General features: G+C 36.4%; 1 pseudogene; it reads left to right on the top strand.

The window, feature by feature from the left end:
• Nucleotides 1-71,400: 71,400 nt before the first annotated feature.
• LOC138388663 (U2 spliceosomal RNA) lies at nt 71,401-71,567 on the top strand (annotated as a pseudogene).
• Nucleotides 71,568-144,179: the final 72,612 nt, after the last annotated feature.

The raw sequence follows: 144,179 nt of genomic DNA, 5'->3' as shown, positions 1-144,179 counted from the left end.
AATAGGTCAGTGATTTCCATCAGCAATGGTGCCAAAGACACGAAGAATTACTTGACATCACTGGAGATTAAATTTCGTTCTTCTTTCTCTGGTACAGTGATGGCACAATTCAGAGAACCAAGAAGCGGAGGGATGCTGCAACGGGAAGCAGTGCTCAGTACAATAAGAAAGAGGGGAGGGTTGGAATATTGTGTTTTAAAAGAGGGCAAAGGCATTCTCAATGAAGAGCTGCTGTATCTGCCTAAGAGGTCTCACCATGTCCACATATAAAGAGACACAAGCAGCTCTGGCACTCCAGAAGCAGCCTGTGTGTGCCTGTGGTCTCTCTGCTCATCCATATGTGGCGCTTTAAAAAAAGAGATGGAAAGTGGAAGTGATAGGATGAGTCCTTTGGGTTATCCTGATCCTTACCGAGTGCTCCACGAAACTCCACTATCTGAAAGGTAGCGGTCAGGCTTCCAAAAGAAATCCTATAGGGAGTGTGACACAGAAGGTTTTGCATAAATTAAATGTAGACCTGAGAGATCACATTGTTTTCCTCTCCAATCTCCAGTTAGACTATTTATCTGAAATGGTATCAAACATGCCTGTCCCTAGGCTAGGAGTAAAATAGCAATTTTGATGCTGAACATAAGGAGAAGAGAACAAAAAGATTAAAGCAATCAAAACAAAATGGGGCATGTTTTGGAAAAAGGCTAAAAATGTGGCAAAGAGAATACCATTCTTTGCTGATACATAAAGAACCAAAATTAAATACATAAATGTTAAGGTCATATTCAAGATAAGCACAGTTTGGGGGTATAGAAAAATGGATATAGCAGAAGAAGACATGATCAAAACCAATGGTTTTCAACCATTTTTAAAGCAGCAGAATGCTTTTATTCCAATGTAATTGTACATGGAGTTCAATTGATAAAGCAGATAAAAATGCAGCTGGTCTGGTAAAATAAGGGGAGACCAAAGGCACTGTACCTCTGTCTCTCTTTTTTCCCCTGCAGCTGCTCCTGTAGACCTGCCAGAGAATCCTTCCACTCTGCAAAATGGAATTCGAAAAGCAAACATTGGAGTGTCATAACTTCTATCCATTTCTTAGTTTTATAGGTGTTAAATATTATTAGCTCCTTTTAAATTGGTAGACATGCACTAATAAAGTTGCAAATCTTTCTCCTTTCTCCTGTTTATAATTATTCAGCCTAATAACAGAGTTGACAGACGTAGCATCTAACTAAAGTAGATGATTTGAACCAGCCCATGTCACACTTCCTGGTGTCCCTGGTGATACCGGCAGGATACTGTATGTGAATGATGTGTAATATTCACACCAGTAATAAATTTCTTGCCTGCCCTTATGGTCTGATTTATTTCAACTTCTTATCGCCTCTCAGATCCTTGACCCAGGGACTGTTGGTAATTTGCATTGTTTCAACTAAGTATGATACATTTAATATTTATCTTGAGGAGGTTAGAGACCTTAGGTGAACTCTGTATTTAGTTAGCTGGAATGATTAATTCATACATCCAAAAGCTAAAGGGTGCTTTCTGTGAATTGTCTGCATCATTCTTTGAAATACAGCAGGATGCTTTAATGGCTTAAATGCACTGGTGATGAAGGTTTGAGGAGGACTCAGTGCTTCTTGGTCTCTGGCGGAATTGTAGGCACAGAATCAAAAAGGGCTATTTAGCCCCTGCTTGAGCCATAACCGGGAGGGAGAGGTCCATGGCCCTGTAATTTAAATCATCATCAGTCTCTAGTGAAGAATAGGAGGTGAATATATATATCACTTCTGAATGGATGATCCGAAGGGTGAAAAGGCAGTCTACAATACATTTGGTGCTTAAAGAGAAACAGAAGTGAGAGCAGGGTTGGGAGAAATACAGATACTCAAATTCCCAAGCCCTCCCTGTCTCTAGCCAGTTTTCTCATCTGTAAAATGGGAACAAGAATATTTACAGTGGTGGGTTAGAATGTTATACAAAAATATTCACTCTTTTTCCACCAACTTCATGGAAGAAATAAACTTTGCTGCCCCAAGCCATGCAACTTGGTTGGCCTCATGCTGGGTGGAGTGTACTTCATCACATTTTGGCTTTGGGCTTGATCATGTAACTTGCATAGCCAATGGGGTATCAGTAGATGTGATGCAGCAACAGTTTAAAATATGCTTGCTGTGAGGAGAGCATGCTCCGGCTACCCTGCTACCTAAGGAGGAGGAGGAGCTTGTGGAGCAGACCTGGATCCAACCTGCAGCTTGAAGCTGAGCCCAGCCTACCTCACCAACCCCCAGTTGACCCACAGATACGTGATCAAGAATAGATATATTTTTAAGTCACTGGGTTTTAGGGTGCTTTGTTACACAGCAATGGCTACGTAATATATATACATGTAGGTTATTATTAAGATGAAATGAGGTAACACATACAAAACACCTAATAAAATACCTATCAAAAATAACCACTGAATAAAGAATTTCTGTTGTTATAAATAACCTTTAATTAGAATTTGAGTTAATATTTTTTCCTTCAAATGTTGCTAGTCAAGAAAGGGGGTGGCTGGACTCTTGCCCTGGTGAAGAAATTCATGACAGGGTACTGGCTCTCTTCACCTTTCAAGGCAAGTTCCCTTCTGTGCTGCCCTGCCCTTCTAGTTTTTTCACATCCAGTGTGGAACAATGAAAAGGTGGCAAAATTAGACATTTGTTCGGAACTTTGCTGAATGGTAGGCTTTCCACGTGCTTCTGTGGGTGTGCAGTTCTAAGCCTCTGACAGCGTGTGGTCTTATGCTGGCTCTGCCACTGGTTTTCCTGTTGCTGAGGAACTTAACCTCCCTGTGTTGCACTTCCCTGATTTACATAATGGGGCTGATTATAATTGCCAACCTCACAGGATTGTTGTGCGAATTAACTAATGTTTGTAAAGTGCTTAGAGGTCCATAGATGAAAGGTGCTATATAAGCCTATTATTATGTCATCAGAAATGAAACTCCAATAAGATTACACTTTCATTTAAATTTCCATTAATTCTATCATCATTCCAGAGTAATTCTCACTGGCTGTCTAGAATAAATAAATAAATAAATAAATAAATAAATAAATAGGAGAAAAGAGTGATATATTCAAATATGAAGCCTTCACATGGAAAGGAAATTATCTAGAAAAAGCTAACACTTAGGAGTCATTTTTAAGTTATTATCCTTTAATGAAGCCCTGATCATGTAATCAATATTATGTAAAACCTGGATATGGTCTCTGAGTTTACAAACTAAATTATGAACCTGACTGATTAAATAGCTAACATTTTCTATTTCAAGTAGGTTGAAATGAATGCTATATAAAGGCCTATAACTGAACTCATTTTTAAATTGGACCTCTTGTTGTAGGAAATAACCCCAAAAGATTTAAAAAATTATGTGTATAAAGAGTATATTTATGAGGTTATCATGTGGTCTGCTTAATTCTCTATTGAGTCCATGTGAAATGATGTTGATATTCAGACCTATTTAGGGACCTATGGTTATTAGCATTGTAAAGTTTGCTTATAAATCCTCTCATAAAATCAGGAAATGTTAGATCTTGAACATCTGGTTTAATCCCCTCATTTTACGGATAAAAAAACAGAGGCCTTGAGTATTTAAATAGTTTACACAAAGTCACATAAGTACAGCTTGGCAGATCTGGGCCTCCAAAGTCTCCACCCAATGCTGTTTCCAACATAGCTATTTGCACCTGTGAATAAAGGGATTAGTTATTTATCCATGTTGTCTATGGATTGTCTCTTCCATGCTCTTTGCCTTGAAGGTACAGAAGATGGACATTTATAGGTCTCATGGTTCATTGAAGTTTCTTGTAGTAATACTAATAAAACATCTGCATTCATTTAGGTCCCATGCTGATTTAAGAAAACAAGACATTATTCTGGGTATTCTAAATACATAGAAATGAGTCCTTTTCCCAGGACTGTGAAGAAGAGATGGCAGATCGGGCACTGGAATCTGTTTTCTTCTTTGGAAGTCCAGTAGGTAGATAAAATATCCAGTTCTCCAACTCTGAACATCTATGCATCCGAGATGCAAGGTTCATTAGAAGTAGAGAATGGCACCAGATCCTATGCTCGTAATGAGGAGAGTTCACTGGATTCCATTAAATTGTAATGCCATAAGAAGGAGATGGATGCTTTCGCTTCATTTCCCATTAGATAGATGCTACATACAGATAATAAAGGAAAAGTCTATTTAGAGGCCTAATGCACACTTATTTCTTAGGTTGCCTCATGCTGCTGATGTCTGAAGATGCAAATTTTCTTTTTTAAATTGGGAGTGGTACCAAGTCCAACTAAACTTCACTGGGTTATGGATGGAGGAAATTATGTTTCATTTGACGACTGCAGTGATGCCAAAAGAAACCTGAAAGACAAATGCCTGCCTTAAATATTGAGACAGAGATAGATGGACTAAAAGAAGCACTATAGGAAAACGGCATCAAAGGCATTCGTTGCTGAGAATCTTTTTTCTTCCCTAGATTCAATTTGTCTTTCCACTCTGGTGCCAATTTTACCCATAAATTCACTTCTGTCTCTAAGAAATTGAAAATATTGGTTGCTTAACACTAAGGGGCACAATCATGAGAACTCATTCACTCATTCCTGCATTCATTCATTCAGTTCTTTTCAAGAACCTCCTACTATGCGAAAGGCACTGTGAGACATGTTGTAGTGACAAATATTATTAATTTTTACTCCATATTTCCTAGAAGTCATGTACTGTTCTATAGGTTATATATATGTTGATTCATTTAATCCTCACCATAATTATGATGTTGTAATTATTACGTTCTCCATTTTACCCATGAGGAAAATGAGGCAGAGAGGTTGCGTAATTTGTTCAAGGTCATGGTGTTAATCATGTTTTTTATTTTCTGTATCTTATGATGTTTTGACATCTTGAAAATCTTAGTGGCGAGGGTGAGTCGGCCGTTCCAGGGTTAGCCAACTTTTAAAAATAACAAAGGGCTAGGTCAAGAGTACACCTTTCATATGCAAACCAACTATTAATAATTCCTAGTTTGTTTCCCAACCACCTGCATAATATAACCTCACACACAAGCCAGAATTTCCCCTGCTACAAATCGTTCCAGGGCCAGGTACCAGACAACTAGAGATTCCTCTATAGCTCAGAGTCCACTGGAATTATTCAAACTAGCTGACCTAAACTGTTTATTCTGCCCTTCCTGACCTTTCCTGCAGAAACCCCAGTAAAAGCTCTGGCCTAGGCTTTCCCCTTGCTCCTGTTTCTGCCTCTTGCCCAAATCTGCTGCTTTCTTCTGTGGCCCTGCATGGTAAGCTGTGCCTCTCATTTCTAGGGAACTGTGAGTGACATTAAACTTTTCTTTCAATGGCACTGATTTCTCCGTGTCTTCATTCAGTCACCTTTACAAATTAACACCTGAGCACTGTTTAGCCGTAAGACTGAATCTGTGCTCTTAACACATGTGCTATGCTAAAATAAACAATTACTTTAGGGGCTCATAGTTTTGTGGGGAAACAAAGTCAGGGCCAAACAATTGTACGGTAGAAAGTAAATATAATGCAATCATGAGGCTATCATTGGTATGACTAGCTCACTCAATAGTAATATTGTCAATGTGAAAAGAATATATATCTTGGTTTAATTAGTATGTGATAGAGTTTTTGTGAACTTGCACTGTTTAATTTAGTTCAGTCCAATTCAACAAATATTTAAGCACTTACTATATGCAGGCACTTTGCCAGTTACTGAAGATACAAATAAAACAAAACCAAGGGTAAAATGGACTGTGGAGTGGTGGATATGAGGGGGACACAGGCACGTGAAAGGTAACCGTAATACAGCACAAGAGGTGCAAACACAGAAGAATAGCTGCAGGAGCTTGGGGGGGGGTAATTAGTTCTGCTCCTAAGAAGTTAGGGCATGCGGGCAGTAAAATTACTGTGAAAAAATTAGAAATTAGGAAAGTTCTGTGGGAGGTGTCACAAGGCTGGGGATAGGGACAGAGTGTGGAGTTACATTTATTTGGATGGAACAGAATCAGCAAGGATTTTGAGACATGTTGTTTTGCAAGTCTAATTAACTGGTTTGTGTCCTTGAAGTTCTGATAGTGTTGAACACCAAAAATGAAGCTGGACTATATTCAGAATTTTGAGCCCAGATTGCAGATGTTACTGTACAGTAGTAGGGAGCAGGTCAGAGCAGTACAGACAGAGTGTGCCAATTTGGGGAACTCAGTGAATCTGAGTTCAAATCTTGACTTTCTAACTCACTAGCTGTGTGTCTTTAGGCAAGTTATTTAACCTCTCTGAAGTGCAATGTGAATAATTTTACCTACCTAAGATGTGTAAAGAACTTAGTACACAGTTAAGGCAAAAAGAAAATGTTCTTCTACCTTCTGGACAAAAAATTCTAGTCAGCTCTAGTCAAAAGATATGTAGATGTACAGAATTCCCAAAAACATCACGTGAATTTTAAGAATATTTTAAAGGCTATGGTTGTAAGACCCCAAACAGGTTTTTGTTAATACCTGTTGCAATATGAGAATGATCAAAATAAGCTGAACCAATTTTCTGCCTTCTTTGTTCCTTTGACCAATCCCTTGGCAAGACTCCTTTTTTTGGATAGGCCTGAAGTTCAAACAAGTTTGTGAATGCTTGAATTACAAGAGGATGGGGGTACTATATTGGCAGAGTGTTACTCATACCATGCAAGTATGAAAAGCAGAATGATGTGTCATACTATTAGTGCCTTACCTTCATTTCTCAATCAGAGTTTTTTATTTGCTTTCATCAGCAAATGACCAGGCCCCAATGTATCTCCCATGTCCTCTTTCTTGGTTGTTGTATGAGATTTCCCTGGAGCATGCAAATGCACCATTTTATGAATGTTTGCCACATGACATGCTATTTGGGGCATTCCATATATATATTAATGACCTTGGTTTTAAGCTTGCTAACCACTAATATGTTTGAACTTAGCTCCTCTGGGCTTCCATCTTGTCAATGTTAAGAATTGGATTGATCACCAGGTAATTTTTACCTGCAATGTGACACATTCCTCTATCATTCCATGTTACAGACTTACAGGAGTTGATTAACTATGGGTAAGTAGAGTGCATTCAACAGCATGTTTCTGGATGCCACCTTAATAAGAGTTCACAGGGAGAAATCTGGAGTTAGAGTGTACTGACTTCTTCACATGTGGTCTGTTCACATCAAGGCAAATAATTTAATTTCTATGGACCTTGGTCTCCTCAACCATAACAGAACCGGTTTCATACAGTTGTTGTGGTAATTAAATGAGATAATATTTAGCCCAATGCCTGGTATGTTGTAAGTGCTTAAAGGATATTAGTTACTATTTTTATTGACATGGACAACTCAATGAAATGAACTTCCCTGTGCTGCTCATTACAGCAGCCACTAGTCACACATGGTTATATAAATTTAAATTAATTAAAATTAAATTGTAAAAAAATCAATTCCTTAGTTGCACCAGCCACACACATTTCGAGGGCTCAATAGCTGCATGTGGCTAATGGTTGCTGTACTGGATTGTGCAGATATGAAATATTCCCACCACCATAGAAAATTCTGTTGGACCAGGCTGACAATAACATTGCTATCAGAACCCTAGAAATGTCACAAAAGAAAAATGTGAAATGCACCACATACTTAAAAATAAATTGGATGTCTGTTCTATGGGGGCTTTAAAACTTGAAGAAATCTCCCAGATACCCACCTAAAGTGTGTGTCAACCTTTTGAGACAATTATAGCCGATACTGTTCCTTTTCCAGTTGTTTTGTTGTTGTTTCTCCCCGCCCCCTCCCCTGTTTTCAATATCTTTCTGATGGAGTTACATTCCATATGTAATATTGTTACAGGTGCAAAATTGTTTCTTTCAATCCTGAATGCGGTTACACATGTGCAGCAATAGCTCTGAAGGCCAACACACCATTACTGTGCATCCAGGCCTCTCTCACAGTCTGTGGGTCAACAGCGTTCTTCTTTGCTTGCTAATGCTTTATTGTCTCTTAGTATACATTGGAATAATAATGGTAATTTATGCAGATATTTTGTATGCATAGCAAATAATGAGAAACACCTGCAGAAATTTCCCTCCTTCTCTGAGTTCAGCAACTAATTATATTTTTAAATAATGGCTACCATTGAACACAATTATCCAAATCACTTTAAGTAATGGAATCTTTTTAAGGTGTTTTTGAAAATTTTAGCACAGTTTTTAAACACTCATTTTTATCTAGAAGATGAGAGGAAAAAAAGGCTAGTGGGCGGCTTACTCACCCAAAAAGCAGTTTCTGCCAAGAATGGATCAGCCCCGAATTTTCCTGTGGGCCCTGGTCTTGGCCCCCCGAGGCTAAGACCAGCTGATGAAAACCAGGTTTTCCATGAGTTTACCTTCCTGATTTTGGTGCCTTGCTCTTCTTCTCTTTCTTCCTTTCTTAATGTAATATTACAATAATTAAATTACCTCCCAAATTCTCTCTTTTAAAAGCACAAATTGCCACATAATTTTCCCTTCTGTCAATTTAATCGTTTGAGTGGGAAGAGCCCTGGCTGGGAACTCAGAAGCCCTAGTTGTTTTGTCTTACTGGGTCTCAGTTTCCTCTTCTGCACATTGGAAACTTGGCACAGATAAATTCCTAATGCTTTTCTAATTCTAAGGAGCCACAATCCCATGACAGCCAAGGGCTTCTGTACCCTAGCCCACGAGGAATCCAGTTCACTAAAAAGAATCTGAAAAATAAAAGTGGTTGGCCAAGAGCAAGACTGATAAGAAATATGTATTTTCCTCTCCATATCAAAACCTTTGGTTGTGGTCTTATTAAAGTTTCCAGTCACTTTATATAATATAAATGAGTGTGTGTGTGTGTGTGTGTGTGTGTGTATCTGGGGATTTGGGGGTTGAACATAGAACAAGTTGGGAAATTTACATCTTCCTCTTAGGCACTGCCCTCATTGCTAGCATGATGTGAAAGTGATCACTTCCACCTGGTAACATTTCTAACCCTTTTCTTATGTGCCTGTAAGAAATTATTGCTTTGTGGGAGGAAAACTCAGCTCTTGCATAAGCCATATCATTTTCTTTCAGATTTGTGGGTTCATTTGGTCAACTGACATGTATGGAGTGCTTCATAAAATTTAGCAAGAATTCCTGGCCAGGTGTGGTGGCTCACGCCTGTAATCCTAGCACTCTGGGAGGCCGAGGCGGGTGGATCGCTGCTCGAAACCAGCCTGAGCAAGAGCGAGACCCTGTCTCTACTAAAAATAGAAAGAAATTATCTGGCCAACTAAAGATATATATAGAAAAAAAAAAAATTAGCGGGGCATGGTGGCACATGCCTGTAGTCCCAGCTACTCGGGAGGCTGAGGCAGTAGGATCGATTAAGTCCAGGAGTTTGAGGTTACTGTGAGCTAGGCTGACACCACGGCACTTACTCTAGCCAGGGCAACAAAGCGACACTCTGTCTCAAAAAAAAAAAAAAAAAAAAATTCCTGACCTTGTAGAGTGTACAATCTGGAGATGGAGGTAAATTAATTATCAATCAAATTCAACATAAAATAGATGAAAATAAAGCAATGCATAATGGGACCTTAGATGACACAATTGTTCGTTCTTATATGGGAAATCAAAGGGAATCTCTCAGGAGAAATGAATTTGATCAGGGCCCTGAATGATAACAAATAGGTGAGCAGGTGAGTTCCAGATGCTGATCTGTAAACTAGCACTACTCTATATTGAAGTTTAGCTGATCTAATTGATGAAAGCATAAAGGAGAAAAACAAGGAAAATGCAGTGATGGTTTTCTAAAACTACATACAGACAATAGAAAAGGATGCTTTTTTTTTTCTTTCTGAGGTTGTTCTACCTATTCCTTTGTTGTTAAAATCTTTTATTAAATGATGGCAAATATATATGGTAATTCTCAGGATTTTGAAATATTTTTTGGCAAAATAAAAAGTTGTCAAATATCTATCAGTCCCAAACCCTGAATAACTTGTTTGAAATTACACGGGATCATTAAATCTAAAACCTGAGTTCCTCTGGGTTACAGTCATCCTATTTCCTTATTTGTTTTGCCAACTTCCAAGGACTTCTGTGATTTCCTAAGAGAAAGAAGAAGGAAGGTGAAGAGCCCAGTGGATTTTTATTTTTCACTTTTCCTGTGCAAATAAATTGCACATCTAATCTCATAGAGATGGAGAGAGACAGACAGAGGGGAAGACAGACAGAGACAGAGAAGAGTGAGAAAGTACAAGGAAAGACTAACAGTTTGAGGGTAAATGTCCTATAAAAACCAGCTGACGTTTTATTTAAATGTCCGCAAGATGCTAATAAGTATGCATTTGTGGAGTAACGTGTCATGGTCATTATTTCATTTAATTTTATATTGCTCTATTGAACAAAAAGGCAGAAAGAAAAGTCTAAGGAAAATTATCATAGCAGATTGTTTGGGCATTAACTCCACAGGAGCTTCAGACCAGCCCTGGGTTAAATCTGACAAAAGAAAACGTGCAAAGGTGGCTTCTAAACCCAGTGGTGACAGAGAAGGGCATCAGAGAAACACAATGGGGAAGAACTTTTTTTTAAATCTTCACTATTTGAAGAAAAATAGTCATTCTCTTTAATTTTGGAAGTTTTGCTAAAAATGAAGCTGATGCCAGTCCCATCTCCTGAATATATAACCTTCCTCTGTTATGAGAGGTTCTGACATGGAGTCACACTGCAAGTGAACAGTTAAACAGTAACTGCCTGTGTTTTTATTAATAATAGGAAGGTGTGCACTTCTGAACAAAATGGAGGCTCACTGGTGAAATATGCGGAGCTGCCTTGTCAATGAAATGAAGAGACTTGTGACTTGGTGCCTGAGCCTGGGGTGGGTGAGGAAGGGGAAGGCAGGAGCTCATTTGGAATCAAAAGAGTAAGTAATACATTGTCAGTAATTATCTGATCTCTGTGCTCTTGCTTCTTGGCAACGAGCACTCTTTCTACCACCATCCCCATGACCACATAAATCAAGCTGTGTCCATTTCCATCCTGAACCTCATTTCCCATGTTAAACTTCCAAATAAATAAACTCTGTGGACAATGAGAAGGATTGTGGCTTGAAAAATACGAATGCTTTCATTCTTTAAAAAAGATCCTTAGAGTAGAACTGAAAGATGGCATTTTTATTACTCAGAATTTTGAAGTGTACTAAAAAACATCGCATCTGTCTTGCATGGATGGCTGCAGTCCTTCGTAGATACTTAACAGTCACATGACCACAGAGCAGATTCTTGTCTCTGTTGCTAACAACACTTTACTTTTACATTAAACATGGTCTTAAGAAAAAATCTACTTCAGGGACATCTCTTGGCTGTTCCTGTTCTGAACATTGCTAAACACGGAGAGAAAGCATTTGTGGGCTGTTTACAGTTGCTATGTCAGAAGAATGCTCTTTATCATGTAATTTGGAAAGTGTAAGGTGCTGGCCCCTGGGGAAATCCGACTCAAAATAAATCTTTAAAAGCATACATCAAAAGTACTTGGAAAGACCATCTTTGAACAATTGGTCAACTCTAAGATTTTTACCTCCTTTCAGATGAACTTAGAGGATAAAATGCCTGAAAGAAGCAGCATAGTTTAGAATTAATTCTACACTCGTAATGTTCCTTCAGGAGATCATAAATATTGTGAATAGTGAAGTTATAAATATATTTCTGAAGGCTACAATGAAAGCCTAAGCTGCATTTTTTTCCCCAATGTATACTTCAACATCTTCAAAATTGTCCTAAAATGTGGACACTATACTCCCAAGGGAAATTTTTTTCTAAAACCACCAGAAATAAGCATCAGACTGTTTGGCTGTTTTCTCCCCCCAACACTCTAAAACTCCAACCTTACTGAAAATAAGTAAGAAAGGTCTGCGAGTTCTGGTAAGGCCTCCACATACAATGCACAAATGGATTAATACAGTATGTTGCATAGAAACCCATTTTATTGTCACAAGAGATTTTTACTTTCCTCTTTTCTTAAATGGCAGTACTAAAGCATGGCCACAAGAGGGAACCATTGTTTAAATGTTGGAAGGATTGGGTCTTTTGAGGAATTCATCCAGCTCAAATCTCTCTTTAATATAAGAACCTGGTCAAAAGGGTTGAACAAAAAAAAGTAAAGAACAGATGCAGTCCTCGATGCGGTTCTATTTTAGATAGCTAAACTATTTCAGGTTTTAAACATACAAATAATCAAAGGTGTTCTAAGGCTGTAACCTGGCAACAGAAACCAAAGACCAGAGTCAAGCAGCTAATAGAAATTCACGTAATAAAGAAAGCACTGAAGGGTCTTTATTTTTCCATTGGTTCTAGTTTGCCTAAGAACGAGGCAAACTTTTTGATGCAAACAGAAAATATTGAAATATAAAGAAACAAAGACAAATCCAAACCTTTAAGCTCAAAGTGTTGCTTATCAAATAGCAAATAGTAACAATGATTGGTAACCGGAGAAGGGGAACATATGTTGTGAAGAATTCTTGCTTACAGCCCTGTGAACCAGCACAATTGTGAAACCCAGACTAATGTGATAAAAGACATATAGAATGGCTTCTTGGAGGTCGCACCTCACCAGGCTGGCACAGGTCCAGTTTCTGTACCAACAGAACTGCAAAACAAACTGGAAAATATTTGATGCCAATAGGGCTTTTATAGGAAAACAGATGACGGCTGAGATTATTAATCTTGACAGTTTCCTGATTTATTAGGACGTTGTCATCCTCTCCTTTTGTATAATTTGGCAAATGATCATAGTATTAGACTTAGTGGAGGCAGAGCTAAGGGGTTTTTCCCCCCTCCTTTAACAGGGGCAGCCAGTATAAAGCAATAAGGCTAGGGTTTAGGCAAGAGATGGATGAAACGAATGTTCAGTTACATATTGTCATTTGAGGAACACCGAGTTTTTTTTTTTTTTAAGCAACTGTCAACATATATACAGCTATGTAACTAAAATGCATTAATTAACTCAGAGAAATATACCTTCTGTTTATTTAACAAATCCAAAGTAAAGGTGACTAAATTTAAAACCGAGGTCTCTAGCAATTAAGAACAAATGTTATTGTTTACCATGCAGGCAATGAAAAACAAAGAAAACAATCAGAAAATAATAGTAATCTTTAAAAGCCATTCCTCTAAATTGTTACATGCCATAATACAAAACACATGGAATTTCTCACTGTGAATCGTTCATGAAAAATTGCTATAACAATCTTGGGTGACTTCATAGGAAACTTAAAATAAGAAAGCACTTGACATATTTTATTAGTGATTTCCTTCACTAAGATATTTTTACATTCTATTTTTCATAATCTTCTGCATTTAAAATAACTGCAACAAAAATTAAGCCTCAATAAAAATGTATCACAATTAAAGATATTTCCAACTAAACAATGTTATGCCCGAGACAGTTTTATCAAAATATAAAATTCCCAAACTTAAAATGCTATAATTGAACACTTTTTTTAATTAAGAAAAGCCAAGTCTGCACCTATGTTTCAAGACTGACATATTGTGCAATAAACAGCAATCAGCCTAAAGATGCTATATTAAACAAACCAAGTTTTGTTTTGCTAAACTAAGCAAAATTAGTTGAATGCCCTAAGTAATAGTTGCTGGTATTTTTTTTTCTAAATTATTTCTCCACTTGTTTTTGTGTCTATGCATAAATTAAAAATCTGCTGAAATTTATTATTCATCTGAGATGTAATTAATATGCAAAATTATGCAAATTAAGATGCAATTAGGCTTCAATTCTCTAGTGGAATTTTCCATTATAATTTAATACAAAGTAATAGAGTAATTGGTGTCACGTGTAATTACGGTTACTCACGTGTACTTGCAGACGTGCAAATGATGTGGTATATGTTAGTTATCCTATGCAAATGGATCATGCAATCTCTTAATACTTGGGAATGAAGTAAACAAAGATGGTCTTCAAAAAAAGGGCGAGAAGGACCCCTCTTTCTTCTCATGTGCTACCATTTTGAAGAACTATGTGAATAATTGCAACTAATTTCCTTGTATTTATTTCTAAGAATTTTTAACTTGGTATTATGCAGTGCATTGTTTATTACTTTAGAGAAATTATTTCTAGTAAAAAAAAATGAATCTTTAAACAGAGACCTAATAATGATTCAGATGACACACGGATTCACCCAGAGAGCAAGCAAACCAAAGCTCTGCCTAGCCCGGCAGAGGCTGTTTTGCATCAGGCTCAAAAGGTCTCATCTCCAGAAGAAATAGCATAGCCAGATTTGCCAAAGAAATCACGGTAACAATGTTACGTTATTTCCTGATCACAAAGTTGACCAATTGCTTTGCAACCTCTGTAGAAGGCAGATAGCTTGATTTTTCAAACCAAATTTCTTCATTCCTAATTTTCACTATTCTAGGAGAATTAAGTGCCATTTCTTTCTGAATGAATAAAGCAGTAAGCAAATTGAACTATATAATTCACTCCGTCACTAACTCTGCCATTTGGTTCAAGGGACTCATCCGCTAACTACCGTGTGTCTCATTGTGTCTCCCCAGAGAAATGAAAAGAACGGGTCTCCCATGTGCTTGTCCCGAGCCTGTAGCTGCTGCTTATAATTTCTCCATGAGAAATGATTACCGCTTGTTTTAAAACACCCATGCTGTGTTGAATTCTGCACAGAAAACATTATGATCTCGATACTTTCCTTCTCATAACTGAAGCACACACTTTAAGACGAGTATTTTATATTCTCAGCTCCAATTAACCTGAAGTGTTTCTCTTCCCTATGTCTCCCCCCACCCCCACCCCCTTCACCTGAGTCTATCCTTCTATCCCTTTGTAACACATAGATTTATAGTTTTTTCCAGGAGGGGATGTGTGACATACGTTATTGCAATTAATAAGAGTGGGCACTGACAGAGAGAAAAAGACATGATATAGAATAGTGGATAAACAGCTTCACTCTTTCCCCACTGTATTCCCACTTCCTATCCCTTTTCTTCCACCTACTCTGTTGTTTGAAAGAACAGGCATGGATAAGAGAAAATAAAAGCTATCATTAGTTTCTCATGCTGCACCCTTTTGCAGCCCCACCTATTCATCCATATGTGGTTTTCCCATTCATTCCAGTAATAATACCAATTACTATGCAGGAAGGGCCGTTCTTATTCACATTTGCAGCTCACTGTGGACATTTATGCTACACTCTGAGCAACACTCATATCTTCAACAACATCGATTATACAGCTGTTGTACAATCATTGTAAATGAAATATACAATGCCCCGTTCAGCTCGCAGCATCATTTGTGATCCTAGGAGGTGGGGTAGGAAAGCAGTGGCCGTTGCCTCTGCCTGACTTCTCTCTGGCACTGGCCCCATTCTCTACATTCTGACACTTCCAGAGGCTTAAGGCTGAAGGGTTATAAATAAGAACCAAAAAGCTGAAGCAGTGTTGTTTTTCTATCGCAGGAGGGACTTTGAAATCCAGGTTTAATGGACAAATGGGGTCCCTGAGACGTTAGCACCACAGACAATGACTCTTTCTGGACTTGCTGTGGTCAGATATCCCAGGTTAGACAGGTGAACTTTGACTCAAGCTTTCTGAGATCATCCAACCAGAATGTCCAATTTAAGTATATGTTGTCCCTGCTATTTTCTCTTTTTTAATCAAGTTTACCTATTTGTTCTCACCTTCAATAGGTTACATTTGTTGGCCCAAACCAGTATCACTTGTCTGTTCTTCTTCTCTGGAGAACTTTATTGTTCAGTCTGCCCTTCCCAAAGATACCCAATCCATGAATCCTTTGCTATTCCTTTCTTTCCCCAGGTTTGATCCTTCCAGCCCTCAGACTCAGAGAGCTGAACTGCCATACACATGACATTCTACACGTGACCATCCATTCACCCTTTTGCTGTTTCATGTATAATCATTACAAGTCAGATTATACCTGCTTTATGAATAAAAATATCGGTGTCTTAAGGAAGGCCATGCAGATAATACATGATGGAGCTGAGACTTAAATAAAAATGCTAATTTTTTTCTCTATAAAAATTTATTTTTATTTACTGAACACTTTGATAGTGCTTGATCTTCTAAGAGTTTTGCAAAGATTCTATTCAATGTAATTTAATACATGTTTTTTACATTTTAATGTCTAGGAAAACCAAAAATATCTCACAATTAATGAAATTTTGATAGTCACTTTCAGCAAGACAGCAGTTCTTAGGTAGCTGTTGATGTTTGCATACGCACAAACTTTTTTTTGTTGTTGTTATTTCTGGTGAGTGAGTGAACAACTGAAATCCTTTGAGTGTTTACCCAACAATCTTCAACTGAAGGACTATTTAAGGAAAGAATACAAGTATTTCTGCTTGAAAATTCTCCATTGACATCTTCTAGTAAGATCAAGAAAGAGCCAACCTGAAAATTCTCATTATGGGTGTCAGTGACTTGGAAGAAATTCCTGGAGCCAATGGCAGAGCTCTCCTCTCAGAAATGCTACATCACCAAGCTCCTAATAGCACCAACAATGATACTATGTTAAAAAAAAATAGTTGAAAATTAATTCATGTCAGACTTATAATGTGGGAAGATTTTAAGAAGACAAAACCAAAATTATTTTACTTAATATTTCCTTTATACTTATGCCCAAGAGTGATACATGTTAAAAATCTATGTCAAAGTATCTCTGAAAGAGCTCTTCCAATAATTATAAAACAACAATTCTAAGTGATAAGAAAGCATAGTGTCATAGGTTAATTAGCAGCCATCTTTTCTTTCTTAGGGGCACATAAAATAATGGTGCATTTTATATTCAGTGGTGTCTTAGAAACAAGGAAATATATTAGTAACACATTTGAGCCTCATCAACAGCATAGGAGGCTGGTGCTATAAGTCTCATTTTATAGATTAAAAACTGAGGTATAGAAGTACCTCGTGTGAGGCTGCATAGCTAGTAAATCCTGGAGTGGAAATTTGAACCCAGATAACTTGACTCTGGAATTCATGTTTAATCTGGGCCAAATCTGTCCTATAGACAGAATTTTTTAAGTTTAGGCATTGATTTTTTTTCTAATGTTACTATTATTACCTTTTTGTTGTTGTTATAGGCATTTAAAATTGGAAAATTTTATATAAGAGCTTGAATTTCCAACTTTGCATGAAATCAAACCTAGTAATACTGAATGTCATTATTCTCCTCGGAGAGCAGTTGGTGTGAGGGATTTTCTGCTTCACCTTAATAAGGCATACACTCTCCAGTCTGCTCCCTGGCCTGCTTCCTTCATTTTTCTTACTTCTCACTTCCCTGCAGAGACTTGATGTTGTGTCAGCCGTGCTGCTGTATTCATACTGGGGACATCCCCTCGAGAACCTCCTCTTCACAAACCACCATTCCCACCCTGAACCCCTCCTTCCCCATCCGTACGCCACACAGCACAAGTGCAATCAGGCCAAAACAGGTTGAAAGTCTTCTTGCCCAAAGTTCTGAAACAGAAATCTTTGTTTTTTGCCATAGTATGAGGCAGAGATTGTTTAGAGAAGCAAACATTCCAGGAGTGACAGAATAAGGGGCTTAACATAGGGATTTTACCACGTAAACTTGTGGGAGCTGGTGGAACAGATGACAGAGGGCTGTGGCTTCTGCATTTAGCTCTGGGCCTGACGTCAGCAGGGCCGGCTGTGGAAAAGGACAGGTGCCAACACAAAGTGTTAAAGTTGGGAAAAGCAGAAACATCTGGAACCTCCGAGGTGGATCTGGAGCCCACCCCCAAGCCTCTAACTCCGTTAATGTGGGTGACCTGCAGGCGAAGCCAGCCCCCTTATTACAGAGATAAACAGGATCCTGGCCCAGGGGTCAGAGAAGCTGTAGGAGACCTAGATGGAGTTGGAGGAGTGGCACTGGGCTACTGCCCCACACTGACCAGGTAAACCAGTACACCTGTGACAATTTGTGCGCGCTGCAGCCTCGCCTGACCCTACACCAACCCTCCAGGCATAAACAAGTCTGCTGCTTCCTGTCTGCCTTCCAGCCCCATGCAGAACTGTCGCATAGCCAACCACAGCCTGAAGCTATAAAGAGAAGGGGATTCTGGGAAACGTAATCCTGGTTTAGCTAAGGTAACACAGCATGGAGCCACAATAGCTAAAAGTCAAGAAATCTTAGCTATCATAAAGCTCTTGCCTAAATAGCTTCATTTTCCCACCTTTGAGTCACCAGACGGATCAGAAGCATGCCAAGATTTTTGTTTATTTCTTTTTCAGTGAGACTTGGAAGAATTCACGGCAATTGGGTCGTGAGATATCCGTAGCACGATGCCTCCTAATTGTCTGCCATTCTCACGTAAAGCCTAAAAGATTGATTTTTCAGGTCCAGGCTCTATCTTGACTATCACAAACATGTCTCTCTTCTTCCTGGTTCAATCCCACCTCAGTTATGTAGTCTCAGTGCTGGGCTGCACGGACTCATCTGAATCCCAGGTCTGCTCCCTTGGGGGTAAGGATGCTTCCATCCAAGCCCCAGCAACTCTGGTATCACCAGTGCCATAGCTGTTCTGTTCTCAGGCCCAGCTCTTGCTTCAAAAGTCTCTTGCAGAATGAAACTGCAGAATCTTGTATTGCACACGTCACAGGCCTTATGAAATCCTGCCAATCAACTGCTGACCACATGCATTGGCTCTGACATTGCTGTTCTGCACAGCAGTTTACAGGACAGGCAGGAAATAGAGGAACCGCCCCTTAGAGTACCCTGATCTGTAATGGATTAGACTGTTTTAGCACTGGGCTCCCATTCTTAAGAGCTGACTAGATAATTACACACACAGGTAACCTGTTGCAAGTGCATTCACAAAGTCCAGGTTAGATGACATTTCCAACCACCCTCTCACACTAAGTTTAACCCTGGCCAAGGTCAACAGCCAAGATCCACCTCTCCCCTTATGACAAAATTCATGTCAGGGACCCTGAATGTCTTCTGCTGCTGACCAACCTCACTTGGGACCATCCTGGTGTATCAAAGTCATTCTAATAACCTTGAGCCTTAAAGAGAAAGGCATTTTAATCTTTTCTTTCCAAGTGTCTCATTGGTCCCTTATACGAACTTGACCACCCTTACCAGTTTACCATATTAAGAAGTATGGAGTGGGGGGCAGATTCAAGCTTGAAAAATTGCCCTATTATACTTAGTCTTAGCCTTATAAGTCCCCCCTTATGTGATATGAGGAAACAAGAGTGAGGGACAGGCAGAATGAACATGAAACAAGGAAAAGCTGAGACAAGGTGCATGATCAAGTTGGCTCCTACTATGGGCTCTTCCCATGGGGCTTTCTGAAAAGTCCTAAAAAATGCATCTTAGACCTATTTGTCTGGGGAATGGAAGAGAGAATAATTTATCTATTGGCCTCTTAATTCACTCACACTTCTGGGTTGCTTATATTTGAGCCCATAGTTGGAAAGCTCATGTAGAGCTGGTAATTGCCGCCATGGCTGGCAAAGAAGTAGGGCTGAGCAGAAAGTGGGGCACGAGAGGAACCCAGTGCAGTTCCCTCATTGCAATACTTAGCTTCCCTCATGCCTTCCACTGAGGTTGTGTCTACTGACCTCCTTACATTAGACTACTGTCTTCCTAAAATTTAAGGAAAATTATTCATTTTTGTAGAAAAGTAGGATGTAGATGAATCCTACTTTTTCAGAAAGAAAACATCAGGCTTTTCATTGTGATCTTCACCATAAACTGCCATTGATAAATGCACTGGATTAGACACTGGTAAAACAAACCAATATCTAATTCCTTACTTAATCAAATAATACATATTTTCCCAGGGATAAACTCTTGAATTGCAGAGACTTCCCAGAAGCCCATATTTGCAATGATGCTACCATAATTCATTGTTATATCCCAGCATTGTAGTTGATAAATAGTTGATGTTTATTGAATTAAGTCAAATTGAATAGGCATGAATTGAAGGAGTGGGAGGAAGATGATATGATCATTGTGCTGGAGACTTTATTTCTATTATGAGGTGGCTAATATTATCCCCACTTTAGAGATGAGGAAATTAAGGTTTAGGGAGGTTAGGTAGATTGCCAAATGTCGTACAAATAGTAGTTAATGTTGAAGTTCATGAATTCTAAAATCTGAGATAAAGCCAACCTTTCCGAAATATCAAATGCTACCTTGAATTGAAACAAATATAAATTGAATCAAAGTGAATTGAGTTGTACTGAAGTGAACTGGAAAATCCACCACAGTGCAGAGATGTGAGGCTCAAGACTCGGTAGTGCTCATGTTAGTTATGGTATATCATTACAACCAACACCAATCACCATCTGCCTATTTCCTAAGGGTGATTCTTTAAAATATTGAGCTCTCAATAGTTTTTAATCTACTTTTATTAATAAAAGTTTTAGTTAATAAAAAAAGTTTTGAATCGAACTCTTGGGTAATTTATATTGCTGTAATAACATCTATCTCTTTCTTTGTGAGGGTGGCCCATTGAACTCAGAGCGCAAAAGACAGGCCTGAGTAGCACTGGTTCACAGTACTTTGGGTCGCATTTGACCTGTCCACGTGGCGCCAAGCTGTCTGGAATGATAATCACTGTAGGGATATTCACTAGTGCATCAGCTACCAAGAGAAGTTTTTTAAGAAGCAAGTTCTGTACCTGTTTTTTAAGTCACCTCACAATTTGAGCCAACACACTTAAGGAAAGAGCAACAACTGGCAATCATATTATTGTGGAATGCTATTTATAGGTGATGTTTTTAATAGATCACGTTTAAACTACCTCATTTTTCAGGAGAGGAAACATTGCTAATACAGTGAACTGATCTTACAGTTTATACAGAGTATTCACGCATCCATCATCTCTTCTATTATGTCATTTGAGGCATCAGCCCTAGGAGGGTAAGTAAATTGTCTAAGGTCACATGATTAGTGACAAAATGAAAATTAAGAGTTAGAAACTTGAGGTTTATTAAAAGTGTGATTTTCATTGATTTATTTGCTTAACAAATATATATTGAACAATGTCTAATAGACATTGTACTTAGAATTTTGGGATGGAAGTGGCAAACAGAGGGTATGGAATATTCAACCAATGCTGAATTGCCCTCAACCTGCATCCAGTCTAATAGTAAAGAAAAAAAGTTGCCAGCACAGAGTAGGAAGTGACAAGTGCCTATGAGTAGTTCTAATCAATTTTTAGGGAGTTCATGTAGGAGTGATTACATTTAGCTCAATGAAGAGGAAAGTTATCAACAATCTCTAAGTGGGAAGATATTTGCATAGATGTTTAGATAAGTAGGATTATTTGAATATGTAGACCTGGAGCATATAAAGCAGAGGGACTTGTTCTAGTCAGGGACAGGCTCCAGAGAACACAAGATATGGAAAACAATGAGGACTCTGCTTTTTTACTTCTCAGTCACATTGTCTTTTTATATTTTAGTGTCTATGAAAACGTGAGCTATCTTAGAGTCAATTTCAAAAGAAACGTCCCATCTGTAAGGCTGTGGTATGTATTAAATGCGTGATAGACTTTTCAGTGGTAGTGTTTTGTAGTCAAGGACTTTTGACAACTCATTTTGGCAAAATCATTCCAGGATGAATGAAGAAAAGGAGCAGAAACTTGGAGTTCAAATTTACCTTGTGGAGAAATCATGAAAGGCCTTGAATATCAGACTAAAAGTATTGAGAATTTATTGTATGGGCAATCAGGAGCTATTGAAGACTTTGTGACTAAGAAATAATAGGATAAGAATAGTGTTTAGGGAATAAAATTGAAAGCAATGTGTAGGTAGGATAAGAGTAGAAAGATGGAAAAGAGGAAGAATACTGAGAGGTGATTAATAAGGAGAGAAACAATCTGAACCACTGTATTAATAACAAACTACCCTAAAACTTAGTAGCTTAAAACAACCATCATGTATTTATCCCATAATTCTACATATTGATGATTTGTGCTGGGCATCACTGGGCAGTTCTGGTTTCAACTGTTCTCACCTATGTACCTACAGTCAATTATTAGGGCTGGCTGATCTAGGATGGTTTCAGATGGGATGGCACATGTGTTCTCCATGTGATCTTTCATCATCTAACAGGATAACTCAGACATGTACACATGGGAGCTGGGAAGAATTTCTGCAGAGAGTAGAATTGCCAAGGCCACTTGAAGCCTAGGCTTGCAACTGGCACAGTATCACTTCTGCTGCATTCCATTGGTCAAAGTGAGTCACAGTTCAGGCCAGATACAAGGAGTGGGGAAGCAAAGTCCACCTTCTGATTCAAGATACTGCAAGTCACATTGCAAGGGGGTACGGTACGGATAAAGAAAAGGGTGGGAAATAATGATGGCCATTTTTTTCCAGCAATCTGCCACATTCCCTAAGTTATTTTTTCTTTCTTATAATTTTTTTATCACTATATTAAGATCATAGAGAAATAAACCATTTTTCTGTAGCAGATCTTATTAGTAATTTCTATCTAATAGTTACCTTCTTTGCTAGAAAGAAGCATAGCAATATTGTTATATTTTTAGTTAAAAATCACCGGTTCTATTCTGATGATTCAGTTACATTCTACTAAGCCTAAACAGATGCAGTATCTTACATCATATTTAATATTAATGTGATTTTATGATTAAATTTGTGTTCTTTTTTTCTCTTGTGCTCAAATTACATCATCATAAACACAACATACCAGTCTTAGTAAAAAGTATAAATCATTGGAGCCCCATTAAAGATATTCTAACATGTTATTTAAAAATACTTGGTGTTTAAAACAATGAAATTGTTTTGGATCCTGAATTTCACTGACAAGAAATTTGGGGGAAATTTTTCAATTTTTCTCATCACATTGGTCGGTCTGTTTTTAAAAATCATGAGAAACCAAGGGAAACCTTTCTAAGACATTTCATGAACTAAAAGGGGCTGGATAAAACATAATTGGGTGCCTTAAGAAAATTTCACTTAAATGCCAGCACAAAAGAAATGTGTCTTCCTTCCATAGCTAATTCAAATACATATGTCTCTGATTTTCATCCAGTTGTTTTATTGAAATTTGATGATTTATAAAACATTGTTAGATAGGAACATCTAGAATACCATTTCATTAGAGTTAGTCTTCTTACAATATCTTATAGTTTATAAACACTAAATCTAAATATTTGTTGAATCTCACAGTCACTGCCATTTCTCCAGTTCAGAGTTACATCACTTCTCTTTTGCTAAAATTATGTAGCCTCTTAACTCATTTCCTTGGTTTCTATTTTTTCTGTTTTGCAATGCATCCTTTGAATGCTTAATTTATTCCTAATGGAATTTTAGTCTAATCAAATGTTCTTAAAAGACAAAAAATCTGTATTCAAATAAATTGTAAAATGCTATATAACATATCCTGCATGTTTGTAGAGTCGTAAGACCTAGTAGCACATGAAAAGCTTTAAGAAGTCCTGGGTACCATGAAGATAGTAATGTGTTCGTCTTTTCCACATTACCCATGATCACCACCTTGTTTAATCTGAGGCACTGAGTATCTTAGGGATAACTAGGATATTTATAGCAGGAACTTGAGGAGGAAGAATCAATATTCATCATTCAACTCCCCAAAGAGGACTATGGGGATCAAGGTTAGAGAAATTCTTAAAATCCCAGTTTTACTGAGAGAGATGTATTTCTAAATTACTAAAGACCTTTTACATATCAAGGTTCAGGCATGGTGGAATCATAGATCACTAAGTGTTATAAAAAAAAACAATGCTGAGAGGAAAATCAGAAAACAGTGGTATATGGGGTGGGACTACGAGACAGAGAAAGGAAGATGATAGCTTTCATGAGGGGAAGAGGAGACTTTTGGAGGGATCAGTAAAGTACAAAGAAGCAGTGTGGGATCCTTCAGGAATCCAGTGGACGGCCTCCATTGGCTATGATCCAAGGGGCATAGGGAAGGTGAGAGAAAAAGCCCAGGAAAGTTGAAAGGGAAGTTGAAGCCGCAGGGTGCATGCACTTCCCTTCATGCTTGTAACTCTGAAAGAAGACTGACTTACAAGATTCTCTGTTGTGATAATATAACATGGCCACACTGTAATATAAAAGATTATATACATATTCAAGTTGAGAAACATCATTTGCCAATGAAATCTCTCTTGACAGCTGTGTGGTGTTGAAGGGATTCAAAATTTCTTCCATGCTCTCATCAGGGAAACTGAAAATAGCTAAGGAATAAAAGACAGTGGATTTGCTGAGGGTCAGCATAGTAACTGGCAAGGAGATCACGTACGAGATATGCTGGAGTGGGCAGTCTAAGCAAGACACAGAAGTTACAGCTGAAAAGCAGAGGATTTAGAGTGTCAATGTGAACCAAGTACAAGCATATCAACCAGAAGGGAGGATGAATGTATTAGTTTGCTAGAGCTGTCGTAACAAACTAAGTGGCTTAAGCACCAGAAATTTATTATTTCACAGTTCTGGAGGCTAGAAGTCCAAGATCAAGAAGTCAGCAGGATTGGCTCCTTGTGAAGGCTATGAGGGAGAATTTGTTCCATACCTGCCTTCTAGCTTCTGGTGGTTTGCTGGCAATACTTGGTGTTCTTTGGCTTGTAGAATCATCATTCCAACTCTGCTTTCATCTTCACATGGCATAATCCCTGCATGCATGTCTTTCTCCAAATTTTCCCTTTTTTAGAAGGTCAGAATCATTGAATTCAGACCCATCCTAATGACCTCATCTTAACTAATTACATCGGCAATTACCCTATTTCAAAATAAGATCATATTCTGTGATGCTGGAAGTTAGAATTTCATCATATAAATTTTGAGGGAATACAGTTCACCCATAACAATGAGGGTAGGTGTCTTGGGACTCTGATTTTGCTTAGAGAATAGGCAATGAGTGACACCTCTTACTGTAACTTGAACAGCAGATGCAGTAGGAAAAAAGGCCTTGCCCAGAATAAGATGAGACAAGCTACACCTCAATTGGAGTTTAACAAGAGCAAGCCCCAGAAAATATTTGCCTCAATTCCAGACACCATTTTGGAAAGGAAATGGTAGGATCCCTCTGGAGGAGTTAAACTGAGTGAACATTTACCTTCATGAGGAGATTTTAAGCTGGAAAAGATTGAGTTGTCTGCCATTGGAAAGTTTATATTACTTTCCAACCATCATTAGAAATGAGGATCATAAAGGAATTTAGTTATATAGGAATACTATAAAATATTTTACTAATGAGTGTAAACATAAATTGTCTATTATGTAGATAAATCTTTTTTTTCCTTTTTAAATCTAGAATTTCCCAAATTTATTTGTCCAAAAAATATTAACACTTGGTATATTCTCTCAGAATTAGTATTATATAGAATATTCTCTGGGAAATAGAGTCCCATACTGTAATTAGAGTTATCTTTACAAAATGATCTTTTTTTAAAACTAAGTTTTTTATTTATTTGTTTAAAAAACACTTATTGCAATTCTTACATGTTTAGGTATTATGTTAGGTGCCTGGGTTATAAAGAATATTCAATCATGAGTTCTGACTTCAAGAAAGTCACCTATTTTTGAAGAAAATAGGTACTTGTTTTGGTACCACATATACTAATATTGGAACAGTACAGATGCGACTAGTATGAATATAGTAGAAAGATTGTATAAAATGTTATACGGAGGTTCATATTTTCTCTTTAGTAGTTTATATGTTCTAAGACAACGATTAATGAAAGAATATTCTGTCTCACCATTTCCATTCTACATCGGGCTAGAACAGGGATGGGGAACCTGTAGCCTTAAGGCCACATGTGCCCTTCTGTGTCCTTAAGTGCAGCCTTTTGATTGAATCCAAATTTTACAGAACAAATCTTTTTATTAAAAGTGGTGCAGCAGAGAAACACGAAGCTTTTCTTGCCTCCTTTGGTGCTTAGAAAAGAACGATGTTGAAATCAGAAGGCTGCAGGTTCCCCACCCCTGGGCTATAACTTTAAAAAGAAATACGAGGGAAAGGCATACAGATTAGAAAATAAAAATCAAAACTGTCAATAATTGCAGAGGACATGATTGTGTAGAAAATCCTAAAGAACATATAAAACATCTATAGACTACTTAGAAAATTTATCAAGGTCACAGTACACAAAATTAAAATGAAATTTTAAAATCTCCATTTATGATAGCATCAAACACATAAAATATTTAAAGATAAACTGAACAATCTGAACAAAACTTCTACACAGAATCCACAAAACATTAATGAGAGAAATTAAAGAAGCCCTAAATAAATGGGGAGATAGACCATATTCATGGATTGAAAGACTCAGTATCATCAAGATGTCAATTCTTCCCAAGTTGATGGACAGATTCAACACAAGCCCAATCAAAATTACAGCATGCTCTTTATTTTAAAAATTGATGAGCTGATTCTAAAATTCATATGGAAGTGCAAATGACCTAGAATAGTCAAAGCAACCTTGAAGAAGGAAAATAATATAAGAGGGCTTACATCCCCAGTCTTCAAGACTTACTATGAAACAGCAATATCAAGACAGTGTTTTGTGTATAAAATGATAGTTAAATAAAACAGAGAGTCCAGAAATACACCCATATTAATACAGTAAATTAATTTTGGATAACAGCACTTAAGGGGTTCAATAAATGGTGCTGGAACAAGTGCATATCCATATGGAAAAACATGAACTTTGATTTCTATCTCATGCCATATGCACAAATTAATTTGAGATGAATCATAAACCCAATTTTAAAAGATAAACTTTTAAAGTGTCTAGAAGAAAACTTAAAAAAAAATCTTCACAACCTGAAAGTAGGCTGGAGAAATCATCTGCAAATTATATATCTGGCAAAAGACAAAGAACTTGTATTCTACAATTCAATAATAGAAAGGTGAAGAATTCAATGAAAAAAAATACCTGAATATAAACTTCACAAAGGAAGAGATATATATGGCCAACAAGTAAATGAAAAAGGGTTCAAGATCATTAGCTAGCTAGAAAATGCAATTAAATCCTTAAGAGTTACCATATTTAGCAGAATGGTTAAACTACAAAAAAAAAGATCAATACTAAATATTGTCAAGAACACAGAGCAACCATAATTCTCATACATCAATAATGAAGTATAAAATGGTACAATCAATTTGGAAAACTTATTTTTTTTTGTAAGTTGAGCATATATCCTTCCTATGATCTACAAATTCTACTTACTTAAGAGAAATGAGAAAATAAGAATACATTTTTATACAAAATTTCATAGGAAATGTTCATAGCAGTTTTATTCATAATAGCTCAAAATTGGAAACAACTGAAATGCCTATCAACCCAGGAACAGATAAATGATTTTGATAAGGTCATACAATGGAATAATACTAAGCAATTAAAATTAAAAACAAACACTATTGGCCCATACAAAAATATAGATGAATCCTTTAGACAATGAAAGACTAAGCAAATGAAGCCAGACACAAAAGAATTCACAATGCCTAATTATATATATATATGAAATTCTGGAAGAAGAATCTCATGGATGAGAAAATTTGCCAGGAAGAAGCAAGAGGGAACTTTCTACAATGATAAAAGTCTATGTCTTAATACCAGTTTGAGTGACATGAAGGCAGGCATTTATCAAAACTCATTGAATGGTAAAGATTTATATGTTTCACGGTGTGTAAAAGTTTACTCTAAAAATAAATATTAAACTCTACTTATTATAGTACAATTGATTTTCAAAAAGGTATAGACAAACAAATCTGAAATCACTCTCTGTGTGTTCTGTGATTGGGCAAATAAGTAAATACATTGATGATAATGGGTACCAGATTTTTCTCTGTCAGAGAAAGGAATTATAAACAGGGAAGGGGGGATAGCTAGAATAAACACAAGTGACTGGAATTGAAATTCCTAGGTAAATTTATTGGTTTTGATACATAAATGGGTAGATGTAGAAATAAATGTGTGCACGTGTGTGTGTCTGTGTTTATGTGTGTGTGTGCATTTTTGGGTTGGTTATCTTTCCTAGTTCTGAACATAGAGAGGGAAACAATGAAATGCTAGTAGCAATGAGCACAGCGAGGACTCAGATATTGACTCCTAAATACCACTCTCCACTAAAGTGTACCAGGGCTCCTTAGAGGAAAGGTTAATTTCAGAGCTTCAACTAAAAATATACACAATGAATTGGTCAAAAAAGTAAGAAAATACTCAAAGAATGTTGGAGACATATGCAAAGGACACAGAAGCCAGCTTGAAAGGCCTACCAATGTCCACAATCTGGTACAATTTAAGCACCAGCATGAATACTGTTGGAAATGGATTATAATCCATTGAATAAAGTGAAAATCCTTAAGTCGAACTTCATACCTAAGTTCCAGTACAATGAGTGTATAGGAATGAGTAGATACCACAGGTGGTGGGTCGTGGTGGGAAACGGCAGGGAAGTGAAGGCAGGCATCAGATCACAAAGGGCCATGAATGCTTTTTTTCAGCTCTCTTCTCTGCTCATATTTTCTCACTGCTTGAAATAGCCCTTCCTTTCCTCACCAGCTTAGTGTCCTCCTTCCCCTATTCGCCCTCAAGGCCTGACTTTTAGGTCACCTCTTTTGGGAAGGTTTCTTGAATTCTTAGAAGCATCTTAGCAGTTATTAGCTATTGTTGTCTAGCTTGTCTTTCATCACCCTTTCCTCCTTCAGCATGGGCAGCATAAATTCTTTTTAGGTTTTGTAGTGTTCCCTTTTCTCTTATGTGTTATCTACATATCCTGACCCTCTCTCCTCACTCCCACTGGTTAGCATTTAGGTTTTAACTAATTTTTTGATGCTTTGCTATGAAAGATGCTACAACATTAATTGCATTGTATTAAATTGTATCCCATCCATTGGTTGTGAGCTGGTGAAAATGAAAGTAATAGGGGTCAATTTGGTAAAAAAAAAAAAAAAAAAAAAAAAAATTAGTTTATCCTGATGCCAGCTGTGAAAAATGCAGAAGACTGGCTGGGAGCCAATCACAAAGGCTCTGTAAGGTGCATTCTTCCACCTGCTTGAAGGGAAAACCTTATTTAAAGAAAAAAATATCAGCAGATGACTGCAGCTCTCCTTCTGTCCTCTGATTCAGAGATGTGTTTTATTTTGCTCCCTCACTAGATAGTTCTGAATCGGGTTCCTTGACAACAGATGGCTCTGTCAGCCAGTTGGGCCAGATGAGTCACAGTGATCTGCCACAACAGTGGACGTCAGGAAGCCATGGAGGTATCTGCATGCCCACTCACTGAGGAGGAGAAAGAATCCTCATGTTGGATTCCAAGCCTCCTTTTTCCTCTCCTTGGCTCCTGCTAAAAATAAACTTATGTAAGTCACAAAAGAAACCCCTACCACCAATTGTCCTTTCTGAAGATAAAATACAAAAATAAGAACCAGATCAAGAAGCAGTAGACCCCCTCTCAGGAGGGTAGGGAATTCCCCACATGGGTTAGATTTTAGGGGGCAGGCCAGTGAAAATAGCTGACACAGCACATCACAGGTACTAACCACTCTCCAGCTCACTGAGTGAAAAGTCATGCTATAGTTTTGCTTTGCTAGATACAACCGCTGTTAGCCCCAACACCTTTGGCCAGATAAGCCTGATCACATTATTATAATGACAACTTAGTGGCAAAGGAGGCTAGATGAGCACCTGTCTGAGCCCAAACCCCAAGATTAGGTACTTTCTAGGGGTCTCACAGCCCCAGAGAAGAAGGCAGCCTCTGAGAGGTCCTGGGAAAGCTACCATTTCTAATTTTTTTTTTTTTTTGTATTTTTAGAGGATTCTTTTGACCTGCTTGCTAATATTTCAGTAATAGAAATTATTATATATTGTATATTTACAATTTAATTATAATTTAATTATAACCAATATTGATGTGGTCATTTCTGATTTACACAATAGGATAAGATCTCCAATCTCAGCACATTTTCATGATAGAGTTATAGATATGACACCTTTAAAGAAGATATAATAATCCCCATTTTATAGATAAATAAACAGAGACTTGAAGAAGTAAAAATATTTTTCATGATAAAAGGAAGAGAACTATGTAATTCTGGATTTAAAAACAAAGCAATATTAACATAGAAAACTGAGTGGGCAGTAAAGTGTATGTTGGGTATTTGAAAAAAAAAAAAAAAACGCTAGAGGGAAGAGGTATAATTGGGTATTATCCAGTCTGATGTTCTCAGTAAAAGGTGGTATTAAAGGAGGCTGGGAGAGGTTAACTCAACACCTTATTACCTATAGGACTTGAACTTGAGGTATTTAAGGGAGTTGCTGGGCTCTGTCCATGCATTGGAGACATCCCTCCCCAAACCTCACCCATATATTTTGCAGATTCTTGGTCCTTGGGGGAGAAGGGAGCATTGACAGGACTGTGGATGATTCAAGGTACTTATATTAAGGAAAATAGCTCATATCAATGTAGGATACTGTTCTGTTCTTTGCTCTGTAATTCCTGTCTCCTCCTTACTCACTCCGAATTCAGGCATTGATTACTCCACTTTCAATATTGGTTACTTCACGGGAGGATGGTGCAGTAAAGCTGGAGAAAAACAAAAGAAGTAAAAGATGCGACTTTTATCTTGAGCCTTTGTTTTAGGCTCAAGATAAAAAGACTGAGAATAAGAGATCAGTCAGATTCAGTTTCAGCTGAGACTGGAGGGAGATAAAGATTTCATGAAATGGAGGAATGGCAAAGAAAAAGTGGTGGGTACAAGAGAAAATTGGAAATGATGGAGCCCAGCAAAGGGGCCTGAGTCTTTTCATTCCATTTGCTCCATACCTTGTTCCCCATTTATGTTTAATTAAAGAGGATGATAAAGGAACTCCTGGAGAATTTGGGGATTTTAATGTAAATGGGAACCACATACATTTTCATAAGCAGTGCCTAGGATGGAGGCAAGAATGTGCCTAGAATGGTGAAGGTGCCCTGACATCTATGCTCAGGCGACGCATCAGAGAATATTCTTGGGAAGGGCCATTGAGGAGGGATCATGTGCTGGTTTAGGCAGAGGGTGGGTCAAAGTTTAGATTCTTGGGGAAAGGAGAGAAAATTAACCAAAGTTTAGTTAATACCCATTTTGTTCTGATGGAGCAGTGGAGGGGTGGGGGAGCAGTTAAACTAATTGTTTGTGAGGCAAAGAATGGGGATTTGGAGGGTGTGCCCCTGGTCATAAGTAAACAAGGAGGCATGTGAGTCTTACCTAAGTCATATACGGAATTTTGATTCTTTACAGTAAGCCATTTCCCAGGACACAAAAGAGTAGGGGGATTTTCTGAACCTCTCCTGCTTTCCAGGATCACAGAGCTCGAGGAAATTTCAACATTGTCAGTGGACACTAGGCAAAACCAGCAAAATCTAAGGCTTATGCTCGCACTTTAAAAGACAAACAAGAAGGGGGAGAAGGAGGAGAAGGAGAAGGAGGAGAAAGAGGAAGGGAGAGGGAGAAGGAGCTACTGCTATAGCAGCAGCCAGGAAAAAAAGAAAATCCTAGAAAAACAAAATGATGGCCTCATATTTCTTTTTATCAACATTTAATATCAGAGGCTGGAGAGCAACACATATAAAATAGCCAAAGTAAAAAGTGTGAACCAAAGATTGTTTTAACCACCCACATCTTTTTTTGAGCAAGAAAGAGCTCAAAGCATCTTGTGTTAGTGAACTCTTTTTGAGGGAATTACTAGGGAATAAATTTGGGCCAATTAAGAAATAACTGGGTGAACACTAGCAAAATGGTTGAAAATAAATATTGAAAGTATTTACCTGTAGAACCTAGATGAAAACAAATATGAAAATTAAGGAGTCAGAATAAAAAAATAAATGTTATTTGCCTTGATAATATAGAAATGACATAATTAATTAACAAAAATTAGAAGTCAGTGGAGAAGGGGGTCAAAAATTAAATAAACTCATAATCTCATTTAATTTATTAAAGGCAAACATCATTAGTAACTAAAATCAAGTGAGGGAGAAGAGGGAGAAGGGTAAAAAGGAATAGGAACTATTCTACTTTTTAATTATTATTGATAATATGGTACTTAGAGATGCAGTCAAAAGAAGTACATGACTAAGGGTCTAATGTAAAATTATTATTATAAAAAGTCATAACTAAATAAAAATACACATAACTTCAAGGAGAAGAAAAACAACACACAAAAAGCAAAGAAAATAGAACTTATAATGAAGACTAATTTTTAAAATCACAAAGAAAACGCAATACAAATAATATGATGGAAGAAAGATAAAACATTGCTTTTATATCAGTAAATCACCTATTAATAGGCTTAACTTAGCTTATAAAAGGAAAAAAAAACCAAGATGGATTATAGTGAACCCAATTCTATGATCTATGGCATAGACTCATCTAAAACAAGATGCTTCAGTAAGCCTGAAAATAAAAGAATTAAAAACGGTATATTATTAATAGAAAATACAAACAAAAAATAAGGCAGAAACTCCAGCCAAACAGTGTTAAAAAAGAAAAAAGGGAAACTTAATAGTGCGGGAGTGTGCACAATGGACATATTACAGTTATAAACATCTATGAGCCAAACATTTATAAAGCATAAATTACTGGTAATAGAAGCAAAACTGGGCATAAAAACACCAGTGGGAGATGTTAATTCACCTTTCTTGGTTCAAGCCAGATCAAGTGAGTGAAAATAATTAAGTATACAGAATATCAAAATAACATAAATAAGGTGGAGCTAATTGATAATGTAATTCTGTACCTTACTAAACTTTAGAATATTTAGGAAAATTAACCATATATTGGACAACCAGAAAATCCTTAATATATTCTAAATTAAATAGTAATCAAAGATGCAACCTTCTCTAATCACCATGCAATTAAACTAAGCAACAAAAAGTTTCTCTCATCTGGAATTTGTAAAAAATGTCTTCTTAAAGTTTAGGTTGAAGAGAAAATAAAAAATGAAATTGCAGCATATATAGAAAAAATGTAATAAAGACACTTAAGAATCTTTAGAATGTAGATCAAACAGGGTACAGAAGAAAATTCATAATCTTATCCTTGCCAGTAGAAAACAGAGACATGAGTAGATATTCAACTCAAAAAGTTAGAAAATGGTAAATGAAATAAACTAAAGGAAAGCAGAGCAACTTTAATAAATTGGATATTGGACGCATTTTTTTCAGCTTTCTTTGTGCATGTCCTCTGCCCTTGACGTTGGGCTTAGCCATGTAGATTTCTTTGGCAATGGGATGCCGGCAGATGTGATGGTCGTAGATGCTTACAATGTGCTTATGCATTTGAGCAAGCCCTCTTGAGCTTCTGCCACTGTCATGAGAATAACATTCCTAAACTAGCCTGCTGGTCCTAGGAGGAGGATGAGAGACACCTCTAGAGGAAAGCCACACAAGTCCTGTCATAGCATGAAAAGAAGCTGCTCTGGCCACCAGAGCCTGGAGAGAAACCACCCCAGCTCATGCTGAAGTTCAAGAATAAGACAGTGCTGTACAGATTTTGTGGTTGTTCGCCATGTGGTACTACGATTACATGAATTAATGAACTAGAAAACAGAATAATGGTCTCTTTTATTTATAAGTTTTTATTTTAAAAATTTATTTGGGTTTTATTTATAAGCTTTTATTTCTTTAAAAAACTAATAAACTGTTAATATCATCAAGAGAAAGAGAGATAGAAATAACACTCAATAGCAAAAGTAAGAAATGTTGAGGGGGGAATATTCACAGGAACAGAGGTAACTTAAAACACGGTAAAATGATTTTGCTCTCATATCTGAATGAATTGGAAACTGTGGATGAAATATTTTATTTTTTAGGAATACAAACTATTCCAAAACTTAGGCAAAATAGGAAATTTAAACATACTGATTCCATGGAATAGAGTTAGCCAACTTCTAGAAAACACCAGGAACAGAAAGATTCATAAAAGAATTCTACTAAATCTTAATGAGTAGGTAGTTTAATGTTATGTAAACTTTCCTAGGGTATTAGAAAAAGAAAGACATCTGTATAAATGCAATACAGATACCAAAATCTAAAAATATTCCACAAAAAGAATATTAAATAATAATCTCAATTATGTATATCAATGCAAAAATTCTAAATAAAATATTACCAAATGGAATCCAGCAACAATTAAAATAAAATACACTCAAAACCATCTGGATTCAATTCCAGAAATGCAAGGATGGTTCCATATTAGAACATTGATGAATATAATTTATCAAGTTGACACATTTAAGGAGAAAAGTAATCATAGCTAAGCCCCCAAAAAGTATTTGACAAAGTTTCATATTCATTTTGGATTGAAAAACAACAAACAAGGTAAGAATAGAATCAAGTTTCCCTAATATGATAATCTCATGTATAATCTCTGTCTAATTTTATCTATATCTATCTCAGCTCCAAAACCACATTTTACTTACTATGGAAATAAATTGTTTCCTTACACATAAAAACATCACCAGATAGAAGATATATATATATATATGTGTGTGTATATATATATATATATATATATATGAAAGGGCCTTATTTATCAAAGAAGCATTAATACAAAATGTAATAACTAAAAATAAACCTCACAAGAAATGTGCAATGTGTATGCGAAGTATATATTTAAAAGCTCCTGAAGGACACAAAAATAAGGCTTGAAAAATGGAAAAAGGGACTATGTTCTTGATAGGATACTGTATACCATAAATATATCCATTATTCTCAGGTTAATTAGTAAGCTTTTATGATCCAAATAAAACTACCAATGGTTTTTGTTTTCAAAATTATAAAGGTAGAAAAGCTAATAAAGTTCATATGGAACAAAAACAAAGCAAAATGAAGATACCCAAAGAAAACTCTGATAAGGAAGACCACAGGAGGTAGAATAAGCCCTTTCACATATAGTAACATCATTAAAACACTATGGTATTTGTAAGTAAATAGAAAGCAAACCAGTTGTGCAGAATTCTAGAAATATATCCGAGTACATATGCAAGTACATTATATTACTGTAATTAAGGAAGGTATATTAAATCTATGAGAGATAGGCGAACTCTTCCTTAAAGTTAGATCAATATGTCATATTATATTCCATAGTAAATTCAAAAAGAATCAAATATTTAGATGCAAAATTATAAAATAATAAAAATACTAGAAGAAAACATAATTTTATTATAATCTTACAGTGAGAAAGACCTATGACTCAAAATCCAGAAAAAAACCTATGTATGAAAAATGAAATCACCATTAGCAATAAAAAAGATAAACAGTAAAGTGGGACTTATATTTATATCTGATTGTCCAGATAAAGAGCTAATATCCCTAATTTATAATGAACTAGAAATTGAGAACAAGATCAATAACTTCACAGAAAAATGAGTAAATGATATGCACAGATATTTCATGGGAAAGAAAATATACATGACTTTAAAACATACAAGAAGATAATCAATCTCACTTAAATTATTAAAAATATACATTAAAACTACGCTAAAATATTATTTTTCTAGCCAATATTGGCAAAACCCCAAAAGTTTGGTAGTGCCTTTCATTTGCAAGGCTGGATAGGATGAGAATAATACTGATTCAAACTAATATAATTTCTAGGGGCAATTTGACAATACTTGTCAAAATTATACATACATTTACCCTTTGACTCAGAGATCTCATTTATGTTATTTATCTCACGGATGTACTTGTACAAGTGCAAAATTATGCATACAACAGTGTTTATATTAGAAAATATTTGAAAACAGCTTAAATATCCACCATTTCTAGAATAGTCAAATAAATTACAATATATATCCTTACAATGAAATATGCTGCGGTATAAAGGAATGAGGAAACATTATGTATAGCTATGTAAAGGTCACCAGTGTAAATATATGCTGTGTGTGTTTATTTATATATTTTGTATATTTATGTATTTATTTTAAGCAAAAAGTGCTTTGAAATGATTGGCTTTAGAGAGAAAAACATATGTATATTATGCAACATGTTTATAATGGGAAGCATAAGAATATGTGTGTGTGTGGACATACTTGTTTTGCTGACATACAAATATAACAACATTGTTGGAAACACAAAAACCAGTAACAGAAGTTACCCGTCAGGGCCTGGGAATCAGAATGGGAACTGGGCAGATAAAGGCAGGAGTGGAAAGAAGGTTTTTCACTGTATATCATTTTATATTTTCTTTTTGTTTTTGAGCCACATGAATGTATTCATCTATTTAGAAAAATACCTCAGTAAAGGACTAACCATAACAACCAGAAAAATATTTAATATTGATAAGGGGAAACACGTCAAACTACAAGAAGACTAATGGATGAGTGTAGAGGAAAAGATGGAATCATCCCCATAGCTTTGCTGTATTATTGTGTAATTTGGGGACCAAAATCTGGTGCCCCACTGGCTGAATTTAGCACACAAAATGTGTTTTTTCCCCCTGGCCAGCACACTATTGTTTTAAAATGTAAATCTCAGTATCTATGTGGGCCTGCACTTTTCAGTTTTCTATGGTCACCAACAATCTCTATTATTAATATTTTATACCAGAGACTGAAAAGCATTTGAGTTATAATCTTGGATGCAGAGTCACCTGTGACCGTGTGGTTTCATCGTTGGCCATAGGAATGATTACCTTCTATCTCTAAGAGGCTTTGTCCACTGTAGAAGAGATACTAGCTTTTAAAAGCCCAAATCTGAAGAGATGATCCTTTGAACTCATTTATTCAGGAGACGGAGGACCTAACTAGGTCATGAAGGAAAATCTGTGTTTTCGCCACTTGTAACATATCTGACCTGTTTGTGAAAAGCTTTTCATATGAGAACCAAATGTTCCCCTTAACATTTACTTAAAAAATTAGAAAATGCGTTAGTAACAGCCTTATCTCCCAGATTTGCACAGGAAAGGACAGCATGACCTTTTAAATATTCTTTTTTAGTTAATTCTTAGGATCAAGATTGAGAAAAGAAATTGAGAATAAATACTGGGAAAAAATATGACTGTTAAACAGCCAAACCTGGAAGAGTGAGCCCCACAAAAGGGAAAGTAATTGATAGATGAATAATACAATGTGTAAAGATGTATTAGTGTTTTCATTATTTTGTACTATTTCTATTCAGTTGGAGCTGATTTCCATAGTAATATAGTTAGCTAAAAATCTGCCTTTGCATATAAGGTCTCCACAGGAAAAGCAAATATGAAAATGGCAATTTTTAAAACAATATTCTGTTTTTTGTTTAATAAAACTAATGTTTTCAAATCTGCCTTTATTAAAACACAATAAATACCATCAATTTTTGACATGAAATCTCATTATATACTGTAAATATTTATCACTTTCTAGGGGAAGAATATGTGGTAGATGACTTCTCATTGATTCACTCATAAACCTGAGTTAGAAGTGAAGCTCCTTTTTATTTTCATAAAAATAAAGGGACTCAGAATTTGACATCCATTCCATTTGGACCAGCTAATCAGACAAAGGACAGATGGTGCACTTTTCAAGTGCATTTCTTTAGCATTGGAAAAATTATAAAGCAACGTTAACAAAAACCTTCAAGATAAAATGGACTGAAAATGGACAGTGCTATTGCAGAGCTCATTCTCTCTCCTGATTCTGGGACTTACTTCTTCCTATATCTAAAGTTTGGGCATCATATATTCCATCTAAAGATGGGTAGAACAGTATAATTTACACTCTTTCATGTTTATAGATCTGTTAGAAAATATTTATGGTCAAACAATGGCTTAAAGTAGAACACAAAACACATATATGGTCTTGCTATAAACTAGCCTATGGCTCCTTGAGAATCATCATGAGTCAGTCATTGGTCAGATTTCTACAAACTTATAGATTATTGATTATACACATCATTGATAATTGATGTCAACAAACATATGGATTCTTTAGGACTAATCATAGCTCAGACCATTCAAATTAATTTATGATGCCATGGTTTAAAGTAAAACTTAGTGGCAAACAGAAGGCATGTTTTTCAGGAATTGGTGTTGTTGGGGCTTACGTAGAGGCAAAGGACAGTGGCCAAAGACAGCTGGTAGAGTTTTGATATGAGCACACATATGACTCATGCCTCTTCTGCTCAATGTTGCTTAGACTGGGGGTAGTCACTCCCTTTGTCTGGGCCTCATTTTTTTTAACATGTAAAATGGGAGGATTAAATTCTATTTGTGACTCAACTTTTCTATAAGACCAAACCTTTTTTGAGAGTTGGATGAAAGATATGCACATGTATCTATAAAATTTTGCATTCAAGTTCAAAGAGGTCACAGATTTTCAAAAGTGCTCCCATTAAAGATCCATGGATCACTGGTTAGGAGCTTCTGAAATAAATAATCTCTAAAGATGTACCTTGGTCCAATTTTTATCCATGTATTACTTGGTCATATGCCCATTCTCTTCTTTAGAAACAGGTGACTCACTGTAGTTTCAGTGTCACTCTTAGAAACAAAAGGGAGTCTGACTTTATTCATTTTATTTCTACTTCCTTCTGAGCAAATGATGGTGGGGGAAAGGAGGAAGGGGAGATTCCCCTGTACTTACTGAGTAAATAAAAACTCATGCAAGACTTTATCCAGCATATTCACTTTCGGAAATGTATCCTTTTACCCTGGTACACTGTTATTTTCCCAGACAGAGCCGCATAATAGCTTGGTGTTTTTTACTGTCCCTGGAGAATTTTTTTTATTAAATAATAGAAGATTAAACCATCAAAAGAAGACAAAATAATTCACTTTAGAATACTATTCTTTATTTTGACTGTTTAAATGTTTAATTAGTTTTTGTAAGTGTTATCGTTTGGCAGAGAAAAGTTGGCATCCCAGAGTTCTCAAAGTGATTCTGATTTTTATAATTTCCTTGAAGCTCAGAAAAATTTTTGTAGATGCAACTTGCAGACGCAACTACTTGTGTGCAATTAAACAATTTCTCCTTCAAATGTAGTCACTTTTAAGTTAGTACTCAGCATATTTTTAAAGGGGCTAACTATTTACTTTATGAAAGCAATTATTTAATTAGTCTAAATAAAAAGAAAAAATGGTATGCATATTGTTCTAGACTCAGACAAAGTTAATTTTCAATGTCAGCCTTCTCGGTTCTTCAGCAATCACACAGTATTTAAATCAGACCCCAGCACTTTAAAAATAATAAAATATATTTGACGTGATTTTAGTGCCTAGATTATCATTTTAAAAAGATATATCCTTGAATGTGTTCTGGTAGAACTGGCTAGCGGACAGAGAGCATGCAGCAATCTTTCCTTCTGCTCAACATTTCTGGAAATGATAGGAAAGATATTTTCCAAAAAAATAAATAATTGCTACATTAAAAATTTTTATAAATGTCATATGCGCAGCAAAAATTTTAAGACATTTTTAACAAGTGGAAAGCAGATAGAATTAGATGCATGGCAGTAACTGAACATCATGACATATACAGAAGTTCATTGCTAACAGTCAAAGGAGTCAATGGGGGGCAGGGAGCACAAAGACAAAGATGAAGGTGATAAATTGGGGAAATAAACCCTGAGCACCTGGGTAGCCCACCTCTTCCCTATTGACCTGGTTTAGTGGGACAAGTTAAAATAGCAAATGATGGGGAAAGGCTGATTAGTATGGCAACAAGAGGGCCTTGGAATCTTCCAAAATCAGAATACCAATTTTAGGAACTTTTTCCCCAGAAGCGCACCCTGCCCAGTCCTCATATCATTGCTAGAGAGATATCTATGAAGTAGGATAATTTGAACAGGGTAATTTTCCACAAATGCCTCTCAAAATGATAAAGAGCTGTACAATATTTCAGAAAAGTCATATTAGTCATGGTGTAGGGATCCAGAAATATCAAGAAAATTTCCATCTTAATTTGGAATTTTTAACAGAATAGAAAAGAAAGATCAGAGGAAAGAAAAATGTTAAGAACAAAAGTTAAGCAATAGTTTCAAAGCTGAAGAAAGAAATGATTATTCAGCATTTAAAGGACACCTAGTTTCAAGCAATATGTATGCAACAATTACACTTTGTATATGAAATTTTAAAACATTGAGTATAATGAAAAAAATTAAAAGTCTTCAGAAAGACCAAAGCAAGTTATCTACAAAGGAATAAAAGGAGTTAATATTACACTTTTCATCAAATGTACATTAGAAAACACTGAAGCAAAATGTTCATTATTCTGAAGGAAGTGATTTTGAACATAACATTCCATACCCCATGAAAGTGACATCCAATTTGAAAGATCTGACAAAGGTAGAACAAAATAATCTCAAAATATTTACCACACATAGAGTCTCCAAAAAAAATGTTAGAAAAAGACCTCCATAAATAAATAAATACACACATACATACAGCAAAATTCAAGAGATTCAAAACTCAAACAAACAAGCAAAAGTAAAAAAAAAATAAAGGCAGAATTGTATCTAAAAAAACCGATAAAACATTTGGTTCATTCTAAATAATTATTTGTACAGAACATAAAAATATAATGACCATCTGAATCTAAAATCCCGGATAATCTCAACATGTAATGTGGTGGGGGAATAATGTGATAGAGATAAAAGTATCCAATAATGAATTGGGAGAAAATAAAAAATTGAAAATCCAAGAGAAAAGACAGGACACATACAGACCTATCCTACAGATCCAACATGCAAATATAGTAGAAATCTCAGAATGAGAGAACTGAGAAGATAATAAGGAAGAAATTATTAAAGAAATAATGGAGGAGAATTTTCCAGTGCTAAAGAATGACATGAGAAAAAGACCTAAAGCTATACCAGAAATGTTCCACTAAAACAGTCAAATAAACCAAGAGAGAGGAAGATATGGATCCAGAAAACAATTAATAGTGAGTGAATTAAAACCAATAATAATGATAATAAAAATTATTATTTAGTAATATCTACTAAGCTATTTAATTTCTGTCTAAGAAATTCATATTACTTATCTCATGTTTGTTATCCTTTCCAAATGCCTCAGATGTATTGGGTAAAGTAAGTAAGGGACTGTTTCAATGTGAAATTTTTAATTTTTATATTTATTTGAAATTGGTGGATCAAGAAATACAGATTAAAAATAAATAATCAGAGTTATGGTATTATTACTAGAAAAAACTAAAACTGTTGTAAGAAATGTCAACTGGGGAATGGAAAATGGGAGACCAGGAGATTGTTGGTTTTTTTCCTCAGAAATCCTTTTGTACTATTTGATTTGTTACTAATCTATGTATTAGCTTGATAAAATAAAACTACAAAAGAAAAAAGCTAAAAAGAATGAAAACTGAATTTTTTTGTTTTCAAGTCATGAGAAGAATGAAAAAATGGCTCAAATGTAATACTTAATCCATCCAATAATAAAGAGGCAAAAAAAAAAAAGACAGTGTGATGAATAGAAAAAATTAAACAGGGTGACAGGATTAATTCCAACATCGCAATAAATGTGAATGTGATAAATTTCTCTGTTAAGATATAGACTTATAGACTCTCTGGTTACAAAGAAATCAGTTATTATTTTCAAGTAACACACAAAGGTATGCACAATTTTCCTCTTTGAAGGCTTTTTCCATTATAAATCTCTTTTTCACAGGGTAGAAACAGTATTTTATGTTCCCAGCATTGATAGGAACAGGCTAAAAATCACAGAAATTTTAAAAGTAGTCAACTCACATTTTTAAACTATCACCCTTTATAAGGACACTAATACTAGATATATATTTTAAAAATTAATACTTCATTTTTAGAACAATTTTAGGCTTACTGAAAAATTGAGCAGAAAGTACCAAATTTCCACATGCTCCCTTTCTCCAAGAGCTCCCATAGGCTCCCTCTCTCCCATGCAGTTTCCCCATTAATATCTTGCATTAGTGTGGTATATTTGTTACAAGTGATGTACCAATGTTGATACATTAACTAAATATACCTAATTTACATTATGGTGCTCTCTTTGTGTTATATAGTTCTACTGGTTTTGACAAATGCAGAATGTCATGTACCCACTGTTACAGTACCATACAGCATAATTTCACCACTCTAAAAACCTCCTATTCATTTCTCCTTCCCTTGAACCCCTGGCCACTACTGACCTTTATACTATATCTATACCTTTGGCTTTTCCAGAATGTTGTATAATTAGAATCAATATGTATTTAAAGTTTCTCCATGTTTTTTTTTTTTTTGTGTGATGTTATAGCTCATTTCTTGTTATTGCTGAATACTATTCCATTATATGAGTGTGCCATAGTTTGTTTATCTATTCACCTATTAAAGGACATCTTAGTTGCTTCCAGGTTTTGGCAATTATTATTAAAATTGCTAAAAATATTCATGCGCAGGTTTTTGGGTATACATAAGTTTTTAATTAATTTGAGTAATTTCCTAAAAGTGCAAAGTTATATAGTAAACCCATGTTTAGCTTTGTAAGAAACTGCCAAATTGTCTGTCAAAGTGGCTGTATCATTTTGCATTTCCATGAAAGTCTCCTTGTTCCAAATCCTCACTAGCATTTGGTGTCAGTGTTTTGATTTTCACTATTCTAATAGGTGTGTAGTGGTATCTCATTGTTGTTTTAATTTGCAATTCCCTAAGGATGTGATGTTAAGTATATTTTCATATGTTTATTTGCCATCTATATATCTTCTTTGGTGAGGTGTTTATTCAGATCTTTTGCCCATCTTTTAAATTGAATTGTTTTCTTATTGTTGAATTTTGAGAATTTTTTGTATATTTTGGATATAAATTCTTTGTCAGATATGTGTTTTACAAATACTGTCTTCCAGTTTATGATTTGTCCTTTTGTCTTAACAGTTTTGTTCTCATAGCACAAGTTTTTAATTTTAATGAAGCCAAACTTAATGATTTTTTCTTTCATGGATTGTGCTTTTGGTGTTGTATGTAAAATGTTATTGCAAAACTCAAGGTCATCTAGGTTTTCTCCTATGTCATATTCTAGAAGTCTTACAGATTTTCATTGTATATTTAAGTCTATGATTGATTTTGAGTTAATTTTTATGGAAAGTGGAAAATGTAAAGTCTGTGTCTAGATTCACTTTTAGGGGTAGGGGGAGCTGTGGATGTCCAGTGTTTCCAGTAGCATTTGTTGAAAAGAGTATTCTTTCTTCCATTGAATTGCCTTTGTTCCTTTGCCAAAGATCAGTTGCCTATATTTGTGTGGGTCTATTTCTAAGCTCTGTATTCTGTTTCATTGATCAATTTGTCTTTTTTGTTTGTTTGTTTGTTTTTTGTTTTTTGTTTTTACCAATACTGTTTTGATTATTGTAGCTTTATAAGAAGTCTTGAAGTCAGGTAGTGTTGATCTATTGACTTTGTTATTTAATAGTGTATTGTTTATTCAGAATCTTTTGCCTTTCCATATAAACTTGTGAGTTTTGGGGGATTGCATTCAATCTATAGATCATATTGGGAAAAATTGATTCCTTAACAATAATGACACTTTCTATTCATAAACATTGAATATCTCTCCATTTATTAAATTGTCTTTGATTTCTTTCATCAGAGTTTTGTAGTTTTCCTCAAATAGATCTCATACATATTTTGTTACCTTTATATTTAAGTATTTTTTTCATTTTTTAAATGCTAATATAAATGATAATATGTTTTAATTTCAAATTTCAATTTTTTATTGCTGATATATAGGAAAGCAATTGACTTTTGGATATTACCATTGTATCCTGCACCTTTGCTGTAATTGTTAATTAGTTCCAGTTTTACTGTTGTTGTTGATTCTTTGAGATTTTCTACATAAGCAATCATGTCATCTGTGAACAAAACCAGTATTTTTTCTTCTTAATATGTATAAATTTTATTTCCTTTTCTTGTTTTATTGCATTAGGTAGAACTTCTGGTATGATGTCAATTAAGAGTGGTGAAGGTGGACATATTTGTCTTCTTCCCAATCTTAGAGGAAAAGCATTTAGTTTCTCATCATTAATTATGGTATTAGATGCAGTTTTTCTTTGTAGATGTTTCTTATCAACCTGAGGAGTTTCCCTCTACTTCTAGTTTCCTGAGGGTTTTTATTATGAATGAATATTGGATTGTGTCAAATGCTTTTTCTGTGTTTATTGATATGCTCATGTGATTTATCTTCTCTAACCATTGATATAATGGATTACATTAATTTATTTTCAAATGTTGAACCACATTTGCATATGTGGAATAAATCCCACTTGGTTATGGTGTATAATTCTTTTTATACACTGTTGGACTCAATTTGCTAATATTCTATTGAATATTTTTGCATCCATGTTCATGTGAGATATCATTCTACAAGTTTTCCTTTTCTGTAATATTATGGTCTGTTTTTGATATTAGGGTAATGATGGCCCCATTAAATGAATTGGGAAGCATTACTATGCTTCTATTTTCTTGAAGAGATTCTAGGGTCTTAAATATTTGTTAGAATTCACCAGTGAAACCATCTGTGCTTGGTGCTTTCCTTTTGGAAAGATATTAATTATTGATTCAATTTCTTTTGTAGTTATAGGCCTATTCGTATTATCTATTTCTCCTTTTGTGACTTTTGGTAAATGGCATCTTTCAAGGAACTTGCCTATTTCATACAAGTTATCAAGTTTGTGGGCATAGAGTTTTTCATAGTGTTCTTTTATTGTCCTTTAATGTCCATGGAATCTGCAGTGATATTCTATCCCTTTTCATTTCTGATATTATTAATGTGTGTATTCTCTCTCTTTTTTTTTTTTTTTTTGGTTTAGTCTGGTTAGAGATTTATCAATTTTATTGAGCCTTTCAAATAGCCAGATTTTGGTTTTATTGATTTTCTATATTCATTTCTGTTTTAAATTTTATTGATTTCTACTCTAATTTTTATTTCTTTTCTTTTGCTTACTTTGTATTGAATTTGGTTGCTTTGTTCTAGTTCCCTAAGTTGGAAGCTAAGATTATCGATTTTAGATCTTTCTTCTTTTCTAACATATGCTTTCAAGAAAATAAATTTTCCTCTAAGCATCGCTTTCATTGCATCCCACAAGTTTGGTAAGTTTTATTTTCATTTTCATTTAGTTAAAATATTTCTTAATTTATCTAGGGACTTCTTTGATTTATGTATTATTTAAATATACTGTGTAATCACCAAATATTTTGGAATTTTTCAGCTATCTTTCTGTCACTGATTTCCACTTTAACTCTATTGTGGTCTGAGAGCATACTTTGTGATATTCCTATTCTTTTTAATTTGTTATAGTTTGTTTTACAGTTTAGAATATGGGCTAGCTTGGTGAGTGTTCTATGTAAGAATGAGAAGAATGTGCATTCTTCTGTTGTTGGATGAAGTATTTTATTAATGTCCATTAGTTTCAGTTGATTGATGCTGCTGTTATGTTCAAATATATCCTTAGTGATTTTCTGCCTGATGTCAGTTATTGAAAGAGGCGCATTGAAATCTCTAACAATAGTAGGCTCCAACTATTTATCCTTGCAGTTCTACCAGTTTTTGCCTCATGTTTTTGTTGTTAAGTGCATACTCACTAAGGAATGTTATGTCTTTTTGGAGAATTGGTTTCCTTATTGTTATGTAATGCCTCTCTGCATTCCTGAAATTTTTCCTTGTTTTTGATGTCTGCTTTGTCTGAAATTAATATAGCTAATTCAGCTTATTTGATTAGTATTAATATTAGCATGGTTTATCTTTCTTCTTCCTTTTACTTTTAATCTATCTATGTATTTACATTTAAAATGGGTTTTTCTTGTAGACAATCTATAGCTGGGTCTTGTTTTTTTATCCACTCTGATAGTCTATGCTTTTTAATTGGTATATTTAAAGTGTTCACATTAAAAGTTATTACTCATACAGTTGGATTAGTATCTGCCATATTTGCAACTGGTTTTTATTCATTGCCGACTGTTAGTTTTGTTCTCTTTAAATCTTTATGCCTTCTCTGATTTTAATTAAGCATGTTACAGGATTCCAGTCTCTCTTCACTTAGGTTTTCAATTATATTTCTTTTAAAAAAGTTTTAGTGGTTGCCCTAGAGTTTGCAGTGTACATCAACAACTAATCTATTTTTGAATAGTACTATACCACTTCACAGCTAGTGCAGGTATTTTATAACTGAGTATTCCCAATTCCTTTCTCCCATCCCTTATAATATTGTTGTTATTCATTTCACTTATTTAAAAGCTATAATTTCACCTAGTATTTTTTGCTATTTTTATTTTGAATGGTTATCTGCAGGATCAATTATGAATTAGAAAAATAAAGATTTTATTTGGTCTTTATTTATTCCATCTGTAATGTTCCTTGTTTCTTTATGTAGGTAGAAGTTTCTGACCTGTATCATTTTTCATCTCTCCAAAGAACTTCTTTTAACATTTCCTGAAAGGCAAGTCAAGTCTACTGCTGATCAAGTCCCTCAATTTTTTTTTTTTTTGGCTGAGAATGTCTTTGTTTTTCCTTCACTTTTAAAGGATAATTTCATTGGTTGAATTCTAGGTTGGTGTTGTTTTCTTTCAACATTTTAAATATTTCACTCCACTCTATTCTTGCTTATGTGGTTTCTGAAGAGAAGTCAGATGTAATTCTCATCCTTACTCCCTTATAGGTAAAATTTGCTTTTTTCTCTGGCTTTTTTCACAATTTTCTCTTTTTATTTGGTTTTCTGCAATTTCAGTATGATATTCCTGGGTGGAGGAATTTTGTTTCTTTCTCTTTTTCTATTCCCTCTAATATTCCAATTACATGTGTTTTACAACTTTTAAAATTGCCCCACAGTTCTTAGATATTCTGTTACATTTAAAAAATTCTTTTTTCTCTTTGCTTTTCAGTTTGGGGCATTTCTACTGACATATCTTCAAGCTCATAGATTCTTTCTTTGGCCATGTCCAGTGTACTAATGAGCCTGTGAGAGGGATTCTTAATTTCTCTTACAGTATTTCTGACTTCTAGCATTTTCTTTCTTAGAAATCATTCTTAAAGTTTCTATCTCTCTGCTTATATACTCATCTGTTTTTATATGTTTTCCACTAGAGTCCATTTTCTACTGGAGCTCTTAGCATATTAATCATAATTATCTTAAATTTACAGTTTGATAATTCCAAAATCTCTGCCATATCTGAGTCTGATTTTGATGCTTACTCTGTCTCTTCAACTGTTTTTTTTTTTTTTTTTGCCTTTTATTGTGTCTTATAGTCTTTTGCTGAAAGCTAGACATGATGTATCAAGTAAAAGAAACTTAGGTAAATAGACTTTTAGTGTGAAGTTATGTTCTGTTTATTCTTCACTCTGTAGGTCTCAGAAGCTAAAATTTCCACTGTGTCCTTATTTTTCATCTCTCCTGTTGTCCAGCTTTCCCTAGAGACTCCTTCTTAAATGGAATCAGTCTTGTAGTTCCTTCAGCTATAATCCCATTATTATAAAGGAGCCCTCTTGAGGTAGCAGTAAGATGTGGCGAGAGGGAAGCATTTTCTAATCCTTTTATTAGATCTCAGTCCTTAAATGGGCCAGTGTCACTGTCCTGTGACCTTTGCAAGTGCTTCTTAACTCCTCCCCCTCAGGTGAAACAGGAAGGCTTGAAGGCACAGAAGTTGAGCATTTCTCTTTGCCCACCTCAAAAGTTACAGGGAGTTGATGTTGGGTATTTTTCTTCCCCACATCAGTTAGGCTCTGCTAAAATAGTTTCTCTTGAGGGAAGTACTTTGATAAGGAAAACAGATAAAAAACGAAGGGATTTTTCTTTGATCTTCACTGTCAGAATCTGGGAAACTCCTAAAGGTAAAACTCACAAAGGTGGGGGAATCTGCCAACAGCTGGGCCCCCAGGGTTTTGTTTTCCTCTCAAGTTAGTTTATAGTTAGTCTCTAGCAATTAGTCAGTTTCCATTTGGGTTCTTCCACCAGTTGCTGGCTCCAGTAGCTTCTGTTTCCTATAAGATGTGATTTTCTGTATCAGCCTGCCTGTCTCTCCAATTTTTAGGGCAGTGATTTGTCTTGTGAACTCAATTCTCTGATGGATCTAAGAAGAGTTGGTGATTTTAAGTTTCTTATAGCCTTTTTGTTGTGAAGATGGGACTGGTGCCTTCCAAACTCTTTAACATGTGAAGCCCATATAGTTTTATAGATGAAGTTTTCTAAACTGAAAATAACAGATTCCAATGATATAAAAATGATTGTGGATCATAGAAATATATGCAATGATTTCAATATAATGTTCAAATCTCTTATAACCCTTATACAAATACCAGGCAAAGTTATGACAAAAACTAACAACTACAGGTTCATATCTCTTACAAATGTAGAGGGAAATGTCCTAAATAAAATGTTTACAAATCAGACAGATTTTTATAACTACTTTTTTCTTTTAAAAATATCAGGTACTATATACATTCTTTGAGCAACAAGTATACTAAAATCCCTGATTTCACCACTGTACAATTAAACCACATAATGAAAAAATACTTGTATTTCCTAAATCTTTTGAAATTAAAAAAGTGCTAACAATAAATATATATATATATATATATATATAAAAATATATATAAATATAATTGTTGGAGGCACTTCTTAGCTATCTTAAGAGCTTTGTTATCACAAGTGAGAAGCTTTTTGTTTTCAATTTTTGGAACCCCTTTATTGAGCACAGTGCTGGGCACAAAAAATGTTCTATAAACATGTTTGCAATAAATGGGAGAATCCTACATGCAGAGTTCTGCAAACAGAATTGTTGGAGGCACTTAGTGAACAGGACAAGGTCACTGCCCTTCAGGAGCTCATAGCTTCATGGGGAGACAGCCACAAACATTGCAGACTAACCCAAATCAGACTGTGATAATTGCTACTACAGGGAAACAATGACACTTCTATAGGCGCATGAGAGAAAAAGAGATTAATTCTAAGAGGCAGTATTTATTTAGATTATTGTTTAAGAAATAGAAGGAAATGAAGCTTTCTGGCTAAACTTAATTTTACAATTACCAAGAATCATAGAATTAGATTTGCACAGTGGTCTATCAGAGGCTTAGTTATTGCCAATTAGATCATAGAATTGTTTAGGAATGCTTATTCTAGATTCAAAAGAACTGATTTTGGAACTGGAGTTTTTCCAGACGTTTAAGGGTAATATAGTTCACTTTCATAGTAAGTGTTAGATATCCCTGATATCTTGTCTCAACATGCATTACTTAAAACTCCAGTTCCTCAAACTCTCATCTAAATGTTTCTGGACATCCATGGGATTACTTCATATGAATCCTTTTTGAATAGTCTTTTCAGAGTCTTCTGACCTGTACTTCCCTCTTGTTGAGGCCCATGGCCCCATAAGCCTCTTAAGGTAGTGCCTTACCTTGTCACTGCTACTAGTGCTTCATTGACCCAACAGTGGCTTTGCCTCCAAGTTATTTTTCTGCAGCAAAGTTTTTTTTTGTTTGTTTTTTTTTTTAGAGACAGGGTCTCACTCTGACTCCCAGCCTGCAGTGCAGTGGTGTGATCACTGTAACCTAGAACTCCTGGGCTCAAGGGATCTTCCTGCCTCAGCCTCCCGTGTAGCTGGGACTATAGGCAAGTGCCAGCATAACTGGCTAATTTAAAAAAAAAAAAAAATTGTGAGACGGGATCTCACTATGTTGCCCAGGCTGCTCTCGAACTCCTGGTCTCAAGCAATCCTCTTGCTTCAGCTTCCAACAGTGCTGGGATTACAGGTGTGAGCCACCATGCTGGGCTGGCAAAGTTGTTTTACTCATATGAAAGGAAAAAGGTCTCAGTTCCCAACTTCATGCTGTATTTAGGACAAAGGGCACTACCTCAAGGCCTTCCAGAATCCCACTGTCCACACACACTGTTCCTCTCTGGGGACTTTCTGCTTCCTTAGGGTGCTACCAAGGAGATGCACAAAGCCCCCTCTGCTTGCAGGACCCTCATACCTTTCCATTTATGCTCCCCACTCCAACCACAGCCCAGAAAAATCTCTTCTAGTTGAGGAGGGTGGGGGGTTTCCCTCTTTTGTCCTATATTTTTTTCCATGCTACTCTGCTGCTTCTTGTATGCTACTTTGCTTCCTTCCTTCCACCTCTACAAAATACATGTGATTTTCTAGAGGCTTTAGGTGGGGAAAACAAAAAGCCAAGACATCTTCTGGTTTCAGTCCTGCAACTTCCTTCCCCTGAGGCAATGCCAGACAAAGAAGTCTGTGTTTTGAAGAGGAGGAAGGGAAAGAGGCACAATACAAGGATAATATAACCCTAAAATTTACCTCAAATATTATCCAGCTTTATCAGCTTCAACTTCAACTTAGATTCTCCACTACATTTTAGAATTATAAAGATCTTTAGAGACAGCCTACTTCTATCTCTGATGAAGAGAAGAAGGCTCAGAAAAAAAAAATGACTTCAGGTATAGTTCTGGTTATCTATTACTGTGCAACAACCCATCCCAAAATTTACTGGCATAGGACAACAGCAATGCTTATTATTATTATTATCAGTATTATTATTTCTAGTGGTCCTGGGGTTAACTGGACTCAGCTAGGCAGTTCTCATTTGGAGTTTTTATATGGCTGAATCAGATGGTAGGTAGGACTGGAATCCCCTGAAGCCTTGTTCATTCACGTGTCTGATGGTTGATACTGCCTTGTGGCTCAATCATGTGGGGGCTGGAACGGCTGGGGCTCCTTCGACATCTTTCTCTACCTTTATGTGTTCTTTCCACAAGGTCTCTCCAACATGGCAGCTTCAGTGTAGCTGAATTTCTTATTATGTGGCTCAGGACTCCAAAGGTATATATTAAAAGAGAGAGAGACAGAGAGAGAAAGAGACAGAGAGACAGTAAGAGACAGAGAGAGACAGAGAGCCAGCATCAGCTATTAATATGTCACCTTTCAATGGAAGTATCAAATAATTTGCAGACACGTTTTAAAACCATCACAGTTGTGTATCTTATTCGAGGATGCTGATCAACTTCGTCTCTTTAACATCTCATATTGTATCTATCCTACCCTCTCCAGTCCCTTGTTTATTCCTTTAATATGTCTCCTAGATTGGAAATTTTATCTTCACTCTTATAATCAAATCCCTTGTTGGCTTCCTTGTCACTTCACATGTGAAGTTCAGCCAACTCCTCTCTCACTTTCTTGACTCCACTTTTCTGCCATTTTTTTTTTTTTTTTTTTGTAGCTCTAGCCAGGCTTAAACAGTAGTGTTAAAATTATTTTCTAGGACTATTCCATTCACTCATTTTTAAATTATTTTTTTAAAAGTATATTATCACATTTCACATTACCATAGAAACTGATCTTTGTTGTTTGAATAAAGCACAGTAATTATCCAGAAATATTGAGAATCTGACCCAGGAGATCAGTCTTTCTGATAAGACTCTGAGCTCCATCTTGTTGGAGAAAGTGCTGTTGATTCACAAAGAGATTCCACACCAAAGGAAGTCTTGAGAAGATAGCCAGGAGTCAACTGCAGATTCCCTAGAAAGTGAAACATGAAGAGTTTAGGACAAGGCTGGCAAACATCCACAGGATGTGTCACAGTGTCCTTTTTCCTTACACATGGAAGGCATGACTAATCAGTCATAGCGCTGCAGCTGGAAGTGGTTTCACCACCATGTCCTCAAAGCCACTAAAATCTAGCAGGGTTCACATGTAATACAAAATCTGTTTGCCTTCTTAGGTCCATAATCTTCCTCGTAACCCATAACCCAATCTTCTTGGGTCCAGAAAGAGATGAAATCAAGCTAATGTTAAGAATTTATTTACAAAAATCTGTGGGGGTGGATTTGGATTTTACTTCCAAAACTTACTGATGGCACCAGACATATTTACAGTAATTGGAGTATGGTAGCCTTTTGACTGGCATGAGACAGTCCTGCCAAAGAGTCCATCCAAGCATATGTAGTCAATAATCACTTATGTTGATTGTGACATGTGATACCTTCAATGTATTTTGCCATGAGCCTCCAAAAGATTGTTCACCTTGGGTACACATGAGTACATAGCTTTCTATCGTTCATTAGTTATTCAAGCCTACATACTTTGTCATTATAAATGGCACAGAAATCTCCTAGCACCAAAGAAATTATTGTCATTGTGGCAAATATGATTCTGTCCTCAAGACACTTGTTTTGCAGACTTTTCACTTCTCAGGTTTCTCACCCATATCTTTATGTAGAATTCAGCACACTGATGAGGTACAAAAATCAATGATGATGCGAACACAATGATTTTTAATTTCATATCCTTCAACATGCTGCAGAAAAATCAAAAGATAAATTCAGAAATGTTTTACAAAGCATATTGCATATGTCATTCTGGATACATATATAGTGTCCTGATGCTGCAGACAACTGTTTAGTTGTTCATTTTATTAAAAAGAAAAACAAAAAACTGAGCTTCTTACAAGCTAAAACTGAACCACATTCTAGTTATAATTTTTTAGAGAATCGAAAAGAACATTTTGGCAAGTCCGTCATTATTTCTAATTGCCTTAGAGAACTCATGTTCTGGGGAGGGGTGTTGATAAGAAACAAAGCATAAAGAATTGATTTGGGATGCTATTAATTGGATGCCAATGCTACACTAAATAAATAACCATTCTGTTTCATGCCAGCTCCTCCTACAGAGGGTACAGTGGAAGAAAATAAATGCCTGGGCAACCTTTGGGGTCAATCCCTGTGGAAGGCCTCAGAAACACATGCTATCTGGGCATGCACATTTATCAAATGATTTACACAATTTTTTCCCCAGACTACATTAAAGACATGACATAATTACTAGATTTATTAACTCCTTGTTGCAAGAACTAGAGATTTCTCAATGTGATGGACCAATGCATATAGCATCAGCTCTAACATCTGGGACCCTACACCCACAACCAAGATACTAACTGAAACACAAAAATACAACTTTCCCTTTGTCTCAGTGCCAGCTTTCTCCCTCCTTATCCACATCTTACCCTTTCTCTTCCTCTCTTAAGCACTCAGCAGAGTTTTCCAAGCAAGGAAAGCAAGACAGTGTTTGATTTACAACTTCATTTTGCCTCTGCTTGTATTTCAACTTCCATCTTCACATTTTTTATTGAAACCAGGTTGAGTGGCAGAGACATATAGACTATCTATTTTCCTATCAATCTTCCAAGTCTTTGGAGAAGCACCAATCACCATTCAAGTTGTCAAGAATTCTATCAAGATCTAGAAGTAGGGCTCAGAAGAGCACAATAGCATATGGTTCTTACATTAGACCTGGGGTCTGGGGGCCACTTCATCTTTAGTGGGACTACGAGAAGAAGCAAAGAATACAATGGTCATATGCCTTCTGGGATCACTGTCCTCTCGACACATCTGCTCAAATAAATGCCTCTGCTATTAAGATTCTTGTTTCCTAAGATTCCTCTGTTGGCAGTAGTGCTCTGTTGTTATCTCCTACTTCCTTTTATTCTTGCCGTTCAACCCCTGTACTCTAGGATGTTCCCCCTAAAGCACGTGTCTAAAGCACAGGTCTCATTATCTTAGGTAGGGCTCTCAATCTCAATTACATGGAGGGTTGCCTATGGAAGCAGGCCAAATTTTTAAAAAGCAAGAAAGCAAGCACTGTGATATAAATGGCAATTGACACATAGCCTCAATGTCAGAGAGACAATGTCATAGTCATCATGAACTGATTCACTCATGTCCTGACTAAAGGGGACAGCCATAGTCCTAGCCAATTTGTTACCATATGAGAAAATGTGCCCTAAGTTGCCAGGTCTTTTGATTTTTCAAAAGAAGCCAGAAATCTGGATTTCCATGTAAACTCTTCCTATTTATGAATGTTGGCAACTAATTCACATTTTTTAAAAAGTGTAATGCAAGCCAAACAAAACCCATCTGTGAGTTTGATTAGACCCATGGGCTGAGAGAGTGCCTCCTCTGGTTTGAGACTCTATTTCCCAATTGATATGCCAGGAAATGCAGGGAAAGTTTGTCCAGAAGTTCAGACCTTTGAAATAGCTTTTCCTCTTCATTGGACCTCTACTGAATCTTGCTTTTACCTAAATACCTTTATTGCCTCACAGTAAAAGTAAATAAAGTAAATAAGTAAATGTTCTTATCTATTCAATTTCAATTCACCAAATGTTTAATTGAGCATCTCTGATGAGTGAGATACAATATGAAACCCTGTGAGAGATACAAAGATAGGTGTATTATGGAGAATGGATTAGTCTGCTGCAAAGATGATTTAAATTAGTGGTGGCTTAAACACAATAGTGATTTATTTTCCACATAAAGTTCAAGAGGAAATAGTTCAGGGATGGTATGTTATCTCCACAATATTGGGAACCTACAATCTTTTTGTATTGTGACTCTCTCATCTCTAAGATGTTGACCTTGACTGCATGGCCCAAGATGGGTCACCTTCTACTCTAGACAAACAACACCAGGCTGTGCCGTAGCAACAAATTGGCTCCCGACCTGAGTTGACTTGTGTGGGTCCAGTGACCCTTTTCTTTGTAGCTACATGTCTGGAACTAGTGGCCTTCAAGGCTACTGTGACAAAGCATGAGAAATGGAAAAGACACAAGTCTTAACTGGCTCTTTCTGAAAGTGACACAATGCATGCTTTAAGTCACATTCTGTTGGCAAGAGATAGTCACATGGTCTTTACTTATAGGCAAGGGAATATGGTAAAAGTAGAGTACCATATGGATAATTGGTCTTTGCCACACTGAGATATCCGTATGCTATCTAGCAGGAGGGATGAATTGGCAAAGGGGAAGGGCATATCCAGAAAGCATATACATAACTAGCGCTCCTATTCTATTGTATAAATCTTTACCACATGGCTACTTCTAGCTGCACAGGCAGCTGAGAAATGTGTTTTAATTCTGTGTAGCCATGTTTTTAGCTAAAACTTAAGGTTCTATTATGATAGAAAAAGGAGAAAACAGACACTGAGGGACAACTTAAACACTTTGCTATAATGAACTTGACGTGGTCTTTGCCCCAAAGGAGCTTACTGTTTAGTGGGAAAAAAATAGATGTGTTAATAAGTGATTATATTGAGGTTAACTGTGATTTGATTTAGAAGACAAAATTTTATGAGAAGCATAAATAAGGTTAGGGGAGAACTAAGCCATTGATGATAACTTAAAAAGTCAAACAAGTATAATGGGTTAGAGAAAAATGTATTCTTCAGAATCCCCAGGGGTTCAGGGGAAAACCCACCAGCCCAGCCACAAAAGCCCTCGGAGATGAGGAGATGGAACTGTATTTCCCATAAGGCTTCCTACAGAGAGGAATGGTCACATATTGGTAGGATATTCTATATCTTGTTTCCTTCCTTATAGTTCTAGTTTAAACTTATGGTTCCAATGTACTTATTAATAGCACCCTCTTCTATTTTCAAAATGTCCTGACTTGGGGAATAATAAATTATTGGGTCACTTTATGGGCTGGGGGCTAAGCTTTGGGAAGAGAATATGAGTAGGGGAATGAGGGGACTATAGGAGGCTGTTTGGTGCCCAATGGGATTTCTTCCCAAGATCTTATAAGTGTTCTTTAAAGTTACTAACTTGATAAAATCACAAGTATGACTGGAATTCTTATGAAGAAGAGTGACTGGGTTAAAGTCAGCATACTAGTTGGAATGAAATCATTCCAAGATGGCAGTGGACAGAGGATCAAAATCTGGGGGACTAGGAGGCAGTAATTTTGGAAATTTGCAGAAATTTTGGGGCAGGTACTAGGTTTCACAGCTCTGAAATTGAAAGTTCAAGCTAAGTTTAACTGATGTGCAGAGGGTAAGGAGGTTCCCAGCATCATCAGTATTATATCCTACATTTTGTAGTTGGTACCATCAGAGTAGAGTCCTAAAAGACATTTAGGTACTGAATTGGAATTCCACTTGAAGGCTGCATTTCCATGGATTATCCAAGTCTCCCCTCATCCCCTCTAATAAATCAGCAACTCCCTTACAATTTTTATTTTTGTCCTCATAATCATTTTAAGGGCATACCCTAGAGCTGCCCCAAATAGAATGACACAGCTGGGCGTGGTAGTTCACGCCTGTAATCCTAGAACTCTGGGAGGCTGAGGCAGGAGGATTGCTTGAGCTCAGGAGTTTGAGACCAGCCTGAGCAAGAGTGAGAGCCCATCTCTACCAAAAAGAAAATAAAAAAGAAAAGAAATAAAAAAACTAAATAGAATGACACAAGCCACCAACACCAATGCTCACTACTAGTACTTTCTTCTCCACTCCTCATTCATACCACTTAGAAAATTAGAAGGAGAATGCTTGGAAAAGCACTGGTTTAGGGCAGGTTTACTCATATGTCATTCAATTAAAATATGTAAACAAATAATTAACTGGCACACAAGACAGCTGGGTTGAGTTTTAATTTGGAATCATTCACATACTTTGGGAAAGTCTTTTCATTTTTTGAATTTGAATTTACATATATATAAAATGATGTTTGGGGGACCAGATCAGTTATTCACAAAGTGCATTCCACAAAGTACTTATTTTATGAGATGCTGTTCTTCAAGCAGAAAAAGATTCCATTGGGGTGCATGGCAAATCTACACCACATATTAGAACGTTAAATTCCCTGAGAGAGTTAGAGTTCCTGCCCTAAGAATTCTTGTGTAATTGTGTCAAATCTGCTATATCCCAAACAAAGGATGTCTCTTCTGATATTTCACATTGACAATGCAAAGCTGGCTCCATAATTTGGATGCTTGCTTGGATCCAAATATGTACACTCCTTTCACCCCACTTTCATCCATCTATATCTATACTGGTTTCTTTCCAGTTCTTGCTTCTCCTGGTTATTTTTAGGATAAGTTATATCCAAGAATATATTACCCAGGTGGTACTGGGGCAGCTTTTCCAAGTTCTTTCGACTTCTTCCTTCTCAAGGTTACCTCTACTGTGGGCCTTCTTCAACTTAACATTTAGAGTGTGCTTCTGCTATTTTCAACTTTATTTTCTGAACTATGCCATTTCATATTAAAGTAGGATTTGTGTATTCTTGATTTTGTCATTTAGAATTTTTGTGGAGGGGTTGAACTTCTTCTGAGATTTGTTTTTTCTAATCTTTCCCGTTTTTTCTATTTAGTATTTGCTTCCAGTTCTTTTTTTATTTTAGTATTTTCTTCCTTTTAGAGTAAACAAGGCTTCTGTTTGGTTTAGTTACCCAACTGCAGTTGATATTTTTATGTCTGTTGCTTCATTTTAGCTGTTTGGGGGAGGGCAGGTGGTGAATTTCAGAGATTGTTATACTTCTACTTCTCCCTTCTCAACAGAGTCTCAAAATTATTTTTGAAAGAAGCCAAGTAATAAGCTCTTGATAATTCATCTGTTCTTTATTTATTCACATTAAAGGCATTCCAATAGTTTAATCACCTTGTGCATCCAAGGGCAGAATACTCGGTAAGGGATCTAACACCATCTTAGATACATAAACAAAGGTTTTCTCTCAAGTAAATTATATGTAATTTAATGAAAATATCCCATATGCCTACTTAAAAGATCTCCCCCTCAAGTGGATCCAGGGCAGAACTTTGAAGAAAAGAAAATCTGTTTTAGAAAATATCTGTTATCCCAAGTAAGTTATTTAACTTCTGAGCTTCATTTCCTCGACTGTATATTGGGCATAACACTAATATCTATTATGTTAAATGAGATACTTAGTTTGGATAATGTAAAATTGCTGATTTTCAACCATTTGACCTTAAAAAAATGGCAATTTTATATTTTCAACCCTGCATCTAACATCATACATGAGCCAAAAGTTGATTTTCTTAGTCTATTCTCTATCTACCTATTTACCCAGTGCCCCAGTAATGCCTAGCTTTTCTTTCTCCCCCTTTAGGTTCACATATTCAATCCATTCTTTTCTATCACAGCTCAGACATCAAAAACTGTTCATCTGAAAAGTCATAATTCATCCACTGAATTTTTGTAGATTTTTTTTCTGATAATAACATATTTTCTGTAGAAAATTAGAAAAACACAAAAGATTTTTAAAAATACTGATAGCCCATCATGATCAGGCCTGAGAAATTCATTACTAATGTTTTAGCTAAACTTCTAGATATATGAAAGAATATAGAAATAAAACTTCTTAATATATACGGAGAGGAAAGAGATTTTCATTTTGGTTTTTCAAAACAAGTTTACCTTATAGCTACGATTTTGTATCTTTTTGAATTTAATATATTAACATTTTAAATGTTATCAATTAGTCTTTTTTAACATATTTTTAATGGTTACATGATATTCCATCTTAAGCAGACATCAAAAATTATTTAAAAAATCCCCTGTATATTTATGGGTGTTATTTTCTCATACAAAAATCGTAATGATGAATATTGTTATAAATAAATGTTTGCAGTAATACAATTCTTTCTTAAGGATAAACTATTAAAGGTGGAAATTGCTGGCCAAAATTTACCCATATTTTAATAGTTCTGACAATTTACCAAATTGTTCTGCAGAAAGACTGTACCAAGTTACAAACCCAATGGCAGTTCATACAATTGTTTACTACCCGATACCAGCAGTTCTCAAACATTCTAATGTCAGGTCCTGATAAACTCTTAGAAATTATTGAGGTCCCCAGAGAGCTTTGGTAATGCAGCTATTATGCATACATTAATATTTATCATATTGGAAATTAAAGCTCAGAATATTATAAATGTTTATACAGTGATTTAAAAATAACAATAATAAACACTATATATTAACAAAAATAACTTTAAGAAAAATAACTATATTTTCTGAACCAAAAATATATATACTGAAAGGAGTAGCTTTTTTTTTCATTTTGCAAATCTTGTTCATATCTGAGTAAACAGAAGAGAGCTGGATTCTCATATCTACTTCTGCAACTCAATCTGTTTTGGTTGCAGTATATGAAGAAAGTCTTGACTCAGAGATAAGTAGCTGAAAAAGAAAGAAGTATTTTAATGGGCTTTTCATATAAATTATAGATATTCTTTGATACTATCCAGAACTCAACAAGTAGTAGTTTCTCAAAGATTAGTTGCAATATGGAATCTGAAGTGAATGTTTTGTACTTTGTTGCATTAAAATCTATTCTTGTATTGTGCATTTAAATGTATCTTTTATCCACTCATGATTATGTAATATGTGTCATTTGAAAAATATTATTTTCCAGAGTTACACAAATATTACAATCTTTAACACGTCATTATATAATATAAAATATTACGTTTATTAATGCCACTTTTAATCTCATCAGAAGAACTGTGGAGTTGTCAAGGCACAATCTCTTGAAAGCTTTAATTTTATCATTGGCTGAAAATACTGTCAGTTGTTTTCCTTGAAGTCACAGTCTCCCTTTATTTACTTGCAAGAAAATGTCTGCCTAATATCCAACTTTGAATACCCATAGTTTGTCTGTCTGTTATTCTTTCAGGTAAAAAATGGTAGTCCTCAAATAAAAAGAGCTCATTCAGCTGGCATCTCAAACAATCACACAAGTGCTTTTCCGGGAGACAATTGTCATAGTTCAGTATGGAGTAGAAGTGCTGCAAACGTTCTTCCCATTTCATCACACAAAATATTAAAAAGACTTGTACTCAAGGGTTGAGATTTAATACAATTGATATTTTTTACTACTTCACCAAGGACTTTCTTAAATGAAACTGACTTTTCCCCCCTGCACTTAAATAGTAGTGAAAATACAATTACTATGAGCACAGTTTGTTTTCATGGTCTTAATTTTTCCTAAGGCACCATTGCTTTTGCACTATCAATACAAGTGTAAACACAGTTAAAAGACAGAGAGCATCTTAGTATTACCATGAAAATAGTTTTGACCTCATGGTCCTCTGAAAAGGAAAGAGTGGCTGTTGTTATTCTATTACTATTATTCTTATTATTACAATATTGTAAGCATTCTTCCTATCCTCCCTTCAATGAATGGGAGCAGGAATAAACTGAAAGAGCTATTTTTCTCCTCCCCTTCAACAATATTTACTATTTAATTCCACTTACTAATACTCAAAAACTAAAACCAAACTTCTCAACTGGCAGCACAATGACACAACAAAGACACAGGTTCTTGAATTCGAGGGGAAGCAGGAGAGATGGTAAATACACATTTACTTTTAAAATACATATATATTATTTATGTGTTTATAGTACAAATTAGTTTGGTAAAGAACATCTCATGCCTGTTTTATTTCCATATCCCTCAGACTGACAATGGGATGCCTATCAATTAATTCATTTAGAGAGCCATACACCACAAGAAATAAATTATTTGTCCTCTGGAGCTTGTCACAAGGGGATTTTTAAAAAACCATTAAACAGAAAGACAACTGTTCATCTTAGAAAGATAAAAGGCCACTTCCTCCTTCTCAGCTGATAGCTTCTTAGTAATAGTTGTATCTACTATATATGGTGTTTTACATAGTAAAAAGCATATTCACATACAAATTACTTAGCCTTTTTGAACCTCACTTTTCTTATATGTGGAATTGGATTAATAGCTCACTTTGTATTATAAAAGATAACACATATGAGGCTCTTAGCATTTTGCTTGGTACCTAATAGGGTCTCAGCAACTGGTCGTGGTGGTGGTAATGATACTAGGAATAAGATTAGTAGTAATAGTAGTGACTGCAGGGGTTGTTGTTTTAGAAATTAATAACTGAGATTCAGCAAAGTTAAAGGACTCTTTCATGATCACCCAGAAGGCAAGAATGGAGTCAGTCTTCAGAAGCAGATCACTTTCACTCTGCACCCCAAATTCTTCCCTCTATGCTACTGTAGCACTTCTGGGGCTCTCGGAAAATGCTGTCAGCTTTTTTTACTGGCTTGATCTCCTACCACCTGACAGTGGGCTTCTCTCAAACTACCTATATTCCAAAGTATTTCCAAACTGCCCATCCCAAATACATTAGTTGGGTATCTCAAGAGCCCTAACAGAAATGGTATGTTTACATGTAAGTACAAGATAGTGAAGTGTTTATAGCAAGTACTTTGGAGTGAGCAAATGTGAATCAGAATCCAGCTTTCCATCTCTCATATACATGACATTGGGAAAGTGAGATGGTCTCTAACACTCTACTTCTTTATTTGTAAAACTATGCGGTGCTAATACTTGCTTCATGAAACTGTGAAGAGTAGCATCTGGAAACAGCTTAGCACAGTGTCAGGCGCACTGTGAATGGTCAATAAATGGCTATTTGATGATTAACTATTACAGAAATGTTTGCTCCTCTGAGTCCTGATTTCTAATCTCCTAGACTAAATAGCTTCACTGTTTTGCTCCCAGTTCAGTTCCCAGACACACCACAGAATTATAAGAATATTAAAAACTCAGGCCTATACCTACACAGAATTTTCTGTAACTCTCTTTTTGCTTTGAGCTCCTAAAGCTATTTCATAGAAAAATGACCTTATTTTTAAATAGAGGGGGCAATTGAAAATCAGTGAACGGACCTACCCCCTAATGATTTTTTTCTCAGACATAATTATTATAATTAGCATTATAAAGTGCTAATTATCTTTGGACACAGAGGACCTGCACACCAGAGACAGAGGTCCGCATTAAGTAAAGTGGATTTCACTTTCTTCAGTTGCCAGATTTCTCTTTTTTCCTCTTTGTAATGATGCAAAGATACTTTGTCCACCAAACCTCATTTAAAAACTTTTTCCAGTTAATGAAACTATTTGCTGGCCATAGACATCCAGACTCCATATTGAGCTTATGTGTCTACAAAGGAATTTTTTTCTTTGTATATCTTCATCACTGTTTGTGAGATGACTGTTCTGTAGTTCTAGGCAGCACCTAGAGCCTGACTAGAGTGAAAAACTGTAAAGATCACGAATTTGTTGTCTAAATGGAAGATCATTTGTATTAATAAATGGATACATGTCCATCTTCCTCTGAGTCCTGAAAACTTCAGTGGAGTGATTGTCAAATGCGTTAAGTGTACAGGAGAGAAACTCAGTATGTGGCATATAAAATTTCAACTTGAATGACATTTATGGAACCTCTATCCTAACCATTGAATTTTACAAAGAAGAAACTGAGGCACAGAACTGCTTGATAAGAGAACCAGATTTAAAACCTAAGCTCCTAATGTCCTCAAAATAATTTTTATCACACTGCATTGGGCTCTAAGTCAGAGGGCTTTTTATTAAGTAAAGTCAGTGTCATGTATTAAAGTGTAGATAAAATTTAGGCCAGGGAATGAGGCATTGGTATAAGGTTATAGAGAGTGTGATTCTGGGCTCCCCCTTCTCATTTGTTGTCAGCAACAGAATAATTATTAATATTACATAGTCCTCACCAGCATTGACCCAGAGACATAGGATACTGCAGAAAAAACAGTTTATTAGCAATGCAGAGCTGTAGAGAGCCATGGTCACATCACTGCAATCCCCCCATTCAACCTAGGGACCTGTCTCCAGCTCCAGCTTAGAAATACCCAGTTATTCACTTGTGAGGGGAAACCTCATTGTCAGAGAGGTCTACTCAACTGGAAGTTCTCATCTGTGTTAGTTCAAAATCTACTTCCTCTAACTGTCCATTCCATATGTTCAAGTACAAATATATTTCACTTAAAAAAAAAAACTTTCAATGATTTTAAATACTGACATGACCTCTTAAGCTTTCTCTAAGCCAGTGTTTCTCAAACATCAGCTGCATCAGAATCCCCTGGAGGGCTTGCTAAAATACAAATTGCTGGTCCCCACTCCCAGTTTCTGATTCAATAAGTATGGGGTGGTACCTGAAAATTTGCATTTCTAACACATTCCCAGGTGATGCTAGTGCTGCTGGTCTGAGAATCACACTTTGAGATCCACAGCTCTAAGCTCGTCAGTCCTCTCCACTACACTTTACAAAACATGCGTTCCCAATCTGATGCCATTCCATTTGTCCTTTTTTGGAGTGCTTTAGAAATTTAGCCGTTATTTTTTTAATAGTTTTTATGTTAGTTCAAACTTTCCTTAGTGGACATATAAGACTTTTCTACTTAAGGAAAAAATGAGTTTTTCTTTAAAATAAAGTATAATTAGCAATATAAAGCAAGATGAACTAGAAAGAATCTTTCTCATTATTATATTTTCATAGCCTATATACAAATTATTTGAACTAGAATACCTTTGCTAAGTAAATCATTTCTATTTCCACCACTTAACAGTGAATACCATGGAGATCGGGAAGAATAAGCATTTTGAGTGTTAACTTTTTTTTCACATGCTGGAGTTTATGGCAATATGAGAAAGCCTAAATTTGTGCAGAAGACTTGAGTTTTGGAATCCAGGGACCCAGATTTCAGGGACATTGTGATGTGTTTTTACTGCGTGTCTTTATACAACTTTTCATTTTTACATGGTGATAATATGAATGGTTGCCCTTTGCATTCCACACAGAAGTGAGAAACAAACACAATAGCATTCGTATATCTACAAAGGCTTTACAAATTTTGTTATTCTCTCTAATGTTTATGCACATGCTGCTTTGATTTTTTTCATCTGGAATTCTACTTTATGAGAAGAAAAAAAAGTGAGAAGTCATATTCTTACAAGTGTCTTCAGGAATAAGGCCTCCAGTGACCAAGTATGTTGCCTATACATGTCTCCTAACCCAAGTGAACCTCTAGTTAAACCAAGTCAGGGGTTGTGTGCTGTCTCCAAGGAATGTCAAGTATATAGTCCTTGAGCATATGCAGTCTGTGCCTCTTGGATCCTCTCATTAGACAACTGTGGTAAAAAGACTTCAAGTTCCCCTTCCATGTCACAGACAGTGTCTGTAACTCCACCCAAGTTTTAAATGTAAACCCTTTGTTAAGAAAGAATGACAGTGATTTGATTCTTTCTCCATGACTGAGGTGGAGGAGGGGAAACTCTCTAGGAATGTGACTTACAGGTGAAGTTCCAATTTAATAAATCACAGGACAAGTTTTGATGGCCAAGTTTTGGACCACAGGGCTGAGATTGTTTTTCACCACTACATTTAGACTTCTACAACCATTGAAGAAAAAATAAAAAATTGAGGAGAAAATCAGTTAAGTCGACTGAAGTATTCCTTCATGAGCGTGGGGTACAGATTTACATACCAATTCTCCAAGTAACGGATCTGGAAAAGGTCTACCACTTATTTTTGGACAACTCTTTTTTATTCTGTATAACCACTTTTTCACTAAAATGATACTAAAAAAGTACACTATGAGAAGTGATATTTTGACATTACTGTTTTAGGCAAAGATATACTCACCAATTTACTCCACAAGAGTTTCTAATCAGAGAATATCACATGGATCTATTTGAATAGCTCCCATGCTTGGCTGAGCCCAAAATAATTTACTGTGCATATGTACACCAAGTGAGAAGGTTGAGGAGGTGTCACTTGTACATCTCTTTATTCTCATATGTATGAGTGTGTGTGTGTGTGTGCGTGCGCGCGCGTGCTATTTTCACGTGTTTTGAAAGGTTCTCTTGCTTAGCCTTTATTTTGCCTTTAAAGATTTTTTCTGTGCTCTAACTCTATTTTTAAGTCTAGTTTGAGTTCAAGAAATCCATAAATTCACAAAAGATTAAAAACAATTTGGGAATAACATGACGCAGAAAGAAAAATGCATTTTCCAAAAAATAACTCCCTTGCAGCCCTTCTCCACCACCTACCACGTTCTATTAAGTTTTTTCTTCCTTCTATATTAAGTGCCATGAGCTTTCAATTCATTACATTTCAGTAACCTTCAAGTTATTCTTTGTGGCCGATACAAACTTGCTTTCATTGTTCAACTGATATTTTTAATTGGTATATTTTGATATATATTGATAATTGACATATATATATAATTCATTGGATATATTCTGGGTATAATGGGTTGTAAAAGAACATGTCATAATTTTTCTATTTAAAAAAAAAACTTTTTTCATTTAAAAACTTTTCCCTTAGGGATACAGTTTTCATGAATAAATGAAAGTCATTAAACGAGGTATATTGTATATATTTTTAAATTCACAGCAAGAAGTAGCAACAATTTACCCAGGCAGAGGGTGGAAGTTTGGGCTTCAGTTGCCCGGTTCTTGAGAAAAATTCTTTTGTTCTTTCTTTATCCTTTGATTCTTTTTGGAGTCCCTCCTCCTCTTCCAGTCTTTAGATCAGATACTTGACACCTGAATGATGCTCAGCTCTTTCAAAGATGGGCTGACTAGATAAGCAGCTGTCTCAGACAGACTGCCTTTAAATGTATTTTCAGCATGTCTTCAGACAGTTATTTTTCCTCTGTTCAATTTTGTTCATCTTCTTACTTAACTTTTCAAGTGCTACTATTTCCTTTTTAAATGTAGTATTGAGAAGTGCAAACATTATTGGAAAAGAGAGTCTTACTAGCATAATTGTGCATTATCTTCCTTTTATATTGCAGATGGAAAACATTCAATCTAGGGGGAATATAAATCTGCTCAATCAGATATTGATAGCACAATTTCCTTTAAAAATACTTACCTGTGGAGAAGAAAAATACTGATTTTTTTTTAAGGCAGCAACTTTTCATCATTTTTTTAAAAAGTCAAATGACATAGGGAATTAAAACTCTGTCTTCTGAGAGTCAGACTTCTGTGGATACTGCCCCTGCCTTTCTGTAATTTGCTATTTCAGTGGGGGTTGGGGTGGGTACGAGGGAGGGGTGCTCCTGTTGGGCTATGTGTCATAATTCAGAGCTTAAAGAAGAACTTGGAAAGGAACACAGTGCTCTATCCCATGGCTTAGATGAAGTTTTAGTCACAATAATTACTTACAAAAAATTTTAACAGCTTTATTAAAGGATAATTGAGAAACAATAAGGTGCACATATTTAAAATGTAGAATTTAATATCTTTGACCTGTGTGTAAACCCACGGAACTATCACCAAAAGCAAGATAATGAACATATCCATCATCCCCAATAGTCTCTTTACCCTCAATCCTGATCTCAGACAACCACTTATCCACTTCTCAACCCTACAGGTTATTTTGCATTTTTTAGTGTTATATATAGGTGAAATTATACAGTATGTATACTTTTTTTGTCTGGCTTCTTTCATTCTGCATAATATTTTTAGATCCATCCAGGTTGTTGCATGTATGAATAGTTCATTCCTCTTTATTGCTGATTAGTCTTGGTTAGGACATATGCTTTCAATCATTTTGGGTAAATAAATAGGATTGGAATGACTGAACTGTATGGTAGGTGTGTATTTAATTTTTAAAGAAATTGCCAAACTACCTTTCAAAGTGGTTATATCTGAAGAAACAAACAAAATACTAGACAAAATACTTGAAACAGTGGATTTTAAGACAGTGAACAAGGTAGGAGGGTAAATTTGGTCCCTGTTACTCTATTTTCTCCAGAAGCAGAAGAACAATAGTTACTTTTAATTTATAAACAATTAAAGGAAAGCATAAGATTTCAATTTTTTTTTCAAAGGAGGTCGTAAGACCTAACTGCAGAGATACATAGATGTTAGTCAAACTGGACTTTCACTGCACTGTCATATTCTCAGTGCTTCATACAGAGATCCAAAATTTCATATAACTGAAAATCTTTGAAATTTTATTTTCCTAATACTAATGATAATCTCCAACATTTATCAACTAAAAAAGAATATTTTTTTCTTTTGTGTAATAATTTCCAATGTAAAGGTATTTTAATAAACTAATACTTCAATTTCCTGAGTCTTTCTTTCAAACTGGAATTCTTAGAGAAGTCTTTGAAAAATGCTGAAGAGTTTGTATTTGCTCAGGAAAATCCTTGCATTCAGGGCAGTTCTCTGAGCACACCAAATTGCCTGGAATATTTGCCTGATCAATATCTTAGGACTCTGATTTTATAGTTTTGAGATTTATGGCTACCTATTTAGCTTTTCTAAGCCTCAGTTTTCTGACCCGTAAATTGGAGGTAATGATTACAGTATTTACCTCCCATGTTTGTTATATGAATTAATGAGAGAACCTGCATCAAATACTCAGCATAGTGCCTAGCTTATGGTAAATCCTCAATAAATGTTAGCTATTATAATAATTATGACTGTGAAAAAGATAATATAAGGAAACAAAGCATATAGTAAAAATGAGTTTAGAAAGGGAAAGTGACAGGACACTAAATGCATGTTTGATGATTTTCTTTCAAATTTTGAGTAGGTTTTTGTTAACTGTTTGGCCTAAGTCTGAATAGCGTCCACATAATTGGGGCATTGTTTTGGCAGTAAGGTGACTTGACGAGGCTTTTTTGTTCTACCACACAGAGGCCTACAAAAATCATGATCAAGAAACTGAATGGCTGTATGAATTGTTTTTTGACTTTTTGGAAAGTAGAGTCCACCCACAATCCAGAAATAGCTTACTGGGAGATAGTTGGTGACTATATAGCTTTGAGGGACTTTGCAATATTTTAAATTAGGTAATTTTCAAATCAATTGTACTCTAGAAAGTCTCCCTTCTCTATAAGATTATTGTTCTTACAAAAACAAAGGTGTTTCTTAGCCATGAAAATAGCAAGAGTAATTCTAAGAGCTTAGAAGTTAAAATGAAACAAGATTTAGGGAGCCAGACTCATCAGCTTTAGAGGGTTTTAGGAAAAAGTGGCTAGTTTAAAAGACCTTGGACAAGAAATGACTAAGTACTGGCTGGAGAAATAGCTGTCACTTTGTCTGTCTTCTCTCAAAGTGAAAGCTCATACACATGTTGCATATGAGCAATAAGGGCCTTCATAAAGATGCACGCTGTATTGTACTTATCTCTTATATGTTCTTCATGGTATTGACTCCCTAACATCCCTCCCTAACCCTTTCCACTCCCACCCAAAATCCCACACCCAAGTATTTTATTTAATTTCAGGGCATCCATATTCTTTCAGATAAGATTTCTCTTTTTTTACTAGTCCTAGAATCATTTACCTAGCCTAAACTCCCCATACCCTTCATGTTCATTCTTTTCTCTATAACGGTGGTTATCACTAAGTGAGAATGCAACTGCCAATGATAGAATCAGCTCTGTCTACCCAAATATCTGTCTCAAATATCCCTAAAATCATTGTTGTTCAAGCCTTGACATATTGTCTTCATTAGCCCAGCCATGTGTCCATCATAAATGGCATCAAAGAACTGACTATTTTTCCACACTGTTTTGAAAGTCTAATTTGAATGTTAACTAGCCCAGCAGCAATACAATTCAGTTTGTTAACAGCAACCTCCAGACTCAGAGACTGTTCAAATGACCATTATCTGGAAAAACAAGACAGAGAGAAAAGCTGCTTCTTGTTACGATGCTTAATTTACAAATTAAAAGCTCTTCAAATCCTCATTTCAAAGCTGGTCCTATTTGGGGCAGTGGTGATGGATAATAAACATTGTTCTAAATAATAAGATTGTTTAAAAATGTAGAATGGCAAAATAATTATACTTAAATTGATAACTATTTTTAATTTCTTAAAACTTTCACAACTATGATGTGATCAAAATTGTTGGGGCATTGTTAGCCTATAAATAAACATGTGGAATCATATGCACTTAAATTACAAGTTTTCTTTAACTATCACTGCCTAAAATTTATGTCAAGTCCATCTTTCTAGATTATGAAAATATTTGCCTTTAAACATGTAGAGAAGTAGATGTATTTGAGATTGGTGTTAACTTTTTTTCAAGAAAAAGGTATACATCATGTTCTAAGAGCACATACAATGTCAAAGAGTTGAGAGAAAATAATGAGATTTTAAAAGATTTCTTAAGAAGCCAAGATAATATCCTAGACTTAGAGTACTTCCAATTAACTAGTTCCAAGAATTTCATGAAAGATATTGTTATATTTAGTCATTTACTTAGTCATTCATTCATTCAAAGCACATATATTGGCCAGGAGCCGTGGCTCACTCCTGTAATCCCAGAGCTTTTGGGAGGCCAAGGCAGGAGGATCACTTGAGGCCAGGAGTTCAAGTCCAGCTTGAACAACATAGGGAGATTCTGTTTCTACAAAAAACTGGAGCCCATTCTTCTAAGTGAAGTATAACAAGAATGGAAAAACAAACACCACATGTACTCACCATTAAATTGGTACTAATCAATCAACACTGATGTGCACATATGGAAGTAACATAGCTAGGGTGTCGGGCAGGTGGGAGTGGGGAGGAGGGGATGGGTAAATTTACACCTAATGGATTTGGTGTGCGCTGTCTGGGGGATAGGCATGCTTGTAGCTCTGACTGGAGCAGTGCAAAGGCAATTTATGTAACCAAAGCCTTTGTACCCCCATATTACTCTGAAATAAAAAAATAAATAAATAACCATTGAACTGTATATCTTAAAAAAAAAAAAAACTTAAAAAATTAGCTAGGCATGGTGGCACACACCTGTAGTCCTAGCTATTCAGGAGGCTGAGGTGGAAGGATCTATTGAACCTGGGAATTCAAGGTTTCAGTGAGCTCTTATCACACCACTGCACCCCAGACTGGGTCACAGACTGAGACCCTGGCTCTAAAACAAACAAACAAATATATTGAGTGTCTACTATATGTAGACACTCTGCTCTGTGCTTTGTATAATGAAAACATCATAAGACTGGGAGCCAACAGTATGTGAATCTAGTCTTGATTCTGCCACTAAAGAATTGTATAATATGATCTTGAGCAAGCCCTGTAGCTCTTGTGGTTTCCTTAGTGACTTGTAAAATTTATGTATGATGATTTTTGCCTTGCTGGTCTACAGAAGCTCATAATTATTACCATACGGAAAGAGTTCACTTGTTAGACCAGTGTTTTTTAATTTGTGTGGTAGACAGGTCCCCACCTCCTGGTAGTCACTCCTTGCATAATTGCTTCTATTTGAGTGTGCACTGGACCTGCGATGTGCTTATAATCAATAGAATGTGGTGACGTAACAAGGCGTACATGATTACATGTACACGATCACATTCCATGAGATGTTAGTACCTGTGCTGGAAGAAGAGAATCCCTCTCATTGGCTTTAACGAGGCAAGCCGCCATGTTGTAAGCTTCCCTATGAAAAGGGTCACGTGGCAAGATACTAAGGGAAGCCTCCAGCTAACAGCCAGCAAGAAACTGGGCGCTCAGTCCAGCAGCCTCCAAGGAATCGAATGCTGCCAAAACCAAGTGAGCAAAGACGTGTCCTTTCTCGGTTGGGTCTCAGATGAACCACAGATCTCGCTGACACCTTGATAGCAGCCTTGTAGCGGAAGGACACAGCGAAGCCATACGTGGACTTCCCGACGTACAGGAACTGTGAGAAACAATAAATTTCATAAGTGGCAATTTGCAATTTAAAGAATGAAATAGACTAGATGAATCCAGTCAAACAGAAGGAAGTAAATGTAAGCACGTTTCATTAAAATTTTATTCCAATGATACTGCATATATCTGTCTATATTGGGGCACAATATAAATGCCCCGATATTCATGATGTGGGTTGTAGTAAAAAAAAGTTTTTAAAAGTCTAGATAAGACCCCTTGACGTTTTAAAGGTATACATTCTCATGTACCTGTGAAATTTTACAGAGCCTACGAATTCTTTAGCAGGAGTTTATAAGCAGCCTGTGAGAAAGTAAGATACAAATGCTCCTCAATTTATTATGGGATTATGTCCCAAAAACCCATCATAAATTGAAAATATTATAAGTTAAAAATGCATTTACCACATCTAATCTACGAAATATCATACCTTCGCCTAGCCTACCTAGAATGTGCTCAGAACACTTATATTAGACTACAGTTGGGCAAAATTCCCTAACACAAAGCCTATTTTATAATAAAGTGGTGTTGAAAATCTCACATAATTTACTAAATACTGTACATTATGTTGGAATTGCAATGGTTTCTTGCAATCATAAAGTTAAAAAATCTTAGGTCAAGCCATCATCAATAAGGGAAAGTCTGTATCGAAGACCAAGAACATTTCTTATCACATTTAGGGAATTTTAGATTATAGAGGAGAATTAGTAAGATTATATCTGGAGTAAATTATAGAATTATCTATTGTTCAGTAATCAATTTATAAACATAGAGCTAAATAAGACTTTAAGTTTTAATTTAGACTTTTTTTTTTCCAAATATGGCAAACATTTCACTGGTAATATTGAATGATTTGAGTTTGCACAGAGACAATTTAATTTTTTAAAATTTATGCATTTATCTCAATGAGTATTCAAAAAGCAATGCTACTGCTTAGGTTGAAACTAACATAGTAGTACCTCAATGCCATCTCCGCGTTCTTTTTGGCAGCACATTACACACTGTTTTGGTGGTATGTGGGTAAGGCAGATAACAGGAAGGTGATTTGCAAACGTCTGAAGTCTGAAAGTTAGGAAACTCTGTTGCAGATCAACCTTTGGTTTAACAAATAGAGAAATGATCATTTCTCAGGCTTTTGGGTAAGATCAAGTATAGTATCTGTTCTTACCAGTTTAATATCTGATATGCCCTCTATTTGAGGACACAATATTAAATGGATTTTTGGAACCAGGAGATGGAATAGGAACTTGCTCCATATAGTCCATGTACGGTCCAAAATAATTTTTAAAAACATAAAGAAACAAAATCTCAGAGAGGTTAAGAGGGCTTGTTTTATTCAGTGTTACTCATGAACTTGAAGAACAGGAATGAGCTACTGCCTAAGTTTACGTAAATTGTAGACTCTCTTGAATTAAATAATTCATAATGTAGGGAATGTGCATGTGCTTGTGATATAGATAAGTGTCTGGGGGGCTGTTTATGTGTATGTGTGTACCTGCTCACACATGTTGTGCTTTCAGGTGTTTCCTGTGTCAGACAAGACAGCTAAGGCATATTTCCTGTCCTTTTGGAATTCAAAGATTAACAGATGATCATATTTAGTCATGTATTCAATAATCAATAAATTGTTGAAATTACTGATTATTTAAAGTTTCTATTGAGGATCATGATTAAAGTGCAAAAAGGACATCGATTTTCACATCAGAAGATGTGGGTTCGGATTCTAACTCGGCTATTTGCTGGTTGTGTGATCTTGGACAGTTAAACCCCTCTGAGCTTCATTTTCTTCATAGAGATCTGAATCCTTTCCTCATTAGATTGTGTATTAGTCAGGGTTCTCCAGAAAAACAGAACCAATAGGAAGTATGATGTGTGTGTGAGAGTGTGTGTGTGTATATATATATATGTGTGTGTGTGTTTAAAGAGATTTATTTTACAGAATTGGCTCATGTGATCATGGAGGCTGGTGAGTTCAAAGTCCAAAATCTTCAGAATGGGCTGGCAAGCTGAAACCCAAGGAAAAGCTGAAGCTGCCATTCAAGTTTGAAGGCAGTCTGCTGCAGCATTCCCTCTTGCTTGAGGGAGGTCAGTCTTGGGTTTGATTAAGGCCTTCAGCTGATTGGATGAGGCCCAGCAAAATTATAAAGGACAATCTGCTTTACTCAAAGTCCACTGATTTAAGTGTCAATCTTATACAAAAGCACCCTAGCAGAAATATCCAGAATAATAACGTTTGACCAATATCTGGGCACTGTGGCCCAGTCAAGTTGACGCATACAATTAAACATCACAAGTTCACCTCTTGTTAACTTGGCACCCATATGCATCTCCTAAAACCAGACTTAAACTCCAAATAACAACAACAACAAGGTCATACTTCCACCTAGCATGATACAACTTTCCTGTGCACAAGTGAAAATTCACGAACCCTTTCCTCAGAAGAGGATGCAAAGTCCTTGAATGATGTCTACTATTCGCCTTGATATCCTATAACTTAAATACTGTGATACAAAGTCAATACATCTTATATTACATTGAAGAGATAAGAGAGGGAAGAAAATAAAGATATTATTTATGTATATATAGTATATATTATATATATACATATATATAAATTGTTATGAGGATTAAATGAAATAAAATATACATAGCACCTAGGATTTTCTAGCATATGGCATGTTGTTACCAAATGCTGTTTCTTCATAGTGTACTCTAATTTAGGATCAATCTCTGGCTACGTAGTGTCATACATTAACCATAACAAGAATTAGCCTTTGTACAAGTGTGGGCATAAGAATTTGCATGAGGTATGTGCTTATAAATTTTGGTAAATAATAGAATACATGTGCAGTAATTATGTGCTATTTATTTTTATATAAAATATCATTCTGCTGAATTTCTTGCATTTTAGACCATGTAAGCACAATTGTGAAATACTTGGCAGAGTAAATCTGGAGCTTTTATATTTTTAAGAATCTGAAACTAATTCTTAAAATTCTACATGCAGATAATGAAATAGGTCCAAAAGATCCTGTGTGGGAATTAGGTAGCTATATACCTATTTGAACTATTTGCCTCAAAATGATAATGATTAATGCGTGAATATGCACACACACACACACAGACACACATAAGCATTAAATAACTGGCTTTTAAATCTGCAACTGATTCCAGAGAGTTTCTGTAATTCTTTCAAATGTTCAATCTAACTATATATCCACAATTTAATTGAAAACCATGCCAGCATTATGTGTGTTGCCCCTGCTATGTCCTAGCTAATCTAAAAAATAAAGTAAAATATTGGATCTTGAGCATTTAATCCGGATATAAAGAGCTCTACATCCACATACCCTGCATTTATAGTCTGTTTTCCACTTATAAAATGTCTTTTCCTCATTAAGGCAAGAAATACATGCCTATTCTAAAATGCTAGCATTCTATTTCTTTTTTTTAATTTTATTTTAACAGATTTAGGGGGTATAAGTGGAGTTTTGTTACATGGATATGTTGTATAGTGGTGAATTCTGGGCTTTTAGTGTACATATCATCTGAATAATGAACATTGTACCCAACAAATAAATTTTAATCCCTTACCCCCCTCTCTTTTTCCCCCTTTTGCGTCTCCAATTTCTATTATTCCACTCATATGACCATGCATACCCAATAGGTGAGCTTCCAGTTATAAATGAGAACATGTGCTATTTTATTTTTTGTTCCTGAGTTACTTCACTTAGCATAATGGCCTATAGTTCCATCCAATTTGATGCAATAGACATTATTTCATTCTTTTTTATGGCTGAGTAGTATTCCAGTTATATAAAAATATATATATATATATATTCTCACATTTTCTTTATTTAATCATTTGTTGATGGGCCTTAGGTTGATTCCATATCTTTGCTATTGTGAATAATGCTGCAATAAATGTATTAGTGCGTGTGTCTTTTTGATATAATGACTTCTTTTCCTCTGGGTTGATACCCAGTAGTGGGATTGATGGATTGAATGGTAGATTTACTTTTAGTTCTTTGAGAACTCTCTATACTGTTTTCCATAGAGGTTGTATTAATTTACAGTCCCACCAACAGTGTGTAAGCAGTCCTTTTTGACTACATCTGCACCAACATCTACTGTTTTTTGATTTTTTAATAATGGCCGTTCTGACTGGAGTAAGATGATATCTCATTGTGGTTTTAATTTACATTTCTCTGATGAGTAGTGATATTGAACACTCAAATTCTATTTCTTCTTTCATAACAGTCTTCCTAGTCCTACTATATGATTATAATATATAGCAAATATTTTTCTATGAATTAAAGTCCTTCACTTTTAGAATGATATTTTTAAAGCTCTGCAAACCTCTCATGTGCTTTAAAAAATACTTCTTCACCTATAAATGCTTAATTTATTATTTTTTATTTTTTTACTTTGTTTTAGTATTTTATTTGGTATTACTTTGTTACAATTATTTGAGGTTTTTACAACAAAGTTACCAAAGTGCTTACTTTGGTAACCTAAAAAAACAATTAAGATCATTTAAAATGCTTTTTAAAAAAATTACAGGCCGGGCGCAGTGGCTCACGCCTGTAATCCTAGCACTCTGGGAGGCCGAGGTGGGTGGATCGCTTGAGGTCAGGAGTTCGAGACCAGCCTGAGCAAGAGCGAGACCCCGTCTCTACTAAAAATAGAAAGAAATTATATGGACAACTAAAATATATATATACAAAAAAAAAAAAAATTAGCCGGGCATGGTGGCGCATGCCTGTAGTCCCAGCTACTCGGGAGGCTGAGGCAGTAGGATCGCTTAAGCCCAGGAGTTTGAGGTTGCTGTGAGCTAGGCTGACGCCACGGCACTCACTCTAGCCCGGGCAACAGAGCGAGACTCTGTCTAAAAAAAAAAAAAAAAAAAAAAAAAATTACTTATAGTATGTTAATATGATTTTTTTCATTCCAAAATATTATGGGGTACAACAATGAACACTATCTAGGTGATAGGAGCTACTTGTAACCCTGACTAAATGCTTAATTTATTATTTGATACCATAAACATTTAAAAATATTTATTCTAACTGGTTTATTTTGTCTTTCTCTGGCACCCTCACCCCCTCTTTGTATGCACAAACGAATAAGATGAAGGGCAAAACGTCTCACTCACACACCTGCACTGAAGTCTATGGAGACTCTTGCATACCAGGAAGGTTAGTTCACATTATATCTTTCTCCCCATCCAAAACTGTAATAATCAGGATGGTTAATGATTGGGAATTTAAATTCTACTTTCTTATTTCTAATCATTACGCTATGATCAGAGAGATAAATAAACTTCTAGTACTGTGTAGAGAATTTTTTTCAAATTTACCCAATCAAGTTATTCTGAATCCAATCTTCCCATGCCTTGCAAAATCAGCAGTATCTAGTTGTTTTCACAATTTCCTGATTAGATATGTCAATAGATTTTCCACTGCTCATTCTTTTATTTATCCAGAGCATTAATGAACTTCTCTACCTCCTGTGGATCCATAAATATTTCTATTTTATTATCAAAAACAACCCTTAATTGGGCTAAAAATAGGATCGTAGGTCTGCCCCACCTAAGTAGTGGATTAACTTTTTTTTGGTTTCAAAGTCACAATTTATTTATTCATTCATTCACTGATATTTATTGCATGACTACCACATGCCGGGCATTTTTCCTGGTGCTCAAGATTAAATGAAAAAAAAAAAAAAAAAAAAAGGCAAACAAGGCTGCTGCTCTCCTGATTCTTAGATTCAGTAAGAATGATAGCTAATAAACAAGTAAACAAATAAAGCAGAAACTTCTTATGATGATAGGTTCTACAGGAATACGGAATGGGAAATTCTGGGACATGATGACCAGGTTGGGGAGAGGTGGGATGTGTGACCAAGGAAAAGCCACCAAGGAAGTCCTCTTTGAAGAGCTAACATCTTAATTGATGCTGGAATACTGAGAAGGAGCCAACCAGGCAAAGATCCAGGGGAGAGATTTTCAGGCAGGAGGAACAGCAGACACAAAGGCTCAGAGGCTAAAACAAACTTGATATGCTTGGGGACAATAAAGGAGGCATGTATTGTTGGAACTAAGTGAACACGTAATTGCAACTAGGATGAGGTTGATTATTTTTCAACTACCTGTCTTTAATAACAATGGTTAAAATGTACTGAGCCCTCCCTCAGTCTGTTCCAAGCACGCCGTACATTCACTCATTCTCTCAGTTCTCAAAACAACTACATGAAGAAGCTAACTTTTATTATTTTTATTTTACAGTGGACAAAACAGAGAGTCAGAGAAGTGAGTGAGTTGCTAAAAGATATTCAACTAGTAAGTATTAACGGCACAATGCAAATTGAACTAAGCCCAAGTCCTTAGCTAGTAAGTTACACTGCCAACCCAACATCTTTTTTACTGATTACTTAAACTATTTTTACCTTGTTTTATGTGTTACCTTTATGAACAGAATTTAGCCACTTTTGTTCCAGGATTACCATATACAGTGCCTTTGGTACCTGTACAATACCTTATTTACCACATAGGAGGTAGTGGTGTGCTAGTAACTGTTTAGCAAGTAACCTCCAACCCACCCTCCCACCCCACCCCACCCCACCGTCCTTTCCCTAGAAAGCCCTGATTTATGGCGTTTGTTGATTTCTGTGGTATAAATTCTCCCACAGTGGTTTATTTAATGCTAACTAGTCATCTAATAGATGTGCAACTGAGAAGAAATGTGCCCATTCAGTTCTTGGGAGCCAGTGTGAGCCAGCTCTGATACACCCCTGCTAGGAGATAACCAATAAATATTCGTTTGAAAGAAAAACCTGCCCACAGGAGAATAGTTTGGAATCCCTTTGATGCAAGTCAGAATCACAAAGAGTAAAACAACATTCATATTACTACTCTCTATTCCCTAAATTTACTAGTAGAGAGAAAGGTAGGAGGCAGTTGCATGGAAAAAAATGGATGCTCTTCCCCTGATTTGTGCCAGCGAGATTTTTATCACTGCCACCTGAAACGCTTTGCAATTAAGTTTGCTCATTGAAGAGCGAATCGCCTTCTTCAGTGTAGCGTACGCGGAATGGTTATTTCAAAACAAAGAGGCACAGCACCTTAGGTGCCTATATAAGTTCAGAATGGTTTTGCTAATTGAGAATTTAGGAGACCAAGCCTCTGGATGCAACACCTAAGGAATTGTTTTGCAACGTGGAAGCCATTAGACAATATGGACCTTCTAAGAATAAGCAAGAATCTTTTCAGTGGGGGTGGGGAAACTGCCTTCCAAGTGCAGATTCCTACGTGGAATCGCCAAATAATAATTCATGGCAGAGATACAGCATATGCTCTCATGGTAGAGTGGGAGTTAGAGGACACAGAGAGCAAGTAAGCAGCAGAACCTCCATGAGTTACAGCACCTCATTGCCATTATAAAACATCTTTATTGAGAGGGAAAGTGCAATATTTTGGTAGAAGGAGATGAAGTAGGTAGTCTGGATTGCTCACTTATGGTGGAGTGTGCAATTTTACAGCTGGGATATGCCCGTCTGCTTTGTGTCTTCCCCAACTCACAGCCTACCCAGAGCAGGAGTTGAGTATACACAGTTTAATACATAAAGCAATCAAGGTGCTTAGGTAGAACTTGGGAAAAGGAGAATTTTATAAAAAGGCAGCCTGGGCCGGGCGCGGTGGCTCACGCCTGTAATCCTAGCACTCTGGGAGGCCGAGGCGGGTGGATCGCTCAAGGTCAGGAGTTCGAGACCAGCCTGAGCAAGAGCGAGACCCCATCTCTAATAAAAATAGAAAGAAACTATATGGACAACTAAAATATATATAGAAAAAATTAGCCGGGCATGGTGGCACATGCCTGTAGTCCCAGCTACTCGGGAGGCTGAGGCAGTAGGATCGCTTAAGCCCAGGAGTTTGAGGTTGCTGTGAGCTAGGCTGACGCCACGGCACTCACTCTAGCCAGGGCAACAAAGCAAGACTCTGTCTCAAAAAAAAAAAAAAAAAAAAAAAAAAAAAAAAGGCAGCCTACATTTTCTATGAGAAGTTTTCAAGTGCCATTGTTTCCATCTCTTTTTTTAAAGTTAATTTGATTTGTGCCATCTTTGGAAAGCTGTGTGGTCTCAGTGTGTGTGAGTGTGTGTGTGTGTGTGTGTGTATGCCTGTGCTCTTGGGACAGTTAGATTAATTCACTTGCATAAAATACATGAATTTGTTTTTAACTATTAGAGCTTGAGAGTCGCTACTATTTTCCTAGGAAAATATTAATTTTAGCACATCATTGGAGTCAGGTACAGAAGCCTAGTGCCCTTATAATAAACGTCTGTTTTACTTTACCATGTTACAGTAGCAGAGAAGGTAGTTTATAAAATGATTACAGAGAGGCACATTCAGAATGAATTTTATTAATAAGAGCTGAAAAAACAATTGGCCACACAAATGCTTAAATAAGGTTAATGTGCAAGAAAAGATTTTTTTTTTTTTTTCTAGAAGTAAGGGAAGGAAACTCATGCTCTCACCATGAAGAACATTCCATCGAGTATTTCAGCGCATTTTTAGTCTTTCTCATAAAGGGACAAGTTAGAAGACTTGGACCCTTTATCTTCTTGGCAAATCAGAATATTAAAATAACATGAGAACATTTTATAGCCAACAATAGGAATCTCAGAGAATGTAGATAGGACCCAAAACCCTTTGCTGAAAATACACAATATTTTAAAATTTCTACCTCCTACCTTCTCATTTCAGTCAAAAGGAATATAATTTCTCTATGCAAACATTTAAGAGAGAATTCATATATTCATTCTTTATTAAATGACCTTTTTAGGTTTGTTGAAATGTTTCTTTAAAATATTTTAAATCACGATCATATGTTCAAAGGTTTTTTAAGGATGAGGAGAGGTCATCAATTTCATGCTTTTAGTAATAGGACTCTGGAATATCATTATTTTTCTCTTATAAGTTTGATCAGTCAAAAAATTCCATTAAAAGGTCATGGTAATTCCCTGTAAGGTGGTCCCCTAACATCTATGTTTAGAAAAAACTGTTTCTAGGGATAATTTGAGTTGATGAGCATTGCTGGTAAGTCTTCTTTATTTGTTATTGTTTTTTAAAAAGCATGAAAATGTCTTTCTGTTTGAAATTGTTTTCAGGAAATATGGACTCTTTTCTCTCTCTCACTACCTCCTGGCTACAGTCACTTTCTATGCTATTTGTGTGTCTACATTATTCATGCTTACAAGCCCAGCTGTAAAATAAAAATAGAGTGAATGAATGAGTTCTAAGGATCAACATAAAAATATGGCCTGAACTCCAGCCAAACCTTGAATCTAACTTATTTTACATAGTTCATCAGTTTTGTTGTTTTTTTTTTCATAGAAAATTCTATTAGCCAATCTACACCTACCCTGAAAAACTGGTCATCTGAAATTAAGCTTTATATCCAGGAAGGACCCTTAATTAAAATTATAAAATCTACAATATTTCGTGTATTCTGTACATAACTAAAATCCCTGCAAGACCTAGAAAGTTTTAATATCAAACAAAACTGAAGACAAATGCTTGGTTTAATTTATTTCTGAAATTTAGATCTCTTTATTTTTGTGTGAATTTTTATTTACTCACCAGTATGAAAATACCTTGTGTTTTTCTTTGAAGCTATGAAATAAATTAATACAGATTTTCCCAACTTCACTATACTAATATTCTGAGAGGCACAGTCCTCAGAGAGAATCTTAGGCTGGCTGCTACTACTTCTGATGCTGGTAAATTGAAAAGCAAAACACCACTGACACAGTGAAAAAGCCTGGTCAAGTTTACATCGGCCTTCATTGTTTCTGCTATAATGCACTTCTTTCTACACATAATAGTGACGGATCTGGGCGATCTTTTTCACTTAGGGGAAAAAATATTTCTAAACTCATTTTATCAGCTGTAGAGTTTTATGTGTATAAAACAGAGAATTATATATGTGACAGGGCTTAACACTGGGACTAAGAGATCTCCAAGCCTGGAATAAAAAATACATAGTTTGCTGGCAAATTGAGCTTTTTGTAAATTCTCCTCTCCAGCTGATGAACCCCAACACGCAGCTTCCTAGCTTTCTGCCGTCAATTGTAGTGAAATCATTGTCAATTAATCAACTGGAAGAGCAAACACCTGCCCAATTTATTATTATTTTTTTACAAGTAATTAGGGGGTCCAATAAAGCAGCAGGAGTAGATACATTTTCAGGTAAAAGCATATGTCAAAACCTGCATGTTTCTAAGCAATCCCACACCAGAGGTGGGGGGGTGGGTGGAGAGAAAAAGAATACATCTCTTTTGATAACAAAAAGCCACAAAAATTTTTTGAAATGTGGAACAAAGAGGCTTGTCAAGCAACGATCTTTATTGCCTACAATCCTAGCACCTGCAAGCATATGTAAAATGTTCAAAGTAACATATGTGCGAGATATATGTAGGTCACTGTGTTTGTGTAGGTGGCACAGGTAACTATTGGCCTGGGTATAGACAATGAGCCTGTGTCTACTAGTTTTGTGTATATTTAATCAGCCAAACAACAGAAATGGACTCTAAACCTTGTCTCTTCCCCACCAAAAGAGAGAGAGAGAGAGAAGCAGCCGGGTGGCAGAAGCCCATGTACACTTGCACAAAACAGGTGGTGTTCTAGTTAGGATGCCATATTTGCTATTTAGGGTTCCTGTGATCTCTGGAAGGATGGGTAAGCTATAGGGTGCGTAGGAAGAAGCTACACAAAGCATCCATAGCACTCCAAGCCTACAGACTCCGTGTGACCTGGCACTCCACATACTGAGATGGGTTATCTCAGCAAGCCTGCTACAGCGTCTCTGTGAAATTTGGGTTACCACATTTAGCTGTGGGATTACAGCACATAATACCACAGATAGGAGATAATGCCTCAGGCGTGTGGCTGGGGCAACGTAAGCCTTGCAAGACTAATTATGGTCGATTTGGGGGTTGGGGGAGATGGAGGTGAGGCAGGACATGGACTGGGTAATGCAGCGTGGCTTGTGGCTTGCTAGTGGCTGTCATGGCATACCCTTTCCCACAGCCTGGTCCCCCCCACCTACACTGAGAAACCAAAGCAAAGCTATAAAATGTCATTCTGTGCCTTCATCCTTTTTTTTTTTTTGAGGCAGACAACAATAAATCAGAATTCATCTCCCTCAGTAGGAGTCTAACAGCATATAAAAAGGCCAGAATTTATTTTATTTCTTTTACTTTTAACTGCCCTTTTGGAGACTAAAATGATAGGTTAAAATCTTCCCTCTGAGGGCACTGTATGAATTTTTTCTTTAATGATTCAGTGCTCATTGCTTCCCATGGCCACCACTCTCAAGATATTTATGAAACAAGTTGTCACCTCTTGGCACCTCACCAAAACTTTGTTTCTTCACATTTTTGTTAGTGAGCTTTGTTTCTCACTGTATTTTGTTCAATAATATCTCCAACACTTGGACCAGTCCAGGATAAATCTGGTAGAATTCAGAATAACATTGAACTTCAGTGATACTTCTTGCTAGTCCAGCTGTCTCAGAATTTGAACCTGTTTACATTTCCCATCTTCTAATGTTTCCTTCTGAATTACAAAGACCATTTGAATATTGTATCTCGAAGGGTCATTTCACTCATCTCTCAATTTTCTCATAAGAAACAATTGCTTATCATAATCTTTGTCCTACTCATATAATTTGGATTGTTAAGAAGCTCCAATGTAAAAAGGTGTTTCTCACATGTAATTGGAGTATTTTCAATGTACTATTGTATTGCATTCCCTCCTCCTTTTCTCCCAGGTGCAACTGTACTTGATCTTGGAAAAATACACAACAATGACATTTGGAGCATGCAAGAGACATAAGTTGTCCAGGAAGTCTTAAAAATATATTCTGAAAAACACTATATATGGTAGTCATTAGTGCTGTGCCCAAATTATTTTAGGATCTCTGTCTTTTGGGCATATGTTAAAATTACATTTCCTGTCCCCTTGTGTTTGGATAGAACCATCTGACTAGTTCTGCATAATTAATTGTGATCAGAAGTGCTATGAGTCACCTCTGATTCAGGGCATTTATGGTCAGTGTTTGGGTGAGACTTGCCAGAGCTTTCTGTTTTTTTCCAGCATGGCAACTGGCCCACTTCATATGCTGGCTCTTTCTTCAGATTTGGTCCACGGGTGATTATAATGGACACACACTCTTGCTGATCCCTAAGGACTTGTTGGACATGGATCATGAGTAAGAAATAAATGTTTGTTGAAATAAAACATTGAGATTTGAGATGCTCTTTGTTACTTCAGCATAACCTAGCCTATCCTGACTGTTGAACTAGTTCATTGGGAGTGCAATACATGTGGCTCGCAAAAAGGGATGCAAGGCCAAATAAGTTTGGGAGAAGCTAGTCTGAACAAAATAAAATAGATTAGTTGGACTGATTGGGACCTATTAATGGTTTGTAAATCTTCACAAGCCCATTGTAAAGAAATAAAAATGTCCCAGATACAGTTTTTTCTATTTGAGAATCATCCCAAAGGACCAATGTACCAAGGAAATCATGCCGACTCTCTGTCACCTAACAGGCTTTGTCCTCACCTGACTGCAGCAGGACAATCCTCTTCCCTTCCCAGTAACACTAGCTCGTGAAATGGTGCTGGTGTCAATGCTTCTGCGGGTTCTCTGTAATCCATTTGCCTGAGGAAGTCTACAAATTGATCTGCTCTTGAATGTTAGCTGGAGTTTTGGAGGCAAGTGCTATAATATTTGGTACATGGAAGACAGACAGACTGTTGCTATTCTCTAAAAGGTGATTCTTTTTTTAAAAAAAGGTAGACTTCGAAATTTTCTGGCTCACTAATTTCTTTTTTTTGTTAAAAATACTTTACTTATGAGAAAAATATATTACCACACATTCTACAAATAGAAGCCAACACACCAAAGAAAGTAACTGCTAAAAGCTGGCTAACTGGAATATAATTCATTAGTTTCAATCAGAACTCTCTCCACACACACACATACACACACATGCACACATGCATACACATACAAACACACACAATCACATCCATGCACAGAGTTCTGGCCTTACAACACTTTCCAACATTGCATCTATGCTTCTTTATCTGGCAGTGTTTTTGCTGCACTTGAGAAACTGGAAAAATCTATTTTATTGAAAACTAAAGGTGGCTACTCACACACAAAGTCAGTAACTTTTTTTTTCCATGACTATTTTTTGATGTAGAATGATTGTATAGATGCCAACCTAACAAAGCATTCTGTCTGTCAGTGGTGTGCTGTATTTAGAGAGGGTAATCAGAATTTAATTCTCAAAATGTTATACCTGATGCAGATCGAGGCTGTTCTATTTCAAGAGACTGTTTCTTTTTTTAAAGTCACCCTGGATTTCTGGAGCTAATTTGGTTTGAAAAGTAACCAGTTAGGTGAAGAACCAGAGTTTTTCCAAGCCTTAGGCTGCAGGTGGCTGAGATAAAAGTAAATCCAACACTTTTGAAAGAAGAGGAGGAGGAGGAGGAGGAGAAGGAGGAAGGAGACGAGGAAGAGAAGGAGGAGGGAGAGAAGAGAAAAAAGTGAAATGAGAAGGAAGGAAGGGAGGGAGGAAGAAAAGGAGAAAGGGAGGAAAAAAAGAAGAAAGGAAAGACATTTTGCTCCTGTACTCATTTACTTTCTGAATTGACACATGAGCATCCCAGATCTTATCAGATAATACACACATTTAGAAATTCAGTCTGCACGTGTCTATGTTCCTACAGCCCATTCTGCCTAGCTAAAACAACATCTTTTTTTCCCCAAAAAATCTGTTTCCTTCTTACATAGTCCAAATGTTAGAATGTGGTTTGAATTCTTTTTTGAACATTAATTTAAACAGTATGGGAATAGATCAGCCCTTATAAGTCTAAATAAAACTCCCTTCGACATATATAATATGGTGCGCTTATTTGGAGGCTAATGAAGTTGGAAAGAAAAAGTGGGGAAGAGTTAAATACAGAAAAGAGTAAGCTTCAAGGAGACTTTTTTTCTTATAAAAATTTAATTGCTGCTTTTTTTCCCCCCATCCAACCTATTTAGTAGAAATTTACAACAAAGCTTTAAACTGGTTTTCATAACAGCATTCCAAATGTTCGGATATTTTGACCTGAACAGAAAAATGCAAATAACACAGTGCCACTTAGTGGAAAGGGGGAAAAAAATCACTGTGGATGAGGAAGAAAATCAACAGGCATCCAAATCGTTGTCTGGAATTACAGACACAAGTCATGTTTGACATTCAGATGCTATGCCTTTTGATGGCTTTCAATCACATTAAACTCCCACTGCCACAATAATAAGTAAATTGTGTCACATGCTATCACAACAAACATTTCCAAAAAGAGCATGGAGGAATCCACTCAACACTGATAGTATGGAAACATTACAAACTCTATTTTCTCAAGGAGAGACATTTTGGTAACTTAAGGTGAGACAGTCTCATAAACTGATGAAACCATATAATTTTTTTGTAGCTATATGAATTATAATCAGATACTTCTTCTGAACTCAACAGAGCAACCTTCTCTGCATTAAGGTACAAGTCATATGCTTAGGAAAGCTGGCAGATCTTTCACTTCGATGGATTTTGGGGACCTTGAGAAAGTCAGCACTGGGGCAAGACCTCATCACTGGAGTTTCTGGTGAGTCAGGGGCCAGGGCCACTAATTTAGTCTGCAAGCTGAATGTTTTGTTTCCAGTAACAATTAATGTCACTCTCTAAAGCTAAGCTTTTTATAACTATTGTTGCATTGTCCTTGGGGGTGAAGTTTATAATACCGTTATATGTCTCTCTGTGCACCTATTAAATGTTATAATTAGCTATCAAGCTATCAAGCAGCATTTCCTTATCCTAATATTTTGCAAAATCCACAGCATGCATCAACAAAAGCACTAACTCTTTTTGTGTATATATAACTTGACACACCCTGTAAAGAGCATCAAGGCTTTCTTTCCCTCTCCCACTCCCTCCTGTTCTCTGTTGAAGTTAGAGCTTATTTATCTAGCTATGAAGTGCTCTGAAAGTCTGCTTCCTCCCACCACCTCTCAGATTCCCAATACTCTTATAAAATGCTACCTATGGATGCTAGATTTTGTTTTGACAACCCGCCCGACAGCATGCATACTTTAACTCTCACCTAAGTAACTCAGAGCAGGATATATTAGAAAGTTTACATCTTCCATTGGGCCAACTTGTGATCTTTTCAGGATAGGTGGTGCCAAATGCAAATGGTAGTACTAATGATTTTACAAAAAGTATTTGAGGCATCCCAGACAGCACTTGGGGAGTCAGCAAGGAATTAAATATGAACAGCATTCACAGCTCTTAATCAGAAGCTCTTTCTACAGGAAAAAAAGAGAAATTAAAAAAAAATGTTCCTACATTACCTACAGTGTTGTTAATGTAACTTTCTATTTACATAATATGCAAAAAGGGCTGTCTGCAAACTGCAGTAATCTATATGGAATGAGGACAAAAGATACTGATTTCTCTAAAATGTTCTTGTTAAGGAATAATCAAGAAGTTAGAACCTCTAATCTTGCAGTCAAAGCAGAAGTTGGGGGGATTTTTTTCCTTTTTTTCATTTTTGCTCATGTATATATATTCACATGCACAGACGAGTACAGACAGATTTACAGATATCAAATATATCATCTTTAACATTCAGGAACTAAATTAAACTTCAAAGAAAAAGTTAAAGTTCCTGGTAAAGGAAACATTTATTCACTTTTGATTTAGCCTTAAGCACTTCCAGCAAGTTTGCTCTGAAATGTTGGAGGAAAAGTTAAGGGGCTGTGCATGTATGTGTTCACACATGTGTTAAGAGGGAGAGAGATGGAAAAGGTAGGTAGGAAGAGAAGAAGAGAAGAGGGGGAGGGAGGATAGACTAGAGTAGAATGGGATGGGATGGGATAGGATGGGAGGGATGGGATGGGAGAGAGAAGGAGAGCAAATGAAGAGAAGAGAGGAGGAGAGGGGGAAGAGGGAAGGAAGAAGAGAGGGAGGAAAAGATCTTCAGATACTCTTTCTACTCTGGATCTCTAAACTTTCCAGTCTTTTAATCAGTGTGAGGTATATTTTGCCATGAGTTAAAACACAGTCAGCTAACGAAGATTCTGGAGAAGGAAATTCTAAGGGCAGGACTACCTAAGAAAATGTCCAACTGTTTGTTGGTTCTGCCTTCCATCTCCAGATGATGATGAGGAGGACTCTGGTTGACATCAACTGTCAGGGGACGGCATGTAGAGAAAACTGTCTCTAAGGCAACACAACACCAAACCAGCAAGGGATGACTAGATGAAAAATCAACATCTGGAACTGCACTTGCAAACAGCCAGCCAGCTAGCACACAATCCCATTGGGATCACTTTGTAAACTGCTGCATTCTATGCCAGTGTCAGCTTCCCAGAGTGAGGATGGCAGGATGCAATGAGCTCAGAGTACTGGCAATCCATTGGATGTCTCACTGACTTCTATGTCCTTACAGTCCAAAAGTTCCAATGAGTAAAACCAAACAGGAAGGGAGGGGATGCTAAAATTCAGGTGTAAAATAATACAGACCTTATGGAGACTTCATGGGAGAGAAAAGAGATCATGTTTGTGAAAAATGTTTGTCAACTGTGGCTAGTACTTCAGTGGGGCCATTTTGAGATTTCTTTTTCTGAGGCTGATAACTAATAGAAGAATTTTTGAAAATTGTCCGTTTCAAAACTATTAGGACCATACTTGGTGGTCTAGGCTGATGAGTTTCTCAGTAAAGCTCTTGAAAATGTTCTGGAGAAAATCCAAATCTCTTTCCAGAATAAAATGGGGTTTTACCTGAGGAACCTATATGGAGGCAGCATATCCTTCTCAAATTTCAGAGTGGAGCATCATACCTGCCACCAACTAGTCAGGTTTCTAAAGTCTAGTGCTCCTTTTAGTCAAGAATCCAAAAGGTCAGCATTGCAGGGTCTTAAAATGGGCTCTTTCTCTGTGCAGGTGCTGTTTTTAGCACTTCACTTGTATATTGCATTTAACCTTATTGAAAATACTAGCAGAGAGATTATATACAACAGTGATCCCCAACCTCTTTGTCACCAGTGACCAGTTTCATGGAAGACAATTTTTCCACAGACTAGGGGTGGGGATGGGGAGGGAGGATGTTTTTGGGATGATTCAAGCACATTACATTTACTATGTAGTCAAACCTCTCTGCTAATGCTAATATGTATTTGCAGCCACTCCCCAGCGCTAGCATCACTGCCTCAGCTCCACTGCAGATCATCAGGCGTTAGATTCTCATAAGGAGTGCGCAACCTAGATCCCTTGTGTGCACAGTTTACAGTAGGGTTCGTGGTCCTATCAGAATCTAATACTGATGCTGATCTAACAGGAGGCAGAGCTTATGTGGTGATGCCAGTGATGAGGAGCAGCTGTAAACACAGATGAAGCTTCACTCACCCACCGTTCACCTCCAGCTGCACAACCTGGTTCCTAAGAGGCCACAGACGGGTACGGGTCCATGGCCCAGGGCTTGGAGACTGCAGTATTACAATCATCTCCATTTTATGGGTGAGGAAATTGAGGCTTAATGCACTTATTTGTTCAACATCACACAATTATTGAACATAGAAGCCATCGTTAGCAGCAGGTCAGACTCTAAAGCCCATGTGTTTATCCACTTATCATAATATTTAGTTCATCTTTGCCTTTTCGCCCCCAGATCCTATCAAAAGCTTTGCCAGGAAAAAAAATGCTTTCGGAAAATAGCATATAAGAGAAATAATATATTGTGGGAATAAAGCAAATTAAGGAATATGTATATAATAACATGATATTTCTAAAATAAAGCTCTATGTATACATACAAGGGACTGAGGAGAGAGAAAATTTGAAGACAGTCTGAAGTGATGGATGCACATCAAATTTAAGTGGTGATATGAGGATATGTCAATAGGAATGCAATTTAAATTTTAATTATTTTTTTACTTTTAAAATAAACATGTACTATTTGCTTTAAAAAGAATAGAATTGAATGTGTTTGTTACATAATACTTCTGAAATTTTTCTAAATTCTATGCATAGATAAACTCAAACCTAGGGAAAACTATTTGAATATCGAAATGTTTGCTCCTTGTTCCTCCACACTGATTTAATGCCAAGTCCTCAGCTTCTATCAAAGTCATCTGAAGAAAGAACCATAGGTGCAGACCTCAATCTATGGTATGTATCAAGCAATTTGACTTTTTCTTGTAATGTCATGACTTTTCTCTGATTCTTGGGAGCACTTCCAGCAACACCAGGGACAGTTGGTATGGATACGATGGTATTATTCAAGGTATATGGTATCGCACTCACTAAACATGGTGAAAAATACCCAAGAATAGCTAAAGATCACTTTTTACTGCAATATACAATTTACTGAAGGGATGAACTGCTCATGAGGAAATGATTAGCATCACATGACATTTTAAGGGAATCGTCACAACACTTAAAGTGCACCACAACAGCAACAGGAGGTGGCTACAAAATTATTACGGTAGTACAGTTTGTACTACAGTTAACTTTATGCAGTTATGATGTAATACTGCATCCTTGTTTACATTTCTCTCAACTGTGAATGGTGCCATGTCAGTGTTTAAATTTTGATAAATTTTAATTTTTTATAATAGATTTGTATATATTCTATGATAGTAAATGATAAAATATACTAATAGCTACATATATTTTATGTATTCATAGTGTACCTTTTTCTTAATTTTTTCTCATATTTCTAGGCTACGTGCTTCATCCATAAGCTTTTCCAAATTATCACAAATCTCCAAAATTTTTCCAATATATTTATTGAAAAAAATCCACATATAATTGGACCCATGCATTTTAAGCCCATATTGTTCAAGGGTCAATTGCATATTTTTTGTTGTAAATTTCTTCAAATCACATTTGAAAAGACATCCTGTATGTAATATTTGGTAGTAAATTATAATAGTTATACATTTAGAAAGTGGAATAGTGAAGCTGCCTAAAGGGGTAAAAAAAGACTTCCAGTATAGTTTTACTTATAGAAAAAAATAACTCAATGAAACATGTTATATTCCCTTTTGGATAAAAGTAAATAGAAAAATACAAATAATTGGGGAAATTATGTCCAACTTTGACAAACTTGGTAGGCTGGAGAGTCATAGGAACACTGTATTTGCAAGAGTTGCAGTCAGCTGGTTTAGTGGATATTTTAGTTACTTAATTACATTTTTTTAAGTTAAACAGCTATAGACATGATGAGCCCACGATGGCCTGGCCATGGGTCAAGATTAGCAGCCAGATTCTGAGAGAGATTGAAAACAAGAATGGCAGAATTAAATAGATGAAGTATTGAGAAGATTTGTCGGAGAGAAATTGAACAAGCCTTCTCAAGGTGGATTAAGAAGAAGTGATAAAGTTGAACAAATTCTGGAGGAATCTGGGCTTCGACAAACATCCAGATGTGATCTGTTGTAAGGAGAGGGGCAAAGAAGATAACACAAGAGGCAAAGGCATTTATCTAGTGGGTGCCATTATGGGTCATGCTCTCTGCTCCATGCTGGGGCACTGCAGTAAACTAGACAGCCTAGGCCTGAGTGGTGATAAAGGGCATGTGATAAAGATGGAGAGATGAGCACAGTCATCCATGGCTGGTGACAAGGCTGTAGGGAAAGAAGGTTTTTTGAGATATACAAGGTAGTGAATCCAGATTTAGAAAGAGACTAGATTCTGAGAAGTTATGCCAACTTTCTTGCTTGAGTTAGGGGATGATGGAAGACTTTCATCATCTGATATGAGACACTAATAGGAAAAGTCGTACTGGAGGAGGCAATTGTGTTACCCAAATATGAAACCACTTGAAAGCATAGGATTGAAAGTGACATGAACTCGGGATACTAGTGAATTGGGTGGCTTTCTTCATGTCCATTCTTTTATCAGCTAGTGCACTTTATCCACATACCACAAATATGCCATTCCATAAGGCCAAGACCCAAGCACTGCATCAGAGTGATTTTGTGCCCTGCCTCACACCCTCTCAGCCCAGCCTGTATTTCATGCAGCTGTGGTGGACAGTTTTGTGCATGCCAACATCATCCCACTTCAATCAGCCAACTCAGCATCTCCCTGCCTTTCTTTCCCAGGGCTTTACCTGAAGCCAAAAAATTGTCCTCAGAAGGCATGTAGGTGCTCCCTGGGAGTGAGGAAAGTTAACATCCCCAGAGAAACCCCTCAACCAGTGAGGAATGGGTGTTGGTGAGTATTTTTCCTGATCTCTGATCCTTAGAGGAACAATTCTGGTGAACGTTTTACACAGTTCCTCACATTACCCCATATGGATTGATCCCCAACCGCTCACAGCAATGGCCAGTTCAGTAAGGTACAGTTTATCACTTTTGCCACTGTTCCCATCTTACTCTCCCTGTTTCTTCAGCCCTGCTTCATGGAATCAATTCCCAAATAAATGACCTAAACCAAACTATTTTGGCTTCTGTTTTTGAGAGAAACCAAATTAAGACAGTTCAAAGTAGTTCTTTAGGTTCCTTCTTTCCTTCCTCCTTCTTAATTTCCTCTACTGACTTTAGCTGTAATTTCTTTCCAACAGCTGACCTCTTGGCCAGGTATTTTCAGTCTTGATCCAAGCAATGGCCACTTTGAATTTCTTCCTCATATTTGTTTTTCCTGATAATTGGGCCTCAGTTCCCTCCTACAGGATCTATATTACTTCATTCCTCTGCCTCTATGTTTCTGAGTGGTGAATCCTGTTTCAGTTCTGAAAAACCCAAGATACCTCCAGTTGTTCCAGAAGCTTCCAGGCAAGGGTTCAGACCTAAAAGAAAGACATTTAATCCTTAACAATAGCAATCTCCCTCCACTCAGCCAAAGTAGCAACTAAAATACTTTCAGTTACTGGTTGTTGGCTTTAAGAACTTTATTGATTTAAACCAATGACAAAAATTAACAATTACTTTGTTTAGAGAGATTAATTATTAAAGTTAGAGGTGATAAGTCAAGTATAACTCTCAGAATGTCATCAGAAGGGGGATATTTTTCTTTATATTAGGAGACACAGTTTGGGGGTATATCCCCAAATAACTACATGTTCAATGGGAAGATCTTTTCTAGATATAGTCTATCTATAGAACAGAGTAAAGCCTTATGTATAGAAATTAAGGAAGGACAATGTTTGGATTAACTAATTGGGTTCTTGATTAGTTTTGTTCTCATTTCCAACAATATATTTATTTGAACCAAGTTGCCTTTCTTTCATTAGACTCACAAGTAGCCACTAATTATCAATAAGATGTTTGAATTTCTAAGATAAAATAAAATCATAATGATGGCTAATGAATTGAGATGATATTTGCATGTATTAATCAATATCCTGTCCCAAAATAGCTTCCAAAATATTGACTCACATTCTCCTTGGACAGTGTACTGCAAAAATGAAAACAGAAATTGGCAAAGCTAAGCTCATGAGCTTCTAAAAAGAGGTAATACCAAGGCAAACAGATAACAGCTTTGAGAAAATCAGTTCTTTTGAGTGACAAGAGTCTGTATCTTTTGAGCATCAGATTCCAAAACCCTGACTGAAACTAGAGATAAAAAAAAATATGATCAGTCAGAATAAATTATTGCCACCAGCTCAAACTAAGTAAGAGTCCCATAGGCTGGCCAGAGGAGGAAAAACTGTCAGAAACGAAGCAAAGGAAATTAAATACTTGTAGTCTTTAAAAGGGGGTGCTATATTCTCATTCTTATTCTCAGAAGACAATTTGGAGGGCGGACTAGCCCTGAGGACTCTATGTAATTGTATATATCAGCAAATGCTCATTTAATCCTGGACTTGGATGTAAACCAAGGTTGATGATGGCAGAGGAGAAACATTTGTAACTGAGTGGCTTTAAACCTGAATTTACTGACTTAACTTTTTAAAATCTGGGAAAATTTTACTTAAAAGTTCCTATTTTCAGCTTCTCTTTAAAAATCAGAAGATAAGGCAACACCAGGGACTCATTATGCCCTGGCATTTTTTTTCTCCTGGAACCGAATATTATCTGCCCTCTAAACTTAGTTCTCCAGTTTGCCTCAATCCCTACTAGTATTTAGTGTATTACACCTGCGGTCCCCAAGCCCCATCACAGACCATACTTGTCCATGGTGTATTAGGAACCAGGCCACACAGCAGGAGGTGAGCAGTGGGCTAGTGAGTGAAGCTTTATGTGTATTTACAGCTGCTCCCCACCACTGGCATCACCACATAAGCTCCGCCTCCTGTCAGATCATCAGCAGCATTAGATTCTCATAGGACCACGAACCCTACTGTAAACTGTGCACGCGAGGAATCTAGGTTGTGGCTCCTTATGAGAATCTAATGCCTGATAATCTGAGGTGGAGCTGAAGCAGTGATGCTAGCGCTGGGGAACAGCTGCAAATACAGATTATCATTAGCAGAGAGGTTTGACTGCACAGTAAATGCAATGTGCTTGAATCATCCTGAAACCATCCCCCACTCCGGTCTGTGGAAAAATTGTCTTCCATGAAACTGGTCCCTGGTGCCAAAAAGGCTGGGGACTTCTGTATTACACCTAACATAATACATCATCTCTCGTTTAAATGACTATCCTGGGGTCTGTAGGTATTTAAGTGCCTATCTTTGAGTTTAAAGGACAAAGCAAAGGAAAGGAATTCTACGTATATCTGAAAAATTATATTTTTCAGGTTTTGTCAATAAAATTACTACTTCGTGCCCATCAAATTCAGGGACTGTTTCACTTGAAAAGCCATTGCTGGCTTTTCTTTTAAGGAGGTTGCCACCTAGACCCTGTAACACTGGGAGAATGGGAAAATAGAAGGCTTAGTCTCCTGTTGGATATAAGTAGATATAATAAAATATATGTGTGTGTGTATATAATATTTGCATGTGTATGCGTGTGTGTGTGTGTGTGTGTGTGTGTGTACGTACATACGTATGAATTAGCTCCCCTAACACACAGCAAATTTATCACTATCTTCTTGTGGCAAAGCTTAGTTAGAGAATATCCGACTCTCAAGTTACAATTATGAAAACAAGACTGGTTTCTTCTTAATTTTGTAGATACCAGGTTTGCATACAGCATTAGCCATTTTCCTGTACATTTCCATTAGTAATGTCTTTGCTGATTAGTTTTTTCTAAATTAGCATGTTTATCCATTAGCATATCAATATTGCTGCCAACCATCCTCTTAATTTTTAGTTTTCTTGTTGCAACAAAATTTTTTTTTTGCCAATAAAAGCAGGCATTTCTTAAAGCCTTAATTAACTCCAGCACAATTCTTTTTTGCTTCTTTAATAATAGTGTGTAATATTTACTAAGATTATAGATTTTGCCTTATTCAAAAGCACCACTCACTCGAATAAGCAAAATCTTCACATTTTCAAGTTTGGCATTAACACAGTCTCCTCTTGTCAAGAGAATTTCCCTGATTTCTGGAATGCTTTGGAAATACTGTAAATTTTCAAGATCGGTGTCAATAAAGCTTCAAGGACAAGGATTCCCTAAATGTGAGAATTTTTCTAAGTGATTATTAAAGTAAGGTAGATTCTCAGTAAGCATTGTAAAGGGAAAACGATAACCATCCAAACGTGAATTCTTTTGGCAAAATCTCTTTATCCTTATTATCTCACCACAAATAAGTAGAATTCTAGTTGACTCATAGATTTGATGTGTACAATTATATAAATTTAAAGTCACCTACACAGAATAAGTAGCACTGTGTTTAACAAAATACATGGGAAGCAAGTTAAAATATACAGTCTGTTAAAGATTCCTGTCTACACTGTTATTCAAGGTAGATTCTTTTGACTATAATAATTAAATATCTGCAATAATTTTTTTCTGCTGAGTCTGAGTAGACTGTTGTTAGTTATGCTTACCCAATTCTAAGCACTGTCTTATTAAGGTAAGTGCTAGTAATTATAAATCTTTATGTTTAAGCGTAAGGGTTTTTTCACACCTTTCTGGTGATTAAGTACGAAAAATGATGAAGAAGTTGATGATGTTGATGATTATATCTCACATACCGTTTGTGGGGGTGTAAATTGTCACTGTCTTTCTGGAGGGCAATTTGGCAATATTTCTCAAATGAGGATGCCCTTTGACCTAAAAGTTCCACTTCTGAGAATTATTCCTAAGGAAATAATTGGAGAAGGCAGCAAAGCTACATGTGCAAAGATGTGCACAATAGTGGGATAATGAAAAACAGTGTTAATACCTATAGATAGAAAACTGGTTAAATAAATTATGAAAATCCATATAATGGAATATTAGAAAGCCATAAAAATGGATTGGGTAAGTCTCTCTATATATGTTAAAAGGGAAAAAAGATCGATAGTTATTTAAAGTTTAAATATAGTTACAGAATAATATATATGATATGCTACAGTAAGATATATTTACATATGTAAATACAAAAGACTGGAAAGACATAAACCAAGCTATAATAATGTTCATCTCTGATAATCCAATTTGAAGGCATTTTAACTTTTTAATTTTATTTACTTCATTGTTTAAAGTTTTCATGACTAGCAAATTTTGGTCAGCAATTCTTTTCTTTTTTTTTTTTTCTGGTGTCACATTACAGCACTTAAACACTCATTTATCTCCTTTCACCTTAATATCCCCTTTGAGATATGTCCTTACTATGGGCAGCTCATCTGAGGATGCTGCCCACCTTTCACAAAGGATGTCAAAGAAACCAAATCTTCCTTATTTTCACCGAGAGCTGAAAGTCACACACATGAGACCCTTTCCCTAAGGACTTTGAAGCTAAAGAGAGGACTCAGAGGTATGGGAGGAATTGGCTATTAGAGTCATTTTAAGGACAGGGGTGGCATGAAACCCAGCCATTCCTACAGAGTGGCTTTCCCTGCCGGTCCTGCTGCACAGCTTTTGGAATACTCCTGCTGCTTCTTGTTTGTCAAACCGCATCCTCCAGCCACTTGCCAATTCTGTGAGCCCTTCCTATGCTTCTCCCTTTGGCTTTTGGTAGCCATGGTCTGCTTCTGACTGACATACAAGGGCTTTCCGGAAAGTATCCAGCCATGTAATACATTCTTGTTATATTAACAATGGCTGGATACTTTCTGGGCAGCCCTCATATATGTTTTGTTTTATCAATAAAAGTATTTAGAAATAAAAATCAAAGCACAAAAAAAAAAAAAAAAAAAGCAAGAGGAAGAAGAAGAGAAAAGCTCTTGTAATTCCAGATTGATAAACTGTGGGGAAACCTGGTAAATTATGATATGGATAAAGAACAAGAGTGAGAATAAAGGTCAAAATGTGTGTGTAACCCTGAGCACCTAATTAGAATAATTAGTATATGTCAGGGAGAAGTTCACCTCTATATTTTGCTTTTAATAAAATAAAACAAAGGCCATATTGAGTTTAATTCTTATTGTTCACAGTAGATTTATTGAACTATGAGTCCCGTAGGGAGGCCTGGTTAATTTATTTCATATGAAACAGGTATCTTCTGTGCTGGAACGTATTGTATTTTATTCATTTTTGAATTGCTAAATTATCCAGCCTTTTGTCTATCCCTTACTAAGGTTAGATAGATTCACGGACTCACAAATAATAGAAGGATAAACAAATAATATTGGGTTAATACAGAAATAGTTTATATTCTGACTTTCTCTAAGCTGAAGACATAAATGTTTCCTTTTTGAATACCTGAATAATTCAAGTGAAGGTATTCTTTAAACTTTCCAGTATTCATATCTAAGAACATAAAATATTTTCACAATACAAGTACATTTACCAAGAGCAAATGTTTAAACAAAAGAACCAGGGTTCTTAATGAAACACCCTCAGGAAAATGTTTAAACTTTGCCCTTAAGTTTACTTTGTTCACTAATAGGCTTCTATTTCGAGTAGAGAGTAGGAAGGGTAAGTTCAATGTGTTAATAAGAAAAAAGTAATAATATTTAATTAATTCTGGCTGAACACACATGGTTTAATATACTTGGCAATATCATTCCATCACATGATATGATAATTTAATGGAACTTTTTTATTTAAATTGCTGGCAAGTTTATGAAATTATAAAGCAAATAGGCCATGCACTTGGGTGCAATTGACTGTATAAATGTGTTTTATACTATACTGTTGGCAAATTAGCCAATCCCTGTCACGGAATCAATTATTATCTAGCTGAATTCCACAAACACAATAGCAGAAATATTGCATTTATACAAAAAACACCATGATTGTTAATCTTACATTGTGCATCTTAAAGCAAGGCAATAAACGTTTATATACTGGATAATCGTCTTAAGATAATGCCACTGCCAAATGATGCACATTTAAAGATTCCTTGTTGTTGGAGACAGTCGTTTGGGTTTTATTTGTGCTTGCCTCTCTGGATCAATGAAAAGGATAATGGAAGCTTCAGTAGTTCAAGTCAAGTAGGGCTCAGGCTTCTGACCTCCGTTTAAAAGATGCACACTGCCCAAAGCCAGCATCACACGGTACATGCATACCTTGCTCCGGAGACTTTAGAAACAAAAACAATGACTTGGATTTAAATAGAGCTATCATTTTCCAAGTGCTCTCATGCATATCTATCTTGTTACCTTTCGGAGCAAAAGCTATGTTATGGATGACCCAAAGAAGAACTCTGTTTCATCAGTTTCTAGCCTGGCTTAACAAATACAGCACAGTGTATCTGAAACAGAAGGGGCAAATGGCAGGCTCCCATAACCTTTCTTTCCTCTTCAGTTGCCCCTACAGTATTCCTGGCCTAACCTGTGGTAAACTGCTTGTTGCAAAAATTCCTGCGGCCAGCTTCTCCGATTCTAAAGCTCAAAAGTTGTCTGAGGGGGCAGTGGGCTCTTGAGTTTAATGTTTTCAAAACTGATGGGCACACTAATAGCCCTGACTAAAGCATTATAAAAGCTCTCCATGTAACTATAACATTTGTATTCCCTTAATATTTTGAAATAAACAAAATTAAGTTAAAAAAACTGAATTAGATGAGATGAAGTGTAACTTTTTCTGGCTGTAGCCGTTCAGCATACATTTTCTCATTTAAGCTTCGTAAGACACCTGTGAGGTTTGCTTTCTTCATTTGTCTGATGAGAAAACCGAGACTTAAAGAAGGGGATTTATCCAAGGTTACATACATGCTAAATGGTAGAGTTTAGATGTTCATCCCCCATATTTTGACTCAAAACCTTCGTTCTTTCCCTAAAAGATTAAAGGTTAAAAATTTAACCAGCAAACCCATTTTAATTTAGCTCCTGTTAAGAAACTAAGTCTGGACCAGGCGTGGTGGCTCATGCCTGTAATCCTAGCACTCTGGGAGGCCGAGGCGGGAGGATTGCTTGAGGTGAGGAGTTCGAGATCAGCCTGAGCACGAGCAAGACCCCCCCCCCCCCGTCTCTACTAAAAATAGAAAGAAATTATATGGACAGCTAAAAATATATATATAGAAAAATTAGCCGGGCATGGTGGCACATGCCTGTGGTCCCAGCTACTCGGGAGGCTGAGGCAGAGGGATCACTTAAGCCCAGGAGTTTGAGGTTGCTGTGAGTTAGGCTGACGCCACGGCACTCACTGTAGCCCAGGCAACAGAGTAAGACTCTGTCTCAAAAAAAAAAAAAGAAAGAAAGAAAAGAAAAAGAAACTAAGTCTGAAAAAAAAAAATGTTAAAATGGATTCACCAGGGAACTCAGTAAGCATATCCCTTATAACAATACAGTATTTTCTCCTTAGAGGGAGTACATTCTTTTTCTTAACAGTTCAGCAGAGAGTGGATTCCTTTAAATATCCAACTGAAGCACGTTCTCTCCACTTTGTCCTTTTTATACTCGCTTATATAAATTTTGTAATGTGCCATTTGTTTTAATAGAAGTTTTTCTGCCTTGTTTCAAGCATTTAGATATTCTTTCTTTCTGGAATGTTTTTTTCCCTCCCAATGATTTACCTTTTGTTATTTTTTTAAATGTCGGCACTGATTTGAATCTGTTTTTCCTCCACTTCATTTTCTTCATCCTTTCAACTGCTCCTGGGCCCCGCTCACCACCATCTTAGAATAGTCGAGCATACTATCTTCCTCAGGGATTTGATTTACCGCCTATCCTAGGGCACTGAGGTGGAGAAGTGACACCAGGGGAGAAGAAAACATTGCATTGAAATGTTGGGTTTTAATTTCTGCTTTGCTTTCTCTATGTGTGTGTGATGTTCAATTAATATTTGGCAATGGTGAAATGCATCATATAAATAAGCTTTGCCCCCAAGCTAAAACTATATTTAGTATAAGTGAGTGGGTTTTAAAAAAAAGCTTTTACCATGAGATTAACCCATCTTTAGGATATCTAAAGAGCCAATCGGGTCTTAAAAATCTGCAGAGGTATTTCTCTACAAGATCTTCTATGAAATAAATATTTGCTGAATATCAAAATTTGATTTGTAATCAGGTTCCATTTCTTGCTTCGTGAAGAAAGGGGAAGCTCTGGCTGTGACTATTCTAATAAAACAAAGGTAGCTCTCAAAAAATTTCAAAACAATCGTAGGTGATGAAACAGACATTGCAACATAGGCATTGGTTTAAAGGTTTATATCAAACTTAGATCAACTGTAGATTTAATTTCTGCAGTCTTCTGAATATCCTTTTTTCAGCTACTCAATGAAAATAAATTTTTTTCATTTACTTTGCCCTCAACCTGCAAACCATTAAAATGTAACGAGAAGAAGAGCAGCAATTTCTACCGTATTATCAATGCAGCATTTTAGATTTAGAAAAGAGTGCAAAAATAATTTTTTCTTGAAATAAAGGAGATCTGTGGCAATGCAGATTAAAGCTTACTTCAATCATAGAACTTCTCAATTCAAAGTCATCCAACAAATACCTGTTGATTTGCTTAAGGTATTCAATTTGTAAAGCATTCAGATCCTGCAACAACATTCTTAACTGAATGACTGACTAAATGAGTGGCAGAACTTCCAACCCCCAAATCTGTGTGCGTGTGTGTATGTGTGTGTGCATATGTACCCAAGTACATGCCATACATTTACCTCTTACTGTCTACCAGAAATCTTAAACTGGATATTCCAAAGTTGCTCCAGTTATAACTCTAAAGGTATGAAAATTACACACAGTCTTCCTAAAACTGGCTCCTCTTTAGTGCTTATATATATTTGGGGAAACATATAAATCTGTGTAATCTAGAGACCCAGTTTAGAAAAATAAAAGTGGTCTTGAACCCCTTTATCTCTATTAAAGAACCCTCCAATCAATGAGTCATCAAGATTTCCCATACTGTCTCAGCAATATCTCCTCTTTATTAATTTCACTACCTTTAGTTCTGACATTTATTATTTCTCATACCTAGCTATAAGGAGTAGTCCCCTAAGAGATGCAGCAAGTCTAACACTCTCCCAACTCATTCTCCACATGGTCACTAACATTTTTAACTGAACAAGTGAATCTTATATGCCATTCTTCTGCTTCAAAACCTTATGATCTTCCAGTTTCTGTCAGTATACAATGCAAGCTATTTAGCGTTATTATATATATATAAATATATATATTTATATAACAAGGTCTCTTATAATCTTGCTCACCGTAGGTCTCCATTCTTGTCTCCCAGCAAATCTCCACACTTTACTATGAGCTGAAATCTTGTGTCCCTCCAAAATTCAAATACTGAAGCTCTAATTCCCAATGTGATGGTATTTGGAGGTAGGGCTTTTGGAAAGTAATGAGGCTTAAATGAGGTCATGAAAGTGGAGCCCCGTGATGAGATTAGTGTTCTTATAAACGACCGACAAGGCTAGAGCTCTCTCTGCTTTCTGCAATGTGCAGACACAGCAAGAAGATGGCCATCTGGCAACAAGGAAGTAGGCCTTCACCAGACACCAGATCTGACAACACCGTACTCTTGGACTTCCCAGCCTTCCAAACAGTGAGAAATAAATGTCTGTGGTTTAAGCCCCCCAGTCTGTGGTTATTTGTCATGGCAGCCCAAACTGACTAAGATAATACTGAAGTTGCTTCCCCCATACTTGACATGGTGCTGTGCTTAAACATATGACTCCCTTGTATTTCCATCACTATGAATGTAATTTTTTTAACAAATTAATATTTATGGCTCCAAAATTTTTTACTTACTAAATTTAGCTAATGATATTAAATGCCTCATATGGATGTTGTGAGGATAACAATAAGCTAATGCGTGTAAAGTGCTTGGAACAGGCTCCGGCATGTGGTAAGTTTGCAATGAATATTAGTTAGCTGTTATCATTGTTATTATAATATGAACCAAGTATTGTTTTTAGTCTAAGAAGCTTTTATTCACTTCGGCCTCCTGGAGAATCTGATTCTCAAAGACCATCATATTTGGGAAATCACCTGTCACTTGGCAGATAGTTATACCTTCTCTATTCACCAATAATACATTGTTCATATGTCTAATAGAGATTTGCCTAATTTAAAATCAAATATTGGTTTGAGTGTTTGTCTCCCCAGTCTTTAATGTTACCAAGGGAATATATAAGGTCTTTTTTTTTTTTTTTGGTTCCACACAAAGCTAGTAAAATACCAGCCATTTAATAGGGGCACAATAAATGATTATTGATTGAATAAGAGACACACAATACATGACATTGGAAAACCAAGAGACTGCTGTGTCATTTATCTGAAAATGTAAGAGACTTTACAAATTTTTAAAAATCCTAATAATCTACTTCCACCCGTACAAGATCTTGTCCTGGGCTGTTTTACGGTGGAAGGCTCTGTTCTCTGGTAGTTTTCTCAGGTGAGATGGGAGATTGGGTCATTCTATTTTTTTCTATATCATCCTTTTGAAAGAAGAATGGGTGGGGCAGATATATTCCATCTTACCCTATCCTACATATATTTTAGAGTTGAGGTATAGTATGTCCGTGCTAGTAAAATTCAGAAAACATTTCATTCATTTGCATGTGATTCATGCCAGAGACCTGCCAGAAGACTACAGATATGAATCAAAAAATCTTGTGATTCATTATTCCCCTTATAGAAGTAATTATCTATGCCCATGAGATTCTCCCAAAGGGACAGAATGATATTTAAAACAGAAGAATTTACAGTTCTCACACATATTTGCATCTTTTAAAAAGTTGATAATATTTTGAAAAGAATTGTGTGGAATAGTTGGGTGCCCCCAGGCCTACAGAGTTCCAATGAATCTTGGCAAATATTACATACTAAAAACTCCAACTTGTTTGGCAATCCCAAGCTTTATCAATGGGTGTGGAATACTAACTTCTTAAGGTGGGAGCCCTTACAAGTACAAATAATGGCTCTTACATCCTAATTTTCTTCGGGACATTTTCTCAAGTATGTTTTGGTATTTCCCAAGTGTCAGAGGGAATGAGAATTAATTTAGAATGATTGATGATTTGGCATTCATAGAATGAGAATGATTCACTCCTTTCCTTCTTGGCAGTCAAAACTCAATTTGGTTTCCTGCTGTCTGTAATCCATGAAAGTAAGATTTTCTAAAGCTTCAGTAGAAACTGCTGAATAGTTTTCTATAGTAACAGGTCACAAAGGCTAATAATTTACACAAAATTTTTTTCACAGTCAAATACTGGGATGAAAAATGCTGGATTGTTTAAAAATACGGGTGATTTAGGCAGGCCCACTCAAGGCAAACTTTGTTGTTTTACCCTGGTCAGAAAATGGCTCAATTCCAGTTGTTCTTATAGTTTTTATTAAGTTCAAATCTTAACTACTAGTCCCCTACCTTTCCTAGCTGAAAGATCCAAAATTTAAAAGGCTCTTCTAGCCACTACCAGTTTATTCCAACAAGATCCTGTATCTTGGTGCTTCTCAAACTTTAATGTGCATATGAATCTCCTGGGTATTTTTGGTGAAAAGTCAGATTTTGGTTCAATGGGTTGGTGTTGGGGCCTGCATTTCGAACAAGCTCCCAGGTGATGTGCTGGTCTGCAAACCACACTTTGATTATCAAGTATCTAGATGTAACTCTCAGCCCTGGGTTGATCTCTTTATGCCACTCAGGGTAATCTAACTACAACATGCAGGGAAAAATTAAATGTTTTAGAATAGTAGAGTAAGGCAGACATTATGAAAAGAAAATAGAAGTCCTTCAAAAGCCACTTAGAATACGAAGGCTTAGAATTGAGAGATAACATATCTTTTGATCTCTTTATTTTATAAACAGAGGCCTAGTATTGCCCATATTTTCAGCCTTTTTCAGCATCATCTCAGTATTTCAAGAATGAGGAAGGAGTTTTTTAGAAGCTTAATTTCACATTCCTCAAATTGAAATTTATTCTTATGATATAATGGGCAGTCTTTAAACTTCTTAGGATAGTCCAGATTATATATCAAGTATCCATTTGCAGGAGGATTCCTAGTGTAGAGGTTGCTGTTTGTGCCTCATTCAGATATTTTGTTGTACCCATTCCCTGTTGATGTGAGTGTTGGCTGGGGGGAATTTCCCTGGACCAAATGGGAATGTCTTGGCCTGGGAGGTTATCAACCCCCTCCCCCACCCAATCTCTGCTGCTCCCAGACCAGTGTCAATGACTAAATAATCCTGAAATACCAAACATCAGCTCTCTGGCCTCAAGGTGGGCCCAACTCTATAGCACAACTCATGCTCCAGAGCTCCCGTTGGGCTCAGTCTGGGGCTAGTCTCCAGTTGAGCCCACCTCATTGCTTGTTCCTTCCCCTGCCACTTTCTGCTTCCTTTACTCCCCCTATCTGGAAGCAGCACCCCAATAAATCACTTAGCACAATAATCCTCATCTCAAGCTCTGCTTCTAGAGAACCAGCCTTGAGATAGGTCATGTCATAACCCTCCTCTGTCTAAGTCAAAAAATGCTGTTTAATTCCAAGAAATGCCATTGGGTTCTGAAAGAAAGAAAAGAGAGAGAGAAAGAGAGAGAGAGAGAGAAAGACCCTAAACGAACACATCTAAATTACAGGAAACAACACTGTGATATGGTGATAATATGTATTTCTTGAGTTACTATTTTTATGGTTTAGGGTGGAATAATTTGCTCATGCTTAGTAGAAGGAATTATCAATGTTGATTTATTGCTTAAGTAAGATGAGATGGGATAGCTTCCTGTGACAGGAAGAGAAAACTAATGCTATCAATTCCTCAGCCAGAGCCAAATTCATTTTTGCTCACCTTCAGAAATCCAGAAGAGATTGGGTGAAAAGTAAACTCTCACATGAGCAGGACATCCTCCAGATTATTGAGGTTCAAATAGATGAGCCTGTGTTCATATTGCAAAGATGAAGCAATCGTCTATAGATAATGTCTCCTTACTTTATCTTGTCTTTGAATGAGTGGGAGAGTTATAAATAAAATGTTGTTCAAGGAGGAGTATAAATAAATTGGCATAATTAGGTGTCATAATTAGGTGCCCATTGCTGTTTCAGACACATTTACATAATTGTCAGTGCTGCAATGAAAATAATTGTTTGCCAGGATTGCTTCTGTTAAGGCTGATAGTACCTTACTTAGTATAGTTTGTTCTAAGTGGTTGTTTAGAAAATATTCTAAACTCTGATTGTGGAATCATTGTATGCAGGCTTAAATTTTGGTTTATAAAAACTTACTTTTCAAAAGTAAAGCAAAGAGCAAGTAGCTCATATTTGGAAACTATCCATAAGTCGAATTTTGAAAAAATAAAAGTTTATACACATACATATATGTAACTATATAAATATATTTAGACAAACAAAGTTTGTTCTAGATTTCAGCTTTAAAATCTAGAGCTCTTTGACTATTACATTGTATTCCTCATTATGAATAACTGTCAAAGGTCGATTGAAATACAACAGGTGAAAAGAAATTAATACGCTTCTGTCTGAAAGGAAGGTAGGGCAGAGATGCTCTTGTAGCAATTAGGTCTTTTTTAAATCTCCTATCTTAGGATCTGGATTTTCTGCATACTCTCTCTCCAGATGCCCCTCAAATCATTCAAGTCTTTACTCAGGTACCATCTTCTCACAAGGTCCTAGTTTGGCCACTCATTTTAAAACTTGGGCTCCCCTCCCCCCTACACATATATATCATGCCGGCTCTACTTTTGTCTTTTCTCCATAGCACTTAACAACACCTACTGGTCTATATAATCTACTCTTTAATTACACTTATTGATTAGTGTCTGTCTCTCCATTCTAGAAAGTAAATTCCATGGGGTAGAGATCTTTGCCCTTAAAAAAAAAAAAAACTAATGTAAAAAAAAACAAAAAGATTTATTGGATTTGTATAATTAAAAAGTTCAGGAATAGTCACCGGCAGGAAAGGGTGTATCCAGGAGTTTACATAATATCTAAGAATGAACTGTTTCTTTCTTCATCTTTCTGCTTTACTTTTCCTATTCATCCTAAGGTAAATTTTTCTATGTGGTGGTAACTCTAGGTGACCTTCTACTAACCTAGAAATACCAAAGCAAAGAAGGTGTCACCCTATCAATAGTCCCAACATAAGAGTCAAGACTGGCTTTCAATGTTGATTTCTGAACAAATCACTGTGGCCAGGGGTATAATGCACACTCATCAGCCAGGCCCAAGTTCCATATTCGTGACTAGGGTTGGTAGTAGGTGAACTCTACCTGAACCCCATGGTCTGAGATTGGGAGTACTATGTTTTCCCAAAGGAAAATCAAGTTGCTGCTACCAGAAGAAGTGGGTATGGCTGCTGGGCAGGTGACAGCAGCAGGTGTTGTAGGCTGAATGTTTGCATGCACCTCAAATTCGTATCTTGAAGCCTAGTGCCCAATGTTACGGTATTAGAACATGAGGCCTTTGGGTGGTAATTAGGTCACGAAGGTGGAGAACTCATGAATGGAATTAGAAGAGACACGGGGAGCTTGCTTCTGCTCTCTCTGCTGTCCACCATGTGAGGATACAATGAGACGATGGCCATCTACAGACCAGGAATCAGGCCCCCACCAGACACAGCATCTGCTGGCACTTTGATCTTGGACTTTCCAGCCTCCATAATTGTGAGAAATAAATGTTTGTTGTTTAAGCCACCCAATCTATGGTGTATATATTTATAACAGACTGATCTGACTAAAACAGCAAGTGTTCACTAAAGTTATCTAGAACAGGGCTCTCATTCTTTCATCTATCTATTCCTAGTGCCGAACATAATACCTGGTAAATAGCAGATGCTCAATAAATACTTGTGCAATTAATCCTTGGGAAAATCACTAGCCTCAATTTCCTCACCAAGAACAGCATTATAACTCCGAGGGAGTGTAGCATCTTGGTTGGGGAAGCATATGTAATTCAAAAAAACCTCAAAAATATGCAGTATGACATTCTCCATCACCCCACATTACCACCTATTGAGAGTCATTGTTTTACTCCAGCAAGACTTTCTTTTGGTATAACACACAACTACTATCCTTAATTTTAATTGTTATCCTTAATCTAAATTGTTAATCAATTGTTTTGCATAGTCTTGAAAATAAAACTTCCTTTTCCCCTCCCTCACAAATTTTAAAATAAAATTTATTCTCCTACTTTTTGCCATATATTAAATCTCTATGTAATAATGTAAGAATGTATAGTACTTTATATAATAAGTAAGAATGTATTTCTAGGTTTTACCTTCTGTTTCTTTGACCCGTCTGTTCACATGATAGCTTCATATTCTTTTGGTAATTACAGCTTTATAAAAAGTTCCATTATCTGGTAGTTCAAAGAACAAATGCAAAGTTCTTGTATTTGTTAATTTTACTTCTTTACTGAAAGTATCAGCCAATTATGATTTAAACATTTAAGAATATTTTTATTCTGAATTTTGATGCTTATCCCTTAGGGATGATTTATGGATCTATGAATGCTTTGATTTACATTTCCTTCCTAACCAGAACACATTATTATGACAATGAAAAATTTGTATGATCATCTACAATAGAAGCGTTGAGTTCCAACCCATTTTCCAGACTATGCACTGATTACAAGGTGTTTCAAATGATCTTAAAGGACCCGCTGCAAACTCATACTTGATTCCACAACTTAGACTTTTATGGCAGTTACTTCCATCATATGAATGTTTTCTTTGGTTACAAAAATTATTTCTAATATTAAGTAAAAAGGGTGCAACTCTTTTCTTTTAATTGTTCTCTTTTACTACTAATAATAATTAATGCCTCTTCTGCTTGTAACATCATTTAACTTTTAGGTAGACAATTATATCTCCCTTCAGCCTCCTTTGACTTGAAAGAATACTCCCATTCTCTTAACCTTCTCTCACAGGTCTTGTTTTCTAAGCTTTTCATCATTTTTGTTGGTCTCTTCTGAGCTACCTACAGCCTATTTTCTTTAAAAAATACAATGTCTGATAAACTCACCTGAAGCAGACCATTTTCTCAGAGTAAAATCAATTCTTTTGTGTAAGAAATTTTTTTGAGTGATTGTATAAAGCCTTTTTCTAACCTACAGATGAATTATACTATTGCTTAACGGGTATTCCCCGGATTTATAGCTATTTGGAAATTTACCAAATGCCATCACCAGACCCCTACACAGATGTACAAAATATAATGAAGCAATTATTTAAAAGAACATAAAACTAATTGTTTTTTAAAATATCTTTCCAAGTTGATTCAGCTGTTCTTTCTGACCTGCTTTTAGCAGGAAGTTTACATGTAAAGAAAAAAGTATTATCTGCAGGTGTGAACACCCCTTGACATGGTTAACTTAAGAATTTTGTTGTGTTATTTGGCCTTGTTTGCGTTTTGTTTTGTTTCTGAATTCTTCCATTTTACAAAACCAGGCCTTTCAGAAAATGCAAACATGTATGCTTTTCAAAATTATAATAGACACTGAAGTATTATAAAATTGCACAAGGGAAAAAAATCCCAGTTGACACCAAATCATGATTCAGAGGAATTCACTTGTTGTTTTATAATGAATGTGCTGATCATATTTTCACTGTTGCAGATATGACATGATGTTGTATGGTTTTCTTGTGTAAAAGTGTCATTTTAGGCATAACCCAGGCCAGAATGTATGTATAATACCATTGTATTTTCTGATAGCCTAATACAACGTATTGTCTGATTACACACACATTCTGCAACATACTGTTACACCATCCAGCCACGTGTCTAATGAAACTTCAAACCTTTGTGCAATATCAATCTGCCAAAGAAAGTAGTCCCTTTGCAGATGATATAAGCAAACTCAGCTGCTTCCCTTTTAAACTTCCAGTTTCCTCTTCCATAATCAATCTAGGTGCTATGATTATCTATGTGACAGATGTTAAATGGAGAGATGTTTAATTTTCCCAATGTGTTATTATATACTTATTTTATGTTCATTTGTTTTCACTCACCTAATGGCTTCATTGGGATGAAATTTCCTCAATGACTGCCTGGGGTTGTGAGAATTCCACATCTCATTCCTAAATAAGCCTTCCCTGACCTAAAAAAGTATTTTAATGCCCTATAAAAATAAATTCTTTTGCTTTGTGTGTAGCTAATGATTAGATCTACATTTCCCAAGGAGTTACCCCAGTACAGTGAGACATTCTGGGACAAAAGTTTCCTCTGATCAAATAGGATTAGGAAGCTGTGAATTCTGTTCCCCTCTTGGAGAATCACAATTCACATATGAATAATAAAGGCTTTGAAAAGTCCCAGAATGAAGAAACCTATTTAAGGCAGTGCTCCCCAACATTTTTGGATGTGGCATTTGATATGTTTTTACTCCCACAGAGTTCCCATTAACAGTCCTTGGAAATTACTTTGAACACTGTGAAATATTGGTTTGCAACAATATTTCATACTGTGATATTCTCTCCATTGATTTTCAGGCAGAGTCTTTTATGTCCAAGGAAGTTGATCAATGGTGTTTCCTTAATAATTTGTGAACATCTGTAACATGTGCAGGCAGATGATGAGATAGAAAGATACATGAACTTGGGAGATGGGAAGAGGCAGTATTCATGCTAATTGCTGAAAGGAATAAATAATTATTAAGCACCTATTATATACTGGACCCTCTTATACACTTTGTGTACATTCATTCATTCAAAAATACTTATGAATTGCCTGATTTACTGGGAAGTGAGAATCAGTCTAGCACAAGGCTACTTCCCCATCCTGAGGATGCTTGGATTATCATGTTGAATCATCAGGAGGTAAGAACTTTTATTTTCATTTTATAGATTAGAAAACTGAAGCTCAGAGATGCTACAGGACTTGCCCAAGGTCACAGAGGTGATAAATCAGCATGGAAAAGTATCTGGAGGTTCACTCAGACCTCCTCATGAGGCTCACATCCCAGCCAGATCCTCTGTGTGCTGGGCCTTGCTGCCAGGGATTTAGAATGGCTGGCAGAGAGATCCACACGGGATGAGATCAGGGGATTCATACTCGGAGACAACTCATCAAAGCTACTGTCCTCAAGCTACTTGATTACCTGTTACACACATTCTTTAACAACGACCTGTAATCACAAGAGGAGTCAAACCTGGAGGCATATTTATGTGCGTAAATAACACTCCTCTCCTTTCCAAGACATTTTGCATCAGCATTCTTAGTAAACTCTTTCATCCTTGGCTCCCAACCTAACTTTACAGGGAAACTTAATCTATATATTTACAAATCACTCTCCAAAAGTGAGCCTCAAACCCATCTTTAAGTTCATAAGACCTCTTATTCTGCCTCTCACAGTCAAGAATATGCTGTGTCCAGAAATTTTCTGTCTTTGGCCCACGGTTTTCATGGGTAAACAGAATAGGCTTTGAATTCTAGGTTTGAATTCTAGGTTTGAATTCCTGCTTTCCTTCTTACTTAGAGTATGAAATTTTCAAACCAACTTTTTTTGTCCCTTCTCCTGCCCCCTCTACTGCATTTTCTTGCTTCCTTATAGTCAAAATGCCTTTTCAAAACCATAAGAACACTAGAAGAAAATGTTGGAAAACCTCTTCTAGATATCGGCCTGGGCAAAGAATTTATGAAGAAATCACAACAACAACAACAAAAAATAAATGGGACTTGATAAAGCTTCTGCACAGCCAAGGAAATAATCAACAGAGCAAATCGACAATCTACAGAATAGGAGAAAACATTCTCAAGCTATATATCCTATTAAGGGCTAATAACCAGAATCAACAAAGAACTCAAGCAAATCAGCAAGAAAAAAACAAACAAACCCATTGAAAGTGAGCAAAACACATGAACAGAAGATTTTCAAAATAAAATAGACAAATGGCCAATAAACATAGGAAAAAATGGTCAGTGTCACTAATATCAGAGAAATGCAAATTAAAATCACAATGAGATATCACCTTACCCCAATTAGAATGGCTTTTATTAAAAAGTCCAAAAATAATAGATGCTGGTGTGGATGCACAAAGAAAGGAATGTTTATACACCATTTTGGGGATTAGTACAACATCTATGGAAAACACTATGGGGATACCTTAAAGAACTAAAAGTGAACCTACCATTTGATCCTGCAATCCCACTACTGGGTATTTACCCAAAGGAAAAGAACTCATTTTATCAAAAAGACACCTGCACGTTGAATGTTTATTGCAGCACAATTCACAATCGCAAAGACGTGGAATCAACCCAAGTGCCCATCAATTCATGAGTGGATTAACAAAATGTGGTATATGTATACCATTGAGTACAACTCAGCCATGAAAAGGGATGACTTAATGCCTTTTGTAACAATTTGGATGGAACTGGAGACCATTATTCTAAGTAAAGTATCTAAAGAATTGAAAAACAAATGACACATGTACTCACTATTAAATTGGAACTAACTGATGAGCACACACATGCATAGAAAGAAGTAAAACTCAACAGAAATCAAGCAGGGGAGAGAGGGGCAGAGGGGATGGGTGATAACCTACTTAATAATTACAATGAACACTATCTGAGTGACAGGAACACTTATAACCATGACTCAAGCATTATAAAAGTGATCCATGTAACCAAAAATATTTGTACCCCCATAATATTAATACTTTGAAATTTAAAAAAAGAAACTGGCTTCCAGGGAAGGATTTGAAATGTATTCAGGTGACATAGATTCCTTTCCATTCTCTTGTCTCTCATGGGATGACGTTCCCCTCGGCTCTGTTGAGGCAAGTGTCTTCCGGGCTCCTGTGGAGTTCCCTCCCTGGGGGGATCGTGCCCACATCCTTGGCTTTAACTTTTGCCTAGATGCTGTTGGCTCACCAAGCTCCAGGCTGATGTTTTCTTCAAACTCCAAACCCATGCTTCCAATAGACTGCCTGGCATTGTCATCTAGATGTATTGCAGGCACCTCAATTTCTCCTGTCCAAACCTGCTCCCCCTCAGCATTCCCTACCTCAGATCCACTCTGCAACTTAGCCATTCTGTAGGTGTTGATTTTGCCATGAGGGAAAAATTCGTATTTCAATCTGGGCACCTCTAAGTCATGAGTATGCTTATTGTTCTGCAGTGTGTATCCCCTACTAAATTGTGCGCTTCTTGAGCACATCTAGCATATCTCACCTGCCTTTACATTCCCAGTGCTTAGCAAGTGCCTGCCAAGTGATTGATAATGGCGTGAATGAATGTGGAAAGATAGAGAGAGAGAGTAAGAGAGTGAGAGAGCAGGGTGAGTGGGGGGAGAGGAAGGAAGGAGGCAAGAATGATTGATAATTCTTATGAGTGCCAACTATTTACTAAGCATACTTAGAACTTAAGAGCTTTAAAAAGTCCAAGTTACAGTAGTAAACCACCAGTAGCATTCTCTGTATCTGTTTAGCAATGTTTCTGATCTTTATTCATAAAACACAATAAAGAGCAATGTAAGACTGTATATTCTACTAAAATGATTTTTAAGCCTGTAAATATTAAGGTTAGGATTCCTTCTAATTTTTTTTTAGATATAATGTTTGATATCTTGGATTGAGAGGCAAAACTACAAATTATAGTTTAGGTATTAAAATTTTTTTTGTTACATAGTCACAGTATTCTTTTAGTATGACATTAGAGATCAGGAAAGTCTAAGATGATGGTCGGAAAATTTCTCCAAAGTCAGCAGCTGTCTGGAATACTTTGTGTCTGGAATTGCCTGGCCCAACTCTAACTCATCCCATATTTTTTTCACCTTGCTGGCTTCGTTTGACTTTAAAAGAATACAGAGTCTGTGGCTATTCTTCAAGTTTGTACAGGTGAGTTCTCTCTAGGGTGATAGAAAAGGGTCTTAGAATTTGAGCTTCCTTTTACTTGTCATCCAAGGCAGAAATTTATCTTCATTTTAAACACATTAATGTCCACAAAGAACCCCCTTTTTTTCAACAATAAGACTGTAGCCAAATTTCCCGTTTCTCCACATACATAAATGAAAGAATCATAAGCTTTCTGGTCTTTAAGATTGTTATCTGTGTTACTATAATTCATTCAATACACAAACAGGGGAGATTCCACAACTTTTCCTGTGATGCTGTTGACACTTGCCTTTCTGACAATGAAAAGAGAACTAATTATCCTATTTTGCTTTTTAAACATAAGGACTTCATTTTTAAATGACAGACTATCCCACTGCAAGAAATAGAGAACATCACACAAGCTACTTGCAGATGGGGGCAGGGATCTTCCACTGTAAAGGAAAAAAGTGTTTTATCTCTGATAAGAGGGAGTATAATGTAGTAAATGGGCTTTGAATCCCCAAATAATAAGAGCAAACACACATTGGTGTTTCCTATAAGCTAAGTTCTTTAAGTGTGTTATATAAATCAACACATTTCATCCTTATAACCACCCTGTGAAGTAGGTACTTTTATCCCTTTTATAATTGAGGAAACTGATCAATAGAAATATGCCTAGGACCAAGAGCACACAGGTGGCCAGACTAGAATTTAGATCCAGGCAGTCAGCGTCCGGAGTCCTTAACCACCAGGCTGTGCTAACCTGACCCTTGAGTCTAGCTCTACTAGCGAACTGCTCAACTTGGGCCAACAAAACTCTAAGTCTTAGTTTTCTAATCTATAAAAAGTATTGTATCTAACATACAGGATTATGTTAACAATTAAATAAATATTGAATGTAAAGCCAGTGGTAGAGTGTGCAACATCGAGTACGAGCTCCCTAAAGGTAGCTGTTACGAATCAGGACATGATGTAGACATATTTCGTATCTGACCTGTCATTGGACTGTATCAGTAAGGGTCCCAGAAGGAAATAAATGGCATGCTCACATCGCTAACTGAGAGGAATTTAATGAAGAGATCATTAAGGAAAACCAATAGAGAAAAACAAAAGCATCCTAAAGCTAGACAGTAATTATGGGGAGACTTCACCCCTCCTAGGCCTGAAAGGGACAGTACAGGGAGCAGTTTCTAGAACCTTCTAGTTCAGAGGGATGCCTGATAAGTGCTGTTGTCTCTGGTGGAGGAAGTAGCACTGCCAATGAATGCATGGCCTATCAGAGAAGGAACCAGGATAATAAATACCTAGGCCTCCATCTTCTCCCATTGGCCACACACCACAGAGAGTCAGACATCCAGGGAATCTGCTTAAGGTTCTGCACAGTCTTTTAGCACCTGGTTTGTGGATTCTGTCATTGCCTCCATTACAAAAATTGTGTGTGTGTGTATGTCTGATCTGCATGCTTCTGTGGAAAACCATATTGTAGGCATAATTTTGAATCAGGCATTGTGGACAATTTCTGGGCTAAGAGTGAATCATTCCTACAATCCCTAGGGAATTCATTCATATTTTTTTTTAGTATTTCCTGGGTAAAAGCTGAATTTATTTATTTATTTATTTTTATTTATTTATCTAACAAACCCTTATATGAGGTTTGCCTTGGTAGGACGCACTATTCTAAATCCTCAAATATTGGGTTACTTAATTTAATCCTAGTAAGGACTTTATGAGATAGATACTTTTTAGTCCCCATTTTACAGATGAAGGGATTTAAGGAAAAGGTTAAGCCCAAGGTCACATAACAATAGTTAACAGAGCCTGGATTTTAACCCAGGCTGACTGACTTCAGAGTAAAAACGTCAGCAAGGGCATTAACCCACTTTTGGCCCACTTTTTATGTGTTTATTGTCAAAAGCATCATAGATTCTTTAAGTGGCTCTTTCTGTTGCAAAATCATTTTTGAGAGGAGCTTTTAAAATGGACTTAAAATGTGTGAATGATGTTTGAATCCCGATTTGAACAAACAGATTGGAAAAAAGAGAGACTTTTTTTAAGCAATCAGGAAAGGTTAAACATAGACTGGGCTGGGTATTGGATAATAATAAGGTATTACTGCAATATTTTTCAGTGTGACAACGTTTAAAAAACCCTTATCTTTTGGAGAAATATTAAAGCTTCTATCAATGAAGAAATGAAATGTCTGGGATTTAAAGAGTGAGGGCATGGATTAAACAACAATGGTAAAATGTTGGTAATTGTTGAAGCTAAGTAATAGGTATATAGATTGTGCTATTCTTTCTATTTTTGTATATGTTTGCAATTTTTCATGATTAAATTTTTTTTAAATACTGTCAATTCCTATAGAGATATTTTAAGAAGATACTTTAAGTAGTTTTTCAAGAAAGGAAAACTTTCTAACTTTAATGCAGCAATAATACTGATATTAATACCAATCATAGTAAAATATAATATATTCCAAGAGTCCTTTAAAACGTGTCGCCTTGAAACTCTGTCTTGCTTTTCAGAGCAGTGATGCAAATTGGTCAGCACCTACTGATATTCATGTCTATCAACTATTGTAGTCTTTTCCATATGAGCAAGTAATTACTTTTTACAATAGATGTGATAACAGCCTTGTAGTAACAGTGGGTCTGCCTTCTCTAAGATATGAGTTCACTGGAGCTTAGCACTGGCGTTCTCTCCTGGAGAGAGTATGTGCCCTCAAGCTGGCACAGTGCCCTATTGACTTCTTACTGTGTCACCCTCACTTGCCTTACCTGCCTGGAAGACTATGGTCATTGAAAATTACCACCTCTGAAGCCATATTTCTTCTTAGATCTTAAAGTATAATACATTCTTTCTCATGTTCATGCCTCTGTATACATTAGAGATTCCACCTGAAATTTGCCCCAAATTTCACCCCACCTGCATCCCAGTACCTACCTCTACATGATGTTTTCTCACTTGGCTAGATTCATCACGGAATGATGATAAGCAGCCGGACTTGCTTATCTGTCTTACCCATTACCCTGTCTAGTCATTGAGGGCAGGCCTTGGGTTTTATTAATTTTTGTATTATCATTTGCTAACATAGTTCCTGAGTTATAGAAGGGCTAAATAAATGGTTGGTGAATAAATGAATAAATTAAGCTGTTTATTTAAGCCTTGCTAAAATACCTGTTACACTGACCAAAGTTAAATTCTTTCAAATTTACCAATACCCCCACCACCAGTCATCTTATGTCCGGCCTTCTCACTTCCCTGAGCACATTATGCACACTATGAGATAATTTGAAGGAGGAGATTGAATATTTTCTTAATGTTACAACCAAAGGACTCTCAGAAAAGCACCATGTATGCCTTAGGTGTCAACAAACTAGTTAACCACACAGTTTTTGATGACTTTTAGACTTAAGGAAATCATAAAAATAAGAGCTGGAGAGGCCTTAGAATAATCTAATCCTATTCTCTTCCATTTTATAGCGAGTATATAGAGATACAGGGAGGTTAATTGACTTGCCCAAATTTATACCAACACTTAACTTTGGTCTTTTTCCAGAGAACGTCAATTCTGACACCACATTTTGCACTTAGAGAAGATTAACACCTTGGCCTTCCTATTTTAAGAGCTGAACCTTACATATGATTTTGGAGGTGCTTTTTTAGAAAAAGAACACAAAATTATATAAATAAAATTTGGTACATGCATGAATACTTATTTAGAATGAGAACATAGTCATGACATGTGATAGAGTATTTTAAGATGCTGAAAATGCCACAAATATCATAAAATATCGAAAAGTAACAATATTCGTATAAATTAACTGTCTGAAAGGCCTCTCCATTAATTCATTTATTTGGAATTATTGAATTAGTGGTCTTAAAAGAGTCCTCTTTAATAATATGATGTGTTAAAATTTCTTTAATAAAAAGTAAAGCTTTAGGTCAGTAGATAAATATGTAATAGAGGAGTATTTAATTTCTCCAAACTGTACAGACATCTCTGGTAGTCTGTGCCAGGTGTATCCAAGTCATAACAGGGCTCCAGCAGCTAGGCATCCCTCAGACCTTGCTTGGTAAGAGAAGTGACTGTGTAAGCACTAATTCATTCATCAGACATTCATGAAGTCCCTACTGGGTGTCAGTCACTGTGCTGGGTACTGGGAATGTGAAGATGAACAAGGCATCTTCTCTTACCCCAAGGAGCCCCTGTCTAGTGAGGATGATAGGCAAATGAAGAATCGGAATTCAATGTCATAACTACTCTAATAGGGGTGTGGAATGTGGTAGAGAAGGATTCACAGAAGAGTGCCCCTGAGGATGAGTAAAATGAGGAGGAAATTACAGGGACAGTATGTACAAAGATGCGGAGCCAGCAAAGGAGATGCTGTGACTCAGTAAGGGCTAGATATAGAAGATGTAAGCAAGTCAGTGTCAGGGGTCAGGGCTTGAAAGACAGGAAGGGGAAGATGAAGTGGTGTGTATGGTATGCTAAAGGTCTTGAGCAATTACCTACAGGTGACAGGCCTTCGTCAGTTCACTCTTCTAAAACAGAATACCATAGACTGGACGACTTAAACAACAAACATTTATTTCTCAGATTTCTACAGGCTGGAAGTCCACGATCAAGGTGCAAGTAGAAGCAATGTCTGGTGAGGGCTCTCTTCCTAGTTTGCAGATGGCCGTCTTCTCATTGTATCCTCACCTGAGGGAGAGCAGAGAGGAAGGGGATGCAAGCTTCCTCATGTCTCTTCTTATAAGGGCACTAATCCCATTTTTGAGGGCTTCATTCTCATGACCTAATTACCTCCCAAGGCCCCACCTCCAAATGCCCTTACATGGGGGGTTAGCATTTTAACACATAAATATGGGTGGACACAAACATTCAGTCCATAGAGCTGTTGAAGAAGTTTAAGCAGGTGAGTGACATGACCTTGGTACTTGCGGGGAATGTTGACTAGAGGAAGAGAGCATTAGGGGAAACTGTAAGCCAGGCGACAAACATAATATACATCTAAAAGTATGGGTGAGAAAGGGGCTAAACGAAGGCAGTGATTGACAGGATGAAGTGGAGAGAGTCGAGATAAATTCTCTGTAAATGAGAACGAGGACCGAATTGGTACATATTAGGGATGAGAGGAAAGGGAGCAACTGAGGATAAGTCCAGAATATTCTAGCTTGGGTACTCAGGAATGGAATTATCATTTGCTGAGATGAAAACTATTACATTAGTGCAGGCATTCCAGATGATATTCTCTCAAGCACTTTGTAAATGTTTTCATATATATAAACATTATTTTATATATATAATACATTGACTTTCTACTTATACAAATGCCTCATTTAGAGCAAAAAGTAAATAATATAATATTAATAATGATACCTAAGTACCTTAAATACTTTATTACTAACTTTGATCTCTGTTCTCTAAATAAACTTTTAAAAAATATTTCATCTGTTTCATGTTTTATAAAATTGAGTCCCATCTTTGTCTACTTGTACTGCTGTTAATTTTCATGTGTGGATAGAGTCACTCTTGCAGTAAGCTCTTTTGCTATTCAGATGTCAAAATCTATATGGCTTCTTTTCTTGTATTTTCTGATTTGCCCTAAATTGACTTTTTAAAGAGGACACTTGTAATATCCCCTTGTCTGCCACCATGAATTCTATTTCTCCAACCCAGTACTACTCCTACAGGTAAATAGTTCTTTAAGCTTTTTCTTAAAGGGACTAATCCTTTTGCACTGTACAACATGATAATCACTAATCACACATAGTTCTTTATATTAAAATTAAATGCATTAAAAATTAAGTCCTTTGGTTGCATTAGCCACATTTCAAGTACTCAATAGCCATATGTGACTATTGGCTACTGTACTGGATAGCTCAGATATAGAAGATGAATGATTCCAGAAAATTCTACATCATTCTAGAAAGTTGTGGGCTAGACCATTATTTTTCATGATCCTTTTGAAACTGTTAGCTATTCATGCTGCATGCTGTTGCATTTTTCCCTCTAATTCTTTTCACCGAAAACACAATCCACATGCATTTTCATATAAAATGTCTATGCCATTTTGCATATAATTTTGATGGTATTATGAAAATAGTGAAGTTTGAAATATTTAACAAACAGTTTTAGGTCCACTTAGCAGAGGTTGTCAATACTGAAAAGATCATCAGAATATAATGGCTGTCTCTGATAAGGTGTCAAAGTGACATCACTAGTTTTACAAGGGAAAAGGTAGTTCACAATACAGTCCATCTTGGTCAATTTGTCTCCAGTGAGTAATAAATCCTCCCCATTTGCTAACTCAGCCAACGGGTGTGCTTGATTGACCCTAGAGAATTTATAGTCTCTTTCTAAAAATGTATTATTCAGTGGATCAGTATATTCATAATTTCAGGATCCCAAACTAACTCTTATCCAGCCATCTCACAAATGAATAAAGTGGCATCATTTATTTGAGTGGTAACTAGAGTTTCATGATTATTTTCCTTCCAAATCCATCTCTGTCATGCCTGTCAGTAAGTCAAAACATAGTTAACCTAAGAAAAGAAAAAGTCAAAAACCTCATCACCATATTGCCAATTTTGGATACATTTTAAAAGTGAATCAATCTCCGTTATGAAAAGACTAAACTCTGGTAATTCATCTACCTAGAATATCCAAAAGAGAAATAGGTCATAATTGTAGCAAAAACAATAAGCGTAGCACTATTTGGAAGAATCAATAGTGTCATGATAAATGAAGTCCCCCTCTTGTACTGCTGCAACAAACCTCCTGTGACTAGGAAGTCCCAACTGACTCCCCACCAGCCCCTCCTCTCGTATACTCAGCTCATGAGGTTCTCTCTGAGACTCTTCTAAAATCAGAGTCTAGGTCACATAAATCATGAAGAGCCTTGTAGATACAGCCATAGGCAGAAGTAAACTAGCCCCTTCTGAAAGGGCACCCCAATGTGGCAACTGATGCTGGGCCTTTGCCATATTTTCAGCTGTGCTAGCTATATCCTGCAGCCACCCTACTTAGCAAGTGTGACGGACACTCCGTGCTGGGAGAACTTGGTGCCGTTCCTGCTGACAAGGACGTTAACAGACTATATTCTTCTTGTGCCATTCTGAGGCACATTGAACAAAGAAGCAAGTGGCCAGGATGTTCAAAGTTAACTGCAAACAGGAAAAAGAAAGTTAATGTGACACACTGCAGTATTCTCTCTTAGCATGCAGTTGCAAGCTTTGAAAGTCCCGTTAAGTATCTCTTTTTTAAGATAAATACCTATTAAGTAATGTATATGCACAAGCTGAAGTGTTAAATGGTTTGTTGAAACCTATTAGAGTACACAAGATGATAAACATAAATTATAGCTAATATACTGCACCAGTGATTTTTAAACATAAAAATTACTGACACTGTAAAAACACACTTGAGTCATCGTAGCAGCATAATAGCACTAATCCATGTTTATCCAACCATGCACTTTTCAAAAACAACACAAACCTCTAATAAATGCTTTGGCTTCACCTTGACAACTTATATGGGTTATTGCCTCGTTCATGCCTGGATAACCATGTGTTATGACTTAAATGTTCTTTAATATCAATTTATGCCTTGAAGAAAAAAGATTGAATAACATAGTGTACATATGGTTCAATTTATTACAGCAAAACAATCATTTTAGTTTGAAGATATTTTCTCATGGTGCATATCATAGAAATCTTCTTCAATAGAGCTCTCAATAAACCAGATTTTTTATGTCACAATAAATGAAACTAAGGCAGCTAATTGTTGCTAAGATTCTAAATAGATGGGTCTATTTGGCTTCCTTGTCAATCAAGAAATACATTCCTTAACACTTGTATTTCTGGATTCTAATGTCTCTAATTGGATTTTACACTATCTGATTAACGAGGTAGTTTATAGTCTACTGTAAAAAAACTGATACTCAAAAAAATGGAGGAGGAAATTGTAGATTGTCAGCATTATTGAAGAGTTGAGAAAGACACCAAGAATCAGTGATGACAAAAACCAAATGGGAAGAAAGTGGGAATGAGAAAGTGAATAGAGAGAGTAAATCAAAATTATCCATGGTAATATCAGAAATGCTTCTGAAATAGTAGAGGTAATCTGTTCTGTTCAAATCAGAATTTCCATGGCATTGAGTACACCCTTTCCCCCACCCACACACTGAAATTGCAAGTCTTGTTAAATAGAGACTTTTGTTCAGCTCTTGCTGGGTGAAGGGGTAGGGTTGGGTCACATACTTAGTACACTAATGTGAAAACTCAAAACGGCAAGTGAGATGGCAGATGACATGGACCCTGCAGGTATCTGTTCCCTTAAGAAAAGTTAGCCAGTCAGACCAACCCTTGCTCACAGAAAGGAAAACAGAACCAACATACTCACATATGGCTTATAATAAAAGAGCAAACCCTACCCAAAATTTTAAAATATGTTCTTTAAATAATTTTTTCTTTATTTCTAACTTTCTTTCCATCTGCTAATCAATGTGATTTGAAAACACTTTCTTGGGTAGGGAGTTCAGGTAGAGTCGAGCAGATAGGGTAAAAAAAAAATTATGTTAGTATCTGATAAATGATATGATGAAAACTTGCAGGGAAGTGTTGAAGATAGAAGGCTTCATGGAGGTAGCACTGGTTGCTGAATCTTGACAAACACCCACAAGTTAATCTGAAAATTACCCATGGACTATGATAGAAAGCCAACATGTCTTCCTGAAATAAATATTGATGATAAAATGTAGGGGACCAAAAAATTTTATCCAACAAATGCTAGGCAATGGAGGATTCCACCCACTCAACAGATTCACTTACTTCCAAATAGGGTTTCCTTGAGATGTTCCACCCAAGCAAATGCTAACTCTCCTTTTCCACAATGGGTCTCTATAGCTGAATGAAATTCAGCCTCTCCATATGGCTGAACTGCCGTAACCACTAGCTCTTTCTTAGCAAGGCATTATTTAATCTTGTATGCCAAGTAGATGAAGAATATTCTTGCAATCAGATACATTTTACTAGGCATCCTCAACACATCCAATTCTGAACTCATTAATAAAAATCTGGTCAAACTGAACCTCCTTGTTTCCAGAACTTGGCCATCTGTCTTTCTACCTAACTCTCCAAGCTTGTCATTGGTTTGGTTTCTACTTCTAGAATCCATTCCTCTCTCACCTCTACGTTTATAAATTCCACCAATTTTTGAAGCCCCAATCTTATCTCACTTTCACAAGGATGCCCTTCCTGATTGGAAATGGCTTCAAGTAGCCCCTCTGTTTCTTCCCTACTCCCACAGTTTTTTCCTGAACTTTTTCTGTAGAATTAATTTACTGATTTTTATCCTCTACTCTTATTGTTCATGTTTGTGTTCTCCATCTTCCCTGGTAAACTAAGCTCCTGGAGTGCAGGCAGGGCCCATTGCTTTTCTCATTCTGTGTCCTCCTTAGAGTTAGCTGCTCTACTTTGAGTGGTACAGGCTTCTACCAGGTTTGTTTAATAAACATGATTGATTTTCCCATAATTTTGAGGCTTTCCTCTATTTCTATTCCATAGAAACTCACCATAATTAAGATTATACTCTTGCAAAAATATTAATGAAGAACTGGAAAGAGAGACATTTCTTCCATATCCCTATTATTGTCAACAACAAAGAAAAAACAGTTGATTTATAGCTGTGACTTCTTTCACTTTAGTTTTATTCCTAATCTGTCCAAGGGGACTGGATTTTAAAATTCTATAACTTACAAATACATATGGGCATTTAAAACTCCAAAAAATATGCCTGTCTTATCCACCTTGAAAGTATTGTAGTGGCAAACAGCAAGTATAGAAGACTGTCTCCTAATGGGCTAAGCCTGTGTGTGTGCCCATTGGAATGCATACTTGAACTGTCTAATTCTTCCCCTTATCCATTAGCCCAGCACACATATTCTGGGATGAAACTCAAAGTCAATGACTGTTTATCATCATTAGCTACTCCAAGCAATGGTTTACATGTAAGTCCAGATACTGTTCACCACATCCAGCCCATCGCAGCCAGGTTTCCCCTAGAGCATCCTTAAGTGATTCTTACTTGAGGAAACCCATCCCAGATTCCAAATGTGGAGGTCTTTGAGCAGCATCTGAGAAGACTAAACAATCTACGATTATGAGATTCCCCCTTGGGAGCATCACCTCTGTAAAGGAAACAACACATGCAAATATACATGGTCATGTAAACACCACCTACTCCTTCCGTAAGAGCAATAAATATGTGATTTGAAATCAACTCACCGCTGGGGATGGGGTGGAGGTGGGAAACCTAGCAATAACAGAGTCTTGGTAGTAATTTAGGAAATGGCTGCCAGAATATCTCTGGCTCACTTGATGAAAAAATTATCCTTTCTCTGGAGCTACATGGATGGTTTTATGTGATAACTAAAAGTGAAGACCATCCAGCAGATTAGAACAGGGACCTGGAAGACAAATCTTTCAGCTCCAACTTAGGCAATGCTGCCAACTTGCTGGGCTGATCTTTGAAAAGTATTTGTTCTGTTATAGGGCATCATTTTCCTCCCTAAAAGTACAAGAATGTCACAATGGATAATGGTTTTCTGATTTTCTGAAAATACATTTCAATCACAAAATAAATGATTAGGCTCTCATGAAATTATAAGATCGTCTTAAATAAAAGATTTCATAATCTTTCAGAATTGTATTTCCATGTGCCCCAGAAATAGGCTTTTAACAATTGGGGAAGAATCCATCTACTATGTTTAAGAAGCAAAAAGAAAAGCAAACAAAACTCAACTTTGCCTATGATCTCTCTGTTTTAAAAATCTATGAATCTGTACTTTCAAGCTATGTTTAGAAATTATGTAAGCAATGGTGTTCATTTTATTTCACATAATTTTTCCTCTTCTGGTTTAAAAGTCTTCATGTGCAGAAATGCAATCTGCATTTTGCATATATTTACTCCTATATTTTAAGGTAAAGTTTATAAACTCATCAGGGTAAAAAAAAAATCCAGACCCATGTACAAGTCTCAGTGATACTGCCTTCACAATTGTCACTGCCCCATTTCATCTTGTCCTTTCTAGATTTACTGATAGCCTTGTTATAAAAACCTGATCTCAGGCTATGATTTCATTCATTTATATTCTACAGTGAATTCAAGATAATGTATTCACTTTCCTAAGGACCTTGTATGTAAAGCCTAAACTCAAATTTGAAACATTTGTCCCCTATTCAAGAAATTTAGGGTGCCCATTACTGGATGAGAAATTCTGGGGGGTAAAAGTTGGGAAGAGGGGGCAAGAAGCCTTCTCCAATATCCTAGAAATCATATTAAAATACTTCATAAAAAGTAACATTATTTACCTGTACTAGGATGAAACCCCACAAAGTTCCTTTTATACTAATACTTGTTTTATATTTATGTTGTTAAGTTTTGTACATATTTTTAAAAAATTATTACATTTGATAAAGGAAAAGCATTCCCACCTAATTATAGATTTCTAGTGGTAACTCCAAACTTCATTTTCCTCTTTTTCAATCCTTCTAGACAGTGGGAAGGGACTACGAGTAATAAGATAGCAAGAGCAAGGGTGATGTCGAAGGCACATACCCCAGTATTCCCTTTCTCTAAATCCTGTTACATTTTACCCCAATTTCCCCTGAGTGAACAGTCTGTATAGAGACAGGGTTTATCTTCTTTACATTCAGATGGTTGCATTTCCTGCTTAAAATGTCAGCTGGATTGTCTCTGCACCCTGCCTCCCCCCATCTTTTGGTCTCCCAGAAGCTGTCTGCTGCCTCAGGCAAACTTAATGATGGCAGGGCCGCAGAGCCAAAAAAGGAAAAACACCTGTGGCCAGTCTAAAGTTTAGTCCTGAAATAGACAGGCAATGGCCATCACCTGCCTGCTGTGTGAGAGCCCAATCAAGTCTATTCATCACAACTGTGCAGATAAGGGCTTTTTCTTCCCCCCTCTTTTTTCTTCTTCTTCTTCTTCTTTTTTTTTTTTTCTTTTTTGGCTGTTGTTTTTGTTGAACTGAGTGTGATAGGAAAAGAAGAGAACAGAATATAGCAAAGGAATGGGGAATGGTGCCCTCTGCCCGGCTCTGAAGGGCTGCTGTTTATGCAGGTCCCACGGAAATGGTCATTCTGAAAAAAATGGGTCACAGAACCGGAAAATGAACTTGGACTTCTTTTTCAAAAAAAATTCTACTATGATATTTTCTTTAGGTTTCCTGAGGAAATTATGAAAGAAAAGAATAAGGGATAATGACAAGCAAACTAAATGAGGACCTATCATGTGTCAGGAAGCACAATAGCTGGGGGTTTGGAAAGGTGATTTTTTTGTCCATGCCTTGTCACAGCAGGAAAATAAATAAATAAAGGAAGGGAAAAATCAGGCAATTATGGATACCACGACAAGAATACATGATTCCATCCTTATCTTTCTGCAATTCTTGATATGTGGCCTTCTTGAAATACTTGTTTCCCCATGATCCAAAGTTTCCTGTTTTTTTTTTTTTTTTTCCAATCTCCTTGGCTGGCTCTCCTCTATATCCTTTGCAGGCTTTTGTTCTGTTCATCTTTCTTAACTGGTGTTGATCCTAGGCCCTGGGTCATTTGCTCTCTGCACTCTGTCCTTGGGAGATTTTATTTCATCCACCACAAATCTGCAAGGAACATCCGTACGCTGATAACTGCCCAGTCTCTCTGCGTGCCATCTCTCCCCTAAGCTCCACACCAGTATGTAGGGGTGGCCCTTTGCCATGCCACTAACTAATGAGATACATGCAGATGGCTACTAGGGATTTTGCAGTGTACTCAGCCTTTCTGATATACGTGCCAAAGTGCCATCCTTTCCTCTTGTTGTATAGAGAATGATACGAGGCCGTGAGTGGAAAAAAAAAAGCTATCTTGTGAACAAGAGGTAGCCATTAGGAAGAAGCTACCTGCTGAATATGGAATAGCTGGGACTTTTATGAAATTGTGAAATTACTGCATGAGCTGTGACTGTTTGCCCTAGACTTCTTATATTGCGAGAAAAATAATGCCTCTTTCTGGTTTTAGGCATAGTTATATGTATAGTTGCATATAATTTTTTATGGTAAATGAGAGAATATATTTAAATGAGACAATTATATTTAACATGGATGGAATGTTCACAAAAATTGATCATGTATTTTTACACAAAGGATATCTCAACATACAAAAAAGCCACAATTCTTTGGGCCACAATCATTGACTATAATTTAATAAAATCTCAGGTTAACTGCAGTAAGCAAGAATTCCCTACCATCATCATCATAAACACACCTCACCATCTAAATCTATTCAACTAGAAATTTAAACATCAGAATTTCTAAGAACTCTTGAATTAAAGAAAAACTAAGATTCAAATGATTAATAATAAATGACTTTCTACTGTAAGGAAGAGTTTTCCATCTCTTCATTTATCTATTTATTTATATCTATATGGACTCATGAATTCTTTTTTGATTCAATAGGATACAATCTATTGTAATCATTATTTATTTTGACCTCAAAATTATTACAAATTTGGCCAGCAAGAATCCCTTCAAACCGGTTCTTGTGTCTTTTTGACATGCCTCCATCATTTTTTGAACATGACTTTCTAGCCCAAGATATTCCTGGCACATTTTATACTTTTCCTGCCCTAACTCTGGAACCAGCTATTTCTCCAGAAGCCCTGGTCCCTTTTAATGAGGAGTAGTATTTAGATACCAGGTTTAGGTATGCTTATTACTCTGGAAGGACCATTGCTTCCAGGCCCTTCTAGAGGACAGGATTCATTCTAGTTTGCTTTTTCATATGTGTGACTCTCTTCTCCATCAGTGAGAAATCTAGCTCTCTTTGTCCTAAGTATATTTACTCAGTTCCTCAAGCTTAAGAAGCAGTTTTAGAACTTCTAATAAATATCTCTGTGAGAAACAAACATACTAACTAGGATTCCATATTTGTTTACAGATCTTTACTCTTCAAAAATATCAAGGTTATGAAAGACAAAGAAAGACTGAGAAAAAGTTTCCAGATCAAAGGGTTTTAAGAGACATAAAAACTGAATGCAATAAGTAATCTTGGTTTGCATCCTGAAAGAAGAATATGCAGACAATTAGTGTAATTTATTATAGTCCTAAGATTAGCTAATATCATTGGATCAATGTTATGTTTCAAACTTTGAAAATTCAAATGTGATTATATAAGAAATACTTAGGGGGTGCAAGGACAGATGTCTGAATTTACTCTCAAATTGTTCAGAATACATATACATATCTACACATGTATATATGTGTGTATACACAAAGGTCTACATATATTTACATATGGATGCATCCAGATAGCAAACAATAATGTAAGTGGGACAAAACGTTAACAATTGGCAAATCTGGATAAAGAGCAAATGGAGTTATTTGTATTAATACTATTTTGTAATTTTTCTGAAAGTTTTAAATTATATTAAAAAAGTTACAGAAAAAAAAGGAAATAAGACATAAATGAATATGGGTATGCTACTGGAGAAGTGCCTAAGGGAAATTTATAATTTCAGGAACATATATTAGAAATAGAGAAAATATCCACATAAATGAGCTAAATAACAATGGAATAAGCCAGAAAGATACCAACAAAAATTCCAAAAAGCAAAAGTAAGGAGAAAACATAAATGCAGCAATTAGAGAAATAGGAAAACAACCACCACCAAAGCAGGAAAAATCCCGTTAAGTATTAATCAATAAAATGAACACTTGTATTCTGAAGAGACAAATAAAATTAAGACATTTTTAGCATGTCTGGTTCAAAACAAAAAGTGCTTGCACAGGGCAACAATGTTAGGGGAAATAACTGTATATCCAGAGATACAATATTATGGATGTTATGATAATAAATTTGAAAATCTAGATGAAGTGAGTAATATAACATAATATAACCACACACATAACAAAAATAAATCTGAAAGTTGATGAAGGACTACCTCCAACGGGGAGGAGATATGTCAGCTTTGTGGGAAGATTCAACATTGAAAAATGTCAATTATCCTCAACATAATAATAAATTTAATCTCATCTTAATCAAAATTCCACTACAATCTTCCATGTGTCTTCGGAATCTAATTCTAAATTTAAATGAAAGAGAACATATGTAAGTATAACCAAGATCTCTTGGAGAACAGAAAATAATGAGGGCCCCATCTTTCTATGTTTTATACTATATCACAAGGTTGTGGCAAAGTAGAGTAGTATTGATGCATGAAAACATTCATCCATGGAAGGTAACAGAGACTCCAGACATAGACCTACACATACATGCAAATGTATATTTCACATGCAGTGAAAAAAAGATGATTTTTGACAATTGGCTATTCTTTTAGGAAAAAAAAAATCTTAGGTACCTACTTCTTACCATTAACATAAATAAAACAAAAATCTCATATATATTAAAGCTATGAATTTACTTAAAAATTATAAATCTCTTCAAAAAAATTTGGACAAAATGTTTTTAGAGCCTTGGAATAGGATAGGTCTTCTTAAACAAGACAAACTGAAAATGTCATATGGAAAAGATATATATTTTATATTTGAAGAAAATGTCCATGAGATAAATAATACAAAAAACCCCAAAGCTAGAAAATTTACAAAACAAGTACTGATTGAGGTAATGTTTTCATTGTTTATAACTGAAAGGATTAAAAATCAGAATATATTTTAAAATTTTTTAAATTATTCAAAAAGAGGGTACCAACCCAACTGAAAAATAGGTGGAGTATAAAAAGACCATTTACAGAATAAGAAATGCTCACGAATGACAAACATTTAAAAATATGCTTAGCATCATTAATAACCAGAGAAATGCCAAAGAAAAGAACAAGACTGACAAAAACTGCAAAGATTGATAGCAGTAAAAGGTGGTAAAAATGTGAGTAAATGGATATTTTTAAATATTACTGGTGAAAAGTCAATTGATACAGGCATTAGGCAGTATATTTCTGAGTCTCTAAAAATGAAATAAATGAATGAATCCCCTTTGATCCAGGAATTCCACTTCTCATTATTTACTCTTGGAAAACACATACATGTGTGCAGAAAGAGGCACTTACAGTGGTGTCTACTGCAGCATTATTGTGACAGCAATAAAATTTAGGGTTCAAATGTTCATCAGAATGAGAAGGAAAAAATATAACCATACAATGGAATTCTATGTGTAATTTGGACTGAATATTTTCAATATATGCAAATGACATGAAAGGAGTATCAGGACATGTTGTTGAATGGCAAAAGCAAGCCACAGAAGAACGTATATAGCATTAACCTATTTTTTTAGAAAACTCGCACAAAATAAAACTATATATACTGTGTGTGAATGCATTAAATAAGTGCCTATACCAAACTGATTTAATGAACAAATATATTCTTATTATCCTTAGGGAAAATATAAGAATAGAGGTGATGATTAAGGTGGACATATAACTCTATCTGCATTATTTATTTTTTTATATATATTCAGTGGCACTGAATTGAAAATATTTTTTCAATTTTTAAAAGGAAAAACAGAAGTTATTTTTTCTGCAGTCATAACTAACCATGTGAATTATATTCACATAAATTAAAGATCTCAAAGATTACTTCATCTGATGAATAACAACACAAATATTGTAATTTCCACATTTTTACACATACATACATGTGTACACAGTTAGTTTGATTGAAAATTACCATTTAAAATAATTATGTATATATGTAGTTTTATGTAGTATCTATATTCCTAAAAAGTTGAAATAAATATTTCTTCCTAAATCAAATCATATTTTAAATGCACTAACAAAGTACAGTTATTTAATAAGACAGTCTATGGTGAGTTATTTTGTAAAGTGAATAAATATTCCATAAAATGCTTGACTTTATAAATGTGAATTTTATATATCAACTTTGCTTAATAGAGGATAGCCCTACAGAACAGAGAGAGCATAATTTTGTTCCCTATCTTCCAGATAGAATATAGCTAGTTTATACAGATTATTTTTATTATATTCTTGAACCAATTTATTTTTATAAAAAGCACTATCAGAATGCAGCCCTTTTATTTAAATATCAAAAATCCTCCACAGATTTCTTTCTGAATCATCAAAATCTCCTTGGAAAACTGTGTGTTTGGGGGCAATTGCTATATTAGTTTTCATATTTTAATTTTATTGCCAAATATTTAAATATATTTGATAAGTACCGATGCAAGCTGAAGGATCTTAAGAGTGTGTTCAAGGGGATTATATTAGAGGCCTCAGAGTAACTTCCAGATCTGAAGGGATTTCTGAGGCTAAATGAATTCTTAGCAGGTTTATGAGACAACCTTTTAGAAATATTTTGTAAGTTTACTTGTTAATCGGCAGATCTGATTTCTACAGTCTCACCCACAGTGAACAATTTAGCTATTTTTCATGGCAGTAATGCTTAGTTAAGAATGATAAATTTTAATTATAGATTTTATTGTTTTTCTTTAAAAGAGAAAAGATCCAAGAATATAAGCTATGCCTTAAAGTAAAAGGTCACCAAATTTCGTTCTCTTTAGAATACAGGCCTTGGGTATCAATAGCCAAATCTCATGAGATCTTAATAATCCAAGTCAATTATATGTTTTGCCACCTCGTGGTAGTTAGAGCTAAGTTAAATATTATAAATTAGTCTGAAAGTTCATTATTTCCAGAAGGTAATGCCCAAGTCTGGTTTTAGTATCCAGTATATTTTCTTTTTAACATTATTGTGTTTTTCTCTCTGAAATCTATTAGTGACCAGATCCTCAGGTACAAAGGGAAAAGCTGTGGTTCAAGCTTCATACTTTTCTCAAGAATTGGGAAGAACCTGCCAAAGCCAAGAAGTATTTCTGAATATCCATTGGAAGTCAGTAAAAATGTTTTTGTATTTTATTTAATAATGGAAGAAAGTCATCTTGCATTTATCTCTTGCACTTGTCCAGCAAAGTACAAAAGTAAACCTACCTTCCCAATTATCTTCCTTCCCAGTTCAGGAGAAACCAACTAAAATACCTCAATAATCAAGAAGGCATGCACACAAAATTAACTCTTACAAAGTACAAAATAGAAAATGGAAGTGTCCCATAAATCTTTGCTCAAAAGACAGAAAATGCAATAGTCTTGATGTATATGCAGCCAGATGTTTTTCTACAAAGATAGATAAAGATAGGGATATATAGACAAACAGCTTGTGCATTTTTTTTCCAATTTATCCTTTACCCTTTAAGGCTCACTGTGGAACACATAACTACAGGAGAACACGGTGTTCTTAAAAAAGCTGAAAAGAAGCAGATTAGGTCAGAAGATAGAGAGTTTCCAGCAAATTGAACAACATAATGAAAACATTTTTTTGGAATTAGCCATTTGGCCAATATGGAAATAGAAAAAAAGTATATAGTAACATTTTCACTTGGAAAGCCTTGAACTTTGTCAATAAGTTCTACTAAAACATGCAAATAGAACTTGACAATTATTGATCCTTTTCACCAATAGGAAATTTTGAGTTTTTTTAAATTAATTGTGTTCAAAATCCTAATACGTTTTTAAAGAAGGGAAGCAGAAGCACATAATTGGAGCTGCCAGTTACTGGGCACTCAATGAACGTCAGTTAAAGTAGCAAGATGCAGAGAGGTCATATACATAGGACCAGAGATTGACAAGTCGTTAGGAGGGCAGTTTTGCTTCTTAGCATATGCTGAATTTTTTATTTTTTAAATCCTTGCTGTGATTTAAAGAACACAGAAAAAGTGGTACTTGAACTACTGATTACTAATTTTGACATGTCCCTGCCTCTTAATCTCCATGTTTCTCATTTTCTTCATCTATAACATAGGATTAACTACCCTACTGATATGTCTTTCAAAGACTTTGTGATGTCTAAGTCATGTTAAAATGAGCCAATCTGTGTTTTAAAAGTTGAAAAAGTGGGCCAGGTGCGGTGGCTCACACTTGTAATCCTAGCACATTGGGAGGCAGAGGCAGGAGGATCACTTGAGCCCAGGAGTTTGAGGTTGCAATGAGCTATGATGACACCACTGCACTCTAGCCTAGGCAGCAGAGTGAGACCCTGTATCAAAAAAAAAAAAAAAATGTGACCTATGTATGTATGGCAGCATGAGCTGAATGTCCCTTCTTATTTGGATGAAAAAAATCTATTGACAAGAAAGAGTCAGTTTGGGGATAACCCCATAACCTCAAAGTGAACCATTAGCCATCTTTTCTCATAAAAAGGGGCTTTAGAAGGAAATGATATTTAATACCAGATATCAGCAATGCCAGGGTTTCTATTTCATAAGGAATAGTTTTTAAACAGTAGAAATGTGCTTTCCTCATCTAAGACCAGACTGCCAGACTGCCTGCCATTGTGGTAAAGTGAGTGTATACGTTTCTTTTAGCATCAAGAAAAAATGAAGGCAATTAGGAACTACAAGAAAGTCAAATATGTACAAGAAATGCATGATCTAACTATGGCTGCATGGAGTTTTAAGAAAAGAAGTGTAGTGGATGCTGTGGTATCCCACAAGATCCCTCTTTAGGACGAAGCACTCATTCCCCCACACACAGGACAGCTGCCTGCTGATGGCTCACAAGTGAGCACCTGCCATCTGCCAAAGGGAGCTGCCTCACAGAGTTAAGCTCCTTCTGAAAGGCAGCCCATGGCCAGTGCCTTGTCCATGTGGATGTACAAATGCCCAACTCCCTTGCTTCAGCTGCAGAGCTGAGGCTCTGCTTTACAGTAAGACCTCTCCCTCTGTCCCAACCTGCTCGTCTCACACCCTCCAGAGAGCATTCCCCAATAAACTTCCTGCACATAACATCTCTTTCTCAGAATCTTTTTCTAGGGAGCCTAATGTAAGACAAGATGCCAGTAGTCTTTGACATTGTAATAAGAATATAATCTTTTCAGTGGCTCATTTGAGGAGTCAATGGTTATATATATTTAACAAATAAAAAAAACAGTAAAATGATATTATATTATTGAACATTATGAAGGAAATCAAAAAATAAATGCAGAAATTGCTAAATACTTTACCTCTTGGACTGGGAAGTAGAAAACCTACCTTTTCATTATAAGATCTTCTGTTCTTCTTAGCAATGTTCATGTATTACTTTGAATTGTTTAAGAGTAGTATAGGGTAAAGATAAGACCTCCCCTTTCCCTTTTAATGTTCACTGAAAATCAACTGACGAAAGGCAGGTTAATAGAAAAAAAGGCATACAAATTTTTATTTTAATGTGCATAGCATGGGGAAATCACAAGAGAATAATTACCCAATAACCTAGTGGGTGTAGATGCTTATATACCCTTCTTATAGGGGAGGGGAGATGGGGGAAATGTGACAATTTGGGGGACAGTTAATGATTTTTAGGGAAAAGAATGGACTTGGAGAATATACAATGGCCTGGGGCAAAGTCTGTTGGGCCCACAGAGCAGACAACGGTTTGTCGCAAAAGCCTGTCCAGTTGTGTTGACAGACTTCAGTCTTTTCTCCTGTGATAGGAATTAAGTTAATGAAGACTCAGGGAATTAATCAGATCAGGATCAGAGGTACTAATATTTGTTTTCTTCTTTGGTGAGTCTGGACTTTCGGTACATAAGGGAACTTCAAAGAACCACTTCATCCTGTGCTTTGGGAGAGACAGAGGATTGAGAGAACAGAAGTGGGAGTGGGGAAGGTCAGAGAGACCTTGAGTGTGCTGCCTCAGTGCAACATGTCAAAGCACCATATTTTGGGGCATCAGTTTCTGAGCACCAACAATAGATGCATATTAAAAATGCATGTCTTTCTGCTTTCTACATTCAAAAATAATATCAATTTCTATGAAGTGTAAAAAAGAGAGAAGTCAAATCACAGAATTTACCTCTGCAAAAACATAAAGGAATCATTTAAAATTTAGTTGAAAATAAACAAGCAAAAGCCTACCAAATCACCAAACAAGGAAAGAGGGTCAACTTCATGGACTTAAATGTCAAAAAGTTACAGCCAAGGAAAGAAAAAAAAAAGATTATAGTATGATCTGGTTTGATATATCTCTTAATCTGCTTCCCAACCCTCAAGCTCACAAATTTCATAAATGCTATTAATGTAAGAAAATGAATCTGAAAAAAAACTGTTTAAAATTCTAACTAATATTTTTTATCCAAAACCACACTCACCACAATTTGAAGAAAAGCACACTAACAAGGTGAATAGAGAGCCCAGGAAACCATGGAGAGAAAACTCTTGTGAGTAGAAACTCTTCTTACCATCCTAGTCTCAAAAGCTATCTAGGTCCACTATTTTAAAGCCTCCATGCTGAGATGAAGCAAAAGCTTAGTGATATACTTCCTAAAAGGGGGTACATTTTTGAGTAGTAAAGTATACCTCAGTACCAGATATCTAACAACATTGCAGGAGACAAAGCAAAATTCAGGAAGGAAACAGCCCAGTTGAACCATAGTTGCCACCCACACTCACGTGCACACACACACACACACACGTGCGCGTGCACTCTTGGTATTGTAGGGTTACAGAGATGGGGAAAGGACACAAAACACAGTCCCTGAACTGCAACTTGGAGAGTGAAAGAAACAGACCTCAGATAAAATAGTGTGTCAAGGAAAATTCACTCATGGTGTATGAAAACAATGAAATGATCTCCAGAGAAATGCCTATGTTAAGCAAAGGGAAAATGAAAATCAATGGCATGAAAAATAGTCTGAAAGAAAATAGGATGAGGAGGAAGAAGGAGGGAGGAAGGAAGGAAGGAAAGAAGGAAGGAAGGAAGGAAAGAAGGAAGGAAGGAAGGGAAGAAGGGAGAAAAGGAGGAAGGAAAATAGCATGCAAATGAACTGTGAAGAACTTACTCTTCACAGTTGGTTTAACATTTGAAAATCAATCAATGTAACTCACCATATTAACAAACTAAAAAAAAGAAAAATCGTTTGATCAGATCATCTCAATAGACGCAGAAAAAAATCAATTAACAAACACCCACTTGATAAAAATGCTCAGCAAACACAATAAAAGAGACCTTCCTCACGACACTTTAATGGCCCTAGAGAGATGATCATGAAGATCCGTGAAGCAGACCAAAAGAAAGGCGACATGAAGGATGGGCAGGCATCACTGACCTGACCTGCCCCACTCCTCGTTAAGTACCAGCTTAAAGCCATGGTCTTCTCATAATATGGAATATTTTCACCCTCAACACTGCAGCCAATGGCTTACCACAGAAGGTGGAAGGCCTGGTCTTATGGGTTGGAATAATAACAGAATTACCCAATATCATAATGAATTGCTTACTCTTATTTTTAAAAATTCACTATAACATCAAAAGTCTATTCATTTTCTCCTTCTTCTGAACACCAATAGCACTTTTATCTCTCTTCTTAGGCCACTTCTCTGACTTTTATTTGTATCGGTAATTTTGTCATTCTAGTCAACTGTGAACTCCTTGGGAGCAGAATTGTGTATTCATCATCTTTGTTTTACCCCAGAGCCTGGACAAGAGAGAGCCCGCCTTTCTCATAGGTGTTTCTCAATAACTACTTGTAAAATAAAATTGAATAAAATAGCATCATAAAAGACAGACAATGAACTAGAAATGAGACTTCTTGAATTCTAAGCTTGACTCAGTGATTAACTAGTCATATGATCTCATGGAATTCTCTGCCTCTGGGTTTCAGTTTCCTTTTCTATTAAATGAAGGAGTTGGAATTAATTGCAAGGTCTTAAGATTTCTTTCAGCTATAAGTGTGTGTTTTGTTATGAATTTTAAAGATAAACTTAAAAATAACATCTCCTTAAGATCCAGTAATGGTGCCATTGTTGTTTTTGCCAGATGTTTCTTCACCATGAGAGTGAAGCAACCGAGAACATAGGGCCCCAATAGAAACTGTAGCAATGACCTACACAGGTGTTTAAAGTAGGACATCTTATGAGGGGTCCCCACAGCCCTGTGGTGAGGCCAAAGATCAGAGGAACTGAGAAATTTAGGGAAGATAAGAGTGCCACAGGTGTATCTACGGTTAAAGAATTCTGTGCTATAGATCACTATGAAGTCTGGAGGGGAGGAAAGGGAGCTGCCGGAAATATACTCTTTATAGAGACTGAGTTTACAGAGGAACAGTTGCCAGTGTGGTACTGGCCTAATAATTTTGTCTCATTCTCTGTCTGACTTCCCTCCAGTGAATCTTGTAAAGGAACCAGCTACCTGATCCTTTAATCCAGCTAACATTTTATAAAAGAAGATTCAAATTAGTTTTGCTTATTCCAGATGCTTTATATGCAAATGAGCCTCAGAACTGGTGGCAACTAGAATGTGAAGCAGACGCCATGATCTGTTGGAAGAAATACTCCCACCTGAGCACCCTCCTTAAACAATGGGATCATTCTCTTTTCCTTGCTACTCTTGGCTTCTTTTTCTTAAGGGAAGAATTCTAGAATCCTCAGATATCCACTTGACTCTGATCCCAAAGATGAACCTTTTAGATTCCTTTTTTGTGTAATTGGCTTCAACTTTCCCCAATTGTGTGTCACTATCTCTGCCTTCCATAAAAAGCATTACCCTTCCACTATTAATCAGAGTTTGCAAGTCAAATATTAAGATCATTCATTGGGCAATCCAAGGGTACCACTTTGCCCTTTTATTTTCCCCTTTGCAGCTCTAACACAAGGGAGACTGAAATACTAAACTAGGGATTATTTATTTAAAGCCACAAACCAACACACACACACTCTGGATAAAGATTGCTTACTCTCCTTTATAATAAAGTGGCATCTTAATGCAGAGCAGTTTGGAGCCTCCACCTTGCCTGTAGGCCAGCTTTTACATCCTCCATGCAGCCTGGGATTTGCCCTCTAGCATTCCCATGCTGCCTGGCTCCAAATGGAAGTGCTCTTAATTTCAAATGATTTATTGGGGACAAGTGGGAGGCCCGTCTGATCTAAGTCTGTTTGTATTTGGCTTCCCATGTCTCAGGGGTGATTTTAAGAAGATATCTTATGTTGTAAAGCAGGGATAGGAAAAAGAGAAATGCCCACCTGCTGTTGGGATAGAGCTCGCTGGTGTTTTACGCAGTTGCTTGGTGCCATGTTCAGCTGCAATGAAAAGAAAGAGAGCAGCAGCTAGATCACTGACTGGCTGGGAATATTTAGGCAGTTCTCATGAGGTTATTTGTTGAAGGACTGTCTGGTTGGATTGTTCAAGAACAGAAGGCTAGCCCTACTGACACCAATCTCAGTGACAGTGGCATTGACCAGTTTCTCTGTTGTCCCACTCCCATAGTATTTACTTCTGTTGCAACATTCTCCAAACTATACAGAACTTACATTTTTCTATGTCTGTCTTCAGCACCATTAGCCTATGAGCTACTAATAGAAAAGGTACTATATTTGTGCTCTCTTGATCCCGCACAGTACCATGCAAATAACAGATACTCAAGAAAAATGCTAAATGAATGGATATGTGTGTGAATGATTTGAAATGCTTTTTCACCTAAAGCAGGTACATGCTTATGGAGAAAAGTGCTATATTTAAATAGTCACATCCAATAAGAATACATTACATGATCTTTTACTACCAGTTCTCTTTACATAGACTATCAGACTTAAGAATTAGAGCAGCCTGTCCAACACAACTTTTTGCAATAATAGAAATGTTCTATATCTGTGCTGTCCAATGCACTAGCCACTGCCACTTGTGGCCACTGAGCACCTGAAATATGGCTAGTGTGACTGAGACACTGCATTTTTAAATGTTATGTAATTTTAATAATTTAGATTTAAATAGTTACATGCGGCTACTTACAGTTACTATATTAGACAACATGGGTCTAGAGACGTCCCCAAGAAAAACAGTTAAAAGAATACTGCTTCTTGATGCTTTTCAGAGGGGAAAAATCTGTGCACATGTACGTATGTGTAAGAGTGTGTGTGGTATGTGTTATAAGTGGTTAGTGCCAGGTTCATCATCAGCATGACAAAATATGTTGGAAGCATGTCTTTGGAATAAGGCAGACTTCAATATGAGTCTTTGGCTTTGCCATTTACTAGCTATGTGACCTTGAATAACTCATTGTTGTTACTGGCATGCAAAATTACCCTTTCTGCCAAGCATATCAGAATAGAAATCTTAAATTTTTGGAGAAAATATGATAGAATGCCAACATTGTTGTAAAAATGAGTTGTTGGTAGGTAGACCCAAGAAAAAATATAATATACTATGGATATGAACAATACATTGCAATTCTTCCTAGCTTGTGAAATCTTATGTCACTTGTCCTGATTGCCAAGCCTCCAACTTAATGCGTCTGGAAAAAGTCACTTTATCTTTTATGAGAGAATAGAGTCAAGAGTTTTGGTGTATTTTTGGCATTTATAACAGGAATGATATGCTTTAAATATAAAAAGTTGAGAAGAGAAGAGAGACAGGGAAGGGAAAGATGAAAAAAGACACAAGATGTAAGAGCTCAGTTGAATGCTTACTTTTTGCTGTTTGTCCTGTTTCAGTTAAATATCGTGAACGCTAGCTATCCATCCCTGTGGCTCAGTGGAGGGATGGAGGCAGAGAGAAGAGTCAGATATATTTGGATCTGAATTCTCACTTGGCAGGTTACTCCGAGTTTTGGTCGAAATTTGACCTCTGTCAATATCAATTCTTCATCAGTTAAATATTAGGGGTTAATTTTATTGCACGGTTGTTAAAATAATATGAGAAGAACAGTGCCTGGCACATAGTAAGCCCTTAAAAATGTTTCTTTCCTCTTTTTTTCCGTTACCATTGTTAGCATTTTTCCCTGTTTCAGCTTCCTTTAGGTTATTATGAAATAATCTGACGGTTGTCTTCACTACCCACCTACACATTTTTAAAAGAAATTCTGAAGACATTGGGTTTGCATTTTCCTTATCTGTATCTTGAAATCAACAAATCTGATGACTATAGGAGCTGAAAGATGGCAATCTTAAAGGAACTACCAGCTTTTTCCATAAGCAAAATGAATTAAAATTCTGTTCTATTTTTTTTCTCACATTAGTATGCACATGCTTCATTAATCCAATGTTGGTAATAAGGTTTAATTTTAAAAAGGCATTAAAATGTGGTTGAGGCTTCATTGTCTCCAAGCCTGGGTGGCTTAGGCATGAATACTCTGTGCTCCCTGATCTTTAAGACTTAGAAATCAACTGAAATGGAGCTACTCAGGAAACTAAAATTTCCACACTGTGATCAAGTCATTGGTGACCATGACCGATATTCCAGCTTCGCACTTCCAGGTCCCTTTGTCATGAAGAAGGAATAGGGTTGGGTACCCCTTTCTTGAATGTGCCTTTGGGCACATTGTTAGGAATCAAAAAACCTCCTCTGAACTACCCCTCTTATGCACCAAAACAACACTTTCCCATACTGAAACACCTGCACATTTTTAGGAACTTGTATCAACCGAAAGGGGCAGGTCCATTAATCAACTGAAGTTGACAAAAGTGTTAACATTCTTTACATGCTTGCTGAAGAAGCACTGTGGTCATAGATTACTATCTCAGATCTTCCTTTCATCGCTAGAGGCACCTAAAGAAACAAGTCCTTTCCATTGATAGCTCTGCATCATATTCTTTCTCCTTAGCAGTATTAACAAATGGTTATGCTTCTTGGGAAGCAAAATTAGAAGCAAAAAATTTGGACAAGTTTGGGTTTGTTGCTATTAATATTTCGGAGAGCCAAACTGAGTTTCTAAGTGCTTTTCTTATGACAGTTGTGTTCCCATATCTTGGGAAAGGTTGTGATCACCATCATATACATTAAAAAACTTGCAATGCCTGTTTGGTGAAGAGCTGGCTGCTTTACAAGGCAAAATTTCAGAGTTGGAAGCTACCCTTGAAAGATTGGTACTCCAAAAGAAACAGTTTGAGGGTCTTCTTAGAAATATTGGATAGGAGAAAAATATAACCTGAAGCACAATATTGAAGCAGATGTAAATGAAAGTGGTGAACAAATTTTTTTCTCTAAATTTCAAGCACTTAGCATAAGGCCTGGCACACAGTAGTTGCTTGATACCTTGTGGATGGGTTAAACTGTTGAAAGATAAAAGAGAAAAAGAGACTCAGGGATGAATTTAGATCTTTAAGTCCCTAAGCTTTGAAAAGATGACGGGCCTCCCTTTATAATTCAAAATAATATAAAAGCAATTCTGAACTGTAAAACAAGAGTAAGGAAATCAAATAATGTTGAGGTTTCCCCCATGGTACTTTTTAATAAGATCATAAAATAAAATACTTCCAAATATCTTTCCAGTTTTGGGGGCCTCTGTTTTGCTGGTACCCTAAACATGTGCTTGTTGTGTGACTGGTTAATCTAGCCCTCAGGGGCCACTACCTTTGTCACCTACTGACTCATTTTCTTGTTTATTCCACAGACTTTTGTTGAAGGTCAGTTATTCGTGAGACTGGAAATTCATAAATCAATAAAAGTCAAATCCTTCCTTCCTCAGGAAGGACTCAAAATCTAGTAGAGAGACAATTATAAGTACAATAGCAGTGTGATGAGTATTATAAAGTTCTTAGCAAGTCTCTAAAAGACCAATGAGAGAAAAAACAAACTCTTGAGACATCAGAAAGGCCCTCTGAGAGATGGCCTAAGGTTGTTAATACTGACCCACGTGGAGAATGAAAGGGGGCTTTCCAGACATATGACATGGCATTGAGGTCTCTACAGAAGGAGCCGCTCAGATGGAACTAGGGGAACTCCAGAGGGTCCCCAACTTCGGGGGCAAAGGACTTCAGGCCCACTTTGACTTGCTTCCCCCTTGTCCCTTTATTCTCATATTTGGCACTTTTAACATTCTTTCTCACATTATATATATATTTCTATTAGATGCTCTAAAGCTGCCTCCCCTGTTTATTTAGATTGCATTTTAAACCTTCAGGAACCCCCTAGTTAAGAACTTTATAATGGATCACAGCTCTCTTACAACCTTAAGAGAACTTAAGGTTGGTATCTAAGTATTAATATCTGTTAGCATTCTGCATTTCCTTTGCTTGGTTTGTTTTAAGAGTCTCTTTTGTTATTAGAATATAGCAGATAGAGAGATCTTTCTTTCTGTCCACATTTGTTATGTCAGATTTATGTAACTGTAATGCTCCTCTTAATTTGATGTGTGGATGCTGGACATGGGGAAGGACATGCATAGATTCAAGTGATACACTTGGTGCCTCAATGTCTGAGCACCTGGGTGCATCTGGGGACTGTTAGTGAGCTAATTGTCAGGTGTTGTATGTTGCTAGCACAAAGATCTCCCAAGCTTCAAGAAATAGCTACCTTGTAAGATCCCTAAAGAGAAATATTCAAGGGTGTCTCTGTCCTATTTGTTTATTATGAAAAGTAAATTGCCGTGATGAAGAGAGTGGGTTAAATTAGTAGAGATACACTGATTAGAGACAGTGCCGTATGGAAAAGGGGACTGGCATATATTAATATAAGCATCTGGAAAACTTTATTCCTTTGAGCTTGGATTGGAACATTCTATTCCCTAAACCTTTGAGAAAGGTAGGCATCATATTTCTTCAAGTTCTACATAGAACACTAGTCTCTTTGTTCTCTGGAATCAAGAAAACCCCAGGTAGCTTAGGACTACTGGGAGGTGGAGAGTGTGTGTATATGGGTTAGGATGGAGTGAGGATGAGGAAGTCCTGGTTCTAGGAACTGATTGCAGACCAGTGGACAAAAGATCATGGAGAACAGCAAGCAGCTTAGTCCTATGCAATCACAGAGGAATAGCAAATGGAGCCTGTGTAATTATGCACATTACAAACCATGCCAAGAATTTATACTTTTGTTAATAATTAGAAAATGGAGATTCCTCCCATGGGTTTTAAATTGGGAAGCCATATGATCAGATCAGTGTTTTAGAGAGAGTAATTTACTTGCTGTGTGAAACATAGGTTGAAGACAACAATACTGGCTGCAGGGTGATCTGCTCACAGCCTATGCCAGTAATAAAAATGATAAGGCCATAAAATAGAAAAAAAAGTGATTAGATCTTGAATTAAGATAACAGAGGCATTGGGAATGGAAATGATAGAAAAGAATTCAAGGCACCCAGAAAGCAAAACAAAAAAGTAATTGGTGATAAGAAGAGGAATAGAAAAAATATCTCTCTACTGGCTTTAGTAAGTGGGTAGATGAGAATTGGGGCCATTAACCCAAATAAATAAGGGACAGAAGATTTTTAGATAGAGCACAGAGAAAATAAATGGCTCTGAAGAAGCCAAACCTGTATTCATTCATTTACTCACCTTGGAAGCCTGGTCATCTGCTTTCCCTTGATGTGAGATGGATCATCTTACCATCATAGTCCTGCTAGCCTGGAAATTTTTTTTTTTTTTTTTTAGCCAGTGATGTGTGATTAAAATTTTGAATTAGTTGCTAAGGTTTAAAATGAGATGTGATATACAGAAAAATCTGGATTTCTGACTGCTATTGAAAAACTGGAAACATCTGCCAATACCCTCCAAATCAATAATCCCTTTAGACTAAATAGGTACTCTCTAATTTGGCACAACCCCCACGACTCCCTGCTGTCCCCTTGACAGGCTTGTTTTCCTCTTTCATGTTTCCTGTATGGGACCTATAGGTAGCAGATGCTCTCAAAGCCCTACCCTTAATCTCCTGGCCTGCCCTGGAGGTGGCTCTCAGACAGTTCTGATGGCTTCCTGGAGCTCCCCGCCTGAGGCTATTCTCATCCAGCTGGGGTGCACTTGGCACAACTGTGGACCAGGCCCCGAGATGACAGAGAGTTACCCTCTTCCTCTCTAGTAACCATCAACCAATGAGGAATGGGCGTTGTTGGATAGAGACCCCAGTTTCCTTGCCACCTCAGTCAGACCATTCTGGGGTGTTTCTTTGTCATCTCTCTGAGATTTCCCAGCAGGATTGAATCCCAGTTGCCTGCTATGATAACACACTCATTAACTCACTTTATTAACTGTCTTCGCTTTGCTGACTCACTTCCCTGCTCCTTCATATGCTTCCTGGGATTATCTCTAAAATAAGCTACTTGCATCCAAATCTTTGTCTTGGTGTCTCTTTGGGAGGAACTCAAACTAAAACAGGACCTGCAACCAATGAAATCTGCCACCCCTGATTTAGACCGTCTTCTGGCTTCTGGGTCCTAACCACCCTTCAAGAGTAAATTTCATAGTCTCAGATGGCGAAATAGAAATCACCACAGAGGAAGTAGAGACTTAGAGGCTGCAAGTGAATTTTCGGGGGTCACACTACATGATTGCTTCAGAGATGGATGAGCCTCTCTCTCCCACCCCCAGTCCAACATTCCAGCTACTGCTGCAGGGTAGGCGATCCACAGCACGTCCCTCTGCCAAATGCAGCGACTGCCTGTTTTTGGAAACAAAGTTTAATTGGAACACAGCCACACCTATTTGTTTACCTGTTGTCTTTGGTTGCTTTTTCATTTCCTCAGCAGAGTTGAGACCATCCCATTCACAGGCCCTAAAATATACTTACTATCTGGGAGCAAGTTTGCAGACCCTGTACTATATCATATCAGTACTGGGGGCATCACACTCTCCTGGGATCACTTACAGATAAAGCAGTAAGAACAGCCTCTATCTTTCACATATGCTCAGTGGAGCAAACTTTGCAGCTACCTCCCTTTTGTTCAACTGACAGAGGATGCTTGTGGCAGAGCCAAAGGATCAAGGCTGCAACTCTGACTTCTCTTGATAAATTAATTTATTATTTAAGCACATCTGCCTGTTTATTTAAAGAGTGCGGTGGCCTCCACTTGTGCACTTATGTGGAGGAAAACATCACACTGAGATCTCAAGTGTCACAGCAATTAGTCAAATGGGGAGAGATGCTGCTCTAGGTTGTTCAGGGACACTGTACTTGATAATCTTTAATTTGCTCAATATTACAATTAAGATAACTTCAAATGTGTTATAACCTTAATAATGTCAACATGTTTCCATTATCTCCGGTGTGCATATTATTTTTAACCTACTTCACACACAAGAATGTATTAATGCATTTTTTGGCTGCTGGTAAAGTGGCCCTCTAATATGCTTGTGAAGGACTTAATAACTTCATAGAAATGTTTTACTGATGAGTATTTAAAAATTATTGGAAAAATCTCTCAGTGAGGATTGAAAAAACATTTTACTACATTATCATTAGCTGAGAGGTAGATATTAATGAGGAAAGATGCAATTTAACAGGAAGACAGATGATATTAATGTCATGGTGACAAAACAAATAGAGAGAATGAGGATAGTAATACGGCTGCATTAAAAGACCAAAGACCTGAGGTTCTAACTGCCTTCACAATTCATTAGCTGTGTGATCTTGGGAAAGCTGTTGAGCTTGTCTGAGCGTTGGTTTCTATATCTCCAGCTAAAAAGCCCTGGCTGTTTGAGCGGTATTCATATGAGAATATAATTAATTGATGCTGGTGAATGAGTTGTGTAAACTGTAAAGAGCTATGCAAATACGCATTGTTATTGCACAAAGCTGGGGACAAAAAGTATTTGGATGATGAGTGATGCTGTTTTCTGTAGTCATTTATCGCATGTGTTTCTAGTGGTATTTTCAGACAATTAAATATAAACAAGAGGAGAAAGAGACAGGGGACGATCCATTCCCTCCACCTTGGAGCCGCCTAGCTGGAAATGATAGATGATCACTGCTCCGCACCCACGCCCCTGCCCAGTGCGAGCCTGGGTTCCGAGTGGGAGGGAACCGGCCTGCTGAGTAGCAACTGGAAAATGGAATTTGTGGGAGTCACATCATTTTATGCTGCGCTGAGAAGTGACCAATGACCAGTGGACAAATTTTATTTTCTTATTTTGGGAGCAACTTCACTGGCCTCCGGCAGTTGCTCATGTGCTCTCCCTCACAAACTGCTCAGAGGCAGGCATAACCCCGTGCCAGGATTATTGAGGTAAACATTTATGTAACTCCAATGCTTTCCACTGGTGTGATTACTGATACATTGGGATCCTCCATTTTCCCTAATTAGACCAGTGAGTGAGGGATTTGCAGAAACAATTCCAGAGACTCTCACTTTAATATTAACTAATGTGCACTTGGCCTACTTTTTGATTTTCCCACTGAACATATAGGGTCAGTTTCTCATCTTGCTTGGCACCCCTGTGGAGTAAGCTCCGAGCTCAGAACTGCAATGTTTTCAGAGGCGATGTCTTTCCTCCCTTTACCTCTGTCTTGTCCTCTGCCTGCCGCTAGGATTTGGATCACTGTCCATCCACACACCAGAGCTGAGGTTTCATGTAGCCAGATAACTATTTTCACAGGCTTGTCTAGGGAATCCAATTAAGGAAGTAAAACTGTTCAATTGATTTTTCTATATATACTGTGTAGACCTGTATGACCACTGTGTGTGGATGTATGTGTGGGTGTATATTTTCTCTTTAGCATCCATTGAGTTTCAGAGTTAAAGGGTACTCTATTCAGATATACATTTGGGAAGGTAAACCAGGAACACAAAAGGAAATACTCTCCATGAAAAATCTAAGTGAGGCACAGTGGGAAGATTAACAGTTTTTGAAGTCAGACAGATTGTGTTCAAATTCTGGCTCCTGAACTGACTTCTTTT

Source organism: Eulemur rufifrons, chromosome 7 (genome assembly GCF_041146395.1).
Source record: "Eulemur rufifrons isolate Redbay chromosome 7, OSU_ERuf_1, whole genome shotgun sequence".
Lineage (NCBI taxonomy): Eukaryota > Metazoa > Chordata > Mammalia > Primates > Lemuridae > Eulemur > Eulemur rufifrons.
The sequence above is the reverse complement of the archived record's forward strand: the minus strand, read 5'-3'. Positions and strand labels throughout refer to the sequence as shown.